Source organism: Heteronotia binoei, chromosome 15 (genome assembly GCF_032191835.1).
Source record: "Heteronotia binoei isolate CCM8104 ecotype False Entrance Well chromosome 15, APGP_CSIRO_Hbin_v1, whole genome shotgun sequence".
Taxonomy (NCBI): Eukaryota; Metazoa; Chordata; class Lepidosauria; order Squamata; family Gekkonidae; genus Heteronotia; species Heteronotia binoei.
The window spans coordinates 1,215,326-1,342,263 of NC_083237.1; the positions used below are offsets into that span (position 1 = coordinate 1,215,326).

At 54.3% G+C, this 126,938-nt stretch overlaps 5 protein-coding genes across 6 annotated transcripts; 3 read left to right on the forward strand and 2 right to left on the reverse strand.

Annotated features, from left to right (window-relative positions):
• The first annotated feature begins 4,720 nt into the window (after positions 1–4,720).
• Positions 4,721–21,758, forward strand: GIGYF1 (GRB10 interacting GYF protein 1). The gene is made up of 25 exons (XM_060255550.1): positions 4,721–4,763; positions 6,414–6,543; positions 6,851–6,946; positions 8,037–8,148; positions 8,260–8,371; positions 8,472–8,512; positions 8,688–8,885; positions 8,981–9,210; positions 10,310–10,469; positions 10,576–10,773; positions 10,985–11,133; positions 12,107–12,266; positions 12,958–13,268; positions 13,785–13,885; positions 14,020–14,127; positions 14,421–14,521; positions 15,035–15,117; positions 15,213–15,308; positions 15,695–15,817; positions 15,944–16,108; positions 18,424–18,599; positions 18,754–18,911; positions 20,200–20,363; positions 20,747–20,888; positions 20,985–21,758. Exons 1-25 carry the CDS (start codon positions 4,729–4,731, stop codon positions 21,035–21,037), a joined length of 3,402 nt encoding a protein of 1,133 aa, XP_060111533.1. The 5' UTR covers positions 4,721–4,728; the 3' UTR covers positions 21,038–21,758.
• A 7,825-nt stretch (positions 21,759–29,583) lies between these two features.
• Positions 29,584–36,365, reverse strand: GNB2 (G protein subunit beta 2). Its single transcript, XM_060255844.1, has 9 exons — positions 36,242–36,365; positions 35,093–35,131; positions 34,879–34,985; positions 34,465–34,528; positions 33,204–33,366; positions 31,364–31,430; positions 31,052–31,253; positions 30,622–30,838; positions 29,584–30,309 (listed from the first exon to the last, which is right to left on the reverse strand). Exons 1-9 carry the CDS (start codon positions 36,296–36,298, stop codon positions 30,203–30,205), a joined length of 1,023 nt encoding a protein of 340 aa, XP_060111827.1. The 5' UTR covers positions 36,299–36,365; the 3' UTR covers positions 29,584–30,202.
• Positions 36,366–48,169: 11,804 nt separating this feature from the next.
• Positions 48,170–61,667, forward strand: ACTL6B (actin like 6B). 2 transcript variants are annotated; one of them, XM_060255736.1, is made up of 14 exons: positions 48,170–48,237; positions 50,719–50,795; positions 50,948–51,113; positions 52,156–52,256; positions 52,346–52,443; positions 52,601–52,695; positions 54,607–54,713; positions 55,444–55,533; positions 55,852–55,913; positions 56,513–56,627; positions 56,736–56,816; positions 58,098–58,193; positions 60,774–60,860; positions 61,093–61,667. In XM_060255736.1, the coding sequence occupies exons 1-14, from the start codon at positions 48,213–48,215 to the stop codon at positions 61,171–61,173; spliced, it is 1,281 nt and encodes a 426-aa protein (XP_060111719.1). In that variant the 5' UTR covers positions 48,170–48,212; the 3' UTR covers positions 61,174–61,667. The 2 variants fall into 2 exon arrangements, with proteins under 2 accessions (XP_060111719.1, XP_060111721.1); XM_060255738.1 differs by lacking the exon at positions 60,774–60,860.
• Positions 61,668–64,488: 2,821 nt separating this feature from the next.
• Positions 64,489–101,333, reverse strand: LOC132584579 (chloride channel protein ClC-Kb-like). The gene is made up of 22 exons (XM_060256482.1): positions 101,168–101,333; positions 100,717–100,845; positions 97,570–97,698; positions 97,267–97,406; positions 94,559–94,636; positions 94,357–94,435; positions 94,122–94,247; positions 93,353–93,437; positions 89,941–90,042; positions 89,360–89,444; positions 88,747–88,926; positions 86,027–86,096; positions 85,043–85,153; positions 84,745–84,958; positions 83,367–83,500; positions 83,153–83,283; positions 74,701–74,752; positions 73,524–73,597; positions 73,361–73,432; positions 65,656–65,760; positions 65,385–65,471; positions 64,489–64,620 (listed from the first exon to the last, which is right to left on the reverse strand). Exons 1-22 carry the CDS (start codon positions 101,331–101,333, stop codon positions 64,489–64,491), a joined length of 2,481 nt encoding a protein of 826 aa, XP_060112465.1.
• A 6,997-nt stretch (positions 101,334–108,330) lies between these two features.
• On the forward strand, positions 108,331–110,903 carry POP7 (POP7 homolog, ribonuclease P/MRP subunit). The gene is made up of 2 exons (XM_060255514.1): positions 108,331–108,421; positions 109,918–110,903. The coding sequence occupies exon 2, from the start codon at positions 109,925–109,927 to the stop codon at positions 110,309–110,311; it is 387 nt and encodes a 128-aa protein (XP_060111497.1). The 5' UTR covers positions 108,331–108,421; positions 109,918–109,924; the 3' UTR covers positions 110,312–110,903.
• Positions 110,904–126,938: the final 16,035 nt, after the last annotated feature.

Sequence of the window (126,938 nt, forward strand, 5' to 3'; positions counted from 1 at the left end):
AGAAAAAAAGAATACATAAAATGAAAATGGGTTAAGTATATGTAATGAGATAAACAGGGAGGGACGGTGGCTCAGTGGTAGAGCATCTGCTTGGTAAGCAGAAGGTCCCAGGTTCAATCCCTGGCATCTCCAAAAAGGGTCCAGGCAAGTAGGCCTGAAAATCCTCAGCTTGAGACCCTGGAGAGCCGCTGCCAGTCTGAGAAGACAAGACTGACTTTGATGGACCAAGGGTCTGATTCAGTATAAGACAGCTTCATATGTTCATATATGTTCAAACAGCCAATATACCTTATTTGAGTATGTCAGTACAAAAAATTATTCTATTATTAAAGAGAAATACATTGGAATACTGTGGATGTATAGCCATGCTCAGTGAGAGTGGGCTTAGCATATGTAATGAGATAAAAAAACCAATATCCCTGTTCAGTCCTGGGGAGGTGTTTGTTCCAAGTTTCATAATAATTTGTAATTCAGCAGTTTCTCTCTCCATTCTGCTCTTGAAGTTCCTTTGCAGTAAAACAGCTACTTTGAGGTCCCCCACTGAATGCTCTGGAAGGTTAAAATGTTCTCCTGCAGGTTTCTCAGTTCTGTAGTTCCTGATGTCAGATTTGTGTCCATTTATCCTAGGCGGACCCTCTGACCGCTGTCACTTAGGGCTGTTCTTGTTGGCAGCAGAGGAGAGGTTGCGTAAGAATGGGTTTATATTAAGGGCAGAAAGGTACTGGCTGGAAATGAATATAATTTCTTTACAGTCAGAGTTGTTCCCCAGTGGCATCAGCTACCGAGGGAGGTGGTGAGCTCCCCCTCGCTGGCAGTCTTGAAGCAAAGGCTGGACAAACACTTGTTAGGGATGCTGTAGGCTGGGGTGGCCAAACAGCAACTTGGGAACTCCATGCGGCTCTTCCACACGTGTTGTGTGGCTCCCAGAAGTCAAGGAGGAACTTAATGCTGGCTTACTCTCAAGTAAGCGTGCTTAGAACTGGGACCTCAGTCAGCTTTTGAGCTTTGACCCATAAGTAGATGACTATTTCCATCGTGTGTGAAGCAGGGGGAAATAGGCTTGCAAGGTCTTTTCCAACACCACAGAGGTTGCCCGGAGACATAGAGTGGGGAAAGAAAGTGCAATAGCTGAGGGAGCTATTGGAAGGAGGGACAGAATTCAAGAGGGCAGCAAAGGGTTTCCCCTTAATTCCATAGCTCTTGTAGAAACTGTATTTACTAAAACTTGGTGTCAAGGCAAAGGGAGAGGCATAATGATACAAACGGTGGTCATTGGTTTATGTGGTACGTGTGTGTTTCTTTCTCCCACCGGTAACAAAAAATAATCCCCTTACCTTTTCCTATGCTGGTCTTATGGGGACTGTTGTTCCCAACTTTTGTTTTTTAAAAAGTCTCCTGCTGTCATGGTCACATTGGAAAGTGCATGCATTTGTATTTCATTTCTCTGTGCAAAGAAAGTATTAGGAGTCTTGATAAACTCGTGTGCGTAATATTTGTTTATTTATTTATTTATTTATTCATGATTTATATCCTGCCCTTCCCACAAACATTTGTTTGTGTCTTGAGGCCTTCGAACAACTGATGTTTATTCCGTGTTTATAATTTGTCTACAGTTTATTATATATTGTTTTATATTATTCTGCTTTTTAATTGTGTATTTTAAATTGTCATTTTATAATGATGTTATCTGCCCTGAGCCGGTTCCTGGGAAAGAACAGAAATTGTCTAAAATAAATAAATCGGTGGCTTTTGTGTTAAGCAAGCTGGCCGCCCCTGCTGCAGGCTGATCCTGCACTGAGCTGGACTAGATGGCCTCCATGGCTCTGTCCAGCTCTATGATTGTAGCATTCTGTGATGGTGCCGCTTCCTCGGTGTGGTCTTCTGTGTCTTCTAATGCAAAAGCCTGAGCCTCAGAGTTGGATTAGTTGCTGTTTCCCATAATTGCAGGGGGCGAGGTGTAGATCGAAGGGAATGCTTGCTGCACATGTTCAGAAGCACTCATTCTTCCCCATAATCTGGGGTATATTCCTCACTGAAGTCTTGTCCCTGGCGCATCTGGGGGAGAGGAAAGCAGGACGAAGCAGGCTAAAGCTAGTTGCTTATGGGCAGGAGTTGCCCTTCCATGCAGGAATCACACTCCTCCCCCCCCCCCCCCCCGTGTGCAGACTTCCCACTGAGGTCCCGTCTTGTCTTTTCCAGAGTTTCTTCGCTGGGATTGAGCCCCTGACTCTGCCGTGGGGTCCTTCTGGGAAGCTGACTGTTGCCTTGGGACAGAGTGGGCTCCAGGAGCAGCCTCCCCCACCCCCCCCTGAGCACACGCATTGGGGGCTGGCTCGTCCTTCCTTTGCTGCCTGCTGTTCTCTTCTCCCTCTCCCCACCCCCTGCCATCGTCCTCCTTGGCGGCTCTAAAGGGAGCAAGGCGTTGTGAGGGGCAGCAGCTTTCAAGGTGAGTGACTCTCCCTCCCTCCCTCCTTCCGGGAGGCCGGGGATGGCCTGGCATCTTCTCTCAACTCTGCGGCCCTCTTTGGTAGCTCATTTCTTCCCATTTTATACCTTGGTGTGGGTTGGCTTTGGAGGCCCCGTCGCAAACATGCCCAAGAGTGCATACTCAGGATATGGCCGTGAAGTGGGACAGTGGGAAGAGCTGGTGTGGGCTGTGGCTCTCTGGCAGAGCATTTGCCTGGCATGTTCCCTCCTTGGCATCTTCCAACTAGAGGGACCAGGCAGGAGAGGATGGGAAAGACCTGTTTACCTGAGGCCCTGGAGAGAGAGCTGCTGCTAGCCAGAATATCCAGTACTGACCCTGGTGGACCAAGGGGAAGGGGGGTCTGATTCAGTCGAGGGCAGCCTCGTGTGTGCCTGAAGTGTGATGAGGGACAAAGGGCAGGGAGTGAAAGGATGCCATGGGTGGCTAGGGAGGGCAAGGCCTGGCATGGCGGGCACAAATCCGGACTCCGCTTGGCTCTTCGGGAAATCTCAGTTCTTGAGGTGCTGGCTGGTTGCGTGCCAAGCTGTTACGTGGCTGTAACAAGGGCGAGCATCATTCACAGGCCCAGGGATTTCTGGGTCATGCCTGAGAAAAAAGGCATAAGAGCATAAGAGAAGCCCTGTTGGATCAGGCCAATGGCCCATCCAGCCCAACTCTCTGTGTCACATAAGAACATAAGAGAAGCCATGTTGGATCAGCCCAGTGGCCCATCCAGCCTAACACTCTGTGTCACATAAGAACATAAGAGAAGCCCTGTTGGATCAGGACAATGGCCCCTCCAGTCCAACACTCTGAGTCACATAAGAACATAAGAGAAGCCATGTTGGATCAGCCAATGGCCCATCCAGTCCAACACTCTGTGCCACATAAGAACATAAGAGAAGCCATGTTGGGTCAGGCCAATGGCCCAACCAGTCCAACTCTCTGTGTTACATAAGAACATAAGAGAAGCCATGTTGGATCAGGCCAGTGGCCCATCCAGTCCAACACTCTGTGTCACATAAGAACATAAGAGAAGCCCTGTTGGATCAGGCCAGTGGCCCATCCAGTCCAACTCTCTGTGTCACAGAAGAACATAAGAGAAGCCCTGTTGGATCAGGCCAATGGCCCATCCAGTCCAACACTCTGTGTCACAGAAGAACATAAGAGAAGCCCTGTTAGATCAGGCCAGTGGCCCATCCAGCCCAACACTCTGTGTCACATAAGAGAAGCCATGTTGGATCAGGCCAATGACCCATCCAGTCCAACACTCTGTGTCACATAAGAGAAGCCATGTTGGATCAGGCCAATGGCCCATCCAGCCCAACACTCGGTGTCACATAAGAATATAAGAGAAGCCCTGTTGGATCAGGCCAAAGGCTCCTCCAGTCCAACACTCTGTGTCACATAAGAACATAAGAGAAGACAGTGGCCCATCCTGTCCAACACTCTGTGTCACATAAGGACATAAGAGAAGCCATGTTGGATCAGGCCAAAGGCCCCTCCAGTCCAACACTCTGTTTTACACAGTGGCCAAAAAAACCCCAGGCGCCATCAGGAGGTCCATCAGTGGGGCCAGGACACTAGAAACCCTCCCACTGGTCCCCCCCCCCCCGCAAGCACCAAGAATACAGAGCATCACTTGCCCCAGATATAAGAACATAAGAGGAGCCGTGTTGGATCAGGCCAATGGCTTCTCCAGTCCAACACTCTATGTCACACAGCGGTCAAAAAACCCAGGCGCCGTCAGGAGGTCCCCCAGTGGGGCCAGGACACTAGAAACCTTCCCACTCTTGCCCCCCCCCCAAGCACCCAGAGGCAGCCTCCCAGAAAGCTTCTGGGCACTCGCCTGGCAGCTGCCACTGCTTGGGGACCCTTTTCTCTCTCAAGCCTTACGTTGGTCGTCTGTGTGTCACTTTCCGTTACCTTCTTGCAGGCTCCCTGCTGTTGACTCTGGTCCCCAACTAGGAAGAGTGATCCTGGGTGCGGATTCTTTAGGATACAAAAGAGGTGGGCAGCACGTTCTAACAATCCCCTTTGCTTCCGCCCTCCCCTTTTGGCTCTGGAGGGCAGGTTGTGAGAGCCTCCTGGCTGTGGATTCTGAAGAACCCTCCGGGAACCTGGTTTCCTCCGTTCTCCTTTTCTGCTTTGCTTGGCAATGGCTGGCTTTGAATTTCTTCTTTCTCTAAGGTCGTTGCAGAAGAGGAGCCAAAAAGAGAAGGGGGTCACCTGTGAGAGCGCCACCCAGGAGGAGCGGCAGGATGGCAGCTGAGACACTGACTTTTGGGCCTGAGTGGTGCGTGGCTGCAGCCGTCTCTCGGGCCCCGGGCAGCTGTGGGAAGGGGGGGGGGTTGGTCTGAGGGTGAGAGGTGGGCTTCTGCAGCCTGAAGAGTAGGTGAATGGGACCCCTTGTTCTTTTGGGAGGCCCCCTGCAGAGCAGAACAGTCTCTCTGATTGGTTGGCTGCCCTCTCCTTGGCACGCTGGGACTTCTCTAGTCGTCGTCTCTGTAGACCTGAAGGAAGCACAGGGCTTGAAGCTTGATGGCAGAGCCTGCTGGGCCACAGAGTCCATCCTGTTCCAGCCAGCTGCTCTGGACAGCTCAGCAAGCAGCACAGAGGCCAGGGCTCCCCTCCTGGGACTGGGCTTTGGAGGTTTCCTTTCATTGCCACAGGGGATTCCTCATTGTAATCCCTTGTTGAGTAAAGAGAGCCAGTTTGATGTAGAGGCTAAGAGTGCAGACTCTAATCTGGGAAAAGTGGGTTCAGTCCCCACTCCTCCACAGGCACCTGCCAGAACGACCTTGGGTCACTCACAAGTTCTCTCAGAGCTGTTCTGCTCAAAAGCAGTTTCTGGCAGATCTCTCTCAGCCCCACCCACCTCACAGGGTGTCTGTTGTGGGGAAGGAAGAGAAAGGAGATTGTAGGCTGCTCTGAGACTCTGTCCTTGAAAGGGCAGCTTCTGGGCGAGCCCTCTCAGCCCCACCCACCTCACAGGGTGTCTGTTGTTGGGGAGGAGGGGAAAGGAGATTGTAGGCTGCTCTGAGACTCTGTCCTTGAAAGGGCAGCTTCTGGGCGAGCCCTCTCATCCCCACCCACCTCACAGGGTGGATGTTGTTGGGGAGGAGGGGAAAGGAGATTGTAGACTGCTCTGAGACTCTGTCCTTGAAAGGGCAGCTTCTGGGCGAGCCCTGTCAGCCCCACCCACCTCACAGGCTGTCTGTTGTGGGGGAGGAAGGGAAAGGAGATTGTAGGCTGCTCTGTGACTCTGTCCTTGAAAGGGCAGCTTCTGGGAGAGCTCTCTCAGCCCCACCCACCTCACAGGGTGTCTTGTGGGGAGGGGAAGGGAAAAGAGATCATAAGCTGCTCTTGAGACTCTTTTGGGTAGTGAAGGGCAGGGGATAGATCCAGTCCCTTCTTTTTCTTTTGCCCCCTCATTAACTTTATTAGGTGCTCCCGAGTTTTTGTGTTATGGGAGAGGGAAGAAAAAGCTCTGTGTATTTGCTTTATCAAATGTATTATTTTATAAACCTGCAATAACATCAGAAGAGCCCTGCTGGGTCAGATCAGTGAAGGTCCATCTAGTCCAGCCTCCTGTCTCACACAGTGGCCAGCCAGTTCCTCTGGAGGGCCAGCAACAGGGCAGAGAGGCTGAGGGGGGCCAACAACTGGGCATAGAGCCTTCCTCTGATGTTGCATTCTGGCCCTGGTATCCAGCAACCTTCTGCCTCTGAATGCTAAAGTTCCTTTCAGTCACTGTGGCCAGTAGCCATTGGTAGACCTCTCCTCCCTGCCTCTCTCTATCCCCTTGTTGGCCCAGCAGGCCCTTCCGGGTGTTCTTAGGGATAATGAGGGGCAGGGCAGGCCTGGGGCTGGGGTGGGCTGCCACCTGCCACGGAGGAGCCAGCCCAGTCATCTGATCCGTGTCCTTCCTTCTTTCCTTCCTTAGGCTCCGTGCGCTCTCTGGTGGTGGCAGCATCACATCCCCGCCACCTTCACCTGCCATGCCAAAGTACAAACTAGCCGAGTACCGATATGGGCGGGAAGAGATGTTAGCACTTTACGTCAAGGACAACAAGGCGAGTGCTGCGTGGCTGCCTGCCTGCCTTGGACGTGCTCACGAGGATGCAGCCCGCTCTGGCTTCTGGAGCCCCCCCCCCCATCCCTTGAGCCAATGACTTGGCCTTGATCAGGAGTGTCCGGATTGTACCCTGCAGGCAGCACAGAAGGGAGGAGAAGAAGCCCCCTTCTTGTTGGAGACATCCTCCACCCCCACCCCCAGTTTCGACACGTGTGAGGGGGGTTTGAAACGGCGGGGGCCTGAGGGACTTCTGTCTTCGTTCTGCTGACTGTGCCTTCCTTCCCCCCCCCCCCCACCTCGGGCAGGTCCCAGAGGAGATCCAAGACAAGGAGTTCTCTGCTGTCCTTCAGGATGACCCTCTGCAGCCGCTGGCGTTGGTACCGTTGACAGAGGAGGAGCAGGTGGGTAGAGACTTGCCTTATTTGAGAGAGAGAGCCAGTTGGGTGTAGTGGTGAAGTGTGCGGACTCTTATCTGGGAGAACCGGGTTGGATTCCCCACTCCTCCACCTGCACCTGCTGGAATGGCCTTGGGTCAGTCAGAGCTCTCTTATCTGGGAGAACCAGGTTTGATTCCCCACGCCTCCACTTGCAGCTGCTGGAATGGCCTTGGGTCAGCCAGAGCTCTCTTATCTGGGAGAACTGGGTTGGATTCCCCACTCCTCCAGTTGCAGCTGGAATGGCCTTGGGTCAGCCAGAGCTCTGGCAGAAGTTGTCCTTGAAAGGGCAGCTGCTGTGAGGGTCCTCTCAGCCCCACCCACTTCACAGGGTGTCTGTTGTGGGGAGGAAGGTAAAGGAGATTGTGGGTCGCTTTGAGACTCTGTCCTTGAAAGGGCAGCTGCTGTGAGGGTCCTCTCAGCCCCACCCACCTCACAGGGTGTCTGTTGTGGGGGAGGAAGGTAAAGGAGATTGTGAGAGCCAGTTTGGTGTAGTGGTTAAGTGTGCAGACTCTTATCTGGGAGAACTGGATTTGATTCCCCACTCCTCTACTTGCACCTGCTGGAATGGCCTTGGGTCAGCCATAGCTCTTGTAGGAGTTGTCCTTGAAAGGGCAGCTGCTGTGAGAGCTCTCTCAGCCCCACCCACCTCACAGGGTGTCTGTTGTGGGGGAGGAAGGGAAGGTGATTGTAAGAGAGCCTGTTTAGTGTAGTGGTTAAGTGTGCGGACTCTTATCTGGGAGAACTGGGTTTGATTCCCCACTCCTCCATTTGCATCTGCTGGAATGGCCTTGGATCAGCCATAGCTATTGCAGGAGTTGTCCTTGAAAGGGCAGCTGCTGTAAGACCTCTCTCAGCCCCACCTACTTCACAGTGTCTGTTGTGGGCGGGGGTGGGGAGATATAGGAGATTGTGAGCTGCTCTGAGTCTCTGATTCAGAGAGAAGGGTGGGGTATAAATCTGCAGTCTTCTTCTTGCGTGGGGAGTGCGGGGTGAGGTGCAGCCTGCGGGAGCTTCTCCCACTTCATCTGGCTTCTCTCTTTCCTTGCCTTTCCAGAGGAATTTCTCCATGTCTGTGAACAGTGTTGCAGTGCTGAGGCTGATGGGAAAGGGGGGCGGGGCCACCCCAGCTGGTGTCTCCCGTGGGAGAGGCAGTGCACGGAGTCGAGGTACAGGGACGCGGTGGCCTTTTGCCCCCAGGGAAGCCTGCATCCATTGTCCCCCCCCTCCCCCCCCGGTCACGTGGCTGTTTGTGTAGTGACACCTCCCCCACTCCGCAGGCCGAGGTCGGGGCGAAAGCAGCTTTTACCAAAGAAGCGTGGAGGAGGCGGAAGGAGCGTTTGGCCGTGGTGGCAGTCGGGAGATCCACCGCAGCCAGAGTTGGGATGACCGGTGAGTGCGGGAGGCGGGTGCTGCAGAGGGGCTGCTGGGGGCATCTGCTCCCTAATTTCTCTGCTCTGAACCCCCCTCCCCATTCTCTTCTCTTCTGCAGAGGAGAGCGGCGGTTTGAGAAGCCCATTCGCCGGGAAGGAGGTACTGCTGAAAGAGCGGGGAGTGGGGGGCCGGCTTCTGCCGTGGGGGCAGGGCTTTCCCTTCACAGGGAGATCTGCCTTGCAGCTTGTGAGACCTTTCCCATTTGGGGGGGGGGCAGCTGCAGCTTTCCTCTGGGGAGTCTAACAGGCCTCCCGTCCTGGCTGCTTGTTGCTAGCTCGGGCCCCATTTGAAGAAGGGGCCCCCCCAGGCCGCAAAGACTTTGCCCGCTCAGACAGCGACAACTGGCGTACGCTGCGTGAGGAGCACGAGGGCGAAGAGGAAAGCGCCGTGGCTGCCACGACTGCAGGGGGCAGCTGGCGGCAGAGTGGAGGGGTCCGGCGGGAGAGTGAGCGCTGGCGGTCGGCCAGCCCAGGTAGGGTGCCTTGGGGTACGTGGGGAGGGCAGATGCTCTGTTTCACACCGGTGGAGTGGGGCCGCACTGACTCCCCCCCCCCGCCCCCTCTGCAGACGGAGGGCCTCGGTCGGCCGGGTGGCGAGAGCACGGTGGAGAAGGGCGCCGGCGGAAGTTTGACTTCGACTTCCGGGACCGCGAGGATGAGCCCCGGGGTGGGCGCCGGCACCGGCACAACAGCGACAGCTTTGAAGAGGACAAGGATGGCCTGCCTGAGTGGTGCCTGGAGGATGAAGAGGAGGAGATGGGGACTTTCGACTCGTCTGGGGCCTTCATGCCCCTCAAGGTATGCGGCAAAGGAGCTGCCTCTTCTGCCCTGGCTGGCTTCCAGCAGGAGTCCCTCAGAACTCCCAAGGGGGAGACTTTGGTTTGGTGGCCTCTCCTGTCTGTCCTCATCTGCAGAGACCTGTGGCAGTAGCAACCCCTCAGGCTGCAGCTCTGAGCAGGGAGGTTATAAATCAAAGACCTGGATTTAACTACTGTATAACTTTTAATGCCGTTTTAAATTATTGTATATATTGTATAATGTTTTATCTGAATGTTGTAAGCCGCCCTGAGCCTGCCTAGATTTTATAAATAAAATCTAATAATAATAAATAATAATAATAGGATGGGGGAGACTTGTCAGCAGTAGTCTGTGCGAAAAGGAGCTAGGGGTCTTAACGGATCATACGCTGAACATGAGTCAACAGTGTGATGCAATGGCTAAAAAGGCAAATGCAATTTTAGGCTGTGTCAACAGAAGTCTAGCGTCCAGATCATGTGATGTGATGGTATCACTTTACTCTGCTCTGGTAAGACTTCACCTGGAGTCTTGTGTTCAGTTTTGGGCACCACATTTTAAGAAGGGTAGAGACAAGCTGGGTCCAGAGGAGGGCGATGAAGATGGTGAGGGGTCTGGAGACCAAGTCCTATGAGGAAAGGTTGAAGGAGCTGGGGATGTTTAGGCTGGAGAGGAGGCGGCTGAAAGGTGATAGGATCACCATCTTAAGGACTTGAAGGACTGTCCTAAAGAGGATGGTGTGGAATTGTTTTCTCTGGTCCCGGAAGGTAGGACCAGAACCAATGGGTTGAAATTAAATCAAAAGCGTTTTCAACTAAACGTTAGTAAGAACTTTCTGACCGTTAGAGCGATTCCTCAGCGGAACAGGCTTCCTCCTTGGGAGGTGGTGGGCTCTCCTTCCTTGGAGGTTTTTAAACAGAGGCTAGGTGGCCATCTGACAGCAATGAGGATCCTGTGAATTTAAGGGGAGGGGTTTGTGAGTTTCCTGCCTTGTGTGGGGGGTTGGACTAGATGACCCTGGAGGTCCCTTTGGGGGGGGGAGTAAGCTTGCCTTGCAAAGCTCATGTTGCAATCCTGTCCCCCCCCCCCACTGCTTCTGCAGAAGAGCCCCAAAGAGCCCATTCCCGAAGACCAGGAGCTGAGTTTCCTTCCCTTGCAAGAGGAGGATGAAGAGGAGGAGGCCCGGGCGGATGCCAAAGATGGCGAGAGGGGAGAGAGTGGCAAGGTCCCTGCTGCCCCCACTGTCGAGGGGGCGGAGAGAGGTATGAGGCCGAAGGGGGGGGGGCGCTGGGAGGCTGGAAGGGGAAAGGGAGGAGCTCCGGCAGGCTGAAGAGATTGGCTGATGGGTGCCCTGCCTCTCTCTCTCAGAGCGGATGGAGCTCCAGCAGATGCCTGATGAGAAGACAGCAGCTCCTCCTGGGGCTCCATGGCGCTCCGGCCCTCCTTTCTCCACGGCCACTGATGCTGTCGCCACCGCCGCCATTGGTGAATGTGAGAGTAGCGTGCCGGGGGCCGCCTGCAAAGCAGAGGCTGCCGGGTGTGTCAAAGAGGTGGAAACTGCGAATGGTAGGTGCCCGAGGGGGATCTGAGCTTCCCCACACACTGCTCACGTTGAGGCTGCGGAGTAGGGGGCTAGGGAGGGGCTCCTCAGGCTCATGCAGGCAGTGATGCCTCTTCATGGTTGCAAAGGCTACGGCATCGCCTGCATGGCCTCCTGGCCCCCGATGGGTCTGTGCCGTGGAACTGACCCGGCTCCCTCTCTTGGCTGCTCTCCCAGGGGCTCCGGGCATCCTGAGCCACCCGGCTCGGATCAGCCCTGCTGCCGTCTCAGCCATTGCCTCCACTGCTGCTGTTGCTGCTACTGCTGCTGCTGAATTCACAGTTGGGGACAACGAGGACGAGGATGGAATGAAGCACCTGCAGCAGGCGAGCGAGGGGCAGAAACATCCCTTGCAGGAGGGGGCTTCCCCGTGGGCCTTTGGGGTTCTTCCCATCTTCCTCTCCTGCCGCGCCCTCCTGTGGGACTTCCTGTGTTGCGAAGGAGAGAGGGAGAACTTGTGGGAATGTTGGAACCGTGCTGGTTTTTCTGGGTCTCCAGAAATATTGATTATACACACAAAACCAGCTCTCCTGAACTGCCTGTTTTAAAAGTATAAATGCAAATCCTTTTAATGCACTACTTGGCATATTTACGGGGTTTAGAAACAAAAGTGCCTTAATTTTCACTAGCATAAGTTGCAAATAGTCCCTTTAGTTAATCCCAAGGTCCTTGAGACGTTGCCACCTGGGAGGTAGGGGAGGAGGGGGGGGTCCGGAAAGAATTTACAAAACAAATGTTGTGTTTGACACAGGACTTCATGCAGAACACATGACTTCAGTAGAAATGAGTCTGGAAGAGGTCATTTGCCATATCTGGATGTCAGATTAACCATTGAAAACATGGATTTCCTTAATAATGGACACTGTTACCATTAATTGTGTCAGAGAGCGACTGGCTAAAATTTTCACGCTTAGACAAGGAACAGGTTCTGCTGGTGTAGGGCCATCCATAGAATTTTCTCACTAATACGTGTCGAGTTAATAAAATCTTTTCTTAAGAAGCACTTCACTCTCCAGATTTCCCAGTGTTTATGCTGGAAAAATTGGGGAACGGTCGTTGAGGGGGGGGGATTATTTTTCTTCTGGGGCTTCCCTCTCTCTGGGGGAACTTGCCGTTTGTTTCTGGAAATGGCTCCCGAATTGTCCCGGGCAGTCCCAGCTGCGTCTGCGCTTCTATCTCCCGCCTCGGTCAGTTCCTGTCCAGCCTCTTGACTCTTAGGAGCCAGTTTGGGGAAGCTACAACAGAAGCGTCCCTGACCCCCTCCTCTCCCCTCCCCTCCCTCTTCCTCACCTCCTCCAGGAAGCAGAGAAGATGGTGGCCTCCCTGCAAGACAGCTCCCTGGAGGAGGAGCACTTCACGCAGGCCATCGGGGACCACCGCAACACTGCCGCGGCCCTGCCCCTCTCCCACGAAGCCGCCATGAAGTGGTTCTACAAGGACCCCCAGGGGGAGATCCAAGGTGAGCATTGCCTTGCCTGATCTGGAGGGCGGAGGCGGGGGGTGTGTGGAATGGCCTGGGGTCAGCCAGAGCTCTTGCAGGAGTTGTTCTTGAAAGGGCAGCTTCTGTGAGAGCCCTCTCCAGCCCCACCCGCCTCACAGGGTGTCTCTTGTGGGGGAGGAAGGGAAAGGAGATTGTAGGCTGCTCTGAGACTCTATCCTTGAAAGGGCAGCTACTGTGAGAGCTCTGTCAGCCCCACCCACCTCACAGGTTGTCTGTTGTGGGGAGAGAAGGGGAAAGGAGATTGTAGGCTGTTCTGAGACTCTGTCCTTGAAAGGGCAGCTTCTGGGAGAGCCTCTCAGCCCCACCCACCTCACCGGGTGTTTGTTGTGGGAGAGGAAGGGAAAGGAGACTGTAGGCTGCTCTGAGACTCTGTCCTTGAAAGGGCAGCTACTGTGAGAGCTCTCTCAGCCCCACCCACCTCACAGGGTGTCTGTTGTGGGAGGAGAAGATATAGGAGATTGTAAGCCGCTCTCTGATTCAGAGAGAAGGGTGGGGTATAAATCTGCAGTCGTCGTCGTCGTCTTCTTTAGATCTTGGAAGCTAAGCAGAGTTAGTGCTCAGTAGTACTTGGGTGAGAGTCCAGGGTTGCTACGCAGAGGCAGGCAACGGCAAGCCACCTCTGGCCTCTTCTCTGCCTCCTCCCCGCCAGGCCCCTTCACGACCCAAGAGATGGCTGAGTGGTTCCAGGCCGGCTACTTCACCATGTCCCTTCTGGTGAAGCGGGGCTGTGACGAGGGCTTCCAGCCACTGGGTGAAGTCATAAAGATGTGGGGAAGAGTGCCTTTTGCTCCGGGCCCGTCGCCGCCCCCATTACTGGTGAGGAGGGAGAGGGCCGCGGGGGTGCTGAAGGTGCTTGGAGAGGGACGGGCACCAGAGCAGGCAAAGCCGGGGCTGGCCCACCTGCGCCCGCACCACAAGCGCCCGTTCGGAGCAGCGCTGAAGCAGGATCTGACACGTGAGGTGCGCCACTGCGTCTGTCGCCATGTCGGGGAAGGGCAGGGCAGGGGCTTGGCTGTGTGTCCAGCAGGAGGAAGGACCCCCCCCCCCCGGCCCCTTGGCGCCAACCTCCTGGGGGTGCTCTTTGGGGCTCCTTCCCTCCCAGATGCTGAGGGTGTCTCTCTCCTCCTCCTCCCTCCCTCCTTTTTGGACGGCATGGTGTCATCCCCGATAGCAGGAGGGGCAGGCTGTTGGTGTTGCTCCAGCCCCTGGGGGGTGGGGGTGGGGGGAGAGGGGGAATACCTGCTGGCTCAGTTCTGCTGGTCCTTGGGAGCGCCCCCCCCCTCCAACGGCTCTGCTTCAGACCCTTGTGGCTTGGGGGCTTTTTGCTGCTCTGTGTGATGCCTGGCTGGGTCCCCTGCTGGGCCCCTGGGAGGGAGGGAGGGAGGGGGGGCCCTGCTCTGCGGCCTCTCCGGCGCACCCCCAGTGCTGGGCTTGTCATCGGGATTGTGGGTGCTCCTTTCTCTCCCGCTTGCCCAGGGAAACATGGACCAGGAGCGCCTGAAGAAGCAGCAGGAGCTGGCAGCCGCCACCCTCTTCCAGCAGCTCCAGCACCAGCAGCTGCTCCAGCTGGCCAACAGGTAGGCGCCTCCTCCTGGGGCCGGGGGTGGGGGCTCCAAAGCAAGGGGGAGGAAGAGGAGGCGGAGGGACGCAGTCTCGGCAGGCCCATCCTCTCCTGGCTTCCTGCTGACGGGCTCACCTCCTGCTCTCCCAGCAGGCAGCAGTACGCCCAGTGTGCCCTCCAGCAAAAGGTGGCGACGGGAGATCTGACGCAGCAGCAGCTGGCCACTTTCCTGCAGCAGCTGCAGGCTCTCAAGCCCAGGTAAGGCCGAACGGACACACCTTCCTCCACTTGGTGGGCGAAACCCCACAAAGGCTTCTGGGCCTCGGCTGCCCATCGCGGGCTTCAGGCTGGCTCTCCTGGCCGCCCTCCCAGGCAAGCCCTGGCAGTGAGCTGCTGCTTCACCCTTGTCGGGTCGGCCTTCTCTGGGCCCAGAGTGTGTGTGTTGGGCGGGGGGTGGGGGTTGCTGCCTAGGAGCCTGCCGGGGAAGTCGCAGGGCTTGCTCCAAAAGGCAGGCGGATGACAGGCTGCTCTTGCGTGTCCTCCTCCTGCAGAGCCGGGGAGCAGGGGATGATCCCTTCGATGAACCGATCGATATCTGTGCCAGACACCGGGTCCCTGTGGGACACACATACCTCAGCCTCATCACAAGCAGGTCATGCTGCACGGCGGGGAGGGTCTGAGCGCTTCTGGGGAGCGGGGGCGGCCCACTTGCAGGAGGGGGTCCCTCGGCTGCACTCCTGGACTCTCGCGGGCTTTCAGATCGCCTTTCAGCCCTTTGCGATGTGGGAATAGTGATGCCTTGCGGGCTTCTTGTGAATATGTACATGGCAAATCAAGCAAGCAAGCGGACCGCTCTCCTGGGGTCTTTAGCATTGAGAACGCTGGAAGCACAGTTGGGAAGCGTAGCCGCAAGCCGCTTTGGGAGTCTGCTGGAGGGCCCTTCCCCTGGGTGGTTTCCAGCAGAGAGCCCGTTCCAGGCAGCTTCTTCACTTGTCCCTTCGTGGCTTCCAGCTGGGCTGTTTCTGTGGCTCAAGGCCGCGAGCAGGACTCCCCCCTCGCAGTCCCGACACGTTTTCCTCCTCTCTGGCGAGGGCCAGGCCTAGGTTGCTCTTTGGGTGCCGAGGCCCCTGGAGGGATGCTGAAGGCTCCCTGTTGTGCTTTGCAGGTGGTGAAGCCAGCTTATGGGATGTTCCCATTAGTTCTTCAACTCAGGGTCCAATCTTAGAACAACTTCAACTGCAGCATAAAGTGAGTGGTGGTTCCAAGGAGGGGAGGGGGGCGTCCCATGCCTGGCCTGTGCTTGGCCAACCATGCGTGCTTTTCCTCCCTCCCCCTCCCCAAAGCTACAAGAGCGGAGAGGTGCAGAGCTCAGAGCGAAGCGGGACGAGGACGAGCGCAAGCGGCGCCGGGAAGAAGAGGAGCTGTACAGGCGCAAGCAGGCAAGGCTGGGGGGGCGGGGCTGCTTCTGTGGAAGCGTGGTGGGTGGAGGTAGCAGGGCCTCCTTCACAGAAGATCCCCCCGCTCTGTGGAGCTTGCAGGAGCCTTTGGAATTCTGGCACAGTCTGCTGGGCCCAGCCCCAAAACAGCTGCCTGCCATGTCTTCCCTTCAGCCGCACGGTGGAGATAGAGCCTTGTGCTGTGATGGAAGCGGCTGCCCAAAGGAGGACAGCAAACCTGCTGGGCCGAAGCCCCACCTGGCCGTACCTGCCTTCTCGGAGCCCTTGGCTGGAGCCAGGACTTGTGTTTGCAGATGTTGCAGCACATGTGGGGGGACCACATTGGGAACTCCTGCTCTGTTCTGATCCTTCCTTCCTTGCTCCTCCAGCTGCCCTCTTCTTCCTCCTGGGGCCAGCAGTCGGTGAACAGTGCCTCCTCCCAGAACAGCTTCAGCATGGCTGACATTCAGAAGCTCGGAGATGCCCGGGCGTGCCGGGAGCTACGGGAAGAGGTGAGCCTGGTCACGGAGGGCGGAGGGGTGTGTGTTGGAGGCTGGGGGGGGGGCAGCTGCATTCGTCCCAGGAGGGGAAGGGCTTGGTCTCCTGGCCTCACGGCCGTTCTCCCTGTTGCTCTCTAGTGCCGTCAGCAGGAGCTGCTGTTGAAGCTGCTGCAGCAGCAGCAGAATTCACACCCTCTGTGGGGAGGGTTGGCCAAACAGAATGTCTCCATGAAGGCTTTGCTAGAACTGCAGCAAGAGACGGAGCGGCACATGCAGAAGCAGCAGCGGGCCCAGCAGAGAGCTGTGAGTGGACCCCACTGCCAGCCTGGCCTCCCGGGGGTCTTGGACCAGCCCCATGACAGGCACACGCATTGCTCATTCCTCACCCCCAGTGCTGCTGCTGGTGCACCTCTGGAGGTCCTCTTTCTGGGGCAGTCCTTTGTGCTTTGGGGAGGAGAGGGGGGCACCCAGAGAAGGGCTTCAGTTGGTGAACGCTGGGGCTGGCGTCCCTTGCAAAGGATTCTGGGCCCAAATTCAGCCAAGCCAAGGCTGAAGCCAGCAGTGGGAGCCATGGCCTGCATTCTGGGGGGCTCGCCTTACCTGGCTGTTTGCTTGGGGCATCTTGTACAGTTGGAGTTTCAGGTCATCTCCAGAGGCATCTTGCCGTAGTTGACGCTTGTCATGTGTGGGCTTGAAGTCAATGTCTGGCTGAGGGAACGTGGCCTCTCTGTTCTTCTCCAGCTCCCAGCTGGCCCCAGTAGGAGCTCCTGCAGTGCAAGTGGGGCCCTGTTGGATCAGGCCAGTGGCCCATCCAGTCCAACACTCTGTGTCACATAAGAACATAAGAGAAGCCCTGTTGGATCAGGCCAATGGCCCATCCGGTCCAACACTCTGTGTCACATAAGAACATAAGAGAAGCCCTGTTGGATCAGGCCAATGGCCCATCCGGTCCAACACTCTGTGTCACATAAGAACATAAGAGAAGCCCTGTTGGATCAGGCCAATGGCCCATCCGGTCCAACACTCTGTGTCACATAAGGACATAAGAGAAGCCCTGTTGGATCAGGCCAATGGCCCATCCAGTCCAACACTCTGTGTCACATAAGAACATAAGAGAAGCCCTGTTCGATCAGGCCAATGGCCCATCCGGTCCAACACTCTGTGTCACATAAGAACATAAGAGAAGCCCTGTTGGATCAGGCCAATGGCCCATCCGGTCCAACACTCTGTGTCACATAAGAGAAGCCCTGTTGGATCAGGCCAGTGCCCCTCCAGTCCAACACTCTGTGTCACATCAGAACATAAGAGAAGCCCTGTTGGATCAGGCCAATGGCCCATCCAGTCCAACACTCTGTGTCACATAAGAACATAAGAGAAGCCCTGTTGGATCAGGCCAGTGGCCCATCCGGTCCAACACTCTGTGTCACATAAGAACATAAGAGAAGCCATGTTGGATCAGGCCAGTGGCCCATCCGGTCCAACACTCTGTGTCACATAAGAACGTAAGAGAAGCCCTGTTGGATCAGGCCAGTGGCCCATCCAGTCCAACACTCTGTGTCACATAAGAACAGAAGAGAAGCCCTGTTGGATCAGGCCAGTGGCCCATCCAGTCCAACACTCTGTGTCACATAAGAACGTAAGAGAAGCCCTGTTGGATCAGGCCAGTGGCCCATCCGGTCCAACACTCTGTGTCACATAAGAACATAAGAGAAGCCCTGTTGGATCAGGCCAATGGCCCATCCGGTCCAACACTCTGTGTCACACAAGAACATAAGAGAAGCCCTGTTGGATCAGGCCAGTGGCCCATCCGGTCCAACACTCTGTGTCACATAAGAACATAAGAGAAGCCCTGTTGGATCAGGCCAATGGCCCATCCAGTCCAACACTCTTGTGTCACACAAGAACAAAAGAGAAGCCCTGTTGGATCAGGCCAGTGGCCCATCCGGTCCAACACTCTGTGTCACATAAGAACATAAGAGAAGCCCTGTTGGATCAGGCCAGTGGCCCATCCGGTCCAACATCTGTGTCACATAAGAACATAAGAGAAGCCTTGTTGGATCAGGCCAATGGCCCATCCAGTTCAACACTCCGTGTCACATAAGGATCAGGCCAAAGGCCCATCTAGTCCAACACTCTGTCATACAGTGGCCAAAATATATATCACGCACACACACAGATTGGGTAATAGCCACTGATGGACCTCTGCTCCATATGCTTATCCAATCCCCTCTTGAAGCTGGCTATGCTTGTAGCCGCCACCACCTCCTGTGGCAGTGAATTCCACGTGTTAATCACCCTTTGGGTGAAGAAGTGCTTCCTTTTATCCATTCTAACCTGATTGCTCAGTAATTTCATGGAATGCCCATGAGTTCTTGTATTGTGAGAAAGGGAGAAAAGGACTTCTTTCTCTGCTTTCTCCATCCCAGGCATAATCTTGTAAACCTCTCTCATGACACTTCAGTCCACACAGCCAGTCCAAAGACCTCACCTGGCCTCTCTCATGGGGTGGGTGCCAGGAAAGGTGTTGGCATGTTCCAGGGCACCTGTGAGCACCATGGTGGGAACGCCGGACTAGACACTGCCGCTCTTTCAGACTCACTCCTTCTCTCTCTTGGCAGCACGGGGGCCACAGCCTAAACAGCTTGCCCTCTCAGTGGGGGGTGGACTCGAGTCCACTGTGGGGCGGACATGAGAAGAGCAGTCCCGTCAGCCTCTGGGAGGAGAGCCTGAAGAACGCCAGCCCCCTCGCCCGCAGCCTGGGCCTGAAGAACAGCCGCAGCAGCCCTGCCCTGGGGTGAGTCTGGAGGGCAGGGCAAGGGGGGGGAGGTTCCAGTCCGAAGGCCCTCCCTCCGCTGGGAGGCTCTCCTCCCCTCCCCTGGAGCCAGTCATAGCAGACAGGCAGCTCCATGAGTTCTCGTCTTCCCCGCCCTCTTCTCCTTCTGACTCAGGGACACGTACAGCGCGTCTTGTCGCCAGAGCAGGAAGAAGACGGACGAGGAGGAGAAGCTCTTGAAACTGCTTCAGGGAATCCACAAGCCCCAGGATGGCTTCACACAGTGGTGTGAACAGATGCTCCACGCCCTTAATACCTCCAGCAGCCTTGATGGTACCAGTCAGGAGGGGGGGTCCTGGGGGAGGGGAGGGGAGGGGCGGGAGCCAGACGACTTGTTGCAGTGGAGCGCTTGTGGTGAACAAGAAGGAATCCAAAGACTTTCCGGCTCAACGTTAGGAAGAAGTTCCTGACCTCAGTGGAAGAGGCTTCCTCCTTGGGAGATGGTGGGCTCTCCTTCCTTGGAGGTTTTCAAACAGAGGCTAGAGGGCCATCTGACAGCAATGAGGATCCTGTGAATTTAGGGGGAGGGGTTTGTGAGTTTCCTGCATTGTGCAGGGGGTTGGGCTAGGTGACCCTAGAGGTCCCTTCCCACTCTATGATTCTGTGATTCTGATAGAGCAGTTCCTCAGTGGAACAGGCTTCCTCGGGAGGTGGTGGACTCTCCTTCCTTGGAGGTTTTGAAACAAAGGCTAGAGGGGCATCTGACAGCAATGAAGATCCTGTGAATTTAGGGGGAGGTGTTTGTGAGTTTCCTGCCTTGTGCAGGGGGTTGGGCTAGGTGACCCTGAGAGGTCCCTTCCAACTCTATGATTCTAACTTCCTGACCATTAGAGCGATTCCTCAGTGGAACAGGCTTCCTCCTCGGGAGGTGGTGTGCTCTCCTTCCTTGGAGGTTTTTAAACACAGGCTAGAGGGCCGTCTGACAGCAATGAGGATCCTGTGAATTTAGGGGGAGGGGTTTGTGAGTTTCCTGCATTGTGCAGGGGGTTGGACTAGATGACCCTAGAGGTCCCTTCCAACTCTATGATTCTGTGAACTTCCTGACCGTTAGAGCGGTTCCTCAGTGGAACAGGCTTCCTCCTCGGGAGGTGGTGGGCTCTCCTTCCTTGGAGGTTTTTCAACAGAGGCTAGAGGGCCATCTGACAGCAATGAGGATCCTCTGAATTTAGGGGGAGGTGTTTGTGAGTTTAGAGCAGTTCCTCAGTGGAACAGGCTTCCTCGGGAGGTGGTGGGCTCTCCTTCCTTGGAGGTTTTTCAACAGAGGCTGGATGGCCATCTGACAGCAATGAAGATCCTGTGAATTTAGGGGGAGGTGTTTGTGAGTTTCCTGCATTGTGCGGGGGGTTGGACCAAATGACCCTGGAGGTCCCTTCCAGCTCTAGGATTCTATGAAGTCTCAGGAGCTGCATTCTGCCAGCCAGCTAAACACTTTGCATAGTGGCTTGCAGCCTCAGTCTGGGCTTTTGGGGAGTGGTGCAGCTGCTGGCCATGCCTGTTCCCCTGGGGTCTGCAGGGAGGGTGGGAGATGGCTTGACATACGCGCCTCATCCTTCTGCCTCAGTGCCCACTGTGGTGGCGTTCCTGAAAGAGGTGGAGTCCCCCTACGATGTCCATGACTGCATCCGCTCCTACCTGGGGGACACTGTGGAAGCCAAAGAGTTCGCAAAGCAGTTCCTAGAGCGCCGTGCCAAGCAGAGAGCCAATCAGCAGCGCCAGCAGCAGCAGGTGGGTGGGTGGGGCTGGTTCCTGCCTTTCCCCTTTGCTGGGCTGATGTTCCCGCTTCTGTGCTCTTTGGGGGGTCAGCCTTTCCCAGCCTCTCAGCAGCGCTGCCTGCGGCGGGGAGCTGTCTCTTGTGGTAGGAGAGGCTAGCAGTACCTCTGAGTTCTGTACTCCGCATCATGAGACTCTCTTTAGGCCATTCTGGCTGAACTTGGCCTTTGAGGGGAGGCCCATCTGCCTCTTGGCTTTCCTCCAAGAGGGGGGCCCTCTGGCCGTGGACCCAGTGCTTCCTCTGGAGTCAAACCTCCAGCCTTGTGGAGAGCTCCCTCGGTAGACACCTGCCGCCCCAAAGAGCATCTTTCTGACGCAGCTTTCTGTCCACCTTGCAGGAAGCTCCCTGGCTGAGCTCCAGCAGCCTGCAGTCCATATTCCAGTCCAACCACCATCCCAAGCAGCCATCGTTTGAGAACAGCCAAGCCGCGAAGATCAAGAGGCGCCCCATGATGCTCCATGCCGACCCCAGCATCCTGGGTTAGAGGGAACAGCGAGGAGGGCGGGAGGAGAAAGGAAGGGGGTTCCCCGAGGGGCGGGAGTCCCCTGACTGACGTGCCCCTTCTTTTCCTCCAGGCTATGCCCTTCACGGCTCCGCGAGTGAACTGGAACCAGTGGAGGACTATTGACCCGCCCCCCTCAGCAATAGGAACCCCTCTCTCTGTGTCTCCTCTCTGCCACCGCTGCCTTGATTTCACCGATTTCGGTTGGGGGTGAAAGTGCACTGCAGGAGAGATGGTCTGGTGCCCTCCACAGCAGCCCCCCCTCCCCGGGCAGGGGTGGAAGGTGGAGCGGTCAGTGGCGACGGAGGGTCAGTTGGCTGGACAAGGAGGATGTTTAGCACTTCTTTCCTTACAAAGCACCTTAATGAACAAACAAACAAAAACCTTTTCTGCCAAGGCACTTTATCAAGACTCTTTTTGTTTTGTTTTTTTACAGTGACTTGTTACAGATTCAAAAAAAAAGGAAAAAAAATACAAGGTTTTTTTTTTGAGATTCTGAAAGTTTTTTTTAAAAAAAATGAAAACCTACAAAAAAGTTTATCTTTAAAAGAAAACACTTATTTTTCACACGGGGATAAGTTTAAAATGTGAACAGCAATTTCACACAGGCTTGATATAAAAAAAAAAAGATTTATAAGACAAAAAAAAACTTGAAGAAATGCACTTAAAAAAAAAAAAGAACTTTTTTTCCCTCCTTTGGATAATTGTATCCCTCCATGGGTGTAAATACTGTTCAGAGACTCCAGCCCCGCACAGTATATTTTCTCTTACAAAGAGGCCGTTTTATATGAGACTTTTTCTTTTTTTAAAAAAAATTGCACAAAAATGCCTACCCTGGTTTTCTTCTATGTTTTTGGTGTCTTTTTTGTTCTTGTTGGGTTTTTTCCTTCTTCTTTTTTTGCCCTCCTGGATGTATGTTTCTGTTTGTCTAACAAAAAAGAAAAATCCTCTAAAAAAATAGCGAATTTACACTAACGATGAAGCGGGTTTGCTCACAGGCTGGTCCCAGATTCCTCGTGGCAGCTTCTTCCTGGAATCTTGCAAGGCTCCGCCCCCTTTTTATAGCCACTCCCACCGAACTCCTCTTTCGGCTACCAGACTTGTGACCCCCACCTGATGCGCACACCTGAAACATTTTTGGGGCGGTGGCCTCCTTGGCGCAAAGATCTCCTCTGTGTGTGTGTGCGAGTTGCACTTTTTATAAGCTCCAGAGTGTTGTGACTTTTTTTTATTGCCTCTTTTTCTCCTTCCCTATTCATGGTTTTTGTTGTTGTTGTTGTCTGGATACAGATAAGAATCAAATTGTACTGAAAAGTGTTCCTAAAGGGGGAAGCCGGCCTGCCGCAGACCCTCGGTGGCGGCTCCAGCCGTGCACTCGGAGCAGAATTGAATGTATCTGACTTGGGCAGCGGTCCAGCTGTGGAGCCCCACATGGCTCGCCCTTCTCCTCCCCTGCCCAGTCCCCGCTGCAGCATCTCTGGCGAAGAGGGGAGGTGCTGCCTGGCTGGGCTGGCGTCCTGTGTGCGCGCGCGCATGCCGGCTCGGGGTGGGGGGCTCTTTTTTAAAAACAAGGAAGCCGTTAATTGTCTTTGGTTTGTATTGGGACTCCTTTTTTATTTTTTTAAATCCTAACACCCCCCGCCCCTCCTTTTGGGGAGATGTTTTTGTGTATATGTGGGTTGTATATAGAAAACCTTTACAAATAACCTTATAATAATTTTGCTTGAATTAGGGATTATTTTGATTTTTGCTCACAAAGAAACTATTTCTTGTTTTTTTTGTTTACAATCCATCAGGACTCCCATGTGGCGGGGCCAGAGTTGCGCACACAGGGTACTCCGAAGTGTGTTTTTTGTTTTTTTTGGGGGGGGGAGATGTGTGGCATTAGAAGTCAATCACCCTCTCCCCCCCCCCAAGTATGATGTTGTCCAGAAGGGAGAGAAAGGGGGGCTGCAGTGATCCCGGCAGGGGGCTCTCTTGCTCCTTCTTCCCGCGTGAAGGTGGGGGAAGAAGGGCTATGCCCCCCCCCGCCTTCTCCAAATCGAGCATCTGAGGAGGACGCGGATCCTGCCTTGCCGGCCTTTCTGATTTGCTGTGAATGCCGCGTTGTGAACTCTCAGCTGCAGGAAGGACTTGGAAGCAGCCAGCGGTGCCCTGGCCTGCCCCCCCCCCCCCCAACGAGTGGATAAAAGGAGCCTCGGTGAAGTGCAGCTTTTGAGCAAAAAAAAACTCCCAACCGTACAACCATTTTTACATTAATGACCAAACTGGTGAAGAGTGCCCGGTATGTGTGTGTTGGTTTTTCTTTTTCTTCTTTTAATGTCCACTTTGAGAAGACCACAGACTTCTGCATGAAGGATTGTGGAGCTCTGACGCTGGTTTTTTTATATCATTTTGATAGTCCTTGTAATTGATACTGTGATGTTTTAATGGTTACTGTGTTAGAAGGCAGGATGAGGCCTTGAAGGGAAGGGGGGGATCTGCCCCTGATGTGTCTGTGTGGCCCCCCCACCCCAAAGACAGCAGGCTCTCCCTGCCTCGGGAGGGGGAGGGCTTTGGCTTTCTGCCCTCTCCTGTTTGCGTTGGTCAGTATTGGTCCACAAAGAAGAGCATCAGAGGATGGCCAAAGAGAGAGGATCCCCTGCCATTCCAGCTGCAGACAGCTGGTCTCTCCAGCACCGTCTGGGCCCTGGAGCCGGCTCTTTGGGTATCCCTCTCCTGCTGGGGCCTTCCAATTGGTGGGGAGACGCTCTTTCTCTCTCTCTCTCTCTCTCTCTCTTCCGCACAGCAGCGTTTCTGGGAGACAGGCGGCGACGGAGGGGCTGCCATCTGGGAGACGGGTGCCGGATCGCTTTCCTCGCCCCCTGGACGTTGCCTCAAGAATGTATTTGGAAAAGCTGCTGCTTCCCGGCCTGCTTCTGTCCAAGGGCTGCGTTTTTATTTTTTTTTTAATTTTTGTACGTTGACCCACCCTCTTTACCAATCATTCGCTTGGGTTGTGAAAAGGGCTGGGGGGGGGTGTTGCTCCCTCCACCCTTCTGCCATATTTCCCCCTCCCCATTTTATTTTCTTTGCACCAAAACTGGGGTGGGGGGGGCGGGTTGTACTGAAATAATAATCCTAAGACTTTATCAAGGTACGGGCAAAGTTTACACGAGAGCTGGCCGGCCCTTTTGGCCTGTCAGGCGGGGGTGGGGGGGGACAGCAGCTCCTCTCCTCCGGCTGCAGGCAGAGGCCGCTCCTGAAGGTTGTCTTTCGGTCTTTCTGTGTGTGTGGCGTTGGTATTTGTTTCTTTCCATAAAACTTTGGTTTGTGTTCTGGTCTCCCCTCCCTCATTCTCTGACCTTCATGAAAGGTGTGTGATTTCTCCACCTCCAGGATAAAGTGTGTGTGTGGGCGAGGTGGGGGAGCTTTTGCGTGTGTGAAGTTTGCCTTATCAGTTTTCTGGAAGAGAAATTTCAAGGGGAGGGATGTTGGGGATGGGAGAAGACCTTCAACGCATGTCCCCACCCTCCAGTATTATTTTTAAACGCCTAGCAATAAGGAGAAAAAAATAACCCAAGGTCTGGTGGGACTCTGTTGTAGCACATGGGAAGAGGCCGGAGAGACTTCCGTGGGCAGCTGCCCTGGGGGGTGGAGAAGGGGGCAGACAGAATCCACCCCATGGCAAAAGGGTGGGGAAGGGGCCAGAACTCCCCCGACCCTGCTTCTGGACTGTTGGTGCAGACCCCTCCCTCCCTCCCAGGGTGCTCCTATTGGTGCCAGTGGCTTCCTCAGTAAGAAGCCTTTGCAAGGGAGAGGGGTTTATTTTGGTTTTATCTGTAGGAATGTTTTAATTCTGCTTGTTTTTTTCTTTCTTGCAACCATTTGGAATGTGACGATGAATGTAAAATGGGGCAGGCTCGACCTTTCTTGGCTGGGGGGGGGGGCAGCTCTCCCCCTCCCTCACCTTACGCCAGAAGGAAGGGCAGAGGTTCTCTGTGTGTTCAAAGGGAATTTAGTTTGGAACAGCTTAAAAAAAAGTGAAGGAGGACATTGAAATGCTATGCAGCCAGTTGTGTGCATGAGGTGTGACATTGATTGCTTTGGTGGCCATTTTCTCTTCCCTCAACCCCCCCCCCCCCCCCCGCAGTGGGTTATAAGGGATGCGCGTGTTCCCACACTAGTGACTGTTTGGGGGGTTTTGTTCTTAGATGATTTTCCTGATGCCTTAAATTGTACACACGTCGCTTCGGGGTGGGGTGGGATCCTTTATAATCATTACACGAGTAGAGATGGGTTGGAGCGAGGCGGGTGTGGGTCTGTCCAGTGTGGGAAGGAAAGCCCCTCGGAGGCAGAGGGCAGAACTTTTGCCGCGGGGCACACTGTGTATTGGGGAAGTGGGGAGGGGGGTGTCTGCTGGTGCGTGGTCAGCTGCAGCAGCTTTGTCAGTGCGGAAGGAAACTTGGGGGCGGGAGGGGGCCTGGAACCACTGCTGCTGGCTGGGCCGTGTGAGGCTGCTGCGTGGCGGGGGCCACCGGAGTCGCCAGGGCTCACCTGCTTCACCCCCGGACTCGGTGAGGCCGCTGCTCGATTCCCAGCTTCTAGCTATCCTTGGCCAAGTGGGGGCTAGAAGCGCATCTACCTCCCCCTGCCGTGCCAGCGCCTGCACAGAGGCAAGACGCCCCTTCCCTGGAGTATTACGAGAAACTGTGAATGGGGAGGCCTAGCAGCGGCAGCAGCGGAGAACGTGGACTCCCGGCTCCTCCTGAGAGTGGAAACATGTTTACAGACTTCACCGTTTTCTGGTGCAAACAGACCGACCGGCCGACCTTTGGGCCGGGGCGAAAGACTGTGTGGAGGGTTCTCCTGAGCTCCTCTAGGCTGCCGAATGGGTCAGGTGGATCTGCTGCCCCTCAACAGACTAAAGCAGAGGGGACACAAGCTCCCCCCTCGCCAGGACGGGGAGCAGCTGCCTGCAGGACTCCATGGGGAGAGCGAGGCAGTACCTGGGCCCATCGCAGCCTCCTTTCACTTAGGTGCGAAAGACGGAGCAGCAGCCATCTTGGGAACTGGACCGTGGGTCGTGGCTGCTCCCCCGCCCCCAGGACTGTTGAGATTCTGCCCCTGCCTCTTGAGGGGCAGGGTCGTCTCCACTGTATATACCGTGCTCCTCTTTGCTTGCGTCTCCCCCAAATATTGTAGGAACCGTTTGGCTTTCGATATGGTATGTGTCTAGCCCTAGGTGTAAGATGCCAAATCTCTCCCCCCCCCCCCCCGCCTTTCCCACAGCTGTACAATATTTTTCTCATGCGTATCCTGTAATTAGCCTCCTGCTTCCACCCTGCAAGTTTGCAAGGAAATAAAAGTTTAGATGGTTTGTGATGGGGGTTTTTTTTGGGGGGGAAGGGGGGACAGGGGCTGCAATTATTATTATGAGTTCTATTCCGCCCATTCCCTCATTTGGGGGCTCAAATTGTGGGGGGCTTTTGGAGGAACAAAGTTTGAGTCAAGTGGCACCTTCAAGGCCAACGGAGTTTTATTCTGGGCATCGGCTTTCAGATGCACACCAAAGCTTCTAAAGGTAAAGGTAGTCCCCTGTGCAAGCACCAGTCATTTCTGACTCCGGGGTGACGTTGCTTTCAAGGCAGACTTTTTACAGGGTGGTTTGCTGTTGCCTTCCCCATCATCTACACTTTCCCCCCAGCAAGCTGGGGACTCCTTTGACCAACCTCAGAAGGATGGAAGGCCGAGTCAACCTGAGCCGGCTACCTGAACCAGCTTCCGCCGGGATCAAACTCAGGTCGTGAGCAGAGGGCTCCGACTGCAGTACTGCAGCTATACCACTCTGTGCCACGGGGCTCTTCCACAAAAGCTTCTACCTAGTTAAAACTTTGTCAGTCTTCAAAATTCCACTGGACTCAAACTCGCGTTTTTCTTCAGGGCAACCCACTAACTTTTGCAGGGGTGAGGGTAGATTTTTGAGTACACCGATTTCTGTAGTGACTCTTGGACTAGGTGCTGTGTGTTCCTAGAAACATAGGAGTTGGAAGGGACCTCTAGGATGGGTAGGGAACATTGGCTCTCCAGATATTTTTTGCATGCAACTCCCGCCAGCCCAGCCAATGGCTGGGGCTCATAGGCGTTGTAGGCAAAAATACATCTGGAGAGCCAACCTTCCCTACCCCTGCTCTAGGATCATCTAGTCCAACTCCCTGCACAATGCCAGAAGATGGCCAACCCCCCCCCCCCCACACACACACAAGGATCTCTGGCCTGGAGCAAACTTGCTGCCTGACCCCGAAGTGGCAAATAGCCTATCTCCTGCTTTGCAGGCTCCTTCCCACCCCCCAGTCAACTGGCTGCTGGAGGGAAGCCCTGCCCCAACAGCCACCATGTGCCTTTCCACTTCAGAGGGCTTAAGAAGACACTTGGAAAGGCTTTCTTTTTAGATGGTGTGTCTGTGCCTTTAAATCTAGGAGCCAGGCTGAATGGGGGCAGGGTGAGCCACAACAACATGGCTGCTCCCAGTGAGCTGTAAGGAAGGAAGCAGCCCAGACCCCGTTTGTTTTATAATCTTTTCAGAAGTCGTTTGCGTAGGAAAGGTTAAACTAGAACCTTTGGTTTCCCTGCATAGTCTGAAGAACTTGGAACTTCAACTTGTGAGTAGATTGCCCCAATGAGACCACACAAGTGTGGGATTGCAAACTGTTTATTTTGGCTGCTCTGTATGTGTGAGTGTACACTAGACAAGCATCTGCTTGGGGTAAGGAAATGAACACTGTATTTAGCGGGGAACTGCACTGCTGCATTTTTACTTATTTTAGGGAATGTGAATGTCTCCTGCCTCTATCCCCAAAGTCCCCAGGTATTTTCTGAGTTAGACTTGGCAACCGTGTTGCTGTCAGATGGCCATCTATCCTCTGCTTAAAAACCTCCAAGGAGCGTTCCACTGAGGAACTGCTCTGCCAGGATATTCTTCCTAATGTTTAGCTGAAAACTCAATTCAATTTCAAACCACTGGTGTTCTGGTCTGACCTTCCGTGGCAACAGAAAACATCCTGTATGTGACAGCCCTTTGGGTACTTCCAAAATGGCTGCATCACCTCTCCGTCATCTCACTAGGCTAAACCTTTCTTCATAGGACTTGGTCTCCAGACCCCTCACCATCTTCGTTGCTCTCCTCTGGCCACCTTCCAGCTTGTCTAGAGCCTTTTAAATTGTGGTGCCGAAAACTGAAAACAATACTCTTAGGTGAGGTCTGAGCGATACTATCACTTTGTGTGATCCAGACACTAAACTTCTGTTGATACAGCATAACACCGAATTTGCTGCCTTAGCTACCGCATCACACTGCTGACTCACGTTCAATGTATGGTCCACTAAGGGTGCATTCGCGCTACACTAAATGTGTTTTACATCCAGATTTTTGCTATTCTTACACAGTAAAATCCAGATGCAAAGCACATTATATAACGTTGTGTGAACGCATGATAAGACCCTCAGATCCTTGTTGCTGACTACTGCTAAGACAAGTCTCCCCCATTTTATTTTTCATACTTAAATGCAGAACTTTATATTTATCCGTTAAAATTCATTTTATTGGTTTAGTCCAGTTTTCCAGCCTGTCAAGATCAGCCTACATCCTGTTTCTCTTCTGCTGGTATTTGTTCCCTGTCCCATTTTAGTATCATCTGAGAATTTCATAAGCATTCCCTCTACTCCATCATTTATAAAGATGCTGAACAAAACAGGTCCCCTTAAGGCACTCCTTAATTTGCATCACACACTTCCAGGAGAATGAGAAACCATTCACAAGCACTCTTTGGAGCTATCTGTCAGGCAGTTACAAATCCATGTAACAGTAACGGGATCCAACCCACATTTTACCAACAAGGATAGAAAGTGGAAACTTACCAACAACCTTCCTAAAATCAAGATAAGTCAGGCAGTCACAGGAAAATAGCATCTTGAGCTATAGGTAGGAGTTTTGCCTCCACCTCTCTTGGTAGTAAAAAACCTGTGGCTTTCAGCTGGTGCAGGCTGATTAAGCCACAGTGGCCCATCCCTTCACTCACCTGAGCTACCCTGGGAGTGTGAGGCAGTGCAGAGCACCACAGCTAGCGGGAGCTCCTGAGCCCCACACTACGGCAAGCACACTGGCTTCCGAGTGAAATCCAAAGGGAGGAGCTGCCCTTCATCGGCAAGCTTCAGGCCATGCTGGGACAAACACTGCCTTGCCGGAGTCGTTTTAGGCTGATGCACGAAGCTGGACTAGTTGGCCTCAACGGACCCTTGCAGGTCTGAGTTGATGGGTGGGGTTTTCATCTTTAAAGCCCTGCCCAGCAACACACGTTTTATTTCGGACTCTTGGTTAAAGCAATCCTAACCTGTAGTTTTAAATTTCAGTTTTATGTATTTTATTTGTATCATAAGCTGGCTGAAAGGCAGCGAATGTTTTGGACAATAAAAAATACCTTCTTCTCTCCCCCTTCCCCCACTTCAAGGAGAAGGGCTTTGTGCTGGGGGGGGGGGGCCCTGCCCTCCCCAGTTTAAAAAGGACCCAGTAGTGGCCTGCAGGTCTGCCCCCACCTCCTTCCCTCCCTCGAAGGCTACAGCCTTTTGGGTACATGAGATGTGCAGCTATCCCCACCCCACCCCACCCCCCAAGGAAAACGCAACACGACAGGTTCTTGGTTTCTGTAGTTTACAGGTTACACACAGACCTGCCGGAGCTGGGGGGCCAGCTACAACCCCTCCCATGGCCTGGGAAAGGCCAGAAGCATGGCCAAAGACAAGCCCCCCCTTTCACCGTTGCTACCACAAAATCCCGAAGCACCACAGTGGGGGAGGGGACACAGAGGTTGGCACATGAAAGGTTTTACACCCGTGCTCCCCCCACCCCACCCAATGGCCTGAGGGGAGAAGCCCCAGCCTGGTGACAGAAGAGGTGGTGGGGAGGGGTGCAGAGAGGAAAGAGTTCAAATTCCTTTCCCCCCTTTACCACTTCTTCTTCAGGCTGAAAAGGTGAGGGCCAGGCTCCGCCCCCCCCCCCACCCTTGGGGGGCACTGCTGAAGGCAGCCAGCCTCTCCCAACCACCTCCCATTCTGCTTCCAGAGAGAAGCCGGTTTGGTCAGGGCATTTTAAATCAGAAGAGAGAAAAGTGTTGGGGGGAGGGGCAGAAGAGTGAAGGCCACAGGCCCCCCCCCCCCCAGCAGGGAGGGCAGAGGCTGCATTAGGGGAATACGAAGCAACCGTCTGCGGGCTTCCCACTCCCCCCCCCCTCCAAAAGGTGGGATGGGCAAGGAAGGTCAGTTCCACACTTTCAAGAAGCTGTCCCAGGAGCCGGTTGCTACTGCCATGCCGTCGTCCGTCACACCCAGGCAGCTGACCCGGTTGTCGTGGCCAGCCAGGACCCCTGAGAGGAAGGGAAACACAAGGTGAAGGAGACCCCAAAGGAGCACCCGCCCCTCCCCCCAGCCACCACTGGCAGGAGGGGTGTGTGATGGGAACAACCTTTCTTTGCCTGAGACCCAGGAGACTGATTGTGATGGACCCCAGGGTGTGTGTGTGTCTGATTCAGGCAGTACAAGAGGCAGCTGCACAGGCCTGTGTGTGCGGGGGCTGCCTGGTTCCTGCAACCACCCCCTGTGGTCGAAAGGGGGGGGGGCATCTCTCGCAAGTCTGTGGTGACGAGCAGATCAGGCCACCCAAGGTCTCTGAGCCTCACCTGCGCGATCGCCCTTCATGGAGTCCCAGATGTTGCAGTTGAAGTCATCGTAGCCGGCCAAGAGGAGGCGGCCGCTCCGCGAGAAGGCTACCGAGGTGATGCCGCAGATGATGTTGTCGTGCGAGTACATCATCAGTTCCTGGTCGGCACGCAGGTCAAAGAGGCGGCAGGTGGCATCGTCTGAGCCCGTCGTGAAGGCGTTTCCATTGGGGAAAAACTGGGGAGAGAGGAGAGGGGAGCATCACTGACCCTGGAGAGGAAGACAGCAGCAGGAATCCAGCTGGCGCACCCCGCCCTTCCAGCTGGTCCCAGAATCCCCCCCAGCCACAGTTCGCCCTCCCCAGCAGGGCTCCCCTCCATCTCTGCAAGGCAGTGAGCAGCTGTGCCCAGTTCACATGGTGCCACCCCAGAAGACGTGCCCTCAACTCACGCAGACGGCATTGATATCCGACTCATGCCCCGTGAAGGTCTGCCGACACATGCTGTCCCGGATGTCCCACAGCTTGATGGAAGCATCGCAGGCGCCCGAGACAAAGCAGCGCATGTCGGGGGACAGGGACAAAGACATGACGTCTCCGCTGTGGCCCGTGAATGCCGTGGTCTGCTGGCCTGTTTCAATGTCCCACAGAGCACTGGGGAGGGGGAGGGGGAGCAGTGAGCAGGGAGCCACACAAGGCAGCCCTTTCTCCAGCCCCTTTAGGCCATCTTGGCCCCCCCCACCCCCACCACAACTGGAACTTACCAGGTAGTGTCTCCGGAGCTGGTAATGATCTGGTTGTCATTCAGGAAGCGGCAGCACGAAAGATACCCTTGGGAAGAAAAGGAATGGCTGTTCAGGAGAGTCAGAGAGTTGGAAAGGACCTCCAAGGTCATCTAGTCCAGCCCCTGAACAATGCAGGGAACTCACAAGTTCCTCCCCCCCAAAAATATATATTTTATTTTATTTATTCTATTTATATCCCGCCCTCCCCACCGAGGCGGTTCAGGGCGGCTTACAACATAAAATCCAGAACAATTAAGATTAATAAATATTGAAATACATATTCAATAATTTACAATAGTTAAAACAGTAAAACAAGAAGAAACAGCCTAACAGTTCGGTGCTATTCTCATATATCCCCCCAGATACTCTTTGCTCCAAGTCAAGATCACAAAAAAAAGGGGAGGGGATAGGATCTCTCCAGGGTCCCTGGCCAATCTGGCCAGAAGAAAAATTGCTTCCGGACCCCAAAGTGGCAAACAGCATTTCTTGGGCACGTAAGAAAGGGCCCCAAGAACTAAGCACTGATGCAACCCTTCCTGTCCCCCCCCCCTCATGATCTGCCGGGTTCACAGAATCAAAGGTAATATCAACAATATCAAACCATGGAACAATAATGAATAATATTCACACTTCTTGGGACAGACTTTTGAGCTAGTATTTAAATACGATGAGAATGTTGATGTTTACCATACGTGGTTACAATTTTTGTGGCACTTTAACAAATGAATACACTTTAGAAAAAGGAAAAATATATAGAAGTAATATTTTTGCAGCATTTAGAATTAATTCAATAGTGTGAATATTATTCATTAGAACATAAGAGAAGCCATGTTGGATCAGGCCAATGGCCCATCCAGTCCAACGCTCTGTGTCACAGAAGAACAGAAGAGAAGCCATGTTAGATCAGGCAAATGGCCCATCCAGTCCAACACTCTGTGTCACATAAGAACATAAGAGAAGCCAGGTTGGATCAGGCCAGTGCCCATCCAGTCCAGCACTGTGTGTCACAGAAGAACATAAGAGAAGCCAGGTTGGATCAGGCCAGTGGCCCATCCAGTCCAGCACTGTGTGTCACAGAAGAACATAAGAGAAGCCATGTTGGATCAAGCCAGTGGCCCATCCAGTCCAGCACTGTGTGTCACATAAGAACATAAGAGAAGCCAGATTGGATCAGGCCAGTGGCCCATCCCGTCCAACACTCTGTGTCACATAAGAACAGAAGAGGAGCCATGTTGGATCAGGCCAGTGGCCCATCCCGTCCAACACTCTGTGTCACATAAGAGCAGAAGAGAAGCCCTGTTGGATCAGGCCAGTGGCCCCTCCAGTCCAACACTCTGTGCCACACAGTGGCCAAAAAAACCGCAGGTGTCATCAGGAGGTCCATCAGTGGGGCCAGGACACTAGAAGCCCCCCCACAAGCACCAAGAATATAGAGCATTACTGCTCCAGAGAGTTCCAACGATAAGCTGTGGCTAATACCCACTGATGGACCTCTGCTCCATATTTTTATCCAATCCCCTCTTGAACCTGGCTATGCTTGTAGCCACCACCACCTCCTGTGGCAGTGAATTCCACATGTTGATCACCCTTTGGGTGCAAAAGGACTTCCTTTTATCCGTTGTAACCTGACTGCTCAGCATTATTATTATTATTCCACAGTTTGATATTGTTGATATTATCTTCGTTTCTGTGACACTAGCAGGTTGCCAACTTTGCAGCATCCGCCTGGCTGTCTGATGGAGTGGACTCCCACTTCCCCCTCAAAAGGATTGGGTTGGTTTGTTTTTTTTGGAGGGGTGGGGTGGGACAAGCTCCTCACCCGTGTGTCCCGGTAGCTCCCGACTGACGCGGACGTTCCCCTCCCGGGTGATGAGGCTGTAGATGGAACAGATGTTGTCGAGGCCCCCGCAAGCCACGTAGTTTCCGGAAGGTGCGTAGGCACAGGTCATCACCCACGACGACCTCAGCGGGATGGCGTGAACCTAAGGAGAGAAAGAAGAGGGGGAGGGAGGGAGTCTATGAAGAGCCAGGGTGGTGCAGGGCTCAAGGGGCAGCGTAGGATCTGGGAGACCCTGGGTCAACCCCCCACTTGTGCCGCAGAAGCCAACTGGGTGACTCTGGGCGAGTCACAGGCTCTCAGCCGAGCCTCACAGGGTTCTTGTGAGGACAAAATGGAGGAGCCACTCCGACACCCCTCTGGGGAGGAGTGTGGGGCATAAATGAAGTACATGAGAAACCACCTCCGCTTTCCCAGATCAACCAAACTGCTCCCTCCCTAAAGATGTGAAGGCCCAGAAAACCCCCCGAAAAAATTCAGGAAAAAACCCAGTTTATCCCCCGTTTTTTTCCTGAAGCCTTTTTTGTCCCCCCCCCCCCCCGAAAAATTGAAAAAAAAGAAAAAAAATCGATTATGGAACGTTTTATTTTAACATGATGAATAAAATATTTTAAGACGAGGTGTTCAAAAATTTTCCAAATCATTTCTAAAAAAATATGTCTGGTATCAGATTACTCTAATTTCTCTGCACTGAGGACAAGCAAGTCCTAGATCAGGCCCATTCATTGAAACTTGGTCCTACGCTCCCTTCTAGACACTCCCCTGCCTTCAATTCTTATGAGAATGAGTTTTTTATTTTTATTTAATACTGTGGAGAGGAAATACGAATAATTGTTACTTCTGCATTTTTAAAAATTGTCTTGTGGAAGTTTTCCTGTCTGTTCCACATAAACTAGTAAACAGTTCAGGAGACTGTTGCTCCATTTGTTACAATTACAAATAAATATTATTTAAAAAGTAAATTCTGTTTGCAATAATTGTTTGGATAAACTATATCTTTAATATGCTAGCTGTGATAATTTCATGCCAAGTAAAATTGTCCTTAGTCATATTTTAGGTTCCTAAAGTAACAGAATCGCTTTCAATCTGGAATAGAAAAAAGAAGTGCTAATTTAGCATTTTTTTCAATTTTTCCGAAAATCTCTATCGTTTTTAAAAAAAAAAAGAGGGGAAAAAACTGGTGTTTTTTCCGAGCTTCAAAATTTCCAGAACGTTTACATCTCTCTCCCATCCTCCCCCTTACCTTATTTGTGGTGTAGCTGTCCCAAATAATCAACTTGCCGTCTTGGGAGGCACTCACAAGCAGCCTGCAGGGAGACACCACCACACAGCACCCCTCAGACCCTACTCTGTGAGGAAGGGAGGTCCCTGTTCAAGTCCAGGAGCACGGCCATCCCTGGGCAGAAGGCGCATCTTTCTCTCCTGGAGACCCCAGAGAGCCCCTGCCCGTCTATGAAGACGTGGAGCAGCAGATCTGGAGAGAAGGAGACCCCTGGCCTGCTCACCCAGCACACAGAGGGATCTCAGAATCACTTCCAATGAAAGCTGCCTCGGGGGGGGGGGGGCTTTCTCTGCCTGGCCCCCCAGCTGAACAGCCAATTCCTGACATCCACATGACCTCCCTCCCTCCATCCCACCCCCCACTCCCACTCCGTACCTGGAGTCTGTCCCCCAGTGCATGGCATAGATTTTCGCCAGGTGGCCCCGCAACGTGCGCCTCGTCCGCATCTGGATCCGGCCAACTGGGTCGAGGCCAGCTGTGATCTGGGAGGGGGGGGAGCAGGGGAGAAGAAAGGCCACCAGTTCTGCAGGACTGGACAGAGGAGGCCTCCAAGGTGGGGAGAGGTGCAGTCCAAAGCCCCTCAACTCACCTGGGTCAACGTGGAATCGCCACATGCTTTCCTGGCATCCTGCAGAAGATGATGATGATACTGGATTTATATCCCACCCTAGAGCAGCCTACAATCTCCTTTCCCTTCCTCCCCCACAACAGACACCCTTTAAGGTGGGTGGGGCTGAGAGAGCTCTCCCAGAAGCTGCCCTTTCAAGGACAGAGTCTCAGAGTGGCCTACAATCTCCTTTCCCTTCCTCCCCGACAACAGACACCCTGTGAGGTGGTTGGGGCTGAGAGGGCTTTCCCAGAAGCTGCCCTTTCAAGGACAGAGGCTCAGAGCAGCCTACAATCTCCTTTCCCTTCCTCCCCAACAACAGACAACCTGTGAGGTGGTTGGGGCTGAGAGGGCTTTCCCAGAAGCTGCCCTTTCAAGGACAGAGGCTCAGAGCAGCCTACAATCTCCTTTCCCTTCCTCCCCCACAACAGACACCCTGTAAGGTGGGTGGGGCTGAGAGAGCTCTCCCAGAAGCTGCCCTTTCAACAACAGAGTCTCAGAGCGGCCTACAATCTCTTTTGCCTTCCTCCCCCACAACAGACACCCTGTGGGGTGGGTGGGGCTGAGAGGGGTCTCCTGGAAGCTGCCCTTTCAAGGACAACTCTGCGAGAGCTATGGCTGACCCAAGGCCATTCCAGCAGCTGCAAGTGGAGGAGGGGGGAATCGGACCCAGTTCTCTCCTACTCACAAAGACAGCTGAAGATGGTTTTATGTAGGACCCCATTTGGCTAAGTTTACTAGGAATCCTAAATTGTGATTTTAATTTCCCCCCCCTGTATTCTATTTTATGTCGTTTACTTGTCTTGTAAGCCCCCATAGGCTCTGAAAGAAGAAAAAGCAGCTAATAAGTGATTTAAATATGCCCCCCCCTTCGTCAGCAACCCCCAGTCTTGGAGCAGGCCAGAATCCTGGACTCATAAAGAGCTGGGGGGGCGGGTGGTCAGACAAGAATGCAAAACACGGCTGGCTCCAAAGTGCTGAAGGTTAGAACCTCTTCTGCAGCACTGAGGCCTGGAAAGAGGTTCACTCATAAGGCCCCCCCCCAAAAAATACACTGGAATACAGCTGCAGCTTCCTTGGTTGTGACACCCACACCCACATCCACATCCACACCCATGCCGTTCTGCTCACCCTAATCTGGTTCCGGAGCTGTTCCACCTCCTGTCTCAACTGCTCCAGCTCGCTCATGGCGGATGTCGGCGTGGGGAGCCTGGCCTGCAGACCCACTCAGCTGGCCACAAATCCTTGGGGGGAGAGAGAGATGACCTTGGCTCCTTTGCCCAGAAAAGACAGCAGCCCCAGATGTGGCACTGGCTGGTGGCTGTTCAAAGCAGAACTCCTGTCCCCCCGCCATTCACCTCTGGGAGTCCCCAAGCCCCCCCTCCCCCCGAAATCAGCACCCGGCTGCTTTCTTCACAATTACCATTCATAGAATCCTTGAGTTGGAAGGGACCTCCAGGGTCATCTAGTCCAACTCCCTGCTCATGCAGGAAACTCACAAACATCTCCCCCTAAATTCACAGGATCCTCATTGCTGTCAGATGGCCATCTAGCCTCTGTTTCAAAACCTCCAAGGAAGGAGAGCCCACCACCTCCCAAGGAGGAAGCCTGTTCCACTGAGGAATCACTCTAATGGTCAGGAAGTCTTCCTAATGTTGAGCCAGAAACTCTTCTGATTTGATTTCAACCCATCATAGAGTTGGAAGTGGCCTCTAGGGTCATCTAGTCCAAACCCCCTGCACAATGCAGGAAACTCACAAACCCCTCCCCTAAATTCACAGGATCTTCATCGCTGTCAGATGGCCATCTAGCCTCTGCTTAAAAACCTTCAAGGAAGGAGAGCCCACCACCTCCCGAGGAGGAAGCCTGTTCCACTGAGGAACTGCTCTAATGGTCAGGAAGTTCTTCCTAATGTTGAACCAGAAACTCTTTTGATTTAATTTCAACCGATTGGTTCTGGTCCTATCTTCCAGGGCCAGAAAACAATTCCACACCCTCCTCTAGAGGACAGCCCTTCAAGTACTTGAAGATGGTGATCCTATCACCTCTCAGCCGCCTCCTCTCCAGGCTAAACATCCCCAGCTCCTTCAACCTTTTCTCATAGGACTTGGTCTCCAGACCCCTCACCATCTTCGTCGCCCTCTTCTGGACCCACTCCAGTTCACAACATTGTGCAATGCACAATCCCATTTTACAGAGCTGGAGGGAAGGGAATGAGTCCAAGCACTGGTGGTTCTCCCAGAAAAGTCCAGAACCCAAAGAAGTTCAAACTCTGCTCAGGCCAAAGCAAAACTTCTGGAAGTCAACCTGCCCAGCCTCGTTGAAAAGGGCCGCTCAGCACACCTGGAGCTCAAAACAGCAGCTCCTAGTCCCTAGCCCTAGAAGAGAGGCTCCAAGTGGAATGAACGCCTGGCTTCATCTCAGCAGGGGTGGGGCAGCCTGACCATTCCCACATGCCCCTCCTCCACGCTCTCCATTATGCAAATATCCACACATGGGGAGGGGAAAGACCACTACTCTGTTTCTGCCTGCCTGGGTGGAGAATGAAGAATACCTTGGAAGGCTCCGGTGGGGGGGGGGGGGGCGCTAAGCACCAAAAAGACATATTTGTCCGATCGCCTCAAACACCAGCCAATGTCCCCTTTAAGCTGTGGAGTCTTGTGAGCAAAAATATTGATTTGTGAGCTACTGGCATTAAATTTGTGAGCTCCTGCACAAATTAGCTTGCTCTGAGGCCATTGAGCAACAAGGCTCTCCCTTAACCCCCTCTGGCTGTAAAAGCCCCCCCAGGTCAGAGTGGGAAATGGGCAAACCCACAAGGGGGGAGGGCAGCAGTGGCCTCTGGAACCTACAGGCTCCCACCTGTGTGGATGTGAATGCATAAGAACATAAGAGAAGCCATGTTGGATCAGGCCAATGGCTTCTCCAGTCCAACATTCTGTGTCACATAAGAACATAAGAGAAGCCCTGTTGGATCAGGCCAGTGGCCCATCCAGTCCAACACTCTATGTCACATAAGCGAAGCCATGTTGGATCAGGCCAATGGCTTCTCCAGTCCAACATTCTGTGTCACACGGTGGCCAAAAAAACCAGGTGCTATCAGGAGGTCCATCAATGGGGCCAGGACACTAGAAGCCCTCCCACTGTTGCCCTCCCAAGAACCAAGAAAACAGAGCATCACTGCCCCAGACAGAAGAACATAAGAGAAACCATGTTGGATCAGGCCAATGGCCCCTCCAGTCCAGCACTCTGAGTCACAGAAGAACATAAGAGAAGCCCTGTTGGATCAGGCCAATGGCCCCTCCAGTCCAGCACTCTGAGTCACAGAAGAACATAAGAGGAGCCATGTTGGATCAGGCCAGTGGCCCATCCAGTCCGACACTCTGTGTCACACAGTGGCCAAAAAACCAGGCGCCATCAGGAGGTCCACCAGTGGGGCAAGGACCCTAGAAGCCCTCCCACTGTTCCCTGCCCCCCCACAAGCACCAAGAATACAGAGCATCACTGCCCCAATATGATGTGAACCTGAGAGGGGGGGGATTATTTCATATTTTTATTGCTTTAAAGCATTCAAAGCATTTGTCCACATGATTTGGCAGCAAGCTCACAACAGCCCAGTAAAACAGGCCCGCGTCCTGCCCTCGTGGGAGTGTGTGGCAGAGGTGAGGTTCAAACCAGCAGCCATCGGCAGCTGGGCGTACCTGCTCCTCCCAGGCAAGAGGAAAAGTCAGAAAGGAGACAGTTTTTGTAATGTGTTGCTAAGGCAACCAGGCCACACACACCCTCCCCACCACCACCACCATCTCTACACCCAGCGGTGGTTGCCTTGACAACAGGATAGATTTGGGACCAAGGGGAGGAAAAGCCACCCGCACACACCACCCCTCTGCTGCCGTAGGGGTGGTCTGGGTTGAATTTTTAAGAGGAGCTTATTTTCCAGCTCTGGCCTCACCCCCCACATAATCCCTAATCCCATTTGCCTCACTAGAGAAAGTGCATTAAGGAAAGCGAAGTCTCCTCGCGTGTCAATGAAGGTGGGGGGAGGGAGGGAGGCTGCTGGGAGAAGCAAGGCAGGGGCGCCGGAAACCACCAAGCCGGCAGAAGGACAGGCAGCCTCCGCGGCACAGGGCCAGCATCCCGGCTGGATCCCTTTCATGCTTGTCTGCAGGCCCACTGGGGCTCCTGCTTCTAAGCCCTGTTTTATCAGAGGAAGGAGGGGAAGGGGCCAGGCCAGGACATGACTGGAGCCAGCACGGCCTCCTCTGGGCCTCACAGTCGCACAGCTCCACACCCCTCCTGGAAGCCAGGAGAAAGGCAGCCACCCTCAGGGAGCCAGCTGGGAGCTCCAATCAGCCCTGGGCAAGCAGAACTCAGCGCAGTTGCACGGCCCATGCGGCTTGTGGCTCCCCACCCCCCAGGTCTCTTGCTCGGCACGTTTGTCCCAGGTCACCCCACGGTGGGTGGCAAGGGGAGCAAAAGTGCACAACCAACTCCACATTCAACAACTGCACACACACACCCCCATCCACAGCTGTGAACCCCACGCTCGTTCACAAGCGAACAGGCACATTTGTGCCCTTCTGCACCCCCTCGGTTTGCAGATGGTGCCCATGGGGGGAACTGGAGCTAGAAGGGCCCAGCTGGGGAGGACTTCTCAGGCAGCCGGCAACTCCAAAACCCCTTGCCAGTCTAGAACCAGCCGCCCAGGCCGTCTCTCAACCCTGAGGACTTCGGATTTGCTCCTTTTCTTAGCTCAGGCTAGTTTTCCAATCCTTCTAGAGCCCCCAATAATTGCAAGACCCCACACCGCAAATGCATCATCACCCCTTTAGTTCCCCCAAAGGATCTCCCCACATGCGCCAATGCCAAAGGGAGTTACATACAGCCTTTCTGAGTGGCAACAACAGGAACCTCACAGCCAACCCCCAACTCAATCAATTTGAAACTGGAAAGCGGGGGGGGGGGGGGGGGCTGGAATCACCAGGATGCTGCCCCACAGAGAAGGGGGTGACACCAAGGGGGACACTTCTACACGGCACAAAGGACAGGCCCACAACCTCACCCAGCACCTCCTGAAAAGGTGGGCCTCAGAGCCAAGATAAGGCCATGCAAACCCCACTTCCTCACTATGGGGAACAACCCAGGAGCCCTAGACTTCTCCCCCCCCCGCCAGCTGTTGACAACAAAGGCAACGTCTCTTTCATCTGGCTGGAAAGCCATGAAGAGGTGAGCCGGAGAGGCTCCAGCCCCTCTCTGAGCAGAAAGAACCCCGCTAAGGCTGGCCCCAGGAAGCCAAAGAGGAGCCAGGAGGCCCCGGCTCAATGGAACCTCCCCAGCCAGCAGCAGTGTACCTCTGCCCCCCGGCTACAGGGACGCGCATCAGCCCCCGCAGGCTTCCTGGGAGCAGGATCCAGAGCAGGGGGTGAGGCCACCTCGGGGGGGAGGGGTCAGGAGGCCCCAGGCCCACCCCCAGAAGTGCTGCGAGGGGCCCGGGAGCGCCTGCGCCTGTGCCCCGGCCGGGAGGGCTGCAAGTGGGGCTGCAGAGGCACAAGGCGCGCAGAAGCGGCTCCTCCCTTGCACCCGGAGCACAGAGGGCGGGGGGGGGGCTTTGGAGGGCGGGGCCTTTGCACCCGGCGGAGTTGGGGGGTTGCTAGGGGCGGGGCAAGGGCAGGCTGTTGCTAGGAGGGGATCCCTGGGGGAGGCGGTTGCTAGGGAGGAAGCGGCTGGGGGGCTTCTTCGGGAGCCGTGCAATGGCCTGCAAGGGCGGGGGATCCTTGGGGGCCTGCGGCGGGCTGCATCCCGGGGGAGGGGGCTTTGCGGACCCCACCTACCTGCTGGCAGCCTCCCGGACAGGGTGGGGGAGGGGGGACTCGTTTCCTCCTCCTCCTCCTCCGCCGGGGCGCTGCTCCAGGGGCGGAAGGATCCGGCTGCCGGGCCTCTTCCTGCTGCTGCTGCGCGGAGGGGGCGGCTGGGACTGCTCTCTCCCCAGCGCGGAGCGATCCCGCCCCGCCCGGCCTCGGTGATGCGGCCCCGCCTCGGACCCGGCCGGCCGCGCCCAGACCCGACGCGGACCGAGCAACTTCGGCACAGGGGGGAGGGAGGGAGAGTCCACGTCGCGCCTCCCGAGGGGGGGGAGCGCTGGGGAAAGGGACAGACCAAACCCTGCAAGGCGGGGGGGGGGGCGCTTCAGCAATAGAGCCCCGCTCTGGAAACCGTCGGGGGGCTTGGATGCTCCCCCCTCCGCACAGAGGGCAGGAGAGCCGGTGGGGGCAGAATGGGCAGGGGGGCGGTGCTCTCCCCATGGAAGGGGCGGGACCAAGATTTGCTCAATAGACGGGGGGGGGCGCTCTGGAAACCGTCGGGGGGCTGGGATGCTCGCCCCCCCCCGCAGAGGGCAGGAGAGCCGGTGGGGGCAGAATGGGCAGGGGGCGGTGCTCTCCCCATGGAAGGGGCGGGACCAAGATTTGCTCAATAGACGGGGGGGGGAGCGCTACAGCAACAGAGCCCCACTCTGGAAACCGTCGGGGGGCTTGGATGCTCCCCCCGCCCCGCACAGAGGGCAGGAGAGCCGGTGGGGGCAGAATGGGCAGGGGGGCGGTGCTCTCCCCATGGAAGGGGCGGGACCAAGATTTGCTCAATAGACGGGGGGGGCGCTCTGGAAACCGTCGGGGGGCTGGGATGCTCGCCCCCCCCGCAGAGGGCAGGAGAGCCGGTGGGGGCAGAATGGGCAGGGGGCGGTGCTCTCCCCATGGAAGGGGCGGGACCAAGATTTGCTCAATAGACGGGGGGGGGGCGCTACAGCAACAGAGCCCCACTCTGGAAACCGTCGGGGGGCTTGGATGCTCCCCCCCCCCCGCACAGAGGGCAGGAGAGCCCGTGGGGGCAGAATGGGCAGGGGGGCGGTGCTCTCCCCATGGAAGGGGCGGGACCAAGATTTGCTCAATAGACGGGGGGGGGGCGCTACAGCAACAGAGCCCCACTCTGGAAACCGTCGGGGGGCTCAATAGACGGGGGGGGCGCTCTGGAAACCGTCGGGGGGCTGGGATGCTCGCCCCCCCCCCCCCGCAGAGGGCAGGAGAGCCGGTGGGGGCAGAATGGGCAGGGGGCGGTGCTCTCCCCATGGAAGGGGCGGGACCAAGATTTGCTCAATAGACCGGGGGGGGCGCTCTGGAAACCATCGGGGGGCTGGGATGCTCCCCCCGAGGGCAGGAGAGCCCGTGGGGGCAGAATGGGGCAGGGGGGCGGTGCTCTCCCCATGGAAGAGGGGGGACCAAGATTTGCTCAATAGACGGGGGGGGGGCGCTCTGGAAACCGTCGGGGGGCTGGGATGCTCGCCCCCCCCCCGCAGAGGGCAGGAGAGCCGGTGGGGGCAGAATGGGCAGGGGGGCGGCGCTCTCCCCCTGGAAGGGGCGGGACCCAGATTTGCTCAATGGACGGGGTGGGGGGGTGGGGCTGGCAGGCGGAAGAGGCGCGGGGTGAAATTGCCACATTGGCGGTTGCGCCGAGGCCCGGCTGGCGAGAGGGAGGGGGGTCTGCCTCCTCCTTCACCGCCCCCGGGAGGCCTGTCCCCAGGTGCGCCTTTTGCGCTCTGAGGCCGCGTGGCCGGCAGGTGGGAGGCGCACAGGTGCAGCTGGGCTGAGCCCGGCGGGGGCAGAGGCTGGACGGGGCCTCTTGCTCCCCACCGGCTCCTCCCGGGAAGGCGGGGGAATTAGGCCGGGGGAGGCGGGAGGGAGCTTTCCTCCCCGCCCGCGGCCCTTGCTGGCGACCGGGCCCAGGAAGCCTCCCTCCAACAAGTGCCCGGTGGCCTTGCGGGCCCAAGGGACCCCCCCCTTCCGAGGCAGTCCGCCTGTGCCTGCATCCCGCGGGGGGAGGGACAGTGGCTCAGTGGCAGAGCATCTGCTTGGGGAGCAGAAGGTCCCAGGTTCAATCCCCGGCATCTCCAACTAAAAAGGGTCCAGGCAAGTGGGTGTGAAAAACCTCAGCTTGAGACCCTGGAGAGCCACTGCTGGTCAGGGGAGGGACGGTGGCTCAGTGGCAGAGCATCTGCTTGGGAAGCAGAAGGTCCCAGGTTCAATCCCTGGCATCTCTAACTAAAAAGGGTCCAGGCAAGTAGGCGTGAAAAACCTCAGCTTGAGACCCTGGAGAGCCGCTGCCAGTCTGAGAAGGCAATACTGACTTTGATGGACCAAAGCTCTGATTCAGTATAAGGCAGCTTCATATGTTCCCGTCGGCTCTCTTCAGTGCTGTTTTGGGTCAAGCCTTTGAGGGGTCCAGAGGCTACGTTTCCCTCCCCGGCTGCATGACTGAATATACAATGTGTGTGTGTGGGGGGGGGGAAGGCGATGAATCTGAAAATAAAGATGAACAGGCTGCCTATCGCCCCCCCCCCCCACTATTATTTTTCTTTGTGTTTTATTATCTGCCTGCTAAACAAGTGGGTTAGAACCGGGCCTCACTGGTTTCACTGGAAGCATCTCCCAGCTACCAGGTGCTCACCTGGAGCCCAGTTGCCTAGCAACCATGGGGCTTAGTGGTCCAGCAGAAGCCTGTCCCTTGCACTTGACATCCCTTGAGAAGACACAACGGCCTCAGAGCCCTCCTGCTCTCTAGGAAAGGAAGACAAAAGCTTCTCTGTAGCCGTCCAATTTTAGTATCTGTGCAGCCAAAGCAAGGCCCAGATGGATGAGGGGAAAGGTGTCCCGAAACTCTCCCCAATGCCAGGGTTGCCATCCTCCAGAGAGAAAACTCACTGAAAATGTCAAGACAGTGTGCGATTGCAATAAAAAAGGCCAACGCCATGCTGGGAAGTATTAGGAAGGGAATTGAAAACAAATCAGCCGGTATCATGATGCCCCTGTATAAATCGATGGTGCTGTCTCATTTGGAGTACTGTGTACAATTCTGGTCACCACATCTCAGAAAGGATATTATGGAAAAAGTGCAGAAAATGGCAACTAGAATGATTAAAGGGTTGGAACACTTTTCCTTTGAAGAAACGTTACAACGCTTGGGGCTCTTTAGCTTGGAGAACGTCGACTGCGGGTGACATGAGAGAGGTTTACAAGATCATGCATGGGATAGAGAAGGCAGAGAAAGAAGTACTTTCTCCCTTTCTCACAATACAAGAACTCGTGGGCATTTGATGAAATTGCTGAGCAGTCGGGTTAGAACTGATAAAAGGAAGTCACCCAAAGGGTGATTAACATGTGGAATTCACTGCCACAGGAGGTGGTGGCGACTACAAGCATAGACAGCTTCAAGAGGGGAATGGATAAGCATATGGAGCAGAGGTCCATCAGTGGCTATTAGCCACAGGTTATTGTTGGAACTCTCTGTCTGGGGCAGTGATGCTCTGCATTCTTGTGCTTGGGGGGGGGGGCACAGTGGAAGGGCTTCTGGCACTTGGTTTTCTTGGCCACTGTGTGACACATTGTTGGACTGGATGGGCCAATGCTCTGATCCAACATAGCTTCTCTTACCTGGAGAGCTCTCAGAATTACGACTGATTGACAGACTGCAGAGACCAGATCCTGGGGTTGCCAACCCCCTGGTGAGATCTCTGGGAGGTACAGCTGATCTCCAGGTGACAAAGATCAGACTAGAGATTCCCACATTCCAGGGGTGGGTTCCTCTGGAGGAACAGGCTCCTCCCCTCCCCAGGTTTCACCCCCAAATCTCCAGGAATCTCCCCAGGAAGAGTTGGCAAACCCTGCTTCCCCCAGACATGCACAATCCCAGCTTAAATTTACTGGAATGCAGTCAGGCGCGCCCCTGAGAAGACTGCAGCTGTGGCTTTCAGGGGCCCCCCACCTAATGCCTTAGCCTAACCATCTACAGCAAAATGTTCAAACGGAGGTCAGGCCTTACGAAACGCATCCGGGCAGCCGCAAGCCACATCTAGGAAGTAGGAGGGGTTGTTTTTTAAAACTAGAAGAACCGACAAAAAGGGGGAAGATCTGGGCCAAAAGACCATTTTGCCTTGCTCCAGAAAGGAATTGGGGGAAAGCGGCTTCCTAAAATACGCTGTCTTGGAATTATTATTATTTTTAATTGAGAAGTAATAGTGAGAAGCCCACTGTGGGGGTGGGGTGCTTGGCAGGCAGAGCCAGTATGCTGAAGAGAGCCAGTTTGGCGTAGTGGTGAAGTGTGCGGACTCTTGTCTGGGAGAACCGGATTTGATTCCCCACTCCTCCACTTGCAGCTGCTGGAATGGCCTTGGGTCAGCCAGAGCTCTCTTATTTGGGAGAACTGGGTTTCATTTCCCACTCCTCCACTTGCACCTGCTGGAATGGCCTTGGGTCAGCCAGAGCTCTCTTATTTGGGAGAACTGGGTTTCATTTCCCACTCCTCCACTTGCAGCTGCTGGAATGGCCTTGGGTCAGCCATAGCTCTCTTATCTGGGAGAACCGGGTTTGATTCCCCACTTCTCCACTTGCACCTGCTGGAATGGCCTTGGGTCAGCCATAGCTCTCTTATCTGGGAGAACCGGGTTTGATTCCCCACTCCTCCACTTGCACCTGCTGGAATGGCCTTGGGTCAGCCAGAGCTCTCTTATTTGGGAGAACTGGTTTCATTTCCCACTCCTCCACTTGCACCTGCTGGAATGGCCTTGGGTCAGCCAGAGCTCTCTTATTTGGGAGAACTGGGTTTCATTTCCCACTCCTCCACTTGCAGCTGCTGGAATGGCCTTGGGTCAGCCATAGCTCTCTTATCTGGGAGAACCGGGTTTGATTCCCCACTTCTCCACTTGCACCTGCTGGAATGGCCTTGGGTCAGCTAGAGCTCTCTTATTTGGGAGAACTGGGTTTCATTTCCCACTCCTCCACTTGCAGCTGCTGGAATGGCCTTGGGTCAGCTAGAGCTCTCTTATTTGGGAGAACTGGGTTTCATTTCCCACTCCTCCACTTGCAGCTGCTGGAATGGCCTTGGGGTCAGCCAGAGCTCTCTTATCCGGGAGAACCAGATTTGATTCCCCCTTCCTCCACTTGCATTTGCTGGAATGGCCTTGGGTCAGCCATAGTGGTTAAGTGAGCGACTCTTATCTGGGAGAACCGGGTTTGATTCCCCACTCCTCCACTTGCACCTGCTGAAATGGCCTTGGGTCAGCCAGAGCTCTCTTATCTGGGAGAACCGGGTTTGATTCCCCACTCCTCCACTTGCAGCTGCTGGGAATGGCCTTGGGTCAGCCAGAGCTCTCTTGTCTGGGAGAACCGGGTAGGATTCCCCACTCCTCCACCTGCATCTGCTGGAATGGCCTTGGGTCAGCCAGAGCTCTCTTATCTGGGAGAACCAGGTTTGATTCCCCACTCCGCCACTTGCACCTGCTGGAATGGCCTTGGGTCAGCCAGAGCTCTCTTGTCTGGGAGAACTGGGTTTGATTCCCCACTCCTCCACTTGCAGCTTCTAGAATGGCCTTGGGTCAGCCAGAGCTCTCTTGTCTAGGAGAACCAGATTTGATTCCCCACTTCTCCACTTGCAGCTGCTGGAATGGCCTTGGGTCAGCCAGAGCTCTCATGTCTGGGAGAACTGGATTTGATTCCCCACTCCTCCACTTGCAGCTTCTAGAATGGCCTTGGGTCAGCCAGAGCTCTCTTGTCTGGGAGAACCGGATTTGATTCCCCACTTCTCCACTTGCAGCTGCTGGAATGGCCTTGGGTCAGCCAGAGCTCTCTTGTCTGGGAGAACCGGGTTTGATTCCCCACTCCTCCACTTGCAGCTTCTAGAATGGCCTTGGGTCAGCCAGAGCTCTCTTGTCTGGGAGAACCAGATTTGATTCCCCACTTCTCCACTTGCAGCTGCTGGAATGGCCTTGGGTCAGCCAGAGCTCTCTTGTCTGGGAGAACCGGGTAGGATTCCCCACTCCTCCACCTGCATCTGCTGGAATGGCCTTGGGTCAGCCAGAGCTCTCTTATCTGGGAGAACCAGGTTTGATTCCCCACTCCGCCACTTGCACCTGCTGGAATGGCCTTGGGTCAGCCAGAGCTCTCTTGTCTGGGAGAACTGGGTTTGATTCCCCACTCCTCCACTTGCAGCTTCTAGAATGGCCTTGGGTCAGCCAGAGCTCTCTTGTCTGGGAGAACCGGATTTGATTCCCCACTTCTCCACTTGCAGCTGCTGGAATGGCCTTGGGTCAGCCAGAGCTCTCTTGTCTGGGAGGACTGGATTTGATTCCCCCCTCCTCCACTTGCAGCTGCTGGAATGGCCTTGGGTCAGCCAGAGCTCTCTTATCTGGGAGAACCAGGTTTGATTCCCCACTCCTCCACTTGCAGCTGCTGGGATGGCCTTGGGTCAGCCAGAGCTCTCTTATCTGGGAGAACCGGGTTTGATTCCCCACTCCCCCACTTGCACCTGCTGGAATGGCCTTGGGTCAGCCAGAGCTCTCTTATCTGGGAGAACCGGGTTTGATTCCCCCCTCCTCCACTTGCACCTGCTGGAATGGCCTTGGGTCAGCCATAGCTCTGGCAGAAGTTGTCCTTGAAAGGGCAGCTACTGTAAGAGCTCTCTCAGCCCCACCTACCTCACAGTGTGTCTGTTGTGTGGGGGGGAGGGAAAGGCGATTGTGACTGCTCAGAGATTCAGAGTGGAGGGCAGGATATAAATCCAACATCTTTTTTTTTTAAGGTTGCTTTACACCTTTGGGGCCTGAAGGTTCGCCAAACAGGCCTTGGGCCTGATTTCTTGCAGTCTGACCTTCCCTCTTCACTCCCCTCACCACCTTCCACTTAGGGGACGGAAAACAGCCACATCCTTGGACAACATATTTGGGGGCAGGTATTTTAAAACCGATTTGCTTTGCAGAGGGGGAGTCGTGCCCCCTCCAGCCCCACAGTCTTGGCTCCTTTAAGAATTCAGCTGCATTCTCATTGTCTCCAAAGGCTGCCAATCAGGGACTGTGCTGGGGATGGGGGTGCAGAGCCCTGATTGGCTATGACGCATGGCTCCCCCCCATTCCACCTTTATCTCACTCGCCTTCTGCAACCCCCCCTCCCCCGGCTGCTGTCCACTGGTCCTGGTGCTGAATCCACCCAGCCCTGCCCCTTGCAAGACGGGGATACCCTCAAGAGCATTGCCGGGGGGCTGGAGCTGCCACGGAGAAGCCGGGATGAGCGGAGGGGTCTACGGTGGAGGTAGAGCTTGTGTTGGCATGTGCTTTGCCTTGCTGTCGTGGGGGAAACAGCTGGGTTTCCAGCTAGGCCCTCCTGGGGTGTCTGTCGGCAGTCTCTTCTGCCGCTCGCATGCCATAGCACTTGGGGGATTCTGTCGCCAGGGCAGTGCAGAGCAAGCGAAATGGGCCTCTCACCCCGGCAGCTGCTGCATTCCAGCACCGAGGGCGCAACATGCTCTCTGCAAGGGAAGCTCCTGATGGATTGTGCCCTGGGACTGGGGAGAGGGGCGGATTGGGATTTTAAAATGTCTTTGTGCTGTGCCTGCCTCAGGTCAGCTTGGCCAAGAATGCAGTTTGGAGATGCGCGTTCTGTAGTTTAAAGGTTAAATTCTCTGTCTTCAGACAGCTGCATATGACTGCTTTTTAGAAATGCAGTAAGAGATTCACCCTTATTTTCTGATCATGAAAACAGCAATAGATTTGTTTAGCCGTCCAGGTGTTCCAGAGATCCGCTTCGTTGTTTGGCATCATCATAGAGAATTGTGCACAGTGAGGTTGGGGGCTGGTTCAAGTAGTGTCCTGATCTAGAGAAAGCGCTAGTGTGGGGTTCAGATAATCCATGAACAGGCCCTTGGTCTCTCCGAGTCAGTCTTGTCTGCTCAGAGTGGCAGGTGCTCTCTCTCCAGGGTCTCAGGCAGGGAAAGGTCTTTCCCATCAGCTCCAGCCTGGTCCTTTCAATTGGAGACGCTGCCAGGGAATTGAACCTGGGACCTTCTGGAAGCCAAGCAGAGGCTCTGTCCTTGAGTCATCAGGTTTATGGGGCTAGTTTATACTAAGAGCCTGTTTGGTGTAGTGGTTAAATGTGTGGACTTTTATCGGGGAGAACCGGGTTTGTTTCCCCACTCCTCCACTTGCACTTGCTGGAATGGCCTTGGGTCAGCCAGAGCTCTTGTAGGAGTTGTCCTTGAAAGGGCAGCTGCTGTGAGAGCCCTCTCAGCCCCACCCACCTCGCAGGGTATCTGTTATGGGGGGAGGAGATATAGGGGATTGTGAGCCACTCTGAGTCTGTGATTCAGGGGGAAGGGCAGAGTATAAATCTGCAATTCTTCTTCTTCTAATACATTAATTAACTTTATACTAAAGCAGATTCTTGATCCATCAAAGACAGATCTACTCGGACTGGTGGGGGCTGCCCAGGGTCTCAGGCAGAGAGAGCTCTTTCCCAGCATCTACTGCCAGATCAGGGGTGTCAAACTCATTTGTTATGAGGGCCGGATCTGACCTAAATGAGACTTTGTCAGGCCCGGCCAGGCCAGGTGTGTACCTATTTAAGATTAGGTAGCAGAGATATAAACTTTATAAAGGACACAGACAAACACGACTAAAGTTTGTTTGTTTGTTTTAAAAAAACTTAAAACATGCTTAAAACATTAGCACTTGTTGGTTTTAAAATTGCTTTCTTTGTATTTCTCCCCTGGGGTCCAGGGAACTGGGCAAAGGAAGCTCTGGCTCTGGAGAGCCAGTTTGGTGTAGTGGTTAAGTGTGCGGACTCTTATCTGGGAGAACCAGGTTTAATTCCCCACTCCTCCACTTGCACCTGCTAGCCTGGCCTTGGGTCAGCCATAGCTCTGGCAGAGGTTGTCCTTGAAAGGGCAGCTGCTGTGAGAGCCCTCTCAGCCCCACCCACCTCACTGGGTGTCTGTTGTGGGGGAGGAAGGGAAAGGAGATTGTGAGCCGCTCTGAGACTCTTCGAAGTGCAGGGCGGGATATAAATCCAATATCTTCATCTACCTCACAGGGTGTCTGTTGTGGGGGAGGAAGGGAAAGGAGATTGTGAGCCGCTCTGAGACTCTTCGAAGTGCAGGGCGGGATATAAATCCAATATCTTCATCTACCTCACAGGGTGTCTGTCGTGGGGGAGGAAGGGAAAGGAGATTGTGAGCCGCTCTGAGACTCTTCGGAGTGGAGGGCGGGATATAAATCCAATATCATCTTCTTCTTCCCTCCCTCCCTCCCTGGAGGAGCCTCAACCAATGGAGAAAATCGAGGTTTTACTCTGGTATTCCTGTGCAATTGAGCAAGCCTGGCACAGCAAGTTGAGATGCAGAAGGAAGCAAGAGAGAGGGAGAAAGAAGCAGATGACAGCCAGCTGCTCGGGGGCCTGATAGGAGCCCTTTGGGAGCCTGATTCGGCCTTCAGACCACATGTTTGACACCCCCGAACTAGATCCTTTAGCCAGAAATACCAGGGATTGCACCTGGGTCTTTCTGTGTGCAAAGCAGAGGCTCTATTGCTGAGCCACAGCCTCCCACCCCCACCATCTTGGTGACTCTGCAGCCCTGCAGTCTTGTGTGTGCTTGTATGGACAGCTGCTTTCTCCCCTCAGCCATCTGCATTTCAGCACTGGGTCCTTAGCTGGTGAGCTCTGTTTTGAAGTGACGCTTCCCGCCTTCTGTCCGAAAAGTTAGTTCCAGCACGCTTACAGTCTCTGGTTCTTTCTCAGATGAGGTTGGGGCACTGGTTTTTGACATTGGCTCCTTCTCTGTACGGGCTGGCTATGCTGGAGAAGACTGCCCTAAGGTATGAAGCCTTTCCGGGGGCCCCCAAATCCTTTCTTGTGTGCACACCTGGTTTCTTATAGAGCCTCACCTCTAGGGGTGCCCGAGCTCTCGCTGCTTCGGGGGGCTGTTCCCAGTACCCCCCTCTCCACAGAGCGGCTGGTCTCTTTGCAGGCAGATTTCCCCACGACGGTGGGTTTTCTGTCCCATGACGAGTCGGCTATGGAGCTGGATGGAGACAAGGAGAAGAAGGCTGGGAAAGTCTATTACATCGACACCAATTCCCTGCATGTGCCGCGGGAGAACATGGAGGTCGTCTCGCCGCTCAAGAATGGGATGAGTACGGAGCACGAGGGGATGCTGGACTTGTTCTGATGGGCACCCTCCACCCCGGCCTTGCTTCTCGGCTTATAGCAGCCGCTGGGCACCTTTGCCTGCTCCCAGCTCAGAGCTGGTGCAATGGAGAAAGGTTCCTGGATTCCGGAGTCTTGCGACCTTGGACAGTGTCTCCAGTGAATCCCCAGTCATCTTGGGTTGGGAGCCGTGAGGGTTAAACAGATCCCAACCAGGATTAGCTTTGTAAGAGGCAGGTCCTCTGCCAGTTTGGTGTGGTGGTTAAGGGCACAGACTCTTATCTGGGAGAACCAGGTTTGATTCCCCCCTCCTCCACTTGCAGCTGCTGGAAGGGCCTTGGGTCAGCTATAGCTCTTGTAGGAGTTGTCCTTGAAAGGGCAGCTGCTGTGAGAGCCCTCTCAGCCCCACCCATCTCACAGGGTGTCTGTTGTGGGGGAGGAAGGGAAGGTGATTGTAAGAGAGCCTGTTTAGTGTAGTGGTTAAGTGCAGAGACTTTTATCTGGGAGAACTGGGTTTGATTCCCCACTCCTCCACTTGCACCTGCTGGAATGGCCTTGGGCCAGCCATAGCTCTTGTAGGAGTTGTCCTTGAAAGGGCAGCTGCTCTGAGAGCTCTCTCAGCCCCACCCACCTCACAGGGTGTCTGTTGTGGGAGGAGAAGATATAGGAGATCGTGAGCCGCTCTGAGTCTCTGATTCAGGGAGGAGGGCGGGGTAGAAATCTGCAGTGCTTCTTCTCCTCCTCTAAACACGAGCCCAGACCCTCAGCCCTTCCTTCCGCCCTTCCATCCTTCCGCCCGCAGGCAGACCTCGGCATCCGTGTCCACAAGCAGCATGTTGGTGACGGGCAGCTCTTGGGTGTGTTGAAGAGCCTGACGTGGTTGTTCATTCTGCTGCCAGGAGATGTTGCTGCAACCCTTTGATGGCAGGACTGTCCTCCCTGCCCAGGGGAGGGGAAGTGTTTCTTTTTTGGGGGGGGTCTGGCTGGTGGCCTCACTGTGCCCTTTTCCTTGTCTGCCCTTCTCCCCAGTTGAAGACTGGGACTGCTTCCAGGCCATCCTGGACCACACCTACAACAAGCATATCAAGTCGGAGCCCAGCCTGCATCCCGTGCTCATGTCTGAGGCCCCGGTAGGTATCCTGCCAGCCCCTCTCCCCTCCCCCTCCCCCTGCCGTGTGCCCGCCTCCCCCTGCACTTCTGCCTTTGCCCCCCCCCCCAGTGGAACACGCGTGCCAAGCGGGAGAAGCTGACAGAACTGATGTTTGAGCATTACGGCATCCCGGCCTTCTTCCTCTGCAAGACAGCTGTGCTGACAGCGTATCCTTCGGCCTGGAGGCGGGGAATCGTCCCCCTTTGTGCCCTTCAGTAGGAAGGAGGTGGCTCTTTTGAGGGATGGAGCAGCTACCAAGAGGAGCCAGCCTTCTCCCACCCCCACCTTGTGCTCCTGGCTGAAGCCTTGACTTGGGACCTTCAGGTTTGCCAACGGGCGCAGCACCGGCCTCGTCTTGGACAGCGGGGCGACCCACACCACGGCCATCCCTGTGCACGATGGCTACATCCTCCAGCAAGGTTGGGGGGGGGCCTGCGGGGGCGAGGAGGGGGGCAGAGGAAGTTTCTGTTTGGGAGGGGCAGGCCTGAGAGGAAAGCAATGGTAGCCATGTTAGCACTTTGGGTCCAGAACTGGGAGATAAACAGGCTAGAAATAAATGAACATAGGAAGCTGCCTTCTACTGAATCAGTCCCTCCTTGGTCCATGAAAGTCAGTTTTGTCTACTCTGACTGGTGGCGGCTCTCCAGGGTCTCAAGCTGAGATTTTTCACGCCTACTTGCCTGGACCCTTTTTTGGAGATGCCAGTGGGGATTGAACCTGGGACCTTCTGCTTACCAGGCAGATGCTCTACCCACTGAGCCACTGTCCCTCCCCTAATATGAACCTATGAAGCTGCCTTCTACTGAATCAGACCCCCCCACCCCCGGGGCCAACAAAGTCAGTCTTGTCTGCTCAGACTGGCAGCGGCTCTCCAGGGTCTCCAGCTGAGATTTTTCACGCCTACTTGCCTGGACCCTTTTTTTAGTGGAGATGCCAGTGGGGATTGAACCTGGGACCTTCTGCTTACCAAGCAGATGCTCTACCACTGAGCCACCGTTCCTCCCCTAATATGAACATATGACGCTGCCTTCTACTGAATCAGTCCCTCCTTGGTCCATCAAAGTCAGCTTGTCTCCTCAGACTGGCAGAAGCTCTCCAGGGTCTCAAGCTGAGGTTTTTCACACCTATTTGCCTGGACCCTTTTTAGTTGGAGATGCCAGGGATTGAACCTGGGACCTTCTGCTTCCCAAGCAGATGCTCTACCTTTGAGCCACTGTCCCTCCCTTAAAACCAGGTTCAAATGAACATATAAGAACCTATGAAGCTGCCTTCCACTGAATCAGACCCTCCTCAGTCCATCAAAGTCAGTCTTGTCTACTCACACTGGCAGCGGCTCTCCAGGGTCTCAAGCTGATGTTTTTCACGCCTCTTTGCCTGGACCCTTTTGAGTTGGAGATGCCGGGGATTGAACCTGGGACCTTCTGCTTACCAAGCAGATGCTCTACCTTTGAGCCACTGTCCCTCCCTTAAAACAAGGTTCAAATGAACATATATGAACCTATGAAGCTGCCTTCCACTGAATCAGACCCTCCATGGTCCATCAAAGTCAGTCTTGTCTCCTCAGACTGGCAGCGGCTCTCCAGGGTCTCCAGCTGAGGTTTTTCATGCCTCTTTGCCTGGACCCTTTTGAGTTGGAGATGCCGGGGATTGAACCTGGGACCTTCTGCTTACCAAGCAGATGCTCTACCACTGAGCCACCATCCCTCCCCAGATGTTAAAAGCCCTGAGTAAATGGCTTGGCCTTCTTTGTTGAAAACAAGGTCCATATTTTGCATGATTGCCTTTCATTTCCCCCCATCGCAGGGGTTAGCAACAAGGGATCGCTCTCTGTGCTTCCCACGATTACAGTCGTACAGGACCTGCATTTTGTGCTTCCAGGATTTCATAGCTCCAGGACTCTGCTTTTGGGGCAGTTGTTTTTAAAAGAATCTCTTGCGTAAAATGCCTGCCCAGCAAGCCTCCTGTTGTCGCCCCCGGAGGCGAAATCATGTCCATGGAAGCCGATGCTGGAAGAAGACGTTGTTCAGCTTCCAGGTGCCACAAGGCTCCTGTTCATTTTTGCTTCAAGAGACCGACCCCTTGAGAACAAGTGAGCCAGGGTGGAATGCAGACTTGCCGTTTCACCATTCCCCTCCTCCACAGACACACACATACTCAGTGCATCACTGGATGCATTCAGCAGCTTTAGCAGAATCGAATGTCTCAGAGCAAAGGATTTGGCTGCCAGAACCGAGGACTTGGGGCTGGGGGGGGGGGGTGTACGTGCCTCTGTGGGTGAGGAGATGGGAGCGGGGAAGACTCTCAGCTCTTTGCTTCTGTGTGGCTTTCAGGAATCGTGAAATCCCCCCTGGCTGGTGACTTTATCTCCATGCAGTGTCGAGAACTTTTCCAAGAGATGAACATTGAGATAATTCCACCATATATGATCGCAGCCAAGGTGGTATTGCCCCCTTCCCATTCCACCACTGCCCAGAATAGGGGAGTACCCTTGGCGTGTAGAAAAGCCCAGGGCTGGCATGCCTGCTAGGCAACTTTAGGTGGTCACCTAGGGCATAGCCCTGGGGGGTGCGCTGAACTACCAGGGCCTGCATCTAAACCCCCCGCACTTCCAGCAGAAAAATGCCTGGGGTCATGGGGGCTGGGAAAGGCCTCTTGGCCCAAGTCCTGGAGAGTCATTAGCAGTCGGGGGGGGGAATGGGGTTGCAGAGGGGGGGGGACTGGCGCTCAGGTATGTCTCAAGGGAGGCCCAGAGCCACAAGCATCCGGAGCTGCTGCTATTAATGTCAGGGGGCCAACTTATGAGTTGAAGGGTCACTGAAGGGTCAAGGATTGGGACCCCCCATCGCCTTCTCTAAGTAGGACTATTCAAGCTGTGTACATCAGCAAACACACTCTGGCTTGCTCTTGCACAGAGAATTAGCTGCCTTTCTGGTAGATGAAGACTCCTGGGCCAACAAGAGCAGCTCTCCATTCAGAGATTATCTCCTCACTTCCCTCCCCCCCCCGCCCGCCATTCCTATTAGCTTGTCCAGAGTGGCCTCAGCACTGAAGTGGGGAGGGCCACAAGCTCTGTGTGCCCTGGGCAGGGGAGTGAGGAGGAAAGGCGGGGGGAGGGGGTGCGTGTGTGTGGTGCACGTGCCAACTATCTCCTGCTTTGTCCTCCCCAGGAGCCCGTGCGTGAAGGGGCCCCACCCAACTGGAAGAAGAAAGAGAAGCTGCCGCAAGTTAGCAAGTCTTGGCACAATTACATGTGTAATGTGAGAGAACCTCAGCATTTGGGTCTGCCAGGGGCCGTAGGGCTGCCCCCTCTGAAGATGTGGGGAATGGAGTCTGGGGAGGGCGAAGTTTGGGGAGGGGCCTCAGGGTCCTGTGCCCAAGAACCCACCTGCAGGCTGGCACCCCTACCAGGGGATACGGGCCCAGGGACACACTTTAAAGAGTGGGCTGGGAAGCAGAAAGACTTTGGGGGGTGAGGGGGGGTGGCTTGTGAGGACGCTGGGCTGGCTGTTTTGCGGGGGGGAGGAAGCTCCACAGGCTCTTCTGACAGCCCCCCTCCTCTCCCTGCCCACATACAGGAAGTCATTCAAGATTTTCAAGCTTCTGTACTGCAAGTCTCTGATTCTCCCTATGATGAACAGTGAGTCGTGGGAGTGGGGGGCAGGGGGGCTGCACTAGGGATGGAATGGAAGCCCCCCCAGTTGTGAGTTGAGGCAGCTCCCTCATGGGGCATTGGGTGGGAGGAGGAGATGTTGGATGGCAGAGCTGGCGGTGGAGGGGTCTGATCCCCCGCCCCCAGAAGGTCTCCTGGGCAAACTCTAGCGCCACATTCAGCAACTAAGTGGGTGAGAGGCAGAACTAATCCACAGGGCACCATTCTGCAGGTTCTGGCACCCTGGCTGCTGAGGAAGACATTTGCAAACTATTCAGCCCCCCTCCTGCCCTTTCCGACTTCCGGGTCTTGGAAATGGAGAACTGAGGCTATGAGAGAGGAAGTTGTGGTCGTAGCGCCCCCTCCAGAGCTGGCTCTGGGTGTGTTCAGGTGGGGTAGGCCAGCGAGGGGTGTGAGGCATGGAAGAGCGGGGGGAGGGGGATAAGGAGTAGAAGGAGCAGGGCCCTTCAGCATCAGAATCTCCCCAGAAGTCTCATTTTCTGGGGCAGGAGGTCTGCAGCCCTACCGGCTGGGCATCCAGGCCTCATACCTTCCTCTCCTCTCCTCTCCTTCCTTTTCTGGAGCAGGGTAGCAGCCCAGATGCCCACTGTGCACTACGAAATGCCCAACGGCTATAATACAGACTACGGGGCAGAACGCCTCCGAATCCCAGAAGGGCTGTTTGACCCCTCCAATGTGAAGGTGAGCAGGGCAGAAGGGAGGGGGGGGACTCCTGGGCTTGGCACTCTCATGGGCCGTGGGCCAAAGGCGGGGTGCGTCTTGTGTCTTTGCTTGCGTTCCTGTCTGTAGGGCCTGTCTGGGAACACGATGTTGGGGGTCGGCCACGTGGTCACGACCAGCATCGGGATGTGCGACATCGACATCCGACCTGTGAGTTGCTCCTGTCCTCCTCCCCCAACTCTGCCCCCCCCCTTGGGCCCTCAGATGGCTGCGTCAAGGGGGTGAGTGAAAAGGGAGGGGGGGTCACCAGCACAGAAAAGCTGCGCTCTTTGATAACTAAACAGTAGGCGGAAATTCAACAGGTGGCACATGGGGGCTGCCGCCGCCGCTGAAACCCACCGATAACCAGGCCACAATTAATTTTGCAGCGTTCATCTTAGATCCAGCTGAACAGCTCTGTGCTCCCTGAAAGCTCCCACACTTTATTTAAAACCTTTTTAATGCCACCTTTCCACCCAATTAGCACGGCCCCGTGGTGCAGAGTGGTAAAGCAGCAGTACTGCAGTACTGTGGTCTGAACTCTCTGCTCATGACCTGAGTTCTATCCCAGCGAAAGCTGGTTCAGGTAGCCGGCCCAAGGTTGATTCAGCCTTCCATCCTTCCGAGGTCGGTAAAAGGAGTACCCAGCTTGCTTGGGGGAAACCGTAGAGGACCGGAGAAGGCAAGGGCAAAGCACCCTGTAAAAAAGTCTGCCCTGAAAACACTGTGAAAGCAACGTCACCCCAGAGTCGGAAACGACTGGTGCTTGCACAGGGGACCTTTCCTTTTTTCCTTTCACTTGGAGTGCAGCCCCATGGCGCAGAGTGGTAAAGCAGCAGAACTGCAGTACTGTGATCTGAACTCTCTGCTCATGACCTGAGTTCTATCCCAGTGAAAGCTGGATTCAGGTAGCCAGCCCAAGGTTGACTCAGCCTTCCATCCTTCCAAGGTAGGTAAAATGAGTCCCCAGCTTGCTGGGGGGGGGGGGGAAGTGTAAAAGACTGGGGAAGGCAATGGCAAACCACCCCGTAAAAAGTCTGCCGTGAAAACGTTGTGAAAGCAACGTCACCCCAGAGTCGGAAACGACTGGTGCTTGCACAGGGGACCTTTCCTTTTCCTTCCACCCAATTTGGATCCCCAAGCATTTCAAATTATAAAATAAATGATTAAAACATACCTAAACATACAGCACCAAAACAATGGAGGAAGTCCAATAACAGGTCATAACAATAGCACTTTCACGCCATTTTTTTTTTAATTTAGTCTTTGGAAAGGGGAAATTTGACTTCCCTAATGTATGCAGCGACACATGCCAGGGGGCAGGGAAGAGAGAGAAGGCCTCTGCCAAGAAACGCCTTTTCTTGTTGCAAAGCCAAGTGGCCACAAGGAAAGCCTGCAGGAGTGGGGGGCGGGCGAGTGACCACCAACTCCTCTGATTTCTCTCCTGTGCAGGGACTCTATGGCAGTGTCATCGTCACCGGCGGAACCACTTTGCTGCAAGGTTTTACAGATCGCCTCAACCGAGAACTGTCGCAGAAAACGCCACCAGTGAGTGTGTGAGCGAACTTGGGGCGGGGGTTGGGGGGGGTCTGTAACGCACAGCAGAGAATAAGGGGAATGCCGCCTTTGCTTCAGCCAGGACGCCTTTGAAATGTAGGACGGAGGCTTTCGGATCGCAGAGAACCCTTCTTCAGGCTGGATCGTACAAGAGCGAGAGGATTGGCACGGCCACCCCAAACTTGCCTTTCTGACCGCAAGGTGGCGGGAGGCTGGGGAAAGCACCCAGGTGTGGGCCTTCTAAAATAACACCTGCGGCTGAAGCAGGTGCCAGGTTAGGTTCTGCACCGCTTAGTTTTGTTTAGTTGATGTATATCCCACCTTCCCTGCCGAAGCGTGTTCAGGGCGGCCCGCAGATATGATAGAATAACAAAAAAAAATCGTGGTCGTGGAATAATATTGTCTTGCAGGCCTTGCACAGCGGGGCCAGCTCCCGCAAGGCTCTGACCTCCTCAGGCCGTTGGCTCCACCAGTGAGGGGCGGCGACCGAGAAGGCTCTTGCTCTAGTTGTTTTCAGTCTTGTCTTCCTCGGCCCGGGGATCGAGAATAGGTTTTGTGCTCCTGCTCTAAGTACCCTCTGGGGAACATGTGAGGAGAGATGGTCCCTAAGGCAGGCAGGTCCTCGGCCAGGTAGGGCTTTAAAAAGACAGGCAGCTCTGCTAGGCAGGCTGTCCCACCGGAGAGGGGCTGGGGCTCTGCTCAGCGGGCAGGTCCCTGGCCTCTGTGGGAGGTGATGGGACAGACCATCCTCTGCCAGAGACCCTGGAGAGCCACCGTCCGTCTGAGCAGACAAGACTGACCTAGAGGGACGGATGCTCTGATTCGGAACCAGGTAGCTTTGTATGTGTCTGCGCTGGAGATGTGCCAGCCGAAGGCTGTGTCTTTTGGGGTTCATGTTGGAAGGCGGAGAACCAAGTAGGTGAAGTGGGGCTGAGGCCAGAAGCAAACTAGACAGTGTGATGTAGGGCTCAGTGTTGCAGTCTGTCAAAATAAGGTCTCCATCTCTCTCTCTCTCCCCCCCCCCCGCTGTGGAAGGCTCCTACCCCCCTTGCATTTGGCTCCTGCCCTCTTGGTGGCTTCCATTTCTCAGCTTAACTCACTTGTTCCTGCTCAAGCACAGCGAGTGGCTTTAATGCCTGATTTTCCTCTTGGCAGCCATCATGTTTGCCCATTCATTTCCACAATAATAATTTCACAATTGTTCCATTGCAGTCATAAAAATAGATGCCTTTTGGCCTGGAAAGAGAGAGTGCGTACTGAATGCGTCCCCACCACGGCTTCTTTTGCAGCAAGAACTCCTTTGAGAGCCAATTTGGTGTAGTGGTGAAGTGGGCGGACTCTTATCTGGGAGAACCGGGTTTGATTCCCCACTCCTCCACTTGCACCTGCTGGAATGGCCTTGGGTCAGCCAGAGCTCTGGCAGAGGTTGTCCTTGAAAGGGCAGCTGCTGGGAGAGCCCTCTCAGCCCCACCCACCTCACAGGGTGTCTGTTGTGGGGGGAGGAAGATAAAGGAGATGGTGAACGGCTCTGAGACTCTGTCCTTGAAAGGGCAGCTGCTGTGAGAGCTCTCTCACCATCACCCACCTCACAGGGAGTCTGTTGTGGGGGCGGGGAAGGTAAAGGAGATGGTGAGCCGTTCTGAGACTCTTCGGAGTGGAGGGCGGGATATAAATCCAATATCTTCATCTACCTCATAGGGTGTCTGTTGTGGGGGAGGAAGGGAAAGGAGATTGTGAGCCGCTCTGAGACTCTTCGGAGTGGAGGGCGGGATATAAATCCAATATCTCCATCTACCTCACAGGGTGTCTGTTGTGGGGGAGGAAGGGAAAGGAGATTGTGAGCCACTCTGAGACTCTTCGGAGTGGAGGGCGGGATATAAATCCAATATCTTCATCTACCTCACAGGGTGTCTGTTGTGGGGGAGGAAGGGAAAGGAGATTGTGAGCCGCTCTGAGACTCTTCGGAGCGGAGGGAGGGATATAAACCCAGTATCATCATCTTCTTCTTTGCATATTAGGCCACACACCCCTAATGTAGCCAATCCTCCTGGAGCTTACAGTAGGCCCTGTACTAAGAGCCCTGTTATGCTCTTGGAGGACTGGCTACACCGGAGAGGTGTGGCCTAATATGCAAAGGAGTTCCTGCTACAAAAAAAGCCCTGGTGCCCACCCACCCCCTGGTACAAAGGCAGGCTAAAGACCCACCGAGGAGGACTTCTGTGAGCAGGAAGTAATGAATTAAACCAAGACACAGAGGCAGGGAGGAGAGCGATGGGCAGGATGCAACCTGGAGAATCACGGCTTTCAGTGAGATTTTCCTCATGGAGACACAACATGCTGGATTGCCACAACTGTCGTGTAGGCCACTGTTCCTGTGTGTGTGTGTGAGGGCTTTTGTCTTATTTGGGTCCCAGCTGTCTCCAAGTGGGCTGTCTCAAGGAAGCCCTAAGCAGCAGGAAATTATTCTGTTGTGGAAGTGGCTGGCAGCACTCAGCTTGGGGTGGCTCCGTAAACGCTCCAGGACGGGGCTGTAACCTCCGCCACTCTTTCCCCCCACCCTCACCCAACCAGAGCATGCGACTGAAGCTTATCGCCAGCAACAGTACCATGGAAAGGAGGTTCAGCCCGTGGATCGGGGGCTCCATTTTGGCTTCTCTGGTGAGTGAGGGCTCCTGGAGAGGGGAGAGCTAGTGGGTGAGGAAGCGGAAAGAATGAGGTTCTAGATGGGCAGCTCTTTGCTGGGGGGGGGGGCAGAGAGAGCAGCTTCTCAGGGGCTGGTTCAAGCCAGAGCCCTCTTGGCTGCAGGGGAGAGGGAAGGCAGTGGAGCCTAAGGGTCAGAGTGGAGGGGCAGGGGACCCAGGCTTCTCTCTTCTCCTTTTCCCCTGTCCAGGGCACCTTCCAGCAAATGTGGATTTCCAAGCAGGAGTATGAAGAAGGGGGGAAGCAGTGCGTGGAGCGGAAATGCCCCTGAGCAAACACACCAGCCCCCCATCTCTCTCACCCCGGGACCCCTATATGGATGCTGCTGCCCTCCCCCACTTCGCCCTAGGGCAACGGTACCTTGGACTGCCACCCCCTCAAACATGGACCTGGCAATGGCCCCCAAGCGAGGCTCTGACTCCGTGCCCCCCCACCTGCTTCCCAAACGTTTGGGGGTGCTGATCCCTTTCATCCTCCCCCCCTCCCCACATCTCCCTTCCCACTTCCTGCTGGCAGCAGATGGGAAAGTCTACAACGCAGAGCCTTGTGCAAGAGATGGGAGGGGCGGGGCTGAGCTCTGAACAGCAGCCAGGGAAAGGGGGGGCTCTTGCCTGAAGGAGAGGCTTCTCTTCTTCCCTCTCGTCTGCTTATGACCCCCCCCCCATCTGGAGATCTTATCCATCCGCTGTGTGGTGACGTTTCGGTTGCTGAATTTACGGTTTACAGTTTTGGTGTTGGCAAAACAATAAATGTGTTTTTAAAAAATACATATATAGGTTTGTCCCCCCCATGTGCCTGTCCCAGCAGCTATTAAGGGGGGGGCATCTTGGCTCCCAGGTGGCCCCTTTGGTGGGGGGTGGGGGTGGCCCTCACAGTTCCCGATGACAGCCTCCAATGCATTGAGCATCCCTGTTCCCCAGGCAACTCTGGGAAAACCAGGCCTTATAAAGAAGGGCTGAAAGAGGTGGGCATGTTCAGCCTGGAGAGGAGGCGGCTGAGAGGCGATAGGATCACCATAGGAGAGCCAGTTTGGTGTAGTGGTTAAGTGTGTGGACTCTTATCTGGGAAAACCGGGTTTGATTCCCCACTCCTCCACTTGCACCTGCTGGAATGGCCCTGGGTCAGCCATAGCTCTGGCAGAAGTTGTCCTTGAAAGGGCAGCTGCTGTGAGAGCCCTCTCCAGCCCCACCCACCTCACAGGGTGTTTGTTGTGGGGGAGGAAGGGAAAGGAGATTGTGAGCCGCTCTGAGACTCTTCGGAGTGGAGGGCGGGATATAAATCCAATATCTTCTTCTTCATCATCATCTTCAAGGACTTGAAGGGCTGTCCTAGAAAGGATGGGATGGAATTGTTTTCTGTGGCCCCAGAAGGTAGGACCAGAACCAATGGGTTGAAATTAAATCTGAAGAGTTTCCGGCTCAACATTAGGAAGAACTTCCTGATCATTAGAGCGGTTTCTCAGTGGAACAGGCTTCCTCCTCGGGAGGTGGTGGGCTCTCCTTCCTTGGAGGTTTTTAAGCAGAGGCTAGATGGCCATCCGACAGTAACAAGCCACGGACTGGTACTGGTCCACAGCCCAGGGGTTGGGGACCCCTGGACTAGATGACCCTGGAGGTCCTTTCCAACTCTATGGTTCTCAGTATAGTTCCAACATAGGCAGTGGTGCGAGCAAGGGGGTTGTAACAAAATACCCGCTAAGCACACCCCCTTCCCTGAATGACGGTCCTTGGAAGACACTGCAGCCAAGCAAAACGGGTGCAAATCCAGAAAGCGGATGGGGTTTCTGACTCAGCAGCTGAGTCTCCTCTTTTTGTTCCATTAAGTATGGAAGGCTCCGTAGGAAAGTAACAAAGCGCCACCATCTCCTCCCAGGCTGATACATCCCCGGTTCAGCCAGTCCTACAAACCAGGTAGCCAACTGCAGGTTGGGAGTCTGCAGAGGGCAGGGTCCGTAAAAGGTATAACGCCGCGTTTGCCCTCCAAAGCAGCCATTTCCCCCAGAGAACTGTAGTCTGCAGATCAGTTGAAACTCCAGGAACGTTCCAGGCCTTGCCTGGAGGTTAGTAGTAAAGCCTACAGATCTTAGGCAATAACATTGAGAGGGATGAATCAGTAGGTTTGGCTGTGCTCCTCAAGGCAGGTCGGGCTACAGGGCACTGCGGGCAGGGCGTTTCCTGGGGAAGCTGTGATTGGCTACAGCAGCTGGAAGCCAGGCCTACGCCAGTTCCAGCTCCTGCTGCAACGAAGGAGGCCTCTGGGGGACTTTCCTGCTCCCAGCTGTAATCCCCAAAGTTTCCTGGGAGAAACCTCTGGGTAGCCAAGGCTCCAGGTGGCCTCAGCCAGTTCAGTGGGGGAGCTGATCCCTTCAACCCCCCCCCCCCCCCCAGTCTGCTTACAGTTCCTACTCTTTGGTTTGCTCACTCTGCCCTCAAACTAGGGTGGCCAAGTCCAATTCAAGAAATATCTGGGGACTATGGGGGTGGAGCCAGGAGACATTGAGGCGGAGCCAGGAACAAGGGTGTGACAAGCATCACTGAACTCCAAGGGAGTTCTGGCCATCACATTTAAAGGGACGGCACACCTTTTCAATTCCTTCCTTCCATAGGAAATCATGAAGGATAGGGGCACCTTCTTTTGGGCTCATAGAATTGGACCCCCTGGTCCAATCGTCTTGAAACTTGGGGGGTACTTTGGGGAGAGGCACTAGATACTATATTGAAAATTTGGTGCCTCTACCTCAACAAACAGCTCCCCCAGAGCCCCCGAAACCTCCAGATCAATTCCCCATTATACCCTATGAGAATCATCTCCACATAGGGAAAAATGAAGTGCTCGGCAGACATTTCCCTCCCCCCCCCTTTTCTGGGGACTCTGAAGCGAGGGATTGGCCTCTCTACTCACGAGTTGCTGCCAACTTCTTCAAAGTAACACAGACACCCCATCCCAAGAGGAAGCCTTTCAACTGGAGACTGAAACCTCCGGAGGGGGAAAGTCACATGGTGGCTGTGGGGGTGGGGCTTCCCCCCGCTGGCCAGCTGACTGGGGGTGGGAAGGAGCCTGGGAAAGCGGAAGAACCCCCGCTGGGACCAGGGGATTGGCAAGCCTACCTCAAACTAGATTGCTTTTCAATTTTTCTGCCACACAGTTTTATTAAGTTAGATATTTATATGCCACTTCTTTCCCCACCAGCAACTCAGGGTCACTTACAACATCAGTTTCCTTCATTTATTCTCCCCTTTTCTCCTCCAGTGGGGAAGCTGAGATGTTCCTCTCCTCCTCCCTTTCACACTCACATCTGCCCCGGAGAGAGGGAGGAGGCTGGCAGCGACTGGCCAGAGCTCACCCAGCCAGTTTCCCTTGACAGAGTGGGAATTTGAACTCAGGCGTCCCAGATCCCAGCCCAACACTCAAACCACTATACCGCACTGGCTTTTTAAGCCCCACCCCCCAGTTCAGGCAAAGAAACCCTTCCCAAGACCCTCCCTGTTCCCCAAGCTTCATTCCTGATCCAGCGAGGGCGTGGAGGGAATCAAGCGGGCTGGGTGACACAGCGGGGGAGGGGGACGCATCCACACGGCCTCCCCTCCTACACCTGGGAGCTGCCAACTTTGCCACCTTCCAGCACGTTCCGTTCCTGCTCATCCTCAGGCCCGGGGGACTGCCGTGGGGCACGGCCAGCAAAGGTACCCTTGACGCACCCTTCCACGGCACTCTTCAGCTGAAGGGAGGAAAGAGAAGGACAGAGAGCTTCAGGGTGGGGATCTGAACTCAGCCCTGCACAGAGGGGGAGCGTGGCTCAGGGGAAGAGTCTCCGCTTGGCACACAGAAGGGCTCGCATTCAATCCCCGGCCGCAGCATCTCCTGCTGAAAGGGTTGGACTAGATGACCCTGGAGGTCCCTTCCAACTCTATGATTCTATGACCAGAGCAGGGCTGGCCAAATTTACTTAATGTAAGAGCCACATAGAATAGACATCAGATGTTTGAGAGCCACAAGACATGAACATCAGACGTTTGCAAGCCACAAGGAAGGAAAGGAAGGAAGGCAAATAGATGGGAAGAGGGAGGGAAAGGTAGAAAGAAAGCAACTTTAAATGCATTCTCCAAGCTGCTGGCTGGCTTGGCTTGGGGAAGTGATTTAAAGAGACAAATGGGGTGGTGGGGCTTCAAGAGTCGCACAATAAGCGTGGAAGACCACGTGTGGCTCCCGAGCCGCAGTTTGCCCCCCCCCCGGACCAGAGGATAGGAATGCCCCCCTGCCTGAGGCCCTGGAGAGCAGCTCCCCGTCTGAGGAGGCAACACCGGCCTTGGGAGACCAAGGGTCTGATTCCGGGTAAGGAACCTTCATGCGTTCCTGTGAACAGGCTAAGAAACCTTTTCTGGCTCTGCTGCCTTCTCTGGAGAGCTCCCCAACCTCGCCAGGCCCCTAGCGGTGGGACGGCGACTGAGCATGCTCAGGGAGACTCCAGGTCCCGGCACTGACCTCTTTGAGGCTGACCACCCCGACCAGGCGGCCCATGTTGGTCACGTAAGCGATGTGGAGGCCCAGGAGGTTGAAGAGGTCGTAACACTGTTGGGGCAGATGAGAAAGAAACGGCTCACGGCAAAGGAGGAGCATTCTCCCAGCGTCCCGCCCAGATCGGCCGCTCCCAGAGTCAGCCGTGGCAGTGCTTCTGTGGCCACCCAAGAAGGGGCCCTGGGAGCTTGTGGGCCGGAAGGGCTCCCTCCCAGCCTGCGGGAACCTCTTCCCCCACCTCGTAAAGGGTTTCCCTCTCCAGCAGGCGGTAAGGCGCGGGGTCCATGGGCAGCTCATCCAGGCGGAGGGCTTCCTGCAACTGCCGGCATTCCCATTCTTCCACCTGTGGGCAGGGAGGGGGTCAGCCAGGGCCAGCCTCCTCTCTCAAAGTGAGAGCCAGTCTGGTGTAGTGGTTACATGCACAGGCTCTTATCTGCAGGAACCAAGTTCGATTCCTCACTCCTCCACTTGCACCTGCTGGAATTGGGTCAGCCATAGCTCTCTTATTTGACAGAACCGGGTTTGATTCCCCACTCCTCTGCTTGCAGCTACTGGAATGGCCTTCGGTCAGCCAGAGCTCTCTTTTCTGGGAGAACCCGGTTTGATTCCCCACTCCTCCACTTGCACGTGCTGGAATGGCCTTGGCTCAGCCAGAGCTCTCTTATCTGGGAGAACCGGGTTTGATTCCCCACTCCTCCACTTGCACGTGCTGGAATGGCCTTGGCTCAGCCAGAGCTCTCTTTTCTGGGAGAACCGGGCTGGATTCCCCCCTCCTCCACTTGCACGTGCTGGAATGGCCTTGGGTCAGCCAGAGCTCTGGCAGAATTGTCGTTGAAAGGACAGCTGCTGTGAGAGCCCTCTCAGTCCCACCCACCCCACAGGGTGTCTGTTGTGGGGGAGGAAGGGAAAGGAGATTGTAGGCCGCTCTGAGACTCTGTCCTTGAAAGGGCAGCTTCTGGGAGAGCTCTCTCAGCCCCACCCACCTCATAGGGTGTCTGTTGTGGGGGAGGAAGGCAAAGGAGATTGTGGGCCGCTCTGAGACTCTGTCCTTGAAAGGGCAGCTTCTGGGAGAGCTCTCTCAGCCCCACCCGCCTCATAGGGTGTCTGCTGTGGGGGAGGAAGGCAAAGGAGATTGTGGGCCGCTCTGAGACTCTGTCCTTGAAAGGGCAGCTTCTGGGAGAGCTCTCTCAGCCCCACCCACCTCATAGGGTGTCTGTCGTGGGGGAGGAAGGGAAAGGAGACTGTGAGCCGCTCTGAGACTCTGTCCTTGAAAGGGCAGCTTCTGGGAGAGCTCTCTCAGCCCCAACAGCCTCATAGGGTGTCTGTTGTGGGGGAGGAAGGCAAAGGAGATCGTAGGCCGCTCTGAGACTCTGTCCTTGAAAGGGCAGCTTCTGGGAGAGCTCTCTCAGCCCCACGCGCCTCATAGGGTGTCTGTTGTGGGGGAGGAAGGCAAAGGAGATTGTGGGCCGCTCTGAGACTCTGTCCTTGAAAGGCCGGCTTCTGGGAGAGCTCTCTCAGCCCCACCTGCCTCACAGGGTGTCTGTTGTGGGGGAGGAAGGGAAAGGAGATTGTAAGGTGCTCTGAGATTCAGAGTGAAGGGTGGGGTATAAATCCAATCCTGGGGACAGCTACAATCGGGTCTGCTGCTGAGTTCCATCCCTGTCCACCACTTGGGAGGTGACCCAGGATACTGACCTAATGGTCTGAGATTCTAGATCTCACCCTTGCTGTGGCTCAGGGGCGGAGCCTCTGCCTGGCGTGCAGAAGGTTCCAGGTTCAATCCCTGGCAGCATCTTTGGTTAAAAGGCACTGATGGGAAAGACCTCAGCCTGAGACCCTGGAGAGCCGCTGCCAGTCTGAGAAGACAAGACTGACCTTGGTGGAGCAAAGGTCTGGTTCCGTAGAAAGCCGACTCCCCTCACAACCTCCCCAAGGAAATTCAAACTCCCACGTCCAGAACATTGACTAGCATGTTGTTGTTGTTCAGTCGCACAGTTGAGTCCGACTCTTTGTGACCTCATGGACCAAGTCACGCCAGGCCCTCCTGTCCTCCACCATCCTCCGAAGTCTGCTCAAATCCTTGTTTGTTACAATAGCAACGCTGTCCAGCCATCTCCTCTTTTGCCGTCCCCTTCTTCTTTTGCCTTCTGTCTTTCCCAGCATCAGGGTCTTCTCCAGGGAATGCTCCCTTCTCATTGGGTGGCCAAAGTCTTTGAGCTTCAGCTTCAGCAGCTGACCTTCCAGGGAACAGTCTGGGTTGATTTCCCTTAGGACTGACTGGTTGGATCTTCTTGCAGTCCAAGGGACTCTCAAGAGTCTTCTCCAGGGAGTGCTCCCTTCTCATTGGGTGGCCAAAGGATTTGAGCTTCAGCTTCAGCATCTGACCTTCCAGGGAACAGTCTGGGTTGATTTCCCTTTGGACTGACTGGTTGGATCTTCTTGCAGTCCAAGGGACTCTCAAGAGTCTTCTCCAGGGAATGCTCCCTTCTCATTGGGTGGCCAAAGGATTTGAGCTTCAGCTTCAGCAGCTGACCTTCCAGGGAACAGTCAGGGTTGATTTCCCTTAGGACTGACTGGTTGGATCTTCTTGCAGTCCAAGGGACTCTAAAGAGTCTTCTCCAGGGAGTGCTTCCTTCTCATTGGGTGGCCAAAGGATTTGAGCTTCAGCTTCAGCATCTGACCTTCCAGGGAACAGTCTGGGTTGATTTCCCTTAGGACTGACTGGTTGGATCTTCTTGCAGTCCAAGGGACTCTCAAGAGTCTTCTCCAGCACATCTCAAAAGCATCTATTCTTCTGCGCTTGGCCTTCCTTATGGTCCAGCTCTCACAGTCACACATTACTACTGGGAATACCATCTGTGGCGGAACCGGCCCGATTCTGCCTTCAGACCCGGTCCCGTCAGCTCCCTATGGAGTCGCCAACTCCTGGAGGGAGCTATTTCTCCTCCTGCCCCTTGGGCTCGCTGCCACCACCTGCTCAGTCCCGGGGTTCAGATTGAGAGGAACAGGACTCCCAATCCCCCTCTCCAGCTGTGAGGCCAGGCCTCAAGGTCCTCTGCCACCCTGCACTTGGGTTTCACAGAGACCTCAGCGCTTCTTTGGGGCACCCCTGGAGGATTGGCACCTTATCCAACTGCATGCCTTCCCCCTTCCCCGGGGCCCCCTTCTCAAAAACAGCGTGGTCTAAAGCGGTCTGGGGATCTAGGTGGTACAGAGATTGACTGCCAGCATTTAAACAGTAAAAATATATTTATTTAAAAAGAGAAAAAGATAGGAAAAGAAAAACAAAACAAAAACAGTTGCATCTACAAAATTAGCACAGCAAAGCCCAGCACAGCAAAGCCCAGCCCAGCAAACAGCATAACAAAATAAAGTTGATTATAAACGCATCCGGCTGGCCCTGATCTAAACTTGCCCTGTCTTGTGAAGTACTTACTTAGTCTGCCTGCCTGGAGGCCTCATTTTCCTGAGCAGGCCTCCCCCACAGGCAGGAGCCTCCATTGCTCACCACATGCTCGCTCGAGCCCCAGTTCAAATCTGCTTCTCTTCCTGCCTAACACATGCAAGGAACAACAGCACTTCCTGCCTCTCTAGGAGACTTTCCCCCTAGCGTTGTTGGTTTGGCTCTGGAAGGGAGGGGGGGAGTGAGGGGAAGGCTACAAAGCCTGCTGAATGGATTTACTGATCCCTGCCTTTTTGGATGAAGCACCAACACTCTCAGATGGCGTTTCTCCACACGTCCCCCTCCTTAAATTCTGAGCCGGAGGGGTTGCCTCCTACAGAGGTGACCCCGTAGCAGAATCCAAACAAACAAGGAGAAACCCATTAACCAAAATATTACACAAACATTCCGGTATTTCTCCAATAATACACAAAGTCCCACAACCTAGGTGTCCATGTCCTTTCTGGACAAAACGTTGCATTGCTGCATGCAGAAGGAATGTCCAGTCTTTAAGATGTACTCCTCCATCTCCCAGGACCACCTCTGGAGTTTGGTGCTCTCCCTCCGTTGCTGCTGTTGCTGGGGTGAGTGGTCCATCAAAGGCGGAAATTCCTGGCCCCACATATGAGGTTGGAAACTGCCCAGTTCCCACACAGTTGCTTCTTCTTTATCCCTCTGTGAAACCCAAGTGCAGGGTGGCAGAGGACCTTGAGGCCTGGCCTCACAGCTGGAGAGGGGGATTGGGAGTCCTGTTCCTCTCAATCTGAACCCCGGGACTGAGCAGGTGGTGGCAGCGAGCCCAAGGGGCAGGAGGAGAAATAGCTCCCTCCAGGAGTTGGCGACTCCATAGGGAGCTGACGGGACCGGGTCTGAAGGCAGAATCGGGCCGGTTCCGCCACACTTGGCGGCAGCGGTGGGATAAGAACAAACAGAGAACTTGATTGGCCAGGCATTTTTGGTTTTTGATGCGTGCAAGCACCCAGAGGAAGCAACAGCGGTTTTGTTTTATTTTCGGGTCAACTGGAGTAGGGAAAGTTTAGCTAGTTAGGATGGAGCGTGCTAAGATGCTGGAAATCCTGAAGATGACAAAGCCACAGCTCCAGGAAGAGTGTGCAAGGCACAAGCTGGAGTGTGACAACATGACTGTAGCAGATATGAAAGACCTCCTTTTGGAGTATCATCAGCATGCAGGGGCACTTGCAAAAGTGTTTCCCACCCAGTCAGAAGAACTCTTGCGGCTACGGTTGGAACTGGCAAGAATCCGTACCAAGGCGTACCAAGAGCGCAGACAGGAGGAACGAGAGAGAGAGGAACGACAAGCAGAGAGGGATGCAGTCCGCAGACAGGAGGAACGAGAGAGGGAGGAAAGACAAAGAGAGAGAGAGCTGAGACGAGCTGAGATCCGCAGACAGGAAGAAAGAGAGAAAGCTGAAATCTACAGACGGGAGCAGGAAGAGCAACGTCGCCATGAGCTTGAGGTGCTACGTCTGGAAGCTGAACTAAGCAAAGAGATCCAAGTCACCCCTAAGGACTTTGCAGTGTACCAAGAGGGAGAAGACCCCTCCATATACCTCTCCAACTTTGAGAGGGCAGCCAAACAGTGGGGGATTGCAGAGGAGGACTATATGTCTTACCTCTGTAGCAACCTGACTGGAGAGCTTTCAGCCATCTATCACAGCATGCCTATGGAAGATGGGGGGATAACTTTTGCGGCCTATAAAGCCACTGTATTTAAAAGGTTTAAACTGGGGCCAGACCACTCCCGAAAGCAGTTCAGGGGTTTGGCTCCACAAGAAGGTAAATCCTATTCTGAATGTGGGGTAATGAAGGAACAAACAGTTCCAGTGTTATTGGGCCGGGATTTGTTGGTTGGCCAGTACTCTATCAAGGCTGTACCCCACAGCCAAACCCCCAGGGGGAAGTGGGAGGAGGAAGGCAACTTTAAGGAAGCCACCTCACCACCAACCAGGGAGGGGGAAATAACCCAGGTTACTGAGGATGAAGAGAGGGCAGTCACCCAGGAGGGGGAGGACCAGCCTGTCTCAAGCCCTGGAGTAGGGTGTTCCCAAGGGGAAGAGGGGTGTAGCTTTCCCCAAGTGCAGCAAGAGGCTGTCGATGTTCCTAGCAAGGACAGGAACCTGTCTAGCATAAAGGATGTGCATGCTGAAGAGACCAAGGTGGAGAGTGGAGATTTCACAGGAGGTTCTGAGAGCAGCAAGGCTAATGTGGGCTCAGAGGAGCACATAGCTGAAGGCTTGGGGGAACGGGAGCGGTTCCAGGAGGGGGTCCGGAGCGGCCTTAGGTTGGAACCGGTTCACCAAGTAGCTGTGGATCAGGAAGTGGGATCGTCCGAGACGCTCTCAAAACAGGTCGTCTTGAAGCAGGGCAGACAGGAATCCTGGGAAGCTGTGGGACCTTCCAGGCAGGAAGGGGGTCAGTTGGGTAGTACTGAAAAACCAACCGAGGGGACTGAGAACCCAAGCCAAACCCTCAGGGGAAGGTGGGGGGAGGAAGGCAACTTTAGGGAAGCCACCTCACCACTAACCAGGGAGGGGGAGGACCAGCCTGTCTCAAGCCCTGCAGGAGGGTGTGCCCAATGGGAAGAGGGGTGCCAATTTCCACAAGGGCAGCAGGATGCGGTGGAGTCTTCCAGGCAGGAAGGAGCTCAGTTGGCTGACACTGAAAAACCAACTGAGGGGGCGGAGAACCCAGATCAAACTTTGGCTGAGTGTTCTGGAAACAGTGGGACTAGGGGTGGCTTGAAGGAACAGATGATAGGAAGTCTGAGGGAGCCAGAAATGTTCCTGTCTGAGGTTCAAAGTGACCCTAGGCTGGAACCACTGTGTGAGTTGGCAAGGGACCAGAAAGTGGAGTTCTCAGAAGCTGAGACAGGGGATAGGGTGATGGTCTTCCTACCCCTTCATACTGGTGAATGGAAAGTGGAAGGGGAGGGACCCCATGTGATTGTGGATGACCTAGACGAGGCTACTTATGGGGTGGCTATGGAGAAGACGGGAAAGGCAGTTGAAGTGGGGCAGGTGAATATACCACAGCCATTCTCTGCGAGGTCCATGGTGTTGCATATAGGTAGGAAGGAAGGAGACAAAAAGAAGCTGGGACAGCAATTGTTTGCAGCACCAGAGGTAGTTTTCTGGGAGGACAGAGTGGACAGAGGGAACATTCCACCAATGAGGGATAAAGAAGAAGCAACTGTGTGGGAACTGGGCAGTTTCCAACCTCATATGTGGGGCCAGGAATTTCCTCCTTTGATGGACCACTCACCCCAGCAACAGCAGCAACGGAGGGAGAGCACCAAACTCCAGAGGTGGTCCTGGGAGACGGAGGAGTACATCTTAAAGACTGGACATTCCTGCTGCATGCAGCAATGCAACGTTTTGTCCAGAAAGGACATGGGCACCTAGGGTGCTGGACTTTGTGTGTTATTGGAGAAATACCTGAATGTTTGTGTAATATTTTGGGTTAATGGGTTTCTCCTTGTTTGTTTGGATTCTGCTACGGGGTCACCTCTGTAGGAGGCAACCCCTCCGGCTCAGAATTTAAGGAGGGGGACGTGTGGAGAAACGCCATCTGAGAGTGTTGGTGCTTCATCCAAAAAGGCAGGGATCAGTAAATCCATTCAGCCGGCTTTGTAGCCTTCCCCTCACTCCCCCCCTCCCTTCCAGAGCCAAACCAACAACGCTAGGGGGAAAGTCTCCTAGAGAGGCAGGAAGGGCTGTTGTTCGGGACAATACGATGCGTTTATAATCAACTTTTCTTTGTTATGCTGTTTGCTGTGCTGGGCTGTGCTGTGCTAGTTTGGTAGATGCAACTGTTTTTGTTTTGGTTTTTCTTCCCCTATCCTTTTCCCTTTTAAATAAATGTTTTTTCTGTTTTAAATACTGGCAGTCAATCTCTGTACCACCTAGATCCCCAGACCGCTTTAGACCACGCTGTGTTGAGAAGGGGGCCCCGGGGAAGGGGGAAGGCATGCAGTTGGATAAGGTGCCAATCCTCCAGGGGTGCCCCAAAGAAGTGCTGAGGTCTCTGTGAAACCCAAGTGCAGGGTGGCAGAGGACCTTGAGGCCTGGCCTCATAGACGGAGAGGGGGATTGGGAGTCCTGTTCCTCTCAATCGGAACCCCGGGACTGAGCAGGTGGTGGCAGCGAGCCCAAGGGGCAGGAGGAGACATAGCTCCCTCCAGGAGTTGGCGACTCCATAGGGAGCTGACGGGACCGGGTCTGAAGTCAGAATCGGGCCGGTTCCGCCACACCATCGCTTTAACTATAGGGACTTTTGTTGGCAGAGTGATGTCTCTACTTTTTATTATACTGCCCAGGTTCGCCATAGCTGTCCTCTCAAGGAGCAAACGTCTTTTCATTTCATTAACTAGCATAACCTCACCCAAAGAAGTCAAGGAAGACTTGGTCAAGGCTTCAGAGAACTCCCAGCCCACCCCCATCAGGTAAGGTCTGAGCAGGAATAATCCTCCATCTTCACATACCATCCCATAGTAGCGTACGTGCTTCTCTCTTTCGGACGGACCATCTCCAGCACAGGCCATGCTTTTCAACGGCTGCAATCAGAAAGGACACCACTGAAGTCAAGAATCAAGAACTCAGGACAGGCTCTTGTGAGCCATCGACCCGGGCAATAGCACCCCCTACCTCTTCCTCAGCTCCTTCTGCCCATGAGTTTTCAGTGGCATCAGAAGACGATCCCTCTGCTTCTCTGGGTGTTTCTGCATAAGAAACAAGCACAAAGTGGGGGGGTTAGTATCACTGGATTTGGGGCAGCATTTGGCCCTTCCTCCAGCCCTTCCTTCCTACTTGCCTTTGTTTTGGTATTATGGCCAAAACGTCAAAGCAGAAGGCCATTAGTGATGACAGCCGTGTCCCGAATAAGAATGTCAGAAGAGCCCTGCTCAATCAGACCAGAGAGGGTCCCTTTAGTCCAGCATCCTGCCTCACACAGTGGCCACCCAGTTCCTCAGGAGGGCCAACAACAGGGCAGAGAGGCCGAGGCCTTCCCCTAAGAAGAACCTCAGAAGAGCCCTGCTGGGTCAGACCAGGGAGGGTCCATCTAGTCCAGCCTCCTGTCTCACACAGTGGCCGCCCAGTTCCTCTGGAGGGCCAACAACAGGGCAGAGAGGCTGAGGCCTTCCCCTGAGAAGAACATCAGAAGAGCCCTGCTGGGTCAGACAGTGAAGGTCCATCTTGTCCAGCCTCCCGTCTCACACAGTGACCAACCAGTTCCTCTGGAAGGCCAACAACAGAGCACAGAGGCCAAGGCCTTCCTCTGATAAGAGCATCAGAAGAGCCCTGCTGGGTCAGACCAGGGAGGGTCCATCTAGTCCAGCCTCCTGTCTCACACAGAGGCCAACCAGTTCCTCTGGAAGGCCAACAACAAGGCAGAGAGGCCGAGGCCTTCCCCTGTGAAGAACACAAAAAGAGCCCTGCTGGATCAGACCAGTGAGGGTTCATCTAGTCCAGCCTCCTGTCTCACACAGTGCCAACCAGTTCTCTGGAGTGCCAGCAAGAGGGCAGAGAGGCTGAGGCCTTCCCCTGAGAAGAACATCAGAAGAGCCCTGCTGGGTCAGACAGTGAAGGTCCATCTCGTCCAGCCTCCAGTCTCACACAGTGACCAATCAGTTCCTCTGGAAGGCCAACAACAGAGCACAGAGGCCAACGCCTTCCTCTGATAAGAGCATCAGAAGAGCCCTGCTGGGTCAGACCCGAACACCAAAGCTTTGTCACTGGGCCAACGAAGCCCAATTTCTGTCTGCCCTAGAAACCCCTCCCCCTTCGTCATAACCCACACAAAGCACAATGCTAAGGCTCTTACCTAATTTCTTGCCTTCCTCTGCGTGTCCATCCAGCTCCTGCAGTTGAGAGTCCTGGAAACACCAGCCATGTAGATTCAGAAAATGCAGTCAGGCAAAGTGTTAAAACTTTCAAAACCAGTGGGGAACCCGCAAGGACGTGGAGGGGTCACTTCATTTCCCCCGTATTCCTTCCCCTCATTCCTTCCTCTTCCTTTCTTCTAGGCAGCTCCTATAACCTCTCCCCTTTTCCTCCTTCTTGGGAGGCCAAAACAGCCCAGTAAACAGCCCTGCCTGTTACTTACAGAAACCAAGGTCTGAAAGCTGACAATATTGTTGCGGTTGTCTAGCAATTATCACTGAGGCCACTGAGACCTCACAGGGCATCCGTTTCTTAAAGGTATGGGCCCTGCTTCTATTTTCTGGGGGATTTAAAACCCCCAATTTATTTATTTTTTAAGATTTCAGATTCTGCTGCGAGGCTAGGGGGTTTCTCAGATGTGTAGTGACATCTTTCTTGCCTGTCCATGGCTCAAATCTCTGGGTTTATGTAGCCACAGAGGGGGCCATGTTGAGAATTAGATACACGGAATTCACGAAAGAGGGGCAGAAGGCAAAAGACAACATTTCTTTAAGGGTGGGCTGCAGGCGGGGCCCCTTGAGGGAAACCAGGGAGTAGCCTGGTTTATATGAGCTCAGCATTTGATAGGACAACCGCTCCTCCCCAGACACCAATGCGAGTGTTTAAAGCAGGGGGAAGCCAGTTTTCCCACCTGACAGCCACATCTCAATTGTTGCACCCTTCTGAGGGCTCCAGAGCCAGCACCGCCCACCAGTATTCCCTCTAAGCTGAGTTAGTGCAAGCTAGCTCAGTGTTTAGCCCCCAGCTCACACATTTTTGGCTTAGCTCCAGGGCTTTTTTTGTAGCAGGAACTCCTTTGCTTGTTAGAAGAAGAAGAAGGTATTGGATTTATATCCCGCCCTCCACTCCGGAGAGTCTCAGAGCGGCTCACAATCTCCTTTACCTTCCCCCCCTCCACAACAGACACCCTGTGAGGTAGATGAAGATATTGGATTTGTATCCCACCCTCCATTCTGAAGAGTCTCAGAGCGGCTCACAATCTCCTTTCCCTCCCCCCCCCCACAACAGACACCCTGTGAGGTAGATGAAGATATTGGATTTATATCCCGCCCTCCACTCTGAAGAGTCTCAGAGCGGCTCACAATCTCCTTTCCCTCCCCCCCCCCACAACAGACACCCTGTGAGGTAGATGAAGATATTGGATTTATATCCCGCCCTCCACTCTGAAGAGTCTCAGAGCGGCTCACAATCTCCTTTCCCTTCCTCCCCCACAACAGACACCCTGTGAGGTAGATGAAGATATTGGATTTATATCCCGCCCTCCACTCAGGAGTCTCAGAGCGGCTCACAATCTCCTTTCCCTTCCTCCCCCACAACAGACACCCTGTGAGGTAGATGAAGATATTGGATTTATATCCCGCCCTCCACTCCGAAGAGTCTCAGAGCGGCTCACAATCTCCTTTCCCTTCCTCCCCCACAACAGACACCCTGTGAGGTAGATGAAGATATTGGATTTATATCCCGCCCTCCACTCCGAAGAGTCTCAGAGCGGCTCACAATCTCCTTTCCCTTCCTCTCCCACAACAGACACCCTGTGAGGTAGATGAAGATATTGGATTTATATCCCGCCCTCCACTCCGAAGAGTCTCAGAGCGGCTCACAATCTCCTTTCCCTTCCTCCCCCACAACAGACACCCTGTGAGGTAGATGAAGATATTGGATTTATATCCCGCCCTCCACTCCGAAGAGTCTCAGAGCGGCTCACAATCTCCTTTCCCTTCCTCCCCCCCAACAGACACCCTGTGAGGTAGATGAAGATATTGGATTTATATCCCGCCCTCCACTCCGAAGAGTCTCAGAGCGGCTCACAATCTCCTTTCCCTTCCTCCCCCCCAACAGACACCCTGTGAGGTAGATGAAGATATTGCATTTATATCCCGCCCTCCACTCCGAAGAGTCTCAGAGCAGCTCACAATCTCCTTTCCCTTCCTCTCCCACAACAGACACCCTGTGAGGTAGATGAAGATATTGGATTTATATCCCGCCCTCCACTCCGAAGAGTCTCAGAGCGGCTCACAATCTCCTTTCCCTTCCTCCCCTCCAACAGGCACCCTGTGAGGTACATGAAGATATTGGATTTATATCCCGCCCTCCACTCCGAAGAGTCTCAGAGCGGCTCACAATCTCCTTTCCCTTCCTCTCCCACAACAGACACCCTGTGAGGTAGATGAAGATATTGGATTTATATCCCGCCCTCCACTCCGAAGAGTCTCAGAGCGGCTCACAATCTCCTTTCCCTTCCTCCCCTCCAACAGGCACCCTGTGAGGTACATGAAGATATTGGATTTATATCCCGCCCTCCACTCCGAAGAGTCTCAGAGCGGCTCACAATCTCCTTTCCCTTCCTCTCCCACAACAGACACCCTGTGAGGTAGATGAAGATATTGGATTTATATCCCGCCCTCCACTCCGAAGAGTCTCAGAGCGGCTCACAATCTCCTTTCCCTTCCTCTCCCACAACAGACACCCTGTGAGGTAGATGAAGATATTGGATTTATATCCCGCCCTCCACTCCGAAGAGTCTCAGAGCGGCTCACAATCTCCTTTCCCTTTCTCCCCTACAACAGACACCCTGTGAGGTAGATGAAGATATTGGATTTATATCCCGCCCTCCACTCCGAAGAGTCTCAGAGCGGCTCACAATCTCCTTTCCCTTCCTCTCCCACAACAGACACCCTGTGAGGTAGATGAAGATATTGGATTTATATCCCGCCCTCCACTCCGAAGAGTCTCAGAGCAGCTCACAATCTCCTTTCCCTTCCTCCCCCACAACAGACACCCTGTGAGGTAGATGAAGATGTTGGATTTATATCCCGCCCTCCACCCCGAAGAGTCTCAGAGCAGCTCACAATCTCCTTTCCCTTCCTCCCCCACAACAGACACCCTGTGAGGTAGATGAAGATATTGGATTTATATCCCGCCCTCCACTCCGAAGAGTCTCAGAGCAGCTCACAATCTCCTTTCCCTTCCTCCCCCACAACAGACACCCTGTGAGGTAGATGAAGATGTTGGATTTATATCCCGCCCTCCACCCCGAAGAGTCTCAGAGCAGCTCACAATCTCCTTTCCCTTCCTCCCCCACAACAGACACCCTGTGAGGTAGATGAAGATATTGGATTTATATCCCGCCCTCCACTCCGAAGAGTCTCAGAGCAGCTCACAATCTCCTTTCCCTTCCTCCCCCACAACAGACACCCTGTGAGGTAGATGAAGATGTTGGATTTATATCCCGCCCTCCACCCCGAAGAGTCTCAGAGCAGCTCACAATCTCCTTTCCCTTCCTCCCCCACAACAGACACCCTGTGAGGTAGATGAAGATATTGGATTTATATCCCACCCTCCACTCCAAAGAGTCTCAGAGCGGCTCACAATCTCCTTTACCTTCCTCCCCCACAACAGACACCCTGTGAGGTAGATGAAGATATTGGATTTATATCCCGCCCTCCACTCCGGAGAGTCTCAGAGCGGCTCACAATCTCCTTTCCCTTCCTCCCCCACAACAGACACCCTGTGAGGTAGATGAAGATATTGGATTTATATCCCGCCCTCCACTCCGAAGAGTCTCAGAGCAGCTCACAATCTCCTTTCCCTTCCTCCCCCACAACAGACACCCTGTGAGGTAGATGAAGATGTTGGATTTATATCCCGCCCTCCACCCCGAAGAGTCTCAGAGCAGCTCACAATCTCCTTTCCCTTCCTCCCCCACAACAGACACCCTGTGAGGTAGATGAAGATATTGGATTTATATCCCACCCTCCACTCCAAAGAGTCTCAGAGCGGCTCACAATCTCCTTTACCTTCCTCCCCCACAACAGACACCCTGTGAGGTAGATGAAGATATTGGATTTATATCCCGCCCTCCACTCCGGAGAGTCTCAGAGCGGCTCACAATCTCCTTTCCCTTCCTCCCCCACAACAGACACCCTGTGAGGTAGATGAAGATATTGGATTTATATCCCGCCCTCCACTCCGGAGAGTCTCAGAGCGGCTCACAATCTCCTTTCCCTTCCTCCCCCACAACAGACACCCTGTGAGGTAGATGAAGATATTGGATTTATATCCCGCCCTCCACTCCGGAGAGTCTCAGAGCGGCTCACAATCTCCTTTCCCTTCCTCCCCCACAACAGACACCCTGTGAGGTAGATGAAGATATTGGATTTATATCCCACCCTCCACTCCGAAGAGTCTCAAAGCGGCTCACAATCTCCTTTACCTTCCTCCCCCACAACAGACACCCTGTGAGGTAGATGAAGATATTGGATTTATATCCCGCCCTCCACTCTGAAGAGTCTCAGAGCGGCTCACAATCTCCTTTCCCTTCCTTCCCCACAACAGACACCCTGTGAGGTAGATGAAGATGTTGGATTTATATCCCGCCCTCCACCCCGAAGAGTCTCAGAGCAGCTCACAATCTCCTTTACCTTCCTCCCCCACAACAGACACCCTGTGAGGTAGATGAAGATATTGGATTTATATCCCGCCCTCCACTCCGGAGAGTCTCAGAGCGGCTCACAATCTCCTTTCCCTTCCTCCCCCACAACAGACACCCTGTGAGGTAGATGAAGATATTGGATTTATATCCCACCCTCCACTCCGAAGAGTCTCAGAGCAGCTCACAATCTCCTTTACCTTCCTCCCCCACAACAGACACCCTGTGAGGTAGATGAAGATATTGGATTTATATCCCGCCCTCCACTCCGGAGAGTCTCAGAGCGGCTCACAATCTCCTTTACCTTCCTCCCCCACAACAGACACCCTGTGAGGTAGATGAAGATATTGGATTTATATCCCGCCCTCCACTCCGGAGAGTCTCAGAGCGGCTCACAATCTCCTTTCCCTTCCTCCCCCACAACAGACACCCTGTGAGGTAGATGAAGATATTGGATTTATATCCCACCCTCCACTCAGAAGAGTCTCAGAGCGGCTCACAATCTCCTTTCCCTTCCTCCCCCACAACAGACACCCTGTGAGGTAGATGAAGATATTGGATTTATATCCCGCCCTCCACTCCGAAGAGTCTCAGAGCGGCTCACAATCTCCTTTCCCTTCCTCTCCCACAACAGACACCCTGTGAGGTAGATGAAGATATTGGATTTATATCCCGCCCTCCACTCCGAAGAGTCTCAGAGCAGCTCACAATCTCCTTTCCCTTCCTCCCCCACAACAGACACCCTGTGAGGTAGATGAAGATGTTGGATTTATATCCCGCCCTCCACCCCGAAGAGTCTCAGAGCAGCTCACAATCTCCTTTCCCTTCCTCCCCCACAACAGACACCCTGTGAGGTAGATGAAGATATTGGATTTATATCCCGCCCTCCACTCCGAAGAGTCTCAGAGCAGCTCACAATCTCCTTTCCCTTCCTCCCCCACAACAGACACCCTGTGAGGTAGATGAAGATGTTGGATTTATATCCCGCCCTCCACCCCGAAGAGTCTCAGAGCAGCTCACAATCTCCTTTCCCTTCCTCCCCCACAACAGACACCCTGTGAGGTAGATGAAGATATTGGATTTATATCCCGCCCTCCACTCCGAAGAGTCTCAGAGCAGCTCACAATCTCCTTTCCCTTCCTCCCCCACAACAGACACCCTGTGAGGTAGATGAAGATGTTGGATTTATATCCCGCCCTCCACCCCGAAGAGTCTCAGAGCAGCTCACAATCTCCTTTCCCTTCCTCCCCCACAACAGACACCCTGTGAGGTAGATGAAGATATTGGATTTATATCCCACCCTCCACTCCAAAGAGTCTCAGAGCGGCTCACAATCTCCTTTACCTTCCTCCCCCACAACAGACACCCTGTGAGGTAGATGAAGATATTGGATTTATATCCCGCCCTCCACTCCGGAGAGTCTCAGAGCGGCTCACAATCTCCTTTCCCTTCCTCCCCCACAACAGACACCCTGTGAGGTAGATGAAGATATTGGATTTATATCCCGCCCTCCACTCCGGAGAGTCTCAGAGCGGCTCACAATCTCCTTTCCCTTCCTCCCCCACAACAGACACCCTGTGAGGTAGATGAAGATATTGGATTTATATCCCGCCCTCCACTCCGGAGAGTCTCAGAGCGGCTCACAATCTCCTTTCCCTTCCTCCCCCACAACAGACACCCTGTGAGGTAGATGAAGATATTGGATTTATATCCCACCCTCCACTCCGAAGAGTCTCAAAGCGGCTCACAATCTCCTTTACCTTCCTCCCCCACAACAGACACCCTGTGAGGTAGATGAAGATATTGGATTTATATCCCGCCCTCCACTCTGAAGAGTCTCAGAGCGGCTCACAATCTCCTTTCCCTTCCTTCCCCACAACAGACACCCTGTGAGGTAGATGAAGATGTTGGATTTATATCCCGCCCTCCACCCCGAAGAGTCTCAGAGCAGCTCACAATCTCCTTTACCTTCCTCCCCCACAACAGACACCCTGTGAGGTAGATGAAGATATTGGATTTATATCCCGCCCTCCACTCCGGAGAGTCTCAGAGCGGCTCACAATCTCCTTTCCCTTCCTCCCCCACAACAGACACCCTGTGAGGTAGATGAAGATATTGGATTTATATCCCACCCTCCACTCCGAAGAGTCTCAGAGCAGCTCACAATCTCCTTTACCTTCCTCCCCCACAACAGACACCCTGTGAGGTAGATGAAGATATTGGATTTATATCCCGCCCTCCACTCCGGAGAGTCTCAGAGCGGCTCACAATCTCCTTTACCTTCCTCCCCCACAACAGACACCCTGTGAGGTAGATGAAGATATTGGATTTATATCCCGCCCTCCACTCCGGAGAGTCTCAGAGCGGCTCACAATCTCCTTTCCCTTCCTCCCCCACAACAGACACCCTGTGAGGTAGATGAAGATATTGGATTTATATCCCACCCTCCACTCCGAAGAGTCTCAGAGCGGCTCACAATCTCCTTTCCCTTCCTCCCCCACAACAGACACCCTGTGAGGTAGATGAAGATATTGGATTTATATCCCACCCTCCACTCCGAAGAGTCTCAGAGCAGCTCACAATCTCCTTTACCTTCCTCCCCCACAACAGACACCCTGTGAGGTAGATGAAGATATTGGATTTATATCCCGCCCTCCACTCCGGAGAGTCTCAGAGCGGCTCACAATCTCCTTTACCTTCCTCCCCCACAACAGACACCCTGTGAGGTGGGCAGGGCTGAGAGGGCTCTCACAGCAGCTGCCCTTTCAAGGTCAGAGTCTCAGAGCGGCCTACAATCTCCTTTCCCTTCCTCCCCCACAACAGACACCCTGTGAGGTGGGCGGGGCTGAGAGGGCTCTCACAGCAGCCGCCCTTTCAAGGACAGAGTCTCAGAGCGGCCTACAATCTCCTTTCCCTTCCTCCCCCACAACAGACACCCTGTGAGGTGGGCGGGGCTGAGAGGGCTCTCACAGCAGCCGCCCTTTCAAAGACAGAGTCTCAGAGTGGCCCACAATCTCCTTTCCCTTCCTCCGCCACAGCAGACACCCTGTGAGGAGGGTGGGGCTGGAGAGGGCTCTCACAGCAGCTGCCCTTTCAAGGACAACCTCTGCCAGAGCTATGGCTGACCCAAGGCCATTATAGCGGCTGCAAGTGGAAGAGTGGGGAATCAAACCCAGTTCTCCCAGATAAGAGTCCGCACACTTCACCACTACCCCAAACTGGCCACATACCTCTGATGTAGCCAATCCTCCAAGAGCTTACAGGGCTCTAAGTACAGGGTCCGCTGTAAGCTCCAGGAGGATTGACTACATCAGGGGTGTGTGGCCTAATATGCAAAAGAGTTCCTGCTACAGAAAAAGCCCTGCTTAACTCAGGGAAAATGGCCCCAAGAGCAAACTAACTTCTGCAGTCGCTCACAACTTGAATGCCAATAGCTCCCGAAGCAGAATTTTTGCTCACAAGACTCCACAGCTTAGAGAGAACATTGCTGCCCCCTAGCAGACACTGCAGGCCAGGAGGGAGGGGCTCCGACAAAGGGCCAGCGGCAAGCTCTTTTGGGCCACCAGCTAAGCCTCAAGCGGGGCCAGCCCTAGACCATCTGGCACCCTAGGCAAGGCGAACTCCTACCCCCCCCCCGCACTGATAACGTCACCGAGTCACATGGGGTGCCCAATACTTCACCCCAGAGGGCTGGCGCTCTAGACAATAGCCTAGTTTTCCTAGCGGCAGGGGGCAGCCTTGGCCCCAAGTCATGTCTTAACCTGCTCCTCGCTGATCTAAAACACGCAGCAAGTGTGCTCTTTTCAAACGGGAAGTCCAATTAAAATAAATTCCCCTTCCCATTAGGTTTGGGGCTCTGTCTGTTCCTAAGGCGAGGCGGATGCTTGCGGCAGGGGAGACTCACTGGCTCCTGAGGTCCAGCAGCCCCGTCCGATCGGCTGAGCAGGTACTGAAGTCTCTTTTCGGCACTGAGCTGGTCCGACAGCAGAGCGGAGAGATACTTCCTCTTAATGGACCCCAGCAGAACACGCGATTCTGTGGGGGAAGTGGAGGGATGAGAGAGGTTGTGGGGGGTTCTCCGTTTCAGGGTCTCCCGTCTTGGCTGGGTTGACCGTTACCTTCAGAGTCCACCAGGGGGAACTGCTTGAGGGTGGAGGCGCTGAGCAAAGCCCGGAGATCCTTGAATCTGCTTTCTCGGGTCAAATATTTGAGATCCGTCACCATAAAGTCCTCTGCATAAATATCATGGCCTCTGGGAGGGGGAAAGAGAGGCACGGAACAATTCAGGAGAATCCAGGAGTCTCGTTTCTAAGCTACAACCGGCTTAACCCACTAGGCCCTCCTCCCCTACCAGGAAATATTTGTTTGTTTGATTTACAAAATTTGTACTTCCCCTTTCTGCACTGCGGTCTGAACTCTGCTCACGACCTGAGTTCGATCCCAGCGGAAGCTGGTTCAGGGAACTGGCTCAAGGTTGACTCAGCCTTCCATCCTTCCGAGGTTGGTAAAATGAGTCCCCAGTTTGCTGGGGGGGGCGGAGTGTAAAAGACTGGGGAAGGCAACGGCAAACCACCCTGTGAAAAGCCTGCTGTGAAAACGCTGTGAAAGCAACGTCACCTCAGAGTCAGAAACGACTGGTGCTTGCACAGGGGACCTTTCCTTTCCTTTCTGCCCTCACCAGAGTGACCAATTTAAAACAGACAAGGTGAAAACCACATTTTAAAATCATTAAAATACCACCCCCACAAACACAGATCATTAAAAAATAGAGTTAAAAACTAACATAAAGGTAAAGGTAGTCCCCTGTGCAAGCACCAGTCGTTTCTGACTCTGGGGTGACGTTGCTTTCACAACATTTTCACAGCAGACTTTTTATGGTTTGCCATTGCCTTCCCCAGTCATCTCCACTTGTCCCCCAGCAAGCTGGGGACTCCTTTTACCGACCTCGGAAGGATGGAAGGCTGAGTCAACCTGGAGCCGGCTACCTGAACCCAGCTTCTACCGGGATCAAACTCAAGTTGTGAGCAGAGCTTGAACTGCAGTACTGCAGCTTAGCACTCTGCGCCACAGGGCTCATCAAAAACAAAGATACAAAGAGTTTAAATACATGCAACCTGTGTGATCAGGATGGTAGAGCAGGTTCCTCAGGTGGTCCTTCAAGTATGCTGGTCGCAAACCATGAGGGGCTTTGAAGGTCAAGACCAGCCCTTGAATTGTGCCTGGAAGCCAGCTGGGAGCCCGTGTGGGTGAGCTCAGACTGGAGAGATGTGGTCCCTACAACCAGCCTGCCTGTCTCAATCAGCAGCCAGAGCCAGGATTCCAGAGCCCAGCATTCTGCATCTCAGAACACTTGCAAGGGCAGCTCCACGTAGAGTGCACTGCAGTACTCTAATCTAGGCACAACCAAGGCATCTCAGTCTCTCTCCAGCTTCCCCCTTCCCAGGAATCCCACCACCTTCCCTGGCTTGTCTGCACAACGCTCCCGGGGGCACGTACCCGCTCTTGGCCATGGAGAGCTTGGGCAGAAAGGGCAGCTTCTTCACGAGGATGATGCCGTCGAAGAAGGAGGGCTGCCAGCGCTGGCTGATGGCATTGGCGATGAGCACGGCCACCAGCACCGGCAGGATGTGGGACATCTGCCCGGTCAGCTCGAAGGTCAGCAGGGCCGTGGAAATGGTCTGGGTCACTGCCCCGGAGTACGCTGCTGCCCCTGCGGAGGGAGACAGGGCCTGTGGTGTGGTGGCCCCCACCGGCACTACGCGGGACTGCCCAGGGAGGGAGGGGTGGGCCTTACCTGCCAGGGCATAGCCAGCCGGTGTGACTTGGATGCGGATTCCGTCAGCGATGATGCCATCGGGGAAGATTTTGGCCATCAGCTCGCCGTAGAGCCGGCCCAGAGCAGCTCCTGGGGGCGCAACAGGAGGAAGGGAGCTGAGAGGCACGCAAGAGTCTGAGTTAAGGGGTCCAAGGAGCAATGGGTTAAGAGCAGGGACCCCCAATGTGGTGCCTCCTGACACCTTTCTGGGCACCCACCAAAGTGGGCAGGGCTAGGTGGAGCTCCTGGCTGGCCACTGGAGGTGCGATTAGCTGTGCAGGTATTTCAGAAGACCCAGGGGTCTTCAGTGCAGGTCTCTTCCAGCCCCTGGCAGGGGAGGAGGGGCAGGGGGGTCAGATTCAGGCTGGGGAACTCCTGGAGATTCAGGGATGAAGCAGGGGAGGGCAGGAACCTCAATGGGGCACAAGGCCATGAAGTTCAAGAAGAGGTGGGTTTCATACCGTTCTTCTCTGCCTAAAGGAGTTTCAAAGCAGCTGAAGATGAACCTTCCCTTCCCCTCCCCACAACAGAGGGAGGTGAGGCTGAGAGAGCTCTGTCCCTAGCCCAAGGTCACCCGCAGGCTGCATGTGGAGGAGGGGGAATCAAACCCGCTTCTCCCAGGTTAGAGCCCTTCAGCCTTAACTACAACACCGCAGCAGCTCCACTCTCCGCAGCATCCGTTCTCTGCAGGGGAACTGCTCTCTATGGTCTGGAAAGGAGCTGCAATTCTGAGGGATCTCCAGGTCCCGCCTGGAGGCTGGCATCTCTGGCTCCGCCTTTGGTGGTTGTGCCCACCACACTGTCTCAGAATTCCAGAGGCGCCCAGAGTCTCTGGGAGAGGGCCAGGCACTCAGTCGCCGAGCGCCGCCAGGCCAGAGTGAAGACCTGCACAGTACCCAGCAGAGAAGCCGGGCACCAACAGGAGACCCCAGCTGGCAAGGTGGGGGCAGCGGAGTTCCTCACCATAGACGAAGACAGGGAGGAAATACCCAGCAGGCACGATCATGGTGGTCGCAGCGAGGAGCATGAAGAACTATTGGGAAAGAGAGAGCGCCTGGTCAGCGGCAGGGGAGGGGCCTGAGCCCCAGGCAGAATCGGTGTTGGGGGGGGGAATAAACTTCAGGGGGAAGATGGAGAAGGAAGAAAGGGAGAGGGGTGGCCAGAAGGCAGGGGGTGCCTATGGAGGGTAGTTTCTGCGCCTGGCTCTTCTGTGTCACTGCACCTCAAAAAGGATATTATAGCATTGGGAAAAGTCCAGAAAAGGACAACTAGAATGATTCAAGGTTTGGAACACTTTCCCTATGAAGAAAAGCTGAAACGCTTGGGACTCTTTAGCTTGGAGAAACATCGACTGCAGGGTGACATGAGAGAGGTTTACAAAATAATGCATGGGATGGAGAAAGTAGAGAAAGAAGTCCTTTTCTCCCTTTCTCACAATACAAGAACTCGTGGGCATTCAATGAAATTGCTGAGCAGTCGGGTTAAAATGTTTAAAAGGATGTCCTTCTTCACCCAAAGGGTGATTAACATGTGGAATTCACTGCCACAGGAGGTGGCGGCGGCTACAAGCATAGCCCGCTTCAAGAGGGGATTGGATTGGATAAAAATATGGAGCATATATGTGTGTGTGTGGGTGGGTGGGTGGGTGTGTGGGCGTGTGTACACACACACATATATTGGCCACTGTGTGACACAGAGTGTTGGACTGGATGGGCCATTGGCCTGATCCAACATGGCTTCTCTTATGTTCTTCTGGGATGGTGGCAGCAGGTTTCTGCCTGGAGGAGCTCACCATTGAAAGTTTGAGGGGGGGGCAGCAAAGGGAGGGGGAGGGGGGACAAAGGGGAAGCAGCAGCAGCCTTCCCTTCTGTTTGGCGTGAGGGAAGGAGGCGCAGCAGTGCCAGATTAAACCCCGTGGAGGCCCCTGGGCAGTCAAAATCTCAGGGGGCCCCTTGCAGAGTTGAAGCGCCCGCCCCGCCACCCGAAGCCCCCACGCCCTTTGACCAAGCTGCAGGGGAGAAGCAGAGAGAGGCAAGCTTAGCGAGGACGCCAGCAGCAGCCGCACCAGGCAAGGCGGGCAAAGAGTGGCGGAGCTAGCAGGCTGAGAACTGCAAGCAGGGCGGAAAAGCTGGCCTGGAACCGCTAAAAGCATGCGGCCCCATAGGCCAGTGCCTATTTGGCCTAATTGTTAATCCAGCCTTGAGGCCCAGCCCCCGGCAAAGGCAAGGGGACAAGATCCCCTCTTGCAAGAAGCTGACCTCAGCCCCATGGCACAGAGAACAGTGGGGCATGAGCGAGGCAGAGTGGGTGGCCTGCCCCCAGGTGAGGCCTGGAGATCTCCCCAAATTACCATAGATTCCCACAGGTCAGAGATGAGCTCTGTCTGGAGAACAATGCCCCCTTTGGAAGGTGGCCTCTGCACTGTAAAGCAGGGGTGGCCAACGGTAGCTCTCCAGATGTTTTTTCGCCTACAACTCCCATCAGCCCCAGCCACCGGCCATGCTGGCTGCGGCTGATGGGAGTTGTAGGCAAAAAACATCTGGAGAGCTACCGTTGGCCACCCCTGCTGTAAAGCCCTGCTGAGGCCCCTCCCATCCTCAAACCCCACCCCCTTCAGGCTCTACCCCCAAAGCTCAAGGAGTTTCCCCCCTTCCAGCTGGCAGCCACCCAAGTCAGGCAGAGCGGCCAAAGAGGGGGCAGGAGGTGAGGGCCGATGCTGTCTCTGAACTGTGGAGTCCTGTAAGCAAATATTCGGTTTCATGAGCTGCTGGCATTAAAGCTGTGAGCCAGCAATTTCACTACTGCATAAATTAATTTGCTTTACAGCCATTCTTTCTGAGCTAGGACAAAAATGTGTGAGCTGGAGCCTAAAAAAACTGAGCTAGCTCACACCAGGTTTTTTTTTTCTTTTAGCAGGAACACAGTTCTGGCTGGCGTGGTGTCAAGGGGGTGTGGCCTAATATGCAACTGAGTTCCCGCTGGGCTTTTCCTACCAAACGCCCTGCGTGAAACAGTGGTGCCGTCAGGGGGTGTGGCCTAATGTGCAAACGAGTTCCTGCTGGGCTTTTTCGACCAAAAAAGGCCTGGCTCACACAAACTCAGCTTAGAGAGAACACTGGTGGGTTGCCAAGTCCCATTCAAGAAATATCTGGGGACTTTGGGGGTGGAGCCAGGAGACATTGGGGGTGGAGCTAAGATCAAGCCTGTGACAAGCATCACGGAACTCCAAAGGGAGTTCTGGCTGTCACATTTAAAGGGACCGCACACCTTTTCAATGCCTTCCTTCCATAGGAAATAACGAAGGATAGGGGTACCTTCTTTGGGGGCTCATAGAATTACACCCCCTGGTCCAATCTTTTTGAAACTTAGGGAGTATTTTGGGGAGAGCCAATGGATGCTATGCTGAAAACCTGGTACCTCTACCATAAAAAATCAGGGCCCGCAGAGCCCCAGATACCCACGGATCAATTCTCCATTATTTCCTATGGGAATAAATCTCCATAGGGAATAATAGAGTTCCCAGCAGACATTTCCTTCCCCTCCCCCCGCTTTCTGATGGCCCTGAAGTGGGGGGAGGGCCTCCAAACCAGGGGTGCTGCCTGTGCCAGAGGAATGGGGCTGTGTGTGCACGGCCCTCCCCACCCCACCCCCCAGAGCACATGCGAGTGGGGGGGGGGACACACCTTAGCCACGATAAAGAGGAACAGCATCTCCAGGGCGGAGAGGTCTGGGTGGGTCCACTGAAGCCACGTGGTGTCGTGGGTCAGGTTGAGGGGCCGGTGGGTGGCGTTGCCCCGGAAGGGGTCTTCCAGCCCCCAGGTCATGTTGTTGAAAAAGGTCTCCAGGAGCTCCTTCATGGAAAGCTGGGAGAGAGGAGAGGTCAGGAAGTTCCTTGGCCCAGCCAGGAAGGGAACTGGGCAGGGGTGAAAACCATCCGGAAGCCTCCCCTTCCGCCTTGGAGAAGTTCTTCCCAAAAGCCCCAGAGGGGCTGGGCTTGCTCCTGTGTGCACTCTGCACATGCCCAGGGGCCCTTGGTTTTCACACCTCTTCCTCTCTGGAATCCAACGGAGGAAGAACAAAGCACCTCCTCTACCTGCCCGAATGTGAGACAATGGCCTTCCCCCCACACAAAAAAATCTTAAGATTAGATGTGTACAGAGAAGTAGTCATGGGGGAGAATGGGGCTCTTTCTACACATTTTAATTGTGGGAGGCCAGAAGGGAGGCCTCTTTTCCAATGCTGTGTGTGTGCTGGAGGGGGGACCTTCCCGCCCTACTGGGGTGGGGTCTCTCTTACCCTGGCACCAATATATTGCCCCATTGCATGGGGGAATGTGAGGCTTGCCAGAAGAAGCGATACAAGTCCAGCGTACAGGATTCTGCTGTGGAGGGAACAGATGTGGGGTGGGGCAGTTGCAGGATTAGCTCAGGAGTCTTACAAGCCCCCGCCCTTCCTCTGACCTCACTGCAAAACAGCTGATAACAGCCCTTTGGATGGGGGGGGGGCAAAGCCTTCTTGCCCCCTTTCGTTTCTAACTGCTGCATATTTTTTAGCTGTGTTCACAACAGGGGTCCCCAGTGGGGCATCCACAGGCACCCCATGGCACACAAGGGCACTTTTCCTGGCCTCTGCCAAAGGTTTTTAGAAAGTGGGTGGGGCAGGTGGGGCTTTTGCCCAGGAAGGTTTCTGATTGGCCACTGGAGATTTGATCGGCAGCAGCCATTTTGTGGCCATGCCCAGCACCCTCTGTCAGAATTCCAAAGGTGCCCACAGGCTCAAAAAGGTTGGGGGCTCCCCCCACCCCCGCTCAGGATCAGACTTCCCCCCCCCACACACACACACACACCAGCACAAAGGAGACCAAAGGTGGCGCTTACTTGTTCTTCATGAACTGGTTGATTTTGGGTGTGTTCTGGAAAATCATCAGCATGTTTCGGTGGCAGAAGAGATAGATGCAACAGAGGATTCCGCAAAGGCCTCTGCAAGATAAGAACATAAGAGAAGCCATACTGGATCAGGCCAATGGCCCATCCAGTCCAACACTCTGTGTCACATAAGAACATAAGAGGAGCCATGTTGGATCAGGCCAGTGGCCCATCCAGTCCGACACTCTGTGTCACATAAGAACAGAAGAGAAGCCATGTTGGATCAGGCCAATGGCTCATCCAGTCCAACACTCTGTGTCACATAAGAACATAAGAGAAGCCATGTTGGATCAGGCTAATGGCCCATCCAGTCCAACACTCTGTGTCACATAAGAACATAAGAGAAGCCTGTTGGATCAGGCCAGTGGCCCATCCAGTCCGACACTCTGTGTCACATAAGAACAGAAGAGAAGCCATGTTGGATCAGGCCAATGGCTCATCCAGATACACACACACACACACACACACACACACACACACACACTGTGGCTAATAGCCACTGATGGACCTCTGCTCCATATTTTTATCCAATCCTCTCTTGAAGCTGGCTATGTTTGTAGCCGCCACCAACTCCTGTGGCAGTGAATTCACCCTTTGGGTGAAGAAGTACTTCCTTCTTTCTGTTTTAACCTGACTGCTCAGCAATTTCATTGAATGCCCACGAGTTCTTGTTTTGTGAGAAAGGGAGAAAAGGACTTCTTTCCCTACTTTCTCCATCCCATGCATAATCTTGTAAACCTCTATCATGTCACCCCGCAGTCGACGTTTCTCCAAGCTAAAGAGCCCCAAGCGTTTTAACCTTTCTTCATAGGGAAGGTGTTCCAGCCCTTTAATCATTCTAGTTGCCCTTTTCTGAACTTTCTCCAATGCTATAATATCCTTTTTGAGGTGCGGCGACCAGAACTGCACACAGTACTGAGACCGCACCATCGATTTATACAGGGGCACTATGATACTGGCTAATTTGTTTTCAATTCCCTTTCTAATAATTCCCAGCATGACGTTGGCCTTTTTTATTGCAATCGCACACTGCCTTGACATTTTCAGTGAGTTAGATGTGGGATTCCCAGAAATATGGAAGCCACAGAATGGGGGGGAAACCAGAAATGTTGGAAAAATTGAAATACATGCAGTATGTAGTTTCCTCTCATGTTTAAACTTATTTCGCTGTTCTTACTCAATATTTATCAATAGCATACAGAAATTGCACTATTTTGCGTATCTATGGAATTTAGAAATAAAGATGCTTTAATTTTTCATTAGCATAGATTGCAAAAATATCCTCTGCTTGAGAGAGTGGCCAAGTGCAGCCCACTCCCCACCTCCACCCCGGCACACGCCCTTCTATTGTTGCCCTCCGGAAGCATGGGGCAAGATAATCGTTGAAATTAGGAAACAAATGTTGTCATCGACAAAAGGAACTGTGTAATTTGGACAGAAATGTTCTCATACAGTCACAAGAAGCAGAGCTATCAACATACCTAGATCTCAGCTGAAATTTTACAGCAATGAAAACACCATGCTCTTTAATAGTGCATTATCAAACACATGGTACCATATTCATAGCAGCCAAAATTATTTAAATAATATATCCTTGGAAATGTTGTACTGCAGTAAACACAGGAATTATCATTACCAGATGCCAAAAATGGTCTTACGCTCTCTGTTTTGAGCGAGTAAAACCTTGTAAAACCATTTCAGCCACGGCAAAAGTGCTCCCCAGTAGAGAGCCTGTTTGGGATAGTGGTTAAGTGTGCAGACTCTTATCTGGGAGAACCGGGTTTGATTCCCCACTCCTCCACTTGCACCTGCTGGAATGGCCTTGCGTCAGCCAGAGCTCTGGCAGAGGTTGTCCTTGAAAGGGCAGCTCCTGTGAGAGCTCTCTCAGCCCCACCCACCTCACAGGGTGTCTGTTGTGGGGGAGGAAGGGAAGGGAGATTGTAGGCCACTCTGAGACTCTGTCCTTGAAAGGGCAGCTGCTGTGAGAGCCCTCTCAGCCCCACCCACCTCACAGGGTGTCTGTTGTGGGGGAGGAAGGGAAAGGAGAGTGTAGGCTGCTCTGAGACTCTGTCCTTGAAAGGGCAGCTGCTGGGAGAGCCCCACCCACTACACAGGGCGTCTGTTGTGGGGGAGGAAGGGAAAGGAGATTGTAGGCTGCTCTGAGACTCTGTCCTTGAAAGAGCAGCTACTGTGAGAGCTCTCTCAGCCCCTCCCACCTCACAGGGTGTCTGTTGCGGGAGGAGAAGATATAGGAGATTGTAAGCCGCTCTGAGTCTCTGATTCAGAGAGAATGGCGGGGTATAAATCTGCAGTCTTCTTCTTCTTCCCCGTATTTCCCAGTTCTTCCACAGGGCTAGGTCTAAGCTGTCTGGCACTCTAGGTAAGGCTACCTTCTGCCCCCCCCCCCGCCCCCCGGCACTGATAATATCACAGAATCACATGGGTTGCTCAATTTGGCACCCCCAGAAGGCTGGCGCCCTAGGCAACCACCTAGTTGGTCTAGCGGAAGGGCCAGCCCTGTTTTTCCAACAGAAAATCTAGGGGGGGGGGAATGTCCTTAGAAAAGAAGGGGGAAGTTCTCTTTCTCAGAGGGACAGACAGACAGAGACAGAAATCAGGACCAAAGGAAGGAACGCCCCGTCTGGCTGCCCATCTCAAGAAGGACCCTGCAGGCTGGAGGTCCAGGCAGAGGGCTGGAGAGGCTGTGTGACCCCTCCCAGTGAAGCCCCCCCAGAAAAGCAACCGAACCAATCCGGAGTCCAGCAGCACCAGAAAGACAAACAAACAAAAGAAAGACAAACACCCCAGACCTGGCTGCCCTAAGTGCCCCCTCATTAGGCCTGATTGAGACCCCCTGCAGAAAGGGGTGGGTCTTTGTGGACTCCCACGGACTGTTGCTGCCACGGGGCCATGTGGGCCTCTGGAAGCTGCACAGTAAAGGGGGATTCTTTACTGGGGGCATGTGGTGTGGGGTGAGCTACAGATCTGGGGAGGGCAGTCAGAACTTTGGGGAGTGACTGAAGACACAGAGCTGCTTTTTACTGGATCAGACTTTTGGTCCAAGCCAGTGTCGTCTGGACTGACTGAGACTTCAGGGTCCAAGGCAGAGGTCTCTCCTATCCCCTCCTGCCTGAAGCTTTTAACTGGAGATGCTGCAGGGGGCTGAACTGGGGACCTTCCTCATGCCAAGCAGAGGCTCCCCCACTGAGCTACGGCCCCTCCCATAGGGGGCATTTGGGATTTTAGGCCGCCCCATTGTGCCACTTCCAGCAGGAGGGGAGGGGAGAGTTTCCTGATAACTGGCCCCTCCTGTCCTCCCAAGCCCAGGCGGGTGAGCCACAGCCAAAACCAAAGGCAGACTCACCCCAGGATTGCGTAGGACAGCAGCTCCGGCAGGTCGTAGGGGAACTCCACGCGCCAGCTGGTCCGGAAGAGGACAGCCACCGTCTCTGGAGAAGGAGGAGGCAGAGCAAATCAGCAGGGGGGCTGTGGGGTGCAGCAGAACCCTATTCCGGGCCGGCAACGCAGCTGGGGAAAGGCAACTAAATGGAGCAGGGGCAACTCCGGAGTAGGCCTAAGGGTCTGTCACACATGTGTGCTTCCACTTTAGCCATCATCTGCAGGTGGATTTTGCCCTTCCACGCAGTAAAATCCAATTGCGATGGACGCTGAAAGGGGATTGGAAGGGCATTATAAATCAGCATGTGTGGAAGTGTCCTTAGCAGCGTTCCCTCTGAGTTAGTGTGAGTTTTTTAGCCTCCAGCTCCCATATTTTCCTCTTGACTCAGGAAGGATGACCCCAGAGCAAGCTAATTGATGCAGTAGCCAAATCACTCATTCCAGCTTTAATGCCAAAGTAGAATTTTTGCTCAGAAGCCTCCACATCTTCGAGGGAGCACTGGTCCTCAGATGTGTCTTCCGGAAGAACCAGAGACGTGGGAGGTGGCAGAAGGGGGTTCTGCAAACAGGATCACCCTCCCACAAGCTCTCCCTGAGGTGCTAGATCTCCTTCATTCTGTCCAAAAAGGGGAGGCGACGTGGAGGGAGACTGAATGTCCCGCAACGGTTCATGGCCCAGGATCCCGGCCAGAAAGGAAGAGGCCCCCCTGACACCCCCCGTGCTCCATACTCACCTCTGGTGTTGTTGACCATTGCTAGCAAGCGGAAGGTAAGGGCTGCGCATGTCGCGGCAAAGAACCCACGCCAGTAATGGCGCACGGCAAAGTGGGTTCCTGTGACCTCCACGCCAAAGAGGACCCCTGTGGGACAGGAAGCCACTGGTCACGGAGGCACAACAGAGGCGGGGGAGGCAACCACCCCTCCAACAGGCCTCAACCCACCCGGGCTTTTCAACAGGAGCCCTGTTACCTCCGACAGGAGCCACGAAACAGCAAGCCACGCCCACGGCGGCCCCCGCAATCAGCAGCTCGTACTTCCGCGAGGGGTTCTGCAACGGAGCACAGAGGGTGCGTGCGAGTGAGATGCGCGGCTGTGCACAACCGCAGCAAACAGGGCAGGGTGCCCCTGACGAAGGGTCTGGGCTGCAGGGCTTTTGGGGGGAACCACTCACCTCAGTGGAGCCTGCGTACCACACCATGACTCTGCCCAGTAGCGTGGCCAGGATCGTGGCCATGTGCACAAAGGGTCCCTGCAGGGAGGGAGGGAGGGAGAGATGGGTGACGCCATTACAGAAATCTCACAAATCTCACAACCAAGTGTGCAGCTCCCTGGTAGGAGGACAACCCACACAGGCCTGCTACACAGTGCCTGAACTTGAGTTGGCAACAGCTGCAGGGGGCGGGAGGCGGGGGGGGGGGGGTCTGGAGATCTCTTGAAACTTGACATTGCATCTGATCTCCAGTGTTCCCTCTAAGCTGAGTTAGTGTGAGCTAGCTCACAGATTTTTAGCCTCCAGCTCACACATTTTTGTCTTCGCTCAAGAAAAATAGCCCCAGAGCACAATAATTTTTGTAGCAGCTCACAACTTGAATGCCAGTAGGGAGGGACGGTGGCTCAGTGGTAGAGCATCTGCTTGGGAAGCAGGAGGTCCCAGGTTCAATCCCCGGCATCTCCAACTCAAAAGGGTCCAGGCAAATAGGCGTGAAAAACCTCAGCTGGAGACCCTGGAGAGCTGCTGCCAGTCTGAGGAGACAAGACTGACTTTGAGGGACCCGAGGGGGGTCTGATTCAGTAGAAGGCAGCTTCAGATGTTCAGTAGCTCACAAGGCAGAATTTTTGCTCATAAGACTCTGCAGCTTAGAGGGAACCAGGGGTCGCTTTGTAGAAAAATAGGTGGTGGAGCTCATCCAGGGATTGTTATGCAGCTGCACCTACTATTCCATGGACAAGGTGGGAAGGAAGAGGTGGAACTCTCAGAAAGGTTCAGGAGCTGCGCTCATGTGAGCTCCGGCCTTGAAGGAACATTGCAGTGATCTTCACACTACATAACTCAGTTTTCCTGGAGAAAAGAGCTGCTTGAGAGTATGAACTCTGTAGTCTTGCCAGTCCCCAAACCTGCCCTGCCCGCGCTCCATTCCTAACATCACCAGGAATCTCCCATCCTGGAGTTGGTGATGCTACAACATAACCTTCGATAACCTCTCAGCAGAACACACAAGGAATGCAGGTGTAGCCAAGGTGTTGCCGCTTGCGTGGGCTCAACAGAGTTCGGGAGAAGCCGGCTGCCCCTCTTTTGAGGTTTACCCCGACCAACTAGTTTAGGCAACCTCTCACCAGCCAGGAAAGGCTCACACCAGCTTGGATGGGATCTCTTGACCATATCCTGTTTTCCTTGGTGATTCTCCACTGCAATGCAACACACCCATATCGTGGATCACGGGGCCTTCCGGCCTTTTGCAATCACTTTTCCTTACCTCACCCTGTTGCGTGTAAACACACACGTGCCTACCAACAACACTTTGCACATCGGACAACAGTCCCCATGCTCCAATTTCCCTTGTAGTGCCTTGTCAGGTAACTCAACCCACCCCCCACCCCCAATTCTGCACCCCTTTTCATCAGCCCTGCTCACAACAGCTGAAGCTACACACGTGGTTGACACAAAGCAACAGCCATCAAAAGGCTTGCTGGGCAACCCGCCCCCCCCTTTCTAAAAGCACCAAGAAAAGTGTTGGCAAATGCCACAGGCGTTCCCAGGCACCACAACCGGGGAGCCCATCTGAGGGTTTCTTGGGAAGACAGAAAAGTTGAAAAATGTGGTCTAGACACCATCCTTCATATGCGTAGGCACCAGAAGAGAGGACGTGTCACAGGAAATGCGTGTTCTTCCCTCCCTGTGTGCAGTTCTGGTCACTGCACCTCAAAAAGGATATTATAGCATTGGAAAAAGTGCAGAAAAGGGCAACTGGAATGATTAAAGGTTCAGAACACTTTCCCTATAAAGAAAGGTTAAAACGCTTGGAGCTCTTTAGCTGGGAGAAATGTCGACTGCGGGGTGACATGAGAGAGGTTGACAAGATGATGCATGGGATGGAGAAAGTAGGGAAAGAAGTCCTTTTCTCCCTTTCTCACAACACAAGAACTCGTGGGCATTCAATGAAATTGCTGAGCAGACAGGTTAAAACGGATAAAAGGAAGTCCTTCTTCACCCAAAGGGTGATTAACACGTGGAATTCACTGCCACAGGAGGTGGTGGCGGCTACAAGCATAGCCAGCTTTAAGAGGTGATTAGATAAAAATATGGAGCAGAGGTAAATCAGTGACTATTAGCCAAAGTATATATATATGTGCGTGTGTGGGTGGGTGGGTGTACACACACACGTATATTGGCCACTGTGTGACACAGAGTGTTGGACTGGATGGCCATTGTCCTGATCCAACATGGCTTCTCTTATGTTCTTATGTGACACAGAGTGTTGGACTGGATGGGCTATTGGCCTGATCCAACATGGCTTCTGTTATGTTCTTATGTTCTCCCCAAACACGGCTCCTCCGCACAATCACGTAAATAAATGACCAGGATTTCCAGAATGCAACCAGCCCTCCACTCCCTCAAACAGCTTTGTACACACGGCCCACAGTTAAAGGAAACCAAACAAACCACTATGGTTTCTAGTCCACATGACAGCAATTCATAAAAGGCTCTTGTAACTTAACTGAACCTCTGCTCAGCATTCAACAAACCACCACCGTGCCTCATGGCAAGCCTGCCTGCGTCCCCCCCCCCCCCAGGCCCCAATCCCTCTCACACAAACACACACCCAACCTCTCTCCCCGCCACCCTTCAGACACCTCCCGGCCCCCCTGAGCCCCACTTACCACTTTCCCAAGGAAGATCGTGCTTCCACCTGCTAAAGTGCAAATTATCCCCAACAGCTTGGCCACAAAGGTACGCAAGGTGAAGAACTCGTGGAGCACAACCCCTCGGAGGGCCACCTTCAGCTCAGGAATCCCGGAGCCTGCGAGGAGGAAGGAGTTCTGCTAACCTCTCGGGGACCGCCTCTGGCACAGGAGTGCCCCTTCAGCTTCCAGTGGTGCTTCCCGGGCAGCACCAACCGCCCTCAGAAGGCAGGGGGACCTGGGACCCCTTCCCCCCACAACCCCCACCCAAGGGGGACTCACCTGCAGCTGGGGCCGAGATGTATTTGGCAGCAGCGGCTGAGGCCGCCATCAAAGCCACGTGGTATAAAGTCCAGGAGAAATACTGGAGGTGGCGGTAGCCCTCCAGCTCATCGTAAGCCCACAGGTTGACTATGGAGGCATGAGGGGGGAGGCAAGAAAGACAGGAGAGAATCATGATGCCAGTTCACGCCTTGGCTTACATGCAGATCATATCTATGCGCCACCTCAGAGAGCCAGTTCGGTGTAGTGGTGAAGTGTGCAGATTCCCCACTCCTCCACTTGCAGCTGCTGGAATGGCCTTGGGTCAGCCAGAGCTCTCTTGTCTGGGAGAACCGGGTCTGATTCCCCACTCCTCCACTTGCACCTGCTGGAATGGCCTTGGGTCAGCCAGAGCTCTCTTATCTGGGAGAACCGGGTCTGATTCCCCACTCCTCCACTTGCAGCTGCTGGGATGGCCTTGGGTCAGCCAGTTTGGTGTAGTGGTTAAGTGTGTGGATTCTTATCTTGGGGAACCGGGTTTGATTCCCCCCTCCTCCACTTGCACCTGCTGGAATGGCCTTGGGTCAGCCACAGCTCTCTTATCTGGGAGAACCGGGTCTGATTCCCCACTCCTCCACTTGCAGCTGCTGGGATGGCCTTGGGTCAGCCAGAGCTCTCGCAGGAGTTGTCTTTGAAAGGAAATAATGCCATTTCAACCCACTTCTGGGACCGTTTGCAAGTGGCTTTTGCCATTTCACACTGTAAATTCCAGTCACAAGGTGAAGAAGAAGAAGAATTGCAGATTTATACCCCGCCCTTCTCCCTGAATCAGAGTCTCAGAGCAGCTCACAATCTCCTATATCTTCCCGCCCCACAACAGACACCATGTGAGGTGGGTGGGGCTGAGAGGGCTCTCACAGCAGCTGCCCTTTCAAGGACAACCGCTGCCAGAGCTATGGCTGACCCAAGGCCATTCCAGCAGGTGCAAGTGGAGGAGTGGGGAATCAAACCTGGTTCTCCCAGATACGAAGAAGAACACTGCAGATTTATACCCCACCCTTCTCTCTGAATCAGAGACTCAGAGCGGCTAACAATCTCCCATGTCTTCTCCCCCCACAACGGACACCCTGTGAGGTGGGTGGGGCTGAGAGAGCTCTGCCAAAAGGTGCCCTTTCAAGGAGAACTCCTAGGAGAGCTCGGGCTAACCCAAGGCCATTCCAGCAGGTGCGAGTGGAGGAGTGGGGAATCAAACCCGGTTCTCCCAGATAAGAGAGCTCTGGCTGACCCAAGGCCATTCCAGCAGGTGCAAGTGGAGGAGGGGGGAATCAAACCCGGTTCCCCAAGATAAGAGTCCACACACTTAACCACTACACCAAACTGGCTCACAAAGTGCATTGAAAGTGTGTTATTTACAGTGCTGGATTAAACCCCGTGGAGGCCCCTAGGCAGTCAAAATCTTGGGGGGACCCTCCCAAATTATCTCAGAGTTGGAGCACCAACCCCACCACCCACAGCCCTAGCTGCAGCCTGCTGGCACCTTCTTAAAAGCCCCTCTGACAGAGCTGCAGGGGAGAGGCAGAGAGAGGCAAACTTGGTGACGATGCCAGCAGCAACCACACCAGGCAAGTCGGGCAAAGAGCAGCTCGGTTGCTGACTGCGTGTGCAGGCGGGGAAGGGCTGCAAGCAAGGGGGGGGATGATGGGGAGCAGGCTCAGGGCCCCTAAAGACATGGGGGGCCCATAGGCCAGTACCTACTTGGCCTAATTGTTAATCCGGCCCTGGTTATTTAATGTGTCTGAAAGCACCTTTAACCCAGGCTCCAGTCCCTGCACAGGCTGGGGGTGGGGGGCAGGGGAAATCATGCCCCACAGAAACCTTAAGAACATAAGAGAATCCCTGTTGGATCAGGCCAGTGGCCCCTCCAGTCCAACACTCTGTGTCACATAAGAACATAAGAGGAGCCATGTTGGATCAGGCCAATGGCCCCTGCAGTCCAACACTCTGTGTCACATAAAAACATAAGAGAAGCCCTGCTGGATCAGGCCAATGGCCCCTCCAGTCCAACACTCTGTGTCACATAAGAACATAAGAGAAGCCCTGTTGGATCAGGCCAGTGGCCCTTCCAGTCCAACACTCTGTGTCACATAAGAACATAAGAGAAGCCCTGTTGGATCAGGCCAGTGGCCCTTCCAGTCCAACACTCTGTGTCACATAAAAACATAAGAGAAGCCATGTTGGATCAGGCCAATGGCACCTCCAGTCCAACACTCTGTGTCACATAAAAACATAAGAGAAGCCCTGTTGGATCAGGCCAGTGGCCCTTCCAGTCCAACACTCTGTGTCACATAAAAACATAAGAGAAGCCCTGTTGGATCAGGCCAGTGGCCCTTCCAGTCCAACACTCTGTGTCACATAAAAACATAAGAGAAGCCCTGTTGGATCAGGCCAATGGCCCCTCCAGTCCAACACTCTGTGTCACATAAGAGAAGCCCTGTTGGATCAGGCCAATGGTCCACCCAGCACAACACTCTGTGTCACACAGTGGCCAAAAAACGCAGGTGCCATCAGGAGGTCCACCAGTGGGGCCAGGACACTAGAAGCCCTCCCACTGTTGCCCTCCAAGCACTAAGAATACAGTGGCCAATACACACACACACACACACACACACACACATATATATATATACACATACTGTGGCTAATAGTCACTGATGGACCTCTGCTCCATATTTTTATCCAATCCCCTCTTGAAGCTGGCTATGCTTGTAGCCACCCCCACCTCCTGTGGCAGTGAAATCCACATGTTAATCACCCTTTTGGTGAAGAAGTTCTTCCTTTTATCCGTTCTAACCCGACTGCTCAGCAATTTCATTGAATGCCCATGAGTTCTTGTATTGTGAGAAAGGGAGAAAAGGACTTCTTTCTCTACTTTCTCCATCCCATGCATTATCTTGTAAACCTCTATCATGTCACCCCGCAGTCGACGTTTCTCCAAGCTAAAGAGCCCCAAGCGTTTCAACCTTTCTTTATAGGGAAAGTGTTCCAAAACTTTAATCATTCTACTTGCCCTTTTCTGCACTTTTCCCAATGCTATAATATCTGTTTTTAACCTTCCTCAGACATTCAGCCCACCGGAGAGCTCTGCGTGGGGGACAGGAGCAAACTCACATCGCTGGAACTTGGAGATGATCACGTCCAGGCCAAAGCTGATGGTTGCCATGGAGATGCCAAGGAGGAAGAGGAAGAGCCAGTCTTCGCCAAGCTTGAGGCTCTGGGCCCGGATGTAGAGGCCCAGGGCTGCAAAGAAAGAGGCTCCTCAACACCCCCACAGACAGCCCACCCCCCGCCAAGGATCCCTCTCTCGCACCCAACACCATCCCCTGTCCAGAGCTGCAGCCCTCCCTCCCCCCAAGTCTGCCCTCCAGTCGAGAGCTGCCAACCTCCAGGTGGGGCCTGGAGACCTTCCAGAATGGCACCTCATCTCCAGCTCACAGAGGTCAGCTCCCCTGGAGAAAAAGGGATGCTTTGGAGGGGGGGCTCTAGGGCACCCTGCCCTCCGAATAGCCTATGCCCCAAACCTCCAGGAACCTCCCAACCTGGAATTGGCAACCTCACTTACGTCTCAGGTCACGCAGCAGCACCTTGGCCCAGTGCCACTTCTGGGGCTCAGGCTCCCGGAAGAGCTTGCCGAAGGATTCCTCCAGGAGTCTCTTCTGGGCCTGGCTCCCAGGGGCCACGCTGTGGGGCTCCCCCTCCCTGGGTCTCCGCCGGCCGCACCATGCCATGACTCCGGAGGGAGGAGGAGGAGAAGGAGGTTTTGCTGCCCTGCTTATATCTCCCCAGGCAGGCGGGCAGGTGGGGAGGGGAGGCTGCTGGAAGCCACCTGAAGGCCAGAGAGGCCGGTCTCAGCTGGATGGGGGCAGGAAGGGCCCGGCAAAGGGCAGGCGGAGACAGGGGAGGGTGGAGGGGCAGGAGAAGCCAAGAGGAGAAGGCAGGCAGGGCCCTGAGACCCAGAGAGGAAGCACAGCCCTCCCCCTTCCAAAACAAAGGCCACGGGTGGGGCTAAGCCCAGCTCCTTGGGGCAGGGACCCACCTTCTCCTTGCCGCTCCAAAACAGCCGAGGGTGGCCAAGCAGGCCTGGCCGAAGGTGAGCCCCTGCAAGGTGGGCCAGTCACCCCCCCCCCCCCCACAGGTGGACTAGTTTGCTGCTGCTGCTGCTCTTGGTGGGCAGGCAGGGGCCCTGAGGCTGCCAGCAAGCAAGCCTGGAGGGAAACTGTCTGCCTCCGGAAGAGCCAGTGTGGTGCAGTGGTTGGTGTCGGCCTCGGAAGCCCCCCCCTCGTGCCCTGGAAGCTCAGTGGGTGACCATGGGGGGCCCAGTCACCCCCTCACAGGGTGGTTGTGAGGTTAATGCAGAGGAGCCCCTTGGGGTCTCCATCGGGGAGAAAGGCAGGACATAAAGAAAGTAAAATAAAACAATTAAAAAATAAAATATGAAACAGAACCAATGGGAACAAGCCACTGAAGCCTTTCACTGTGTGGAGATCAAAGAAAAGCTCCCAAAACTTCCACTATTGGGCCAGGCCCTCTGGATCTCCAGGCAGTTGGCAACCCCAGGTGCTCCACCTGGGCAGAGAGGGCGGACTCCGGGCGGGCGTCCCAGCAGCCTTTAACCTGCAAAGTGCCAAAAGATTAGCTGCTTGGGCAGCAAAGTCAGCAGCACCTGCCCCTCAAAGTTTCCGTGGAAATTGTCCAAAAAAAAAAAAACCCCCACAACACACACGTACACACCCAGCAGAAGGAATGCTCTCTCTGCCTTCTCACTCTGGCCTGTGATTTTCCATCCCAAAGGGGACAAGGGGAGGCGGAGGGGCAGGAGGACGACACGGGGCGGGGGCGGAGGAAGGCAAATGGCAGGATTCCTATCCATGAAGCGCTTGTAGGGTTGTGGGGGGGGGGCTGATGCAGGAGTGGGGCACCCTCCCAGCAGCGCTTGACCTCGACTGGGGTCCAGCCTGAGTCCTCTGGGCATTGTCCAAGGTTCCGGCCTTCTCTTTTGCACCCTCTCCTGCACCTGAGGAATTACACAACTTTTAAGGATGACGATGATGACACGGAGGTTGCTAAAGGTTTCCTATTCCTTGGGTCAATCATCAACCAAAAGGGATTCCGGGGATCGCCGTCTTGGTTCGAAGCAGCAGAGCAAAGTGTGAGTCAGGTCAAGCTCCTTTAAGACCAACGAAGTTCTATTCTGGTTGTCAGTTTTCAGGCGCAACTCAAAGTCCGAGTCCAGGGGCACTTTCAAGACTAATAAAATTTTATTCTGGGGATAAGTTTTCATGGTAGAGACATCGCCCTGCCAACAGAAGTCCGTATAGTCAAAGTGATGGTATTCCCAGTAGTAATGTGTGGCTGTGAGAGCTGGACCACCACAAGGAACGCCGAGCGCAGAAGAACAGAAGTTTTTGAGCTGTGGTGCGGAGAAGACTCTTGAGACTCCCTTAGACTGCAAGAAGGTCCAATCAGTCCTAAGGGAAATCAACCCAGACTGTTCCCTGGAAGGTCAGATGCTGAAGCTGAAGCTCAAATAATTTGGTCACTAAATGAGAAGGGAGCACTCCCTGGAGAAGACTCTTGAGAGTCCCTTGGACTGCAAGAAGATCCAACCAGTCAGTCCTAAGGGAAATCAACCCAGACTGTTCCTTGGAAGGTCAGATGCTGAAGCTGAAGCTCAAAGACTTTGGCCACCCAATGAGAAGGGAGCACTCCCTGGAGAAGACGCTTGAGAGTCCCTTGGACTGCAAGAAGATCCAATCAGTCAGTCCTAAGGGAAATCAACCCAGACTGTTCCTTGGAAGGTCAGATGCTGAAGCTGAAGCTCAAAGACTTTGGCCACCCAATGAGAAGGGAGCACTCCCTGGAGAAGACCCTGATGCTGGTAAAGACAGAAGGCAAAAGAGGAAGGGGACAGCAAAAGATGAGATGGCTGGACAGTGTTACTGATGTAACAAACAAGGATTTGAGCAGACTTCGGAGGATGGTGGAAGACAGGAGGGCCTGGTGTGACTTGGTCCCTGAGGGTTGCAGAGTCAGACTCGACTGTGTGGTTGAAGAACAACAAAGTTTTCATGTGCTTATACCCAAAATAAAACTTTGTCAGTCTTAAAGACGCCCCTGGACTCACACTTTAATAATAATACGTAATACATTTTATTTTGTTCAACCAAAAGGGAGACTGAAGCCAAAAAACCAGAAGGTGCCTTGGAAGGAGCTAGGAGAGATTCGTGTCAGGATGTGGTCACTGCAGAGCAAGAGACAATTCCTACCACAGTGTTGCCTGCTATTATGGGTGGGTGTGAAAGTCTAAGAGGGAAGACAACGGGCAGGGAAAAGGCCAATCCATTTGACAGGTGGTGTCAGGAGAGTTTTATGGATCCTACGGCCTGCCCCAAACTGGGTTCTTGATGAAATCAAGTCTGACTGCTCCCTTGAAGCTAAAATAAAGAGTCACTGGAGAAGATAATCATGCTGGGAAAAGCAGGAGTCAGCAGAAAAAGGAAGTCCTTCTTCACCCAAAGAGTCATTGACATGTGGAATTCCCTGCTGCAGGAAACGGCAGTGGCTACAAGCATAGACAGCTTCAAGAAGGGACTGGATGAAGATACAGAACAGCCGTTTCATGAGCCACGAGGTCTAGATGGAACACTCTATCTAAGGCAGAGATGCCCTGTCTTCTTGGTGCTTCGGGGGCAAGAGTGAGAGGTCTTCAGGAGTTCTGGCCCCACTGATGGACCTCCTGATGGCACCTGGTTTTTTGGCCACTGTGTAACCCAGAGTGTTGGATTAGATGGGCCATTGGCGTGACCCAACATGACTTCTCTTATGTCTGGGGCAGTGACGCTCTGTATTCTTGGTGCTTGGGGGGGGCAATAGTGGGAGGGCTTCTAGTGTCCTGGCCCCACTGATGGACCTCCTGATCAGTGGTGGGATTCAAATAAATTAACAACAGGTTCTATGTCCTAATGACCATTTTAACTATATCAAAAGATATACCGAAAGGTAGTTTAATAATTCACGCATTAAATACTGCAATAAGAACAGTAAAAGAGGTAAAGACAACTAGATTATGTTTAAAGAAAGATTTATTGAAGATATTTCCATATTGGGAGTTCTGGCCCTCACATTTAAAGGGATGGCACACCTTTTCAATGCCTTCCTTTCATAGGAAATAATGAAGGATAAGGGCACCTTCTTTTGGGGCTCATAGAATTGGACCCCCTGGTCCAATCTTTTTGAAACTGGGAGGGTATTTTGGGGAGAGGCACTACCGTCCTCCACTGCGAAGACTGCCCATTTATACTCACTCTCTGTTTCCTATTACTCAGCCAGTTTTTGATCCACAAGCAGACCTGTCCTTTTACTCCATGACTCTCAAGCTTTCTAAGGAGCCTTTGATGAGGAACTTTATCAAAAGCTTTCTGGAAGTCAAGGTAAACAACATCTATTGGGTCCCCTTTGTCCACCCCCTCAAAGAACTGTAACAGGTTAGTGAGGCAAGATCTTCCCTTACAGAACCCACCCTGAGTCTTCCTCAATAACCCGTGTTCATCAATGTGCCTGCTCATTCTGTCCTTGATAATGGTTTCTAACAACTTTCCCGGTATTGAAGTCAGACTGACTGGCCTGTAATTTCCCGGAAATCCTCTGGAACCCTTTTTAAAGATGGGGGTGACATTTGCTACCTTCCAGTTTTCAGGAACGGAGGCAGATTTCAATGAAAGATTACATATTTTTGTCAGAAGATCAACAAGTTCAACTTTGAGTTCTTTCAGAACTCTCGGATGTATGCCATCCGGACCTGGTGACTTATTAGTTTTTAATTTGTCTATCAGTTGTAGGACCTCCTCTCTTGTCACCTCAATCTGACTCAGGTCTTTCAACACCCCTTCCAAAATTAGTGGTTCTGGAGCGGGCAAACACTTCTCGTCTTCCACACTGAAGGCAAAAATGCATTCAACTTCTCAGCCATTTCCCTACCCCTGATGTAGCCCATCTTTGTATTCAGGTACTCATGATGTTATACATGGTTTACTAGCCTTCCCCTTTAAATCTGCAGAACCTTGTGCAGTAGGTGGGGCTGACAGACACAGCACCATCCTTAGGAGATCTAACTCAGACTCTCACGCAGGTCTATGCAACTGGGCTGCATAGGGAAATGGCTTTAGGATTGCACTGATAGTGACTGATTGAAATCAACCTGTGAGTTTTGCAGGAATCTGACCTTAAGTCTTCCTAGCAAAGATACAAACTTTATAAAGGACACAAACACAAATACATTTCCTAAAAAACTTAAAACATGCTAAAAGCATTAGCACTTGTTGGTCTTAAAGGTGCTTTCTTTGTATTTCTCCAACGGGATCCAGGGAACTGGGCAAAGGAAGCTCTGGCTCTTTCCTTCCTTCCCCAGGGGACTGGGGGGGGGGGAGCCTCAGCAAATAGAAGGAAGAGAGGCTTCACTCAGTATCTCTGCTGTGCGATTGAGGGAGCCTGGCAAAGCAAGCTATTCCTCCTCCTTCCTCCCCAAGGGAGGAGCCTCAGCCAATGGAGAAAATAGAAGTTTTGCTCTGCAGTTCCTGTGCAATTGAGGGAGCCTTGAAAAGCAGGCTGTTATACAGAAAGGAGAAAGAAGGAAGCAGATGACAGTCAGTTGCTCAGGGGCCTGATAGGAGCCCTCTGAGGGCCTGATTCGGCCCCCAGGTCAGATATTTGACACCCTGGCTTTGCAGAACGAAGTGTCACTCTGGCAATGTGAGCTTAAAAGGCTGGCCTCCCTAAAAAAGCAGTGTGCCAACCAAAGCTGGTTATACAAGCTTAAGCAAACACGGATGGAGGACTCACATGTCCAGGCAGAGGGGTTTTTTACCATCACCTGAAAGCTACTACAGTTGGGGCACCCAAACGCATGCCACAGAACCCAACTGAACAGATCAACCGTTGGCTGGGGAAAAGCCCAGCTATCAAGCCTTGTTTTGCATACATGGCAACACGCTCCAATATTTATCTCTCTGCAAAAAGAAAAATCTGTCACCTAATTTGACTGCCATTTGCAAAAAAACCAAACAAGCCCGACGCCCCCACAAGCGTTTGCAGCCCACAGACCTTCGCCTACTCATCCTTCCAGGAATGAAAGTGGGCGGGGCTTCCTGACTCCGCGAGCGCGCACGAGCGAGCGGAGCCCTTCTTTGCCGAAGGGCATGCTGGGTCTGGTAGTCTTTTGAGCCTCCTGCCTGCTGCGCTACCGAGCGCAAGGACTACGAGTCCCAGAAGGCGCCGCAGTGGTTAGTTTGAGCTGCTTTTTCCTCGGCGCCTGGGTTTTAATCACACGTGGGAGTGGTGAAGCTGGAAGGGGCTGGAGGGAGTGAGACGCAATTCCTGGCAGGGCGCGCATCTAACTTGTTCGCTTGGGCTTTTTTGCAGTCTGGTGGGGAAAAGAAACTGGTGAGTTTTAGGCACTTAGAGGGGAAAGTCCCCGTTGATCCGAGGGTGCCCGACCAACAAACGGTTCTATAGAACCGATAGCGCATTAGGTAACGGTTCCATAGAAGTGGTGCGAACCTGCTGAATCCCACCACTGCTCCTGATGGCCCCTGGTTTTTTGGCCACTGTGTGACCCAGAGCGTTGGACTAGATGGGCCATTGGCGTGACCCAACATGACTTCTCTTATGTTATGTCTGGGGCAGTGACGCTCTGTATTCTTGGTGCTTGGGGGGGCAACAGTGGGAGGGCTTCTAGTGTCCTGGCCCACTGATGAACTGATGGCCCCTGGTTTATTTGGCCACTGCATGAACCAGAGTGTGGGTTTGGATGGGCCATTGGCCTGATCCATAGGGTTGCCAATCCACAGGTGGGGGCAGAGGATCCCCCGGTTTGGAGACCCTCCCCCCGCTTCAGGGTCGTCAGAAAGTGGGGGGGAGGGGAGGGAAATGTCTGCTGGGAACGCTGTTATTCCCTATGGAGATTTATTCATAGCAAATCATGGAGAATTGATCTGCGGGTATTTGGGGCTCTGGGGGGGTGTTTTTTGGGGTAGAGGCACCAAATGTTCAATGTTTATTTTATTTATTTATTTACTTGTAATTTATATCCCACCCTTCCCACCAGGTGGCTCAGGGCGGCATCTAGTGCCTCTCCCCAAAACACCCCCCAAGTTTCAAAACGATTGGACCAGGGGGTCCAATTCTATGAGCCCCCCAAAAAGGTGCCCCTACCCTTCATTATTTCCTACGGGAGGAAGGCATGGAAAAGGTGTGCCGTCCCTTTCAGTGTGAGGGCCAGCACTCCCTTTGGAGCTCAATGATGCTTGTCACAGCCTTGATCTTGGCTCCGCCCCTAATGTCTCCCGGCTCCACCCCCAAAGTCTCCTGGCTCCACCCCCAAAGCCCCCAGATATTTCTTGCATTGGACTTGGCAACCCTACTGATCCCCCACGACTTCTCTGAGGCTCTGCCTCCTTGGTGCTGGGGGGGCCCAGTGGGAGGGCTTCTGGCTTTTTGGCCCCTGCGTGACCCCGAGTGCTGGGCTGCGGGGGCCAGTGGCCGGAGCCCCCCTAGAGGCCCCAGGGCTAGCGGGAAGCCTCGGGGATGCCAGCAGCCAGCAGCAGAGCGAGCCCAGAGCGCGGGGAGGGGAGGGAGCGCTGCGTCCTCGGGGGCGGGGGAAGAGAAGACCTCGATGCGCGCCCCCGCGGCGCGCCCCCGCCCATGCACGCGAGAATTCCTGCGGGGCGCGCCTCTGCCTGCCCCGCCCCCGCCCCGCGTTGCAGCAGGAAGCGGAAGAGGCGCCGGAGCGCGTGCGCGGAGCTGCTGCTGGCCTGCAAAGGTGGGGAGGGGGCGGCTGCTGGGGAGAGGGGGGGGGGAGCAGGGTTGCGGGGGGGGGCTCCAGGGGAGGGTTGGGGGGACTTCCAAGGAGGGGGGGTGCCCTGCCTGCCGAGTCCCCCTTCCCACGTGGCCACTTTCTTCACCTGGCCTCACAGGTAAGGTTGCCAGGTCTGACTCAAGAAATATCTGGGGGCTTTGGGGGGTGGAGCCAGGAGACTCTGGGGGTGGAGCCAGGAGCAAGGTTGGGACCAGCGCGGCGGAACTCCAAAGGGAGTTCCGGCTATCACACTGAAAGGGACCACGCACCTTTGAAATGCCTTCCCTCCGTTGGGAACGATGAAGGAAAGGGGCAGCTTGTTTAGGGGCTGATAGAATTAGACCCCCTGGCCCAATGCTTTCGAAACTTGGAGGGTGTTTGGAGGAGAGGCGCTGGATGCTGTGCTGCAAATTTGGTGCCTCCGCCTCCAAAAAACACCCACCCCTCCCCAGAGTCTCACATACCCGCAGATCAGTTCTTTGTTATACCCTATGGGAATTGGTCTCCCTAAGGAATAATAGAGTGCCCAGCAGGCATTTCCCTCCTCCCCCCCCCCTGCTTTTTGATGACCCTGAAGTGGGGAGAGGGCCTCCAGACTGGGGGATCCCCTGCCTCTACCTGGGGATTGGGAAGAAAGCCTGTAGCCATCCACGTAAACAAAACCCCAGATTTTCCAATTATGTCATACAATCAAATATCCTCATAGAATCATACAACACCAAAAGTGCAAATATAAGACACACCCATACGCGAAGTCCATATACTTATAGCAATAGTCTATTTCTTTGGAATAAAAATCCTTGTAACTGTTCCTTAAAGCTGGGACTCCAAGACTTTGTGCGATAAGCTGTGAAAGTGGAGTCCCGTGCTCCAAATCTTCTTGTAGCCAGTGTAGAGATGACAAGCAGCAAGGCAAAAGAACACAACAGAGATGTGCTTGATGCCCTGTCTCACAATAGCCTTCTACAAGAACATCAAGATCTTCAACTGATTTTTATTCCAAAGAAATAGACCAGGGGTGGCCAACGGTAGCTCTCCAGATGTTTTTTGCCTACAACTCCCATCAGCCCCAGCCAGCATAGCAAATGGCTGGGGCTGATGGGAGTTGTAGGCAAAAAAAAATCTGGACAGCTACCGTTGGCCACCCTGAAATAGACTATTGCTATAAGTATATGGACTTCGCGTATGGTGTGTCTTATATTTGCACTTTTGGTGTGGTATGATTCTTTGAGGATATTTGATTGTATGAAATAATTGGAAAATCTGGGGTTTTGTTTACGTGGATGGCTACGGGCTTTTCTTCCTGTTTCCATTACCACCGTTACTCTGTTGGTTTGCCGTCTACCTGGGGATTGGGATCCCTAGTAGGCTGGAGAGCAATTGCAGTAGCAGGAGACCTCCAGGCCCTACCCGGAGGTTGGCAGCCGTAACACCTCTCTTCCCCCCCCCTCCCCGCACAGAGCTGCCATGGCCGAGTTGGGCCGCCCCACTGAGACGGAGTGCGCCTTGCGCCGCTGCCTACCCCGGCGTCTACCCCGGCGCCGCAACGACATCTACGTCAACATGAAGACGGACTTCAAGGCCCAGCTGAGCCGCTGCCAGAAGCTGCTGGGCCCCGGCGGGGGCTGCTCCGAGATCTGCATCCACGGTCTGGGCCTGGCCATCAACCGCGCCATCAACATCGCCCTGCAGCTGGAGGCCACCGGTGGAGGTTCCCTGTGCTTAGCAGCCAACACCTCCACGGTGGAGCTGGCCGATATCGCCGAGCCGGAGGGGGACAGTGACGAGCCCCTGGCCAGGACACGGAACAACTCTGCCATCCACATCCGGGTGTGCCGTGTCACCCCAGAGTGACCTCAGTTCCTGCGGGCTCCTGACTCTGCTGTGGGGTGGGAGGAAGGGGGCTCCCTGCCTTCCTAGAAGCACTGCTGGCCGCACACTGGCCATGGCACACCAGCCCTCTTCCCCCCCGTCTTTGGAGGCTCCATATCCATCAGGAGGGGCATGTTACGAACCCCCCCACACACACACACTCTGATCTGAGGAGCCATTTCCTTACCTGGCTCTGTTGGACAGTTCCCCTCTTCTCTGGTCTGCGTTGGACATTGTGGTCAGAAGAGCCCTCCCACTCCCCCCAAGGTTTGTCCCTCTTCCGCACCCAGAAGGGAACTGAAACCCAGACGAGGGTTCAACCGCCTCCTGGGGAGGATCAGGCTGGTTTTCCTGGCATCAAAGTGGACTTGAGGCTAAAGGGCAGCTGTTTCATTCGTCTACAGAGAGTTTGTGGGGAGAGAGCGCGCTTTGGGGGCTGGAATGCGGCCTGTGTGTCTTCGGGTGGGGTGCATCTTCTCTGGGTGCACATCCCAGACTGTGTGTGTGTGTCTTTGTAGCAGTTCAGATTGAGGTTGTGGATCTTCTGCAGATCATGAGAATAAACAGTTCTCCACTGTTTCATGGGGAGGTGAAGTTGTTTCTGGGGCCATTGCTGGGGCCGGGGGACTCTTTCCTGTGGAGCTCTGTGGGCCCAGCTGCAGGGGAGATTTCACAAAGGGATTCCTGGTCTTTTCAACCGCTAGAGGCCCTTCTCCAGTTCCTTCTCTGGCCCTCTGCAGCTGGTTTATACAGGATGGCTAAGTGTCCTGCCCCACAGGTGTGGGGCAAAACTGCCCTGCTCCAAAGATTTCTTCTTAGACTGGGGACAAGTCATGTTATTTGCCCCATCTTGTTCAAATCTACAGCCCTTGACTCCAGAGAGGAAGAGGAGATTGGATTTATGCCCCACCCTTCACTTGGGAGACTCATGAGTGGCTTGCAGTCTCCTTCCCTTCCTCTCTCCACAACAGACACCCTCCCTGTGAGGTAGGTGGGGCTGAGAGAGCTCTTTCCAGAGCTGCTCTGAGAACTGCAACTGACCCAAGGTCTCCCAGCAGGCTTCATGGGGAGGAGGAGTGGGGAATGAGACCCAGTTGTCCCAGATTAGAGTCCCCCCAAACTGGCTCAGAGGTGCCTACGTGGCCCCTGAGAGCGGCTAGAAGCCCTGGGGTACCTGCCCCTCAAGGGTCCAACAGGCCTTTGGCCAGACAACTGGGGCAGCCTTAAGAACATAAGAGAATCCATGCTGGATCAGGCCAATGGCCCATCCAGTCCAACACTCTGAGTCACATAAGAACATAAGAGAAGCCAGGTTGGATCAGGCCAATGGCCCATCCAGTCCAACACTCTGTGTCACCTAAGAACATAAGAGAAGCCATGTTGGATGAGGCCAATGGCCCATTCAGTCCAGCACTGTCACAGAAGAACATAAGAGAAGCCATGTTGGATCAGGCCAATGGCCCATCCAGTCCAACACTCTGTGTCACATAAGAACATAAGAGAAACCATGTTGGATCAGGCCAATGGCCCTTCCAGTCCAACACTCTGTGTCACAGAAGAACATAAGAGGAGCCATGTTGGATCAGGCCAATGGCCCATCCAGTCCAACACTCTGTCCCAGAAGAACATAAGAGAAGCCATGTTGGATCAGGCCAATGGCCCATCCAGTCCAACACTCTGTCACAGAAGAACATAAGAGAAGCCATGTTGAATCAGGCCAGCGGCCCATCCAGTCCAACACTCTGTGTCACATAAGAACATAAGAGAAGCCATGTTGGATCAGGCCAATGGCCCATTCAGTCCAACATTCTGTCATAGAAGAACATAAGACAAGCCATGTTGAATCAGGCCAATGGCCCATCCAGTCCAGCACTCTGTGTCACATAAGAACATAAGAGAAGCCCTGTTGGATCAGGCCAATGGCCCATCCAGTCCAACACTCTGTGTCACAGAAGAACATAAGAGGAGCCATGTTGGATCAGGCCAATGGCCCATCCAGTCCAACACTCTGACACAGAAGAACATAAGAGGAGCCATGTTGGATGAGGCCAATGGCCCATCCAGTCCAACACTCTGTATACACACACACACACACACACACACACTGTGGCTAATAGCCACTGATGGACCTCTGCTCCATATTTTTATCCAATCCCCTCTTGAAGCTGGCTACGCTTGTAGCTGCCACCACTTCCTGTGGCAGTGAGTTCTACATGTTCATCACCTTGGAACAAAGTGGGGGGCTTCTTTTCCTCAGCAGACTGTTGGGGTTCATGCTACAGGTAACAAATGGTCAGGGTTGCCATTCCAGTTTGGGGAAGTCATGGTTGAAGCCATAGAGAAGTTCAACTTGGAGGAAGTGCCAGGTGGGGGGAGGCTTGGAATAATGTTTTGCCTGTGGCTGCAGGTGGAGAAGAAGTGGACAGTTCAAGCTGTGCCTCCCACAAAAGCTGGTGGTTGTTCCAAGTCTGGGAACGGAGAGCCCTCTGCGCTCCAGGGGGCTCCTTCTCTGCACCCAAGCTGTAGTAATCCCCATTACGTGAGCAGGAGCCAACAGGGAGGAGAGGCTGGAGCAGAAGTGGCCAGAGGTTTGAGAGCTGCAAGACAGGAAGGAAGGAAAATAGACTGGAAGAAGACGACTACAGATTTATACCCCGCCCTTCTCTCTGAATCAGAGACTCAGAGCGGCTCACAATCTCCTTTATCTTCTCCCCCCACAACAGACACCCTGTGAGGTGGGTGGGGCTGAGAGAGCTCTCACAGTAGCTGCCCTTTCAAGGACAACCTCTGCTAGAGCTCTGGCTGACCCAAGGAAGAGTGGGGAATCAAACCTGGTTCTCCCAGAAAAGAGAGCTATGGCTGACCCAAGGCCATTCCAGCAGCTGCAAGTGGAGGAATGGGAGATCAAACCCAGTTCTCCCAGTTAAGAGAGCCATGGCTGACCCAAGGCCATTCCAGCAGGTGCAAGTGGAGGAGTGGGGAATCCAACCCGGTTCTCCCAGATAAGAGAGCTCTGGCTGACCCAAGGCCATTCCAGCAGCTGCAAGTGGAGGAGTGGGGAATCAAACCCAGTTCTCCCAGATAAGAGTCTGCACACTTAACCACTACACCAAACTGGCTCTTACAATCTCCTTTCCCTTCCTCCCCCACGACAGACACCCTGTGAGGTGGGTGGGGCTGAGAGGGCTCTCACAGCACCTGCCCTTTCAAGGACAACCTCTGCCACAGCTCTGGCTGACCCAAGGCCATTCCAGCAGGTGCAAGTGGAGGAGTGGGGAATCTAACCCGGTTCTCCCAGATAAGAGAGCTCTGGCTGACCCAAGGCCATTCCAGCAGGTGCAAGTGGAAGAGTGGGGAATCAAACCCGGTTCTCCCAGATAAGAGTCTGCACACTTAACCACTACACCAAACTGGCTCTCACAATCTCCTTTCCCTTCCTCCCCCACAACAGACACCCTGTGAGGTGGGTGGGGCTGGAGAGGGCTCTCACAGCACTGCCCTTTCAAGGACAACCTCTGCCAGAGCTCTGGCTGACCCAAGGCCATTCCAGCACCTGCAAGTGGAGGAGGGGGGAATCAAACCCGGTTCTCCCAGATGAGTCCGCGTACTTAACCACTACACCAAACTGGGGAGAGGTGGAAAGAAAGCAGCTTTAAATGCATTCTCCAAGGTGCTGGCTGGCTTGGCTTGGAGAAGTGATTTGAAGAGAGCATTGCCTTCTGCAAGCCAGCCACTGGGGGCTTTGAGAGCCACACAGTATGTGTGAAAGAGCCACCCCTGGGCTAGAGTGCTGGACTGGAGCCTGGGTGACCCAGGTTCGATTCCCTGCTGGACTGTGGAAGTTTGCTGGGTGCCCTTGGGCCGGTCACGCCCTCTCCGCTTAACCTACCTCACAGGATGGTTGTGAGGCTCAAATGCAGGAGCAGAGAATTGTGGAAGCCACCTTGCGTCCCCACTGGGGAGAAATGAAGTAAATCAATCAACGCCCTTGACCTTATCTTTGAAAAGTGGTGTGGCAAAATGCCCATAGACAGGACAGACCTTGACTCTGGTGCTGGAGGGGCCTGAGTCTGCCCTGCCCCCACAACCCCTTCAGCTGAACTCCCACGGAAGGGGCAGGGAAAGGCCAGCCTCCTCTCCCCCTTGCTTGCGAGCAACACGATGGGGGGCTGCTACAGGATCTCAGGCCAGGCTTTGCCTCTCCTTCCCCGGGTGGGGGGGGGGATGCGTGGGAAGGGCCATGTGGGCTTCTTGCAGGCAACGCTATCTTTGGCGCTCTCCTGGATCTAGGCCACTGCTCTCAAGAGCATCTTTTCCATCTTGTCTTCGCAGGGATGTGTTAGAAGACAGCTTTATCACACGGGGCCGGAAATAACTTTTTTCCACCGGACTGGCATTCCCACATTGCCAGTCCGAGAAATGTGTCTCCCATGTGTGTTCTGATAAGATAGGGGATCTCAAAATGTCCCCAGTGGCACAAGGCATGGCTTCCAAAAAGGGAGGCCACCTTTCCTGCATGCCTGACTTAGCATATAGGGTGAGCAGAAAGCACTCTGTGCATGCACAGGAACTCTTACTGCAGCTTTTCCCGCACAGCCAAGTGATATCATTGGCTGTGACCCGAAGGGGTTCCCTGGCTCAAGGGGAGGGGTCCACTTCCCGACACAGACCCTGCTGTTCCGGAATTCTGTCAGCTTCCTTCCCAGGTTCGTTTCCGTGTGATCTCCAGGAGCCTGCAGGATTCTCAGTAACCCATTTTCCCAGCAAACTGCACAGCTGATTTCGGGAAAAGAGTTCACAAGACTGGCGAGGAAAGGGCAAAAGGTCAGCAGAGCCCTCCCAGTGGCGGCCACGGAATCCCGGAATCCGAGTGAGGCCTTCCACAGCTGTCGCTGTAGCGAGGGGTGTCGAATTCAGGAGGGCCGGGGCTGACGTACATGAGACCTTGCTGGGCCAGGCCTTGTGTGTCATCAAATGCAATGCCAGGTAGAAGAGAGAACACAAAAGGTTTTCTTTTTAAACTTAAAACATGCTTAAAACGTTCACATTTGTTGGTCTTAAAGGTGTTTTCAGGCTGCTCCCTGCCTCCCAGCCTCAATGGCTATTTCCCCTTTTGGTGGGCTAGCAAGGAGAAAGGTGGATTTGGGGGGGGGGGGGGAGTTTTGCTGAAGGAAGTGGAAGCAGAGAGGGAAATGGTGCAAAAGGTCTGCTTAAAAATGAGAACTAGAAGCTGGCAAGAGCCAGTGTGGCAGAATGGAGGAGGAGGAGGAGGAGAAAAAGGAGGAGGAGGAGGAGGAGGAGGAGAAAAAGGAGGAGGAGGAGGAGGAGGAGGAGAAAAAGGAGGAGGAGGAGGAGGAGGAGGAGGAGGAGAAAAAGGAGGAGGAGGAGGAGGAGGAGGAGAAGGAGAAGAAGAAGAAGAAGAAGAAGAAGAAGAAGAAGAAGAAGAAGAAGAAGAAATTGGATTTATATCCCACCCTCTACTCCGAATCTCAGAGTTGCTTACAATACCCTTTACCTCCCCCTGTGAGGTGAGTGGGGCTGAAAGAACTCTTACAGGAGCTGTCCTTTCAAGGACAACTCTTACAAGAGCTATGGCTAACACCAGGCCATTCCAGCAGCTGCAAGTGGAGAAGTGGGGAATCAAACCCGGTTCTCCCAGATAAGAGAGCTCTGGCTGACCCCAGGCCATTCCAGCAGCTGCAAGTGGAGGAGTGGGGAATCAAACCCGGTTCTCCCAGATAAGAGAGCTCTGGCTGACCCAAGGCCATTCCAGCAGCTTCAAGTGGAGGAGTGGGGAATCAAACCCAGTTCTCCCAGATAAGAGAGCTCTGGCTGACCCCAGGCCATTCCAGCAGCTGCAAGTGGAGGAGTGGGGAATCAAACCCGGTTCTCCCAGATAAGAGAGCTCTGGCTGACCCCAGGCCATTCCAGCAGCTGCAAGTGGAGGAGTGGGGAATCAAACCCAGTTCTCCCAGATAAGAGAGCTCTGGCTGACCCCAGGCCATTCCAGCAGCTGCAAGTGGAGGAGTGGGGAATCAAACCCGGTTCTCCCAGATAAGAGAGCTCTGGCTGACCCAAGGCCATTCCAGCAGGTGCAGGTAGAGGAGTGGGGAATCAAACCCGGTTCTCCCAGATAAGAGAGCTCTGGCTGACCCAAGGCCATTCCAGCAGCTGCAAGTGGAGGAGTGGGGAATCAAACCCGGTTCTCCCAGATAAGAGAGCTCTGGCTGACCCAAGGCCATTCCAGCAGCTGCAAGTGGAGGAGTGGGGAATCCAACCCGGTTCTCCCAGAGAAGAGAGCTCTGGCTGACCCAAGGCCATTCCAGCAGCTGCAAGTGGAGGAGTGGGGAATCCAACCCGGTTCTCCCAGCTAAGAGAGCTCTGGCTGACCCCAGGCCATTCCAGCAGCTGCAAGTGGAGGAGTGGGGAATCAAACCCGGTTCTCCCAGATAAGAGAGCTCTGGCTGACCCAAGGCCATTCCAGCAGGTGCAGGTAGAGGAGTGGGGAATCAAACCCGGTTCTCCCAGATAAGAGAGCTCTGGCTGACCCAAGGCCATTCCAGCAGCTGCAAGTGGAGGAGTGGGGAATCAAACCCGGTTCTCCCAGATAAGAGAGCTCTGGCTGACCCAAGGCCATTCCAGCAGCTGCAAGTGGAGGAGTGGGGAATCCAACCCGGTTCTCCCAGAGAAGAGAGCTCTGGCTGACCCAAGGCCATTCCAGCAGCTGCAAGTGGAGGAGTGGGGAATCCAACCCGGTTCTCCCAGCTAAGAGAGCTCTGGCTGACCCAAGGCCATTCCAGCAGCTGCAACTGGAGGAGTGGGGAATCAAACCCGGTTCTCCCAGATAAGAGTCCACACACACTTAACCACTACCCCAAACTGGCTCTGGTGTCAGACTGGTGTGTATGGTCGTTTTCGCACTCACCTTAATCAGCAGCGACGACACTCTTCACCGCGCAGGATCTGCGCGGATTTCGCACTAATTGCCGCGGAGCACCCAGAAGAGCCGGAAAGTCCCGGCGGTTTTGCGGCGCAAACGGAAACCACCAAAAAACAGTTTCCGTTTGCGCCGCAAAAGCGCCGGGACTTTCCGGCTCTTCTGGGAGCTCCGCGGCAATTAGTGCGAAATCCGCGCAGATCCTGCGCGGTGAAGAGGGTCGTCGCTGCTGATTAAGGTGAGTGCGAAAACGACCTAGGAGACCTGGGTTCATAAAAACCTCAGAAGAGCCCTGCTGGATCAAACTAGTGAGGGTCCATCTAGTCCAGCATCCTGTCTCTTTTCTAAACTGAAAAGTCCTTGACTTTTCAGCCTTTCCTCCCAGGGAAGGTCCTTCAACCCACTAATCCTCTTGATCGCCCCTCCTCTGCACTGTTTCCAGCTCTACAATGTCCTTGTGGAGATTCACAAGAAAGAAGCTCCCATCTTTGGGAGAGACAGTTTGGGGTAGTGGTTAAGTGTGCGGACTCTTATCTGGGAGAACCGGGTTGGATTCCCCACTCCTCCACTTGCAGCTGCTGGAATGGCCTTGGGTCAGCCAGAGCTCTCTTATCTGGGAGAACCAGGGTTGATTCCCCACTCCTCCACTTGCACCTGCTGGAATGGCCTTGAGTCAGCCAGAGCTCTCTTATCTGGGAGAACCGGGGTTGATTCCCCACTCCTCCACTTGCAGCTGCTGGAATGGCCTTGGGTCAGCCAGAGCTCTCAAAGGATTTGTCCTTGAAAGGGCAGCTTCTGGGAGAGCCCTCTCAGCCCCACCCACCTCACAGGGTGTCTGTTGTAGGGGAGGAAGGGAAAGGAGATTGTAGGCCGCTCTGAGCCTCTGTCCTTGAAAGGGCAGCTGCTGTGAGAGCCCTCTCCAGCCCCATCTACCTCACAGGGTGACTGTTGTGGGGAGAGAAGGGAAAAGGAGATTTTAGGCTGCTCTGAGACTCTGTCCTTGAAAGGGCAGCTTCTGTAAGAGCCCTCTCAGCCCCACCCACCTCACAGGGTATCTGTTGTGGGGAGAGAAGGGGAAAGGAGATTGTAGGCTGCTCTGAGACTCTGTCCTTGAAAGGGCATCTGCTGTGAGAGCCCTCTCAGCCCCACCCACCTCACAGGGTGTCTGTTGTGGGGGGAGAAGACATAGGAGATTGTAAGCCACTCTGAGTCTCTGATTCAGAGAGAAGGGCGGGGTATAAATCTGCAATTCTTCCTCTTCCTTTTTGTTGGCCTTGAATGAAGAAACCTGAGGGAGGGGAACAAAGTGGGAGTCCCATGGCATTCTTTGTTGGTCTTCAAGGTGCTCCTCCTCTGTTCTGCCACTTCACACCAACATGGCTGCCCACCTGGATCTATCTGGGGGAGGGGGCTTCGCGATGGGAACGCGCTGAAGCCGAGGAGTCCTGCAGAGAGGAGGCAGGCTGGAGTGGGCCCCTCCCCTCTCGTGAGTCACACCCATGCTCAGTCCCTGCTCTGTAAAATGGGCACAAAAGCAGCATCCTTCAGGGGGCCCTGGAGAGGACGGCGTGAGCTCCTTCAGTCCCCTTCCAGAACTGTATAAAGAAACCAAAAGCAGGAAGGAGGAGGAAGCGGCAGGAGGGCAGCGGCTGTAGCCACTAGACCCCGCTTCCCTTCTGAAGTGCTGGAGGAGGCCCTGGGGAGCCGGATGGCCGGGGGTCAGAGGCCTGGTTGATCTGTCACTCTCTCTGGCGCCGAGTGGCCCAGGTCCTGTTTGGCGGCAGGGCCAGGATCGATGGAGCCGGCTGCCAGATCGGCAGATCAAGGCTTTTCTGTGTGTGCTGCCCGGCACGTATGACGGCAAGGAGCCACCGAGATCCTGGGCCTGGGCCCAGAAGCTGGGTGGAAAAAGCCCTGGGTGGGGCCAGGACTCCTCAGGCCCCGTCGGGATCTGGAGAGATCTCGGGACACCAGGCAGGTCGGCGCACAGTGGGAAGGGGGAGGCAGGATAAACCAGGGCTCCTGAGTTCTGTGGGGAGAGCGGAGGCGGGTGTGTGCGTGTGGGGGGGTGTCTGGGAGGAGAGAGGACACCTTTTGTTTGTCACCAGGAAGGCAGGAATCCGACCACTGTGCCGTTTCCTGCTGCGGAGTGATGGGAAAAGCAGGACTCCCTCCGTTCCGGTCTGTTATGCAATCCAGAGGAAGACCTGAAAGAAGCAACGAGGCTCCTTTCGGTGGGTTTTCATCCTGCCCTTTTGGCAGACCCCCAGGCAACGATTAGACTGGTTCTCCCCTCCTCCGCTTCGTCCTCACAACGCTCCTGTGAGGCAGGCAGGCGGAGAGGGAGGGGCTGGACCCAGGATGCCTGGTGGAGGGGAACCCGAACCCAGGTCTTCCCAATCCTGCTCTGGTACCACTGGCAGGAGGGGATCCGCGGTTGCTGGCCTCCCCAGGCAGAAGAACCAGTTCTAGCCAAGAGCGAAGAGGCAGGCTCTGGGGGTTGGCACGTCAGATGAGGGCCGAGGGGAGGTGAGTTCCAATCCCTGCTCGGCCACAGAAGCTCACTGGGTGGCCTCGGACTAACCAAACGCCACCTGGCCCACCTCACAGGGCCATCGTGGGGGGAGAAGAACACTGTCAGCCGCTTTGGCTCCCCCCGGGGAAGGAATCCAGGATATGCATGTTGACGGGCGTTCCTGTTTTCCCAGAGAAAGGCAGATGCCTTTGGAAAACTAGATCTTTGGACTCTCAAGGGGAAGGATGAGGACTAGTACCTTGGCCTTGGCTCTGGGACCTTCGGGGTCCAAGCACACTACACCACACCCCTGCCCCTCCCACCCTCAACCCAAGTAGGCCCTGGACGTCTGGAATGGCAGAGAGTTCAGTTCCCCTGGAGTTGGTAACCCTGCTAACGGGCTTCCCTGGAGCTCCATTGGGCTGCCTGGCTGCTGGAGAAGGAGGGGAGGGGAGGGGGTGAATGTCTGATCCAGCCGGTAAAGCAACCAGCAAGCCAGGCAGATTGGGGGGGGGGGGGGCTGAGCAATGTCTGGTCATGCCCCCCCCAACCTCATACACACAGCCTGCTGTCAGTGCTTCTGGCCTGGGGGGCCGGGAAGCATCTCCAGGGGGGGGCATGACGCCCGCCAGGGGCCGAGGGTTTCAAGCCGGGGTCAGCTCAGCGCCGGCTGGTCTCTTCTCCTTGCTGGGGATGGGAAAGGTGGACTTTCCATCACCTCTTGACTGGAGGAAACACCGTAACAATAGGCTGTTGCTGAATCAGACACCCTGGCTGCACGGGGCATGGGGGGCCAGGGCACGGAGCACGTAGGAACCCGGCAACAAGGCCGCTGCACTCTCTGGCTGTGGCAGGGACCGGGGGACTCTGGGGTGGGGGGTGGGAGAGGTGGATCGCCTCAAATAATTTGGTCTGGGACCCCTTTTGCATGATGCAAACTCTCCACAAAGACAGGGAAGTTGGTAGCTTCGTGCTGCGTGTCTTCAGCCGGTGGAACTCTCTGCTGCATGATGTTCCAGCGGCCACGAGTAGCAGAGATCCGAGGAAAGGGCCCCGGGTAGACACGTGCAGAGGTAGTTGCAGCCAGAAGCGCAGCCCCCTTGCTCAGAGATGAAAGCTGGGACTGTGCACAGAAGCCCTATAAACACAAGTCAGAATTGGTTGCAAGAGTCAGCAGCCCTTTCTCTGTCTTGTGTTTCTTAATGCGAGTTTCTAGTCCAAGACTGGCCAAACTGTGGCTCAGGAACCACACGTGACTCTTTCACACACATTGTGTGGCTCTCTTTAAGTCACTTCTCCAAGCCAAATCAGCCAGAGGCTTAAAAGAATGCATTTAAAGTTGGACATATGAACGTATGAAGCTACCTTATACTGAATCAGACCCCCCTGGGTCCATCAAAGTCAGTCTTGTCTACTCAGACTGGCAGCGGCTCTCCAGGCTCTCAAGCAGAGGTTTTTCACGCCTATTTGCCTGGACCCTTTTGAGTTGGAGATGCCGGGGATTGAACCTGGGACCTTCTGCTACCCAAGCAGATGCTTTGCCACTGAGCCACCGTCCCTCCCCAAAGTTGCTTTCTTTTCCATCTCCCTCCCCCCATCTATTTGCCTTCCTGCCTTCCTTTCGGCTCTCAAACATCTGACATTTATTCTATGGCTCTTACATTGAGCAGCTTTGGCCACCCCTGTTCTACTCCCTTGTGCTAAAGAAGATTTGAAAACACCAGAGTGCTGCCAAGATGTCTATGGACCAAACACAGCGCTGGTGGGGCTGTGGAATGCATTGTGCAAATGGATGCAGATTGTCTCAGTTTTCATCCCATATGTGGGCTGCAAAGTTCATGCCGAATGGAGATTTAAAAACGGAACAGACCTAGAGCCCCTGACCCACCCCCAGACCCCATGGGCGACACCGAGAAGCAGGACCACTTTGGCAGGCAGGAATTCCCCGGTGCAGCCCCTCTGGTAGTGCAGAGGCTCAAGAGGCCAACAAGGGCCTGGCAGACCTGAGTGCAAATTCGGCTATGATGCTTAATCCAGTTGCACTTTCTTGTGGCCTAGCCTACCTCGCAGGGCTGTTGTGAGGGCAAATAGCGGACAGAAGTCCCTCAAGCTTCTGGAAGGAAAGGAGGGGCAGAGTAGGGAGCGTCTCCACCCGAAGCTCTGGGGTCCAGAGAAGGCAGAAGGCCCTGGGGAGAGGCGGCTGGTCAAAGGAGGCAAGATGGGAGCTCTTCATGTCCCCCTGTTTGGGGTGGTGGCTAAGAGCCAGTGTGGTGCAGTGGTTAAGAGCACAGACTCTAATCTTATTTTTTATTTTATTGACCTTAAATTTCTATCCCGCCTTCTCTGCAAGCGGACTCAGGGCAGCTAACAGTCAGTTTGGTGTGGAGAGCCAATTTGGTGTAGTGGTTAAGTGTGTGGACTCTTATTTGGGAGAACCGGGTTTGATTCCCCACTCCTCCACTTGCACCTGCTGGGATGGCCTTGGGTCAGCCAGAGCTCTGGCAGAGGTTGTCCTTGAAAGGGCAGCTGCTGTGAGAGCCCTCTCAGCCCCACACACCTCACAGGGTGTCTGTTGTGGGGGAGGAAGGGAAAGGAGATTGTGAGCTACTCTGAGACTCTGTCCTTGAAAGGGCAGCTGCTGTGAGAGCCCTCTCCAGCCCCACACACCTCACAGGGTGTCTGTTGTGGGGGAGGAAGGGAAAGGAGATTGTGAGCCGCTCTGAGACTCTTCGGAGTGGAGGGCGGGATATAAATCCAATATCTTCATCTACCTCACAGGGTGTCTGTTGTGGGGGAGGAAGGTAAAGGAGATTGTGAGCCGCTCTGAGACTCTCCGGAGTGGAGGGCGGGATATAAATCCAATATCTTCATCTACCTCACAGGGTGTCTGTTGTGGGGGAGGAAGGGAAAGGAGATTGTGAGCCGCTCTGAGACTCTTCGGAGTGGAGGGCGGGATATAAATCCAATATCTTCATCTACCTCACAGGGTGACTGTTGTGGGGGAGGAAGGTAAAGGAGATTGTGAGCCGCTCTGAGACTCTTCGGAGTGGAGGGCGGGATATAAATCCAATATCTTCATCTACCTCACAGGGTGTCTGTTGTGGGGGAGGAAGGGAAAGGAGATTGTGAGCCGCTCTGAGACTCTTCGGAGTGGAGGGCGGGATATAAATCCAATATCTTCATCTACCTCACAGGGTGACTGTTGTGGGGGAGGAAGGTAAAGGAGATTGTGAGCCGCTCTGAGACTCTTCGGAGTGGAGGGCGGGATATAAATCCAATATCTTCATCTACCTCACAGGGTGTCTGTTGTGGGGGAGGAAGGTAAAGGAGATTGTGAGCCGCTCTGAGACTCTTCGGAGTGGAGGGCGGGATATAAATCCAATATCTTCATCTACCTCACAGGGTGTCTGTTGTGGGGGAGGAAGGGAAAGGAGATTGTGAGCCGCTCTGAGACTCTTCGGAGTGGAGGGCGGGATATAAATCCAATATCTTCTTCTTCTTCTTCTTCAATTTAGATATTTGCATTTACAATTTAAAAACCAATAAAATACAATTACAACTAAAACAATCTGCGGTGCTGTCTTTAATATGGGCGGATTCTTTTCCTGAGAGTGATCAGAGAGTAATCATAGCTCTTTAGAAACATGGGATGGCCGTTTCCTCCCGGGTCGGATGTTAAATGCCTGTCGGAACAGTTCTGTCTTGCAGGCCCTGCGAAGGACCGGGTTGGATTCCCCACTCCTCCACTTGCACCTGCTGGAGTGACCTTGGGTCAGTCACAGTTCTCACGGAGCTCTCTCAGCCCCACCTGCCTCACGGGGAGGGAGTCTGTTGCGGGGAGGGGAGGGGAAGGGAAGGAGATTGTAGGCTGCTAATCCTCCTCTGAGAGCCAGCATGGTGTCGTGGTTAGAGCAGGGGTGTCGAACTCATCTGTTATGAGGGCCGGATCTGACATAAAGGAGACACTGTCGGGCCGGGCCCTGTGTGTACCTATTTAAGATTAGGTAGCAGAGAGATAGACTTTATAAAGGACACAGACAAACACAATTAAAGGTTTTTTAAAAAACAAAAAATGCTTAAAAGTTAGCACTTGTTGGTCTTAAAGGTGCTTTCTTCATATCTCTCCTATAGGATCCAGGGAACCGAGCAAAGGAAGCTCTGGCTGTTTCCTTCTTTCCCCAGGGGACCAGGAGGGGGAGGAGCCTCAGCCAATAGAAGGGAGAGAGGCTTGGCTCAGTAGCTCTGCTGTGCAATTGAGAGAGCCTGGCAAAGCAAGCTGTGCCTCCCCTCCCTTCCTCCCCAAGGGAGGGGCCTCAGCCAATGGAGAGGATAGAGGCTTTGCTGTGTAGCTCCTGTGCAATTGAGCAAGCCTGGCAGAGCAAGCTCTCCTTCCTCCCACCCTTCCTCCCCAAGGGAGGAGCCTCAGCCAATGGAGAGGATAGAGGTTTTGCTGTGTAGCTCCTGTGCGATTGAACAAGCCTGGCAAAGCCAGCTGTGATGCAGAAGGAAGCAAGAGAGAAGGAGAAGGAAGCAGATAACAGCCAGTTGCTCGGGGGCCTGATAGGAGCCCTCCAGAGGCCTGATTTGGCCCCCGGGCCGCATGTTTGACACCCATGTATTAGAGTGTTGGGGAGACCCAGGTTCGAATCCCCATTCTGCCTGGAAACCAGCTGAGCAACCCTGGGGGCCAGTCATGCACTCTCAGCCTGGCCTCCCTTACAGGGTTGCTGTGCGGAACCAATGGAGGAGAGGAGGATGGTCCTCGCTGGGGAGAAAGGGAGGGGACCGACGAAGGGAGTCGCTACATGCTCGCTTCACCTGTGCTGTGGACTTCAGAGCCACCAAAGCGGGTGCCTGGTGGGGGAGGCATCGCAGTTGTTGCGGCCTCGCCCCCTCAGGGGTATGCACCCACTGGCTTGTGTTGTGCCCTCGACTGGGGTCTCCAGGGGCAGCTGGCAAAGGCCTGGCCAGTTCTGAGCCAGGGAGATCTTGGCAGGGTGGGGGTATGGAGGCCCTTGCCTTGAACAGCCTTTTGATTCCGATAGCGCTGGGGGGGGGGCGAGCCAAATCCTGCCCTGACCAAAGAAGGGGGGGGGGAGTTTCCAGGCTTCCCAGAGCAGGGCAGACGCAGCTCCCTGAAAGCCAAGGGCTCCCCCAGCCAAGTTCCTGGCTTGGAGTTGTGACCACAGGAAGCTCCCTTCACCCGAACCCCTCAAGGCCTTCCATGTCACCTGATACCCCTTTATTTTGGAGATGCCGGGGATGGAACTGGGGACCTTCTGCATGCCATGCAGAGGCTCCGCCCCAAACCATCATGGCCCCATCCCAAATCCCAGAGTATGGAGACCACTTGAGACAGTGGTCCTGGGCAGCAGCTCCTCTGTCTTTTCACAACTGCAAGGAAGCCAGAGGCTTTGCTTGGACGCTAAACAAGAGGAGGAGGAGGAAGAAGATATTGGATTTATATCCCACTCTATACTCTGAGTCTCAGAGTGGCTCCCAATCTCCTTTATCTTCTTCCCCCACAACAGACATCCTGTGAGGTGGGTGGGGCTGAGAGAGCTCTCCCAACAGCTGCCCTTTCAATGACAGCTCTGCCAGAGCTATGGCTGACCCAAGGCCATTCCAGCAGCTGCAAGTGGACGAGTGGGGAATCAAACCCGGTTCTCCCAGATAAGAAAACTCTGGCTGACCCAAGGCCATTCCAGCAGCTGCAAGTGGAGGAGTGGGGAATCAAACCCGGTTCTCCCAGATAAGAGTCTGCACACTTCACCACTACACCAAACTGGAAGGGGAGGGCCCAGTCCAGCATCCTGTTTCCCCAGAGATCCCCCCATTCAGAAGCCCACAGGAAGGGCTGGAGGGCAGCAGGCTTCCCACATGCTCTTACCTTCCAATATCTGGCATTGAGAGGTACACTGCTCCTGAGCATGGATGCTCCATTGAGCTCTCATGGCCACTGATCAACCTGTCATGCCCAGCCCCCTTTGAGTAGTCAGCTGGGGGATACACGGCAAATTCCACAGCTCCCATGTGGTGGGAAGCACTTCCTGTCCGCTGGTCTGAAATTCCTGCAAGCCAGTCTTATCGGATGACCCCGAGTTCACACACACGCTCTCTCCCTCCCTCCTTCCTTCCCACCACCCTCCCCTCCGCTTTCGCCTCGCCATGTAAACCTCTGTCAAATCTCTCCTTTAGGCATCCTTTTCTCCATCCTGAAAAGCCCCAGATTCTTTCACCTTCCCTGTATCCCCAGCGCAGCCTGTGCAGAGCTCATTTGGTTCCAGTTCACCTTCTAGCAATCCCCAGCGGGGAGGCAGGCGTTGGCCTTCTTCTGCCAAGGCCTCCCGCTCAGTCGGCCCTCCCATCATGCTGTTTCCCACAAGTGCCAACCCTTCAACAACCAGCAGCGTCATCACTTTGCGCTCTTAAGCATTCTATGTTTTTAAAAAGCAAAGCGGCAATAGAGTGGAAAGCTTTACCTGTTGGATGTCTGCCTGCCACACAGGAGTTAAGCAACGGTGGCAGCCTTCGTGGGGCCTGCGGAATGGGAATGGGGATTCCAAATCTAATCTCTGCCAAAAGATACCAATGAAAGGCAGCCTGATCCTGCCACTTGGGGCTTGGAAGGGGCCAGGAGACCCAGCTCAAGGCCAGGGCCAGGGGGGGCAGAGTCAGATCTGCCTAGGCGGTCTGGGGCGGGGGGCCCTTTGCCTCTCTGGGGTAGAGGAGCAGAGAGTGGGGCACAGGAAGGCCAGCTGGGTGGAGGGCTGCAGGGCCCTTCTGGCCATGGGAGGGGGTGGGTTGGGGCTGCCGGATCCCAACTGGGAAGCTCCTGTGTTGTGGGGACAGAACCTGGGGATTGATTGATGAGAGAGAGAGAAAGATGATAGACAGACAGAGTCCACCCTCCAATGTCTGTGTAAGGCAGAACTAGGGAGGGAGCGAGAGAGAGAGAGAGAGAGAGAGAGAGATGATAGATAGATAGATAGATAGATAGATAGATAGATAGATAGATAGATAGATAGATAGATAGATAGATAGATAGATAGATAGATAGATAGATAGATAGATAGATAGACAGACAGACAGACAGACAGACAGACAGAGCGAGCGAGAGAGAGAGAGAGAGAGAGAGAGAGAGAGAGAGTCCACCC

What these genes read in the sequence shown, in the direction of transcription:
- GIGYF1 (XM_060255550.1), top strand. Translation starts at nt 4,729, where the DNA reads ATGGCAGCTGAGACACTGACTTTTGGGCCTGAGTG. An exon ending in CTGACTTTTGGGCCTGAGTG is followed by an intron (nt 4,764 to 6,413) that starts GTGCGTGGCTGC and finishes TTCCTTCCTTAG; the next exon opens with GCTCCGTGCGCTCTCTGGTG. An exon ending in GCCGGGAGCTACGGGAAGAG is followed by an intron (nt 15,818 to 15,943) that starts GTGAGCCTGGTC and finishes GTTGCTCTCTAG; the next exon opens with TGCCGTCAGCAGGAGCTGCT.
- GNB2 (XM_060255844.1), bottom strand. Translation starts at nt 36,298, where the DNA reads ATGAGCGAGCTGGAGCAGTTGAGACAGGAGGTGGAACAGCTCCGGAAC. An exon ending in AGCTCCGGAACCAGATTAGG is followed by an intron (nt 35,132 to 36,241) that starts GTGAGCAGAACG and finishes CATCTTCTGCAG; the next exon opens with GATGCCAGGAAAGCATGTGG. An exon ending in GCGATTCCACGTTGACCCAG is followed by an intron (nt 34,986 to 35,092) that starts GTGAGTTGAGGG and finishes CCCCCCTCCCAG; the next exon opens with ATCACAGCTGGCCTCGACCC.
- ACTL6B (XM_060255736.1), top strand. Translation starts at nt 48,213, where the DNA reads ATGAGCGGAGGGGTCTACGGTGGAG. An exon ending in CGGAGGGGTCTACGGTGGAG is followed by an intron (nt 48,238 to 50,718) that starts GTAGAGCTTGTG and finishes GTTCTTTCTCAG; the next exon opens with ATGAGGTTGGGGCACTGGTT. An exon ending in TGGCTACATCCTCCAGCAAG is followed by an intron (nt 52,696 to 54,606) that starts GTTGGGGGGGGG and finishes TGTGGCTTTCAG; the next exon opens with GAATCGTGAAATCCCCCCTG.
- LOC132584579 (XM_060256482.1), bottom strand. Translation starts at nt 101,333, where the DNA reads ATGGCATGGTGCGGCCGGCGGAGACCCAGGGAGGGGGAGCCCCACAGC. An exon ending in CATCTCCAAGTTCCAGCGAT is followed by an intron (nt 97,699 to 100,716) that starts GTGAGTTTGCTC and finishes ATGCCTCCATAG; the next exon opens with TCAACCTGTGGGCTTACGAT. An exon ending in ACGTACGCTACTATGGGATG is followed by an intron (nt 65,761 to 73,360) that starts GTATGTGAAGAT and finishes CCCTGCCCACAG; the next exon opens with GTGGAAGAATGGGAATGCCG.
- POP7 (XM_060255514.1), top strand. Translation starts at nt 109,925, where the DNA reads ATGGCCGAGTTGGGCCGCCCCACTGAGACGGAGTGCGCCTTGCGCCGC.